The sequence below is a fragment of the Diplotaxodon limnothrissa genome, linkage group LG19 (genome assembly GCF_057381915.1).
Source record: "Diplotaxodon limnothrissa isolate DT_005_m linkage group LG19, D_limnothrissa_male_GT1.1, whole genome shotgun sequence".
NCBI classification, from domain to species: domain Eukaryota; kingdom Metazoa; phylum Chordata; class Actinopteri; order Cichliformes; family Cichlidae; genus Diplotaxodon; species Diplotaxodon limnothrissa.
The window spans coordinates 20,629,572-20,768,232 of record NC_140614.1 but is presented as its reverse complement, the minus strand read 5'-3'; the positions used below and the strand labels follow the sequence as shown (position 1 = coordinate 20,768,232).

The 138,661-nt window shown below is 40.7% G+C and overlaps 5 protein-coding genes across 9 annotated transcripts; 4 read left to right on the top strand and 1 right to left on the bottom strand.

The window, feature by feature from the left end:
* Positions 1 to 27,714: 27,714 nt before the first annotated feature.
* Positions 27,715 to 74,550, top strand: trim9 (tripartite motif containing 9). Of its 2 annotated transcripts, XM_085342881.1 has the most exons (11): positions 27,740 to 28,685; positions 49,873 to 49,968; positions 50,861 to 50,983; positions 63,983 to 64,093; positions 65,231 to 65,384; positions 65,621 to 65,766; positions 68,724 to 68,862; positions 71,238 to 71,276; positions 72,294 to 72,597; positions 73,630 to 73,792; positions 74,473 to 74,550. In XM_085342881.1, the coding sequence occupies exons 1-11, from the start codon at positions 27,852 to 27,854 to the stop codon at positions 74,548 to 74,550; spliced, it is 2,187 nt and encodes a 728-aa protein (XP_085199007.1). In that variant the 5' UTR covers positions 27,740 to 27,851. The 2 variants fall into 2 exon arrangements, with proteins under 2 accessions (XP_085199008.1, XP_085199007.1); XM_085342882.1 differs by lacking the exon at positions 71,238 to 71,276 and having other exon boundaries at positions 27,715 to 28,685.
* Positions 74,551 to 80,104: 5,554 nt separating this feature from the next.
* Positions 80,105 to 91,430, top strand: pygl (phosphorylase, glycogen, liver). 2 transcript variants are annotated; one of them, XM_085343569.1, is made up of 20 exons: positions 80,105 to 80,387; positions 80,825 to 80,926; positions 81,041 to 81,119; positions 81,480 to 81,583; positions 83,294 to 83,425; positions 83,728 to 83,839; positions 84,175 to 84,257; positions 84,361 to 84,498; positions 84,866 to 84,958; positions 85,201 to 85,347; positions 85,457 to 85,620; positions 86,323 to 86,437; positions 86,618 to 86,719; positions 87,903 to 88,050; positions 89,056 to 89,114; positions 89,198 to 89,339; positions 89,423 to 89,630; positions 89,708 to 89,842; positions 89,944 to 90,010; positions 90,861 to 91,430. In XM_085343569.1, exons 1-20 carry the CDS (start codon positions 80,145 to 80,147, stop codon positions 91,047 to 91,049), a joined length of 2,562 nt encoding a protein of 853 aa, XP_085199695.1. In that variant the 5' UTR covers positions 80,105 to 80,144; the 3' UTR covers positions 91,050 to 91,430. The 2 variants fall into 2 exon arrangements, with proteins under 2 accessions (XP_085199695.1, XP_085199696.1); XM_085343570.1 differs by lacking the exon at positions 90,861 to 91,430 and adding an exon at positions 90,196 to 90,851.
* A 20-nt stretch (positions 91,431 to 91,450) lies between these two features.
* Positions 91,451 to 97,046, bottom strand: LOC146612106 (lysophosphatidylserine lipase ABHD12-like). 3 transcript variants are annotated; one of them, XM_085343572.1, is made up of 13 exons: positions 97,020 to 97,046; positions 96,569 to 96,787; positions 95,141 to 95,243; positions 94,798 to 94,917; positions 94,580 to 94,610; positions 94,433 to 94,478; positions 93,597 to 93,726; positions 93,452 to 93,489; positions 92,952 to 93,031; positions 92,139 to 92,221; positions 91,963 to 92,041; positions 91,737 to 91,870; positions 91,451 to 91,623 (listed from the first exon to the last, which is right to left on the bottom strand). In XM_085343572.1, exons 2-13 carry the CDS (start codon positions 96,669 to 96,671, stop codon positions 91,596 to 91,598), a joined length of 975 nt encoding a protein of 324 aa, XP_085199698.1. In that variant the 5' UTR covers positions 96,672 to 96,787; positions 97,020 to 97,046; the 3' UTR covers positions 91,451 to 91,595. The 3 variants fall into 3 exon arrangements, with proteins under 3 accessions (XP_085199698.1, XP_085199697.1, XP_085199699.1); XM_085343571.1 differs by lacking the exon at positions 97,020 to 97,046 and having other exon boundaries at positions 96,569 to 96,852; XM_085343573.1 differs by lacking the exon at positions 97,020 to 97,046 and having other exon boundaries at positions 91,747 to 91,870; positions 96,569 to 96,852.
* Positions 97,047 to 103,501: 6,455 nt separating this feature from the next.
* Positions 103,502 to 125,202, top strand: nin (ninein (GSK3B interacting protein)). The gene is made up of 29 exons (XM_085342715.1): positions 103,502 to 103,555; positions 103,711 to 103,923; positions 105,306 to 105,399; positions 105,921 to 106,093; positions 107,816 to 107,861; positions 107,984 to 108,159; positions 109,598 to 109,744; positions 110,347 to 110,514; positions 110,665 to 110,801; positions 111,011 to 111,151; positions 111,983 to 112,157; positions 112,308 to 112,418; positions 112,608 to 112,697; positions 112,791 to 112,926; positions 113,788 to 113,909; positions 114,148 to 115,262; positions 115,510 to 117,840; positions 118,144 to 118,242; positions 118,364 to 118,433; positions 118,558 to 118,725; positions 118,813 to 118,929; positions 119,225 to 119,338; positions 119,536 to 119,682; positions 119,765 to 119,944; positions 120,056 to 120,190; positions 120,278 to 120,379; positions 120,478 to 120,570; positions 123,314 to 123,427; positions 124,996 to 125,202. The coding sequence occupies exons 1-29, from the start codon at positions 103,502 to 103,504 to the stop codon at positions 125,200 to 125,202; spliced, it is 6,975 nt and encodes a 2,324-aa protein (XP_085198841.1).
* Positions 125,203 to 130,229: 5,027 nt separating this feature from the next.
* On the top strand, positions 130,230 to 136,937 carry sav1 (salvador family WW domain containing protein 1). The gene is made up of 5 exons (XM_085342803.1): positions 130,230 to 130,515; positions 131,167 to 131,655; positions 134,340 to 134,610; positions 134,729 to 134,884; positions 135,490 to 136,937. The coding sequence occupies exons 1-5, from the start codon at positions 130,401 to 130,403 to the stop codon at positions 135,701 to 135,703; spliced, it is 1,245 nt and encodes a 414-aa protein (XP_085198929.1). The 5' UTR covers positions 130,230 to 130,400; the 3' UTR covers positions 135,704 to 136,937.
* The last annotated feature ends 1,724 nt before the right edge of the window (positions 136,938 to 138,661 follow it).

The window sequence follows — 138,661 nt, the reverse complement described above, 5'->3', positions numbered from 1 at the left end:
AACTAGAACAGTTAGTAATACCTGTTTTTATGTTTTTATTTATGTATTTTTGTTTTATTTCATGAATCCTCCTGGCTTTACTTGGCAAATACACTGGATTTTTCTTCATTATTCCTTTTGTGTTTTAAAAAATTAGAAGCATTAAAGGGGAGCAGAAATGTGCTTATTTACCTTATATTTTTTCTCATCACCCATGATCTTGTTCTACTTCCTCCAGCTGCTCGCTTTTGGGGTTGGCACAACTCCTCACTGGGGTCCATCTCACCAGCATCCTCTTCTGTCACACCATTCCTCTGGATGTCCTCCTACGTCCATGGACTTCTCTGCGGCCATCCTCTTTTATTCCTGCCTGCACCTCTCTTGTCCACTGACTGTTACTTCTCCACCTTCACTACTTTCACTCCTTTCCATCTTTACTGTTACACCTGTCTCCTTCTCTTTCACATTCATGTATTCTGTGTTGTCTCTGCTGACTTTTATTCCTCTCCAGGCTCTCTTACCCTTGCTCCCTACTCTCACTATAGATCACGTCTGTGAACATCATAGTCCAAGGAGACTTCTGCCTAACTTCATCTGTCAGCCTGTCCATTACCACTCCATACAAGAAGGGCCTCAGAGCCGATCCCACCCCCTTCTTGAACCAGTCTGTCACTCCTATTGCACATCTCAATGCTGTCTTGCTGTTCTCATAAATGCACCAGCCCTCACATGCTTTTCCGCCACTCCTGACTTCCTCATGCAGTATCACAGTTCCTCTTTTGGCATAATGAAGCTTCTGACCTTATAATTCTGCATCAACACTCTCAAAGCAAACATTGCATAATCTCTCCTTTAAAATATTCGTGTTTTGTTGTTAAGTAAACGCCAACTACCAGCAGGTGGTGCTACTGTTTTTACAAAATGGGAAAAAAGAAAGAAACTGTAGCTCTTGTAGTAATGTGGGTTTGGACTTACTGGCTACCTCTTTCTCTGCATTTTTAAAAACATTTTTATTAGCTGTAAACAATAATTTATCAATTATTACTGAAAAATGTATAGATCTCAGTATTACCTAATGATTAAATCCATCCTACTGCCAGACTGGTCGAAAGCACTGCACTAATAAGTACTAATATCTCAGTACTGACTATTGCTAAAGCAATTTGGTACAAATTACATCACAAGAGGCTTTAAAAAAATGAAAACAAGATATATGACTGTTTCCCCAGACAAAGCTGATTTGACCTGAAGATAAAAGACACCTTCCTGCCTTCAAATTCATAAATGTCTTATTGAAGCCTTTTAGAGAGTTCACATCAAGAGATTAGGCTCTGCATTCAAAACATTCTTGTGTTTGGCTATTTCGTTTAGTGGGTTGTGAGCCAAATACTATTATATGCTTCAAAATGCTCCAGAAAAGACTGCTTGTTCTTTGCAACCACATAAGGCAAATGTTTCCCACCTATAAACAAGTGTATGTGTGTCTGAGCCAGTCCTCTTTCTCTTCATGAGAGGATGTCACTCAGAGTAAACCCCAGAATGAGAGCACTTATTATTGTTGGGAACCTGCAGGCAAATTGCAACAGCTTCTAGTTATCACTGCACCTCACGCTCTAAAAATACCCGCCAGATGACATCCTTTTGTGCCCCTACTATTGTCCCCTTTCTCCAGCCATCGGCGCTGCTCCACTTACAAGGTTTAGGGTTTCTTAGTCTGCAACGGTATTTAGTTTGGTTCACACTCACGTTTAGGTGAATAGTATTTTGAGTCATTTTTTTATTAGACAAACAATCCAGAAAATTGTTGGTTACATTGCAAAGTCAAGCTCTGAGATTTCTTGTGTGTCTCAAGCAACAACAGCACCAGTAATTTTCCTGGATCGTGGCTTTATTAAGAACACCGAATGCCAGGCAACCTTGCTGCCAGCCTGTCCCATCGGTCATTTACCAGATTACAAGAAATATACATATTTTCGCCAAACACTGCAATTATATTGCATCAAATAAAATGTTTTTGGAGTTAATGCCTCCACTTAAGGTTAAGCCTGATGGAGCCTTGTTTTTAGCGCTGTTTGTTTTAGTTAAGCAAAATGACTCCAGGTCAGCCATAGCTGCTTTTCCATAGTGCAAAGATGTGCTGTGTTTCCTTATCTGGAGAGTAAAATTCAATTTTATGCATCCATCTGTTGCTCCTGAGCAATTATTTCTGCAAATGGTCTCATCACAATTTTCATAACATGAACAGGACACTTGCAAATATAAACAAAGTAGATTTTTACTCTTTGTATTAAGAATTTATATTGAAACTCAATCCCATCGAGTCTCTCATTAATCCTCTTCTTTAATGTTGTTTTGTTTCCTGTTACCTTCTCTGTCCTTCAGCGTGATTGACAGGGAGGGTACGCGCAAACACTACCTGGTTTGAAAGCTAACAGCTGCAGTAATATATACAGACTACACGCTGATAATCATGTTGGTTGAATTTGAATGTTTGTAAAACTTGAAAACTTTCACACTTTCAAAACTTTGTACATGAGGTAAAATGTGAAATGTAAAAAGGCCAGTAAAATGCACTTTGGCACCCGTTCTGCAGCATCGACAAGTGTAGATATTTGTCTTTTTGGCAGCCATAATTTTCTCCTTCTTTCCTTTTACCTACATGCTCCTGCAGCTCTACTTCTGTGTGGATGTAAAGGGCATCGGTGCTTCGTTTTATGTGCAACTGTGCTGTCACGAAGCTCTCAGACTGTCCACGTGATAGCTAATGGATTTCAGTAATTTCAAGAGTGCGAAGTGGCACAGTGTGGGAGTAAGGAGGAAGAATATCCTCTCAAACCAGCTACGCAACACACATGTGGGACAAGTTTCTTTGGGTTTTCTATGTCGTTCTCAAACTCCATATTCAACTTTGCTTGTTCCACTTAAATATTGTAATTCAATGTTTCAGTTATCTCTAAAGACAAGCTGACTGGTGATGTGTCCTCGTATTGTTTAGTTTTTTCAGCACTCTTCTTTACAGTTAAGCATCAAGTTTTTCACCCTCAATTGTGGAGGCATTTTCATTGCATTCAGCGAAAATACCTTTGCTTTTTCTAAGTATTTGTAGCTGCTAACACAACACTCATTAATGTTAGGATTGCTTTGTGTGTATTACAGCATAGGAAGGTCTGGTTAATACAACTTTTTTTTGTTTGGTTCAGTCATTCAGCCTGAAAATATATTATTTTTTGCCAGTTTTCTTTGATAAACCCAAAGACATCGAGTTAATCTGATAGATATTTTTTTCTCTCATTCCCACAGTCCTGGGTTGTATAAGCGGAGGAATGAAGGAAGGAATCATGGATGAATGGATGTTTATTTAAAGCTATCTGAGAACTACCTGGTCCTCGTTATTGCCCTCCTACTCCATCCTCTGTATTAGTATATTTGTTCCCGTGACCCCTCTCTAAGGTGTTCTGTCAGCAAAATCGGAGACAAGGTATTTCCCAGCTGATAGATGAATGGCACTAGACATACTTGGAAGTAGTAAAGCCCACTTTGGCAATTACATCTCAATACCAGCTGGTCCAACATCCCCTTCAACATCTGGAGCCACTGGAGCGCTCCTAATCACCTGTGAGAATTTATATTTTGCCCAATGTCCTCTCATAAATCTTACTCACTGTCACAGCGAGCACCTCCTGTGATTCACTCTCCAGGGATTCACTACCAACTCCTCTTGTAGCATGACAGCCGTTTACTGAACTGATAATATTAATAATTTAAGTCGGTAAGGTGAATCAGAAAGATGCTTATTGCATTTTAAATTTTTGCCATCATTAAAGCCAAAACCCCTCCGTTTTTATAAAGTGACACAGTAAAGCCTTCAAATTGTCTTCAAATCGCAGTAAAGTCAAAGCTTACATTTAAAATTTTGTTTTATGGCTTTTAGAAACTTCTGTCAGTGAGTGATCAGCTTAATTCGTGTGCCATCAGTAAGTCATGTGTAAAAAGGGAGCTGAGGTGAGATAAAGTAGATTTTTTTTTTATTATTTTCTACCAATTGTTCTTCCTTTTACATTACACTTTTATGAGTTTTCTTCCTCAGTGTAAAATCCAAACTACAGTAATTGCCTTTGTAACTGAAATAGCATCTCCTGCTCCTCTCACAAGAGCTATAAATCACTTTTCATATCACTCTTCATACCCAAACCACACTAAAAACAGCATAATATCTTTTCTCATTTGCAAAACCCTGTAGGCTACACACAGCCTCTGCAGCCTTCAGGTCAGCAGCCTACAAAAGTGCCAAAGTGTCAAGCTACTGAACTCTCCAGCCAGTGATTAATGAGTTCCATTCCTCCTCAGGTGCCATTCGGTTGTCATTTGTTTTCTTCTCTGTGTTCCCTGCAGCTCAATGCTGAATTTAACCTGCGTGCCGCATTTGGATGTGTTGCACATTGCATGATAAATGATTTGTTTTTCTGATGGTTTGCATTAATCACACTCCTCAGATAAGCTCTTCGAAGTGCAATACTAATTAGCACACAGTTCTCTGAAACCAGCTAAAGGTCATTAACTTTGGAAGAACTTGGTGGATTTTACGCTGTTAAAAATTTCTATTGGAACCCAATTCTGAAAAGTAAAAAGCTGTTCCTAAATGTCACGTATGACCACGAATTCAGGAGTTAAAGGACCACGCAAAATAGTGAACGCACCAGCGTGCGACGTGATATGTTGTAAACGAAATTTATGAAGCACTGCCAGCCACCCAGGCAGAGACAAGGATGACTTGATTTTTACCACAGCCTGTCTAATTTTTAAATTTTACTCTCTTTATAGACTTAGTTTCATCTCAGTTTATCTCCTCTCTTTCTAGTGTGTTTTAGATGCCTGTTTCAGTCCAATATGTCTATTTTTCATGATTTTATTAGTAAATCAGTGAAGGTGTCTGTATGTGCATGTGTGTGCGTGTGTGTGTGTGGAGTGTGGGCCTTTATGTATTGGCTATGCGTGTCCTAGCCCAGTGAGCCTCTGCAGTGTGATTCCCTCTATCCCTGCAGTTCTCTGGGGTTTATAGTCTGCAAAGTGGCCATGTCGCAGTGTGGCGTGCAGGGAAGTGAAAGGGAGGGGTGATGCATTGAGTGACAAAGGAGGAGGTGCTCTTAAAACTGGATCAGTCGGACACTGGGTCACTGGGCTGGGGAGTACCACTGATTCTGCTGAGCTCAGCTTACGTCCCAACATCCTGACTCACCGCTGACCAGCGCTTTAATCTCGACTGACACTTTATTATTTTACTGAGGCTGTGAAAAGCATAGATTATTGCTTCAAAAGTAATTGAATGTGTCATGGGCTCAAGATTAAGTAACTTATGTGCTGCGTTTCAGTTTATATGTAACTGTTAATGCCAGATAAACTTGTATATTTCCCAGAAGCCTACGTTATATATTTAGCGTAGTCCTGAAAGTATTTTACAGGAAAACGAGGTCAGAGATGTTAAAATGAGAGAGACTTTATCTGCTGTTCTGTTTGTGTTTGTGATTGAAAATAATTCTGCAAGTTTTGCGGTTTATGTTCATTTAATGATAAACAAAGTGCATTCTCCATGTTCTCTGTGGTTATTACAAAGCAGTGGGGACAGGTTCACTGGGATTTCGCGAGCAGTAGATTAGTTTAGGAGCATTCGTGGGTAATGGCGTGCAAATTGGGATGCCTCTTTATGAGGCTATGTAAATGTGTCAGGCAGCAGCAAGGGAAAGCCAGCTCCTCTGGTTCCTCTAATTGGATTTGCACGTGTGGTAGAAGGCCTGGATTCATTTGGAACAAAAGCCTTTATTCTGCTCGTCCTACACAGTCCATCCCATTGTTCTACATTTTCAACTACCTGAGTACAACGCTGGAAAAGATGCAAGGTTGCTTTTAGGAATCAGCTCACAAAACAGAACATCTTAATTTTATTATTAAAGAGGATTCCACCACTGATCTTCAATTTAAAATTAATGATTAACAGGCTGTTTTTGAAAGCACTACAGACTGACGTGAGCTATTAAGAGAGGAAACTACTAGCAGCAGCTCTTCAAGTCTGTTTTTATGCCATTTCTGAGAGCTGTTTGTTGTTCTTTTTAGTCATAATGCCTTAAATATGGTCTGATATTAGCTTTATTGACCAGGAAATGGAAATGATGTGCTATTCTTTTTAGCTTTTGTAAGATACAGTCTCGATCAAAGGTTTAAAACCACTTGAAAAATGGCAAAAAAAATCATGTTTTTCATGGTTGGATCTTAACAAGGTTCCAAGTAGAGCTTCAACGTGCAACAAGAAGAAATGAGAGTGAGACTAAACATTTTTTTTTGAGCATGCAATTTATTGAAAACAATGCTTAAACTGAAACAGGCTGTTTTACAGCAAGTTTAGGACCACATGTCTTTAAAAGTCAAAATCTGTGCAAAAATGTGGATTCATTGTCATTTTCTGTCAGGTAGTCACACTGTCATGATGTTCTGTTGGCAAAGGCAAAAAAGCTTTCTCTTTTTGAACGTGGTCGGGTTGTTGAGCTGCATAAGCTGGATTTCTCGCAGCATGCCATCACTGCTGAGCTGGAACGTAGTAAGACAGTCATTTGGAATTTCTTAAATGATCCTGAAGGTTATGGGATAAAAAAGTGGAAGTGGAAGACCCAAAAAGCTGTCCATCAAGACACTGGACGATCCTTGACTCAATTTAAGGCATTTACTGGTGCCGACTGCAGCCCCATAACCATCAGACAGCATTTGAGACTGAAGGGCTTCAAAAACAAAAAAATCTTCACAGGTCGTCTCGTCTACTTAAACACCACAGAACTAACCATATGGACTTTGCAAGAAAACATCAAACATGGGACGTTAAGAGGTGGAAGAAAGTTTTATTCTCTGAAGAGAAAAAACATAACCTTCATGGTCCTGATGGTTTCAAACGTTGCTGACATGACAAGAAGATCCCACCTGAGATGTTTTCTATGCGCCACAGTAGGAGTGCCATAATGGTCTGGGGTGCTTTTTCCTTCAGTGGAACAATGGAGTTTCAGGTGGTATGTCCAGATGTTGCAGAGAGCATCCCTCATAACTGAGGGCTCTCATCTGTGTGGTAACGGCTGGGTTTTTCAACAGGACAACACTACAGTACACAATGCCTGCAGGACAAGGGACTTCTTCCAGGAGAATAACATCACTGTTTTGGACCATCTGCATCTTCCCCTGATCCAAATCCAACTGAGAACCTTTGGGGATGGATGGCAAGGGAAGTTTAGTAAATGGACAACAGTTCCAGGCAGCAGATGCCCTTCGTGTGGTCGTCTTACGAGTTACGAGTTTTTTGGAGGTGTGGTCATAAACTTATGATCAGCTGTAAAACAGCCTGTTTCAGTTTAAGTGTTATTTTCAATAAATTGCATGTTATAGTCAGATTTCATTGGTTAAAGCATTTTATTCATTTTACCCTGCTTTGTGTTTTCTTTTAAAGGTGCATAGCTTGTGTAGATCACCAGATAGATAGATAGATAACTTTGTATTATAAAGTGTCTGCATACAAGATAAAACCAGTCAGTGCATCCCTATGCACTCAAATATTTGACTACAGTTACAGATTTGCATTTATTTGGCTCTGTACTACATTAACTTTAGATTTATTGCACTTCAGGCAATAAATCGCATTTTGAACATATTGTATTCCTCCTACTTTCCCTACTTTCTCTCTTAATATCAACATAAAAGGTTGTTTTTATCTGAATACTCTAATCCCCTGAGGTGACAGAACACTGTGTAAACCTCACAATGTTCCCAAACAATCAGTCTGTATTTTAGGCAGTGATTACAATGAAAACTCTTTTCTCACTGTTTTATTTTTATGATTTTGCATCAACCAAATTGAACCCAACCTCCCTGCCTCCGGAGCTCTGAGGAAGCCATTAACACCCGCACATATTCTCATTAATGTTGGCACGCTGCAGATCTGAAGGTGAAGGCAAGATGCGTTGAACATGTGTGTGATAAAAGCAGTGAAACAAATGGCACACTGTGATTTCCTATTTGATGGTAATGGTGAGAGCAGGAAAACTCAGCCTCTTAAAAAGTAGGTCTGAAAAATGATGTTTTTGTGTTGCACTCTTTTATGTGTGGATTTGAATTTTCCGGCTTGAAAATGAATATGTGGAAGGTATCTTCCTGATAACGCAGTTACTCATTCTTTATTTGATAATAAGTCAAAAATAAGCAATTGCAGAAAGCTTTTCTGTCCTCTAAAACGTTATTTTCTTAACCCGGAAGTATTATTACACTGTAATAAATATAATTTTTTTCAATGTCAGACATTCAGCAACAAAAAACAATCCCCATTCCCAGATACTGGAGTTCTGGACAGAATATAGGACAGGTAAAAGCCTGAATGCAGAGCAGCTGGATACCACCTGGGTATTAGCTGACAGGGCAGATCAGACTGATGCTCTTCAGACTGAGAAAATGCAGGAAAAGGCGATTCTCAGCTGTGCAGAGTTTGTGCACGGCATCATGCACACATTGTTGGTGAGCTGTGAACCATATAACTGGTGATACAACCACCAGTCATTAGTCACCAACTGGTTGGTGAGTGGGTCCCGGAAGTTGCTTCCTATTACTAAGTGGAGTGTGTGGCAAAAAGAGTGCTGCACTAAAAACCTCCTTGTGATTGTAAACAGATTGCCACAGTTGCCTAAACAGTAGTTTGCATTGAAGATGTGATTTTAAAACACTTGCAACTACTAGCCAAGTGGTATTAAAAGACAACCAATGCACTCAAAGGCAAAGGATCTCGGTTTCCGGTTTGTGTCAAACTTTTCACAGTTTCATCACCACTTTGAGAGTAGTTGGCATCTTCCATGTAAACTTCCATGTAAACCATGTCAATTTGCTGGAGACCAAAGCAATCCGGAAGAATTTTTCACCACCTTTTTTCCCTCAGAACCAGTGGTTAACAGAAGGACATGAACCGGCCTGTAGCCCGGTGTGAATGGCCTTAAACTGTCACCGCTATTTTCACACGTCCAAAGTGTGATAGGACAACATCACATAGTTAGCAGACGAGTTGGGAACTGGGAGGTGGTCTGCTGTCAGTCAGTTACAGGAGTGCTCATTTCGGTGCCAAGATGAATCCAAGAAAAGTTCAAACAAGATGTAAACAGGCAATAAAAAAACAAGATGGAAATGGGAAGCTAAAGCCAGAAACAGGGGCGAACCGATGCAGACAAAATAACTATGAAATCACTGAGGTCAGAATAAGAAAAAGACAGCAACTCAAACCAACTCGTGTTTTTAAAACAAGAAGAAAATAAACCTTCACAATATTTGTGATAAAAAATAATAATAATAATTTCACCACCTGCAGCAATAACCTGAGATTCAAAACTTTCTCCGTTTTCTCTCACATCCACATCATGGTGATGACTGACTTCAAACCAGAAGAATAACAGAAAGCTGGACTCCTGATCAGATTTTGTAAAAATAAACTGTACTGGTTAACATCCTGCACATGAATCCTGATCACTGATAAAAAATGGTCTCTGACAAACAGTACTCCCTCTGAATCCAAAGACCCCAGTGGTCCCACAATAGTTTGATGATTGTGAAAATAACACAAAGCCTTTGTGATTACTGGTTCTCCACCCAGCTGAACCAACAGAAGATCTATCTACAGCATTATTAACTGTAACTCAATTTGGCCTAGTGGGACTTTCTGTATTTCAAACTGCCCCAAATCTCTCTTCTCCATACTGTTTTATTTCATCTAATTTATTTAATAAACTGTTTCAATATTTAATAAGCAGATCCACTTTACTGTGTTCTACTGAAATTAATTGTAATCTGGTGTGACTAACTCAAATTCTGTTAAAGAAGGCCAACATTATATTATTTATACTCATTCAGGCCTGTGCTGCTAATATACCACCAGGCTTTTTTCATGTTTATCCATAAACAGAAAGAGGCAGTTATATAAGTTGGCTTTCCTTGTTTCTGAAAAAGCTCGGTACCCTTGTAAGTACAGTCATTCATGACTCAGTGACAGATGATGCTCTTGCAGGCCTCTACTGGCGTCTGAGAGGGAGGCTGGGTTGTCGGAAGCAGTGGGTGGACAGGGCAGGCAAGCGCGAGGAAACGAAGCAAGCGGTGGGAGGCGCACAATGGCGTATCATTCACCGACGGACACCCACACAGACACACACTCATGGAAACACGTATAAAATGTATTTATGTAACAGGCTTCCTGCCTAGAGCAAAGTACACGAGTAGATCCTCTTCCTAAATAAAAATAGACACATCTTTTGAAACGGATGCCTCTTCAAGACGTGACGTAAAACATTTCCATTGCCATACTTCTTATTATATGTTACATCGCGTCACGATGCCAAATGCATTGTGCATAACGCTTGGCATGTATTTAAAGTAATTCACCTGTCACTGAAGACGTCTCCTGAAAGATGCAGTTTGAGGTGGGTGCAGGGATTGAGAGCACTTCCTCTGCATGCAAAATCCCCCCTGAATTCATTTCAGCCACTTTGTGTTGGCTTTGTTTAGGACAATTACACAGTTGTTTGTCTCCATGGAACTTTCAGTTTTCAATTTTAACCCTTTCAACAGAGCAAGCCAGCTTCCAAATTAATTGCGGGATTATATTAAAAGATTCTGCAATACTAACAGGCTTGCAGTGCTTCCCATTTCTGAAAGCAGTCAAAGACCAAATATAGAGCATGCAATATATACCATAACAGTATAGCGCAATCCACAGAGAAGGGTTTGTGTAATGGAAATAATCTAAAGTGAGCTATAACAGCTGTGGCCTTAACGTGGTTGTGCTATAAGGCCGTTAATTCAATGTTCATTAACAAGTTCTTAGTAGAAAATGGGTTAAGAAGATTCCCACGCTTTGGGCAGCTGTCTCATGAGCTTCTGATGATCTTTTTGGACATTTGCAAATGTAAATAAAGGGGAGGTCCTTGAGCCAAACTTGGGAATTTCCATCAAAGCAATGACCTTTAACATAATGATCCTTCATAATACCAAAAATGAACAGCAAAAGCAGTCTTAAAGATGCATTCAAACAAGTACAGTTATTAATTTATGTGTTGTCTTTTTAAATGAATCAAAATGCGTTAACTTTTTTATATGAACACATTTCACATGGCAGTAACCCAGCGAACAAAGGAAAGTAGACAAGGTCATACTACCTAAGTTTAAACCAAGCATCAGAGTGGAGAGGAAAGACAACTGACTGCCTTTGAGTGTGTTGGTGCCACACATGCTGGTCTGGATATTTCAGAAACTGATGATCTACTGGGATTTTCCCACACAATCACTTCTAGGGTTTATGGAGAAAAAGAATAGTCTAAAAGAACAACCCCAGTCTTGGCACCATTACGACATCTGTGGAATTAAAAGAAAATATATCATTGCTAACATGGCTTGCATTAGTGCCACCTAATTAAACTTTTATCAAGTGCGTAGTTGTAGCTATTTTTATACACACTTTGCAAATGCGCTCATAAAGAGTTGGCGCTCAGTCCTTTTGAAGGTCATAAGCTTCGTCTGGCGTGAATGTCCAGGTGATCTATTGTGTAAGGTGACCAGAGTGCAAGAAGGCTAGGGCAAGCACGCTTACAGACACAACTAACTGTAGATGAAGTTCTAGGTCAGAGGTGAGAGATACATTTTCTGGTAACTGCATTTGTGCCTGCATAGCAAAAGATGATGCAAGAGGTGATGCAAGCATGAAATGAGCAAGTCAACAGGAATCATCTGGAGGGGGAGACGGTTGAAACAAACAGCCATGTATGGTAAAAATGTTGCTGATAATGGGAACTTGTCTAACTGTCATTAACTGTTAATCAATCATTAACCGTAACTGATGCATATTATATTTGTCATGGTCCTGAGTCTGAGGACTCAGTGTTTTGTGTTTCTTTATGCTTTTGTTCATTCAGAGTGTGTATTCTGTTGTGATTTTTGCCATTTGTTAGGTTTCTGTTCTTTGCCTGCCTGCTCCCACTTCTCTGTGTTCCCTCTGTCTGTCCACGGTGTTATTGTGTCTGCTCATGAGTCTGCCTGTCAAGTTCAGTGTCCTGTCTGGTTCTCTGTCTGTTAATTTCCTGTTTTATTCTGAAGGGTCATGTCTGATGTGAGTGTGTTCAGTTTACATTTCCCCTGTCCCGTCAGCTCTGATTTCTCCCAGCTGTGTTGCCCTCCTGTCTCTTATCCCCTGATTACTGGTGTGTGTATTTAAGCCCTGTGTGTTCTCCTGCCTGTTGCCGGTTCGTCTGTATTACTCCATGTAAGTCCGCGCTTTTCTGCATTCATCTGTGTCTCTCTGCGTTTTTGTATCCTCCGTCAGTCTGCGTCTCTCTGCCTTTCACCCCGTGTCCTGTGGATTTCTAGTTGCTCTTTAGTTTTCCCAGTTTAGGTTTCCGTTAGTTTGTCTCATTATTCGTTTTCTGTTCCTGCCACTGACACCTTGTAAATAAACTCCACTAATCTTTTCATACACTGCTTGCTCTTGGGTCCTTTTTCCAACTCCACACGGCTCGCCTCGGCAGCCGTGACAGTACGAACCGGCCACTATGGACCCAGCAGCAGTCAACCCGCCCGAGGAGCTCCGGGAGGACATTATGTACTCAGTGGACAAATTAATTAACCTATGGCTGGAGCATGAGGGGAGAGAATTCCGCCAAAGCATAGCTGTTCGGCTACAGCGCTTACTTTCTGGTCTCCCCTGGTTGCTCAGCTCACTTCACCCGCTCACACAGAATTTTGTTCTGAACGAGCTTCATCTTCTCCCCCTTGCTACCACCCACCCTGCAACTCATGCTTCACTCCCCGACCCGACGGAGAGTGTCCTGCCCGGCCCGTCGGTCCAGCCTTCAAATGGGGAACAGCACTCACGCCGTCGACGCCCCTCGCCACAGTCGGACCCCAGGATATCAGAGCGGCCGACTGAGGTGAGTAGGAAGGATAACAGTTCCAATTCGAACCTTAAGACTTTTTCTTCCGGGATTGTTCGGGGTGTGTCAGTGGGAGCTAATTCGCTAAGCCTACCTACCTTCGTGGTAACCGATCTCTCCCAGGTTGGCATTTTTAAGACTTCAGTGAAAGCAAAGGGCTGTTGTTCTTCTGAAACTGTTAAACCCGTGTCAGCCAACCCAGGGTCTGCTAAAACTGTGACATATAACCCAGAGACCATTAACACCAGCTCTGATAATACTAGGACTGTTTATTCATTTGAACCACGGCCTCAAGCTCAGTTAGCCGCACGGCCTCAAGCTCAGTTAGCCGCACGGCCTCAAGCTCAGTTAGCCGCACGGCCTCAAGCTCAGTTAGCCGCACGGCCTCAAGCTCAGTTAGCCGCACGGCCTCAAGCTCAGTCTCTAATTCCACCACCGTTGTCATCACAACCACTATGTCAGTCACCCTCAGTTCAGCCTCCTGTTCAGCAGCCACCAGCCCTGCATCCTGTGTCAGTTGTTCCACCTGTAAAACCATACAAGTCAATTCTACCCGAAAGACACTGCTCCTCGCCCATCCACTCCAAGCAGAGAGACAAATCTAACAATACTGTCAACAGTCCTCAAAAGCTGGCCAGTTCTGAGACTGCGACACACTCCAGGGCCTCCCCAGAGGCCGGGGTTCAGCCCCCAGCTGACTCTGGATCCCTGGAGGTCAAGAAGCCAGCTGAGGACTGCACCCAGCTGTCACTGCCTGAGCAGAGTCAACGCTCTGGGCAGCTGAAGTCTGCTATGTGTTTGCCAGGGGCCACTGTGCCTGCTGGTTCTGTTCTGTTTCTGCCAGAGGTCCCCGCGCCTGCTGGTTCTGTTCTGTCTCTGCCAGAGGTCTCCGCACCTGCTGGTCCTGTCCTGTGCCTGCCAGAGGTCTCCGCACCTGCTGGTCCTGTCCTGTGCCTGCCAGAGGCCCGTGTGCCTGCTGGTCCTGTCCTGTGCCTGCCAGAGGCCCGTGTGCCTGCTGGTCCTGTCCTGTGCCTGCCAGAGGCCCCTGTGCCCACTGGTCCTGAGACTGTTCTCGCTGGGGGGTCCGAGGAGCCCGTCCAGCCACCAGCTGTTCCATCAGCAGCTTCATCCACACTTGCAGCAGCAGTTTCATCCACGCTGTCGCCTGGTCCAGCTTCAGCTTCCTCATCAGCTTCGCCTGGTCCAGCTTCTGCTTCAGCATTGCCTGGTCCAGCTTCTGCTTCAGCGTCCTCATCAGCTTCGCCTGGTCCAGCCTCTGCTTCAGCGTCCTCATCAGCATCGCCTGGTCCAGCTTCTGCTTCAGCGTCCTCATCAGCTTCGCCTGGTCCAGCTTCTGCTTCAGCGTCCTCATCAGCTTCGCCTGGTCCAGCCTCTGCTTCAGCATCCTCATCAGCATCGCCTGGTCCAGCCTCTGCTTCAGCGTCCTCATCAGCTTCGCCTGGTCCAGCTTCTGCTTCAGCGTCCTCATCAGCTTCGCCTGGTCCAGCTTCTGCTTCAGCGTCCTCATCAGCATCGCCTGGTCCAGCTTCTGCTTCAGCGTCCTCATCAGCTTCGCCTGGTCCAGCTTCTGCTTCAGCGTCCTCATCAGCTTCGCCTGGTCCAGCCTCTGCTTCAGCGTCCTCATCAGCATCGCCTGGTCCAGCTTCTGCTTCAGCGTCCTCATCAGCTTCGCCTGGTCCAGCTTCTGCTTCAGCGTCCTCATCAGCTTCGCCTGGTCCAGCTTCTGCTTCAGCGTCCTCATCAGCATCGCCTGGTCCAGCTTCTGCTTCAGCGTCCTCATCAGCTTCGCCTGGTCCAGCCTCTGCTTCAGCGTCCTCATCAGCTTCGCCTGGTCCATCTTCTGCTTCAGCGTCCTCATCAGCTTCGCCTGGTCCAGCTTCTGCTTCAGCATCGCCTGGTCCAGCTTCTGCTTCAGCATCGCCTGGTCCAGCTTCTGCTTCAGCATCGCCTGGTCCAGCTTCTGCTTCAGCCTCCGCTTCAGCGTCCTCATCAGCTTCGCCTGGTCCAGCCTCCGCTTCAGCGTCCTCATCAGCTTCGCCTGTTCCAGCCTCCGCTTCAGCGTCCTCATCAGCTTCGCCTGGTCCAGCCTCCGCTTCAGCGTCCTCATCAGCTTCGCCTGTTCCAGCCTCCGCTTCAGCGTCCTCATCAGCTTCGCCTGTTCCAGCCTCCGCTTCAGCGTCCTCATCAGCTTCGCCTGGTCCAGCCTCCGCTTCAGCGACCTCATCCTCGCCTGGTCCAGCTACTGCTTCACCTACACCGTCGCCTGGTCCAGCTACTGTTTCACCCACGCATGGTCCAGCCTCCGCATCCGCTTCAGCCTCGTCTGGTCCAGCCTCCGTGTCTTCCTTCTCGTCTGGTCCAGCCTCCGTGTCTTCATTCTCGTCTGCAGTGGCCTCCTCAGCTTCACCACCTTCGTTTGGCCCAGCCTCTGCATCAGCTTCGCCTGGTTCAGCCTCCGCATTCGCTTCAGCGTCGCCTGGCCCAGCTTCGGCTTCAGCCTCTGCCTCGTCTGGTCCAACCTCCGCTTCGCCTGGTGCTGCAGGGGCCACGCAGCCTTCGGGTCCCCTACTACCACCTCCACATCGTCGGTCATCTGCCAGGCCGCTTGTTGGACATCATCACCACCGTGGCCGCCCTCCGGACTTCTGTTGCCACCCCCGCCTTCTGCGTGGACGACCTCCTACACGCCGCCACTGCCTTCCGCGTGGCCGGCCTCCAGACCTGCATTCGCGCCGCCGTTGCCGTCCGCACGGTCGGCCCCCGGACCTGCATTCGCGCCGCCGTTGCCGTCCGCACGGTCGGCCCCCGGACCTGCATTCGCGCCGCCGTTGCCGTCCGCACGGTCCGTCCCCGGACCTGCATTCGCGCCGCCGTTGCCGTCCGCACGGTCGGCCCCCGGACCTGTTTCCACGCCACTGCCTACTGCGTGGCTGGCCTCCGGACCTGCCCCACTGCCGTTGCCATTCGCATGGTCGGCCTCCGGAACTGTACTGTTTTGGCCTCCTGCGCTGTTGGTCCCCTGAACTTGGCCATCTGGGCCTTTTTGGTCTCTGTCCCTCCGTCCTGGGCCCCCTCCGCCCGCCCTGGTCGGGTCGTTTTCCGTTTTGGTCTGTTTTTGTGTTTCTGCTGGGCTGTCTGGAGCCAGCCCTTGAGGGGGGGGGGGGGTACTGTCATGGTCCTGAGTCTGAGGACTCAGTGTTTTGTGTTTCTTTATGCTTTTGTTCATTCAGAGTGTGTATTCTGTTGTGATTTTTGCCATTTGTTAGGTTTCTGTTCTTTGCCTGCCTGCTCCCACTTCTCTGTGTTCCCTCTGTCTGTCCACGGTGTTATTGTGTCTGCTCATGAGTCTGCCTGTCAAGTTCAGTGTCCTGTCTGGTTCTCTGTCTGTTAATTTCCTGTTTTATTCTGAAGGTTCATGTCTGATGTGAGTGTGTTCAGTTTACATTTCCCCTGTCCCGTCAGCTCTGATTTCTCCCAGCTGTGTTGCCCTCCTGTCTCTTATCCCCTGATTACTGGTGTGTGTATTTAAGCCCTGTGTGTTCTCCTGCCTGTTGCCGGTTCGTCTGTATTACTCCATGTAAGTCCGCGCTTTTCTGCATTCATCTGTGTCTCTCTGCGTTTTTGTATCCTCCGTCAGTCTGCGTCTCTCTGCCTTTCACCCCGTGTCCTGTGGATTTCTAGTTGCTCTTTAGTTTTCCCAGTTTAGGTTTCCGTTAGTTTGTCTCATTATTCGTTTTCTGTTCCTGCCACTGACACCTTGTAAATAAACTCCACTAATCTTTTCATACACTGCTTGCTCTTGGGTCCTTTTTCCAACTCCACACGGCTCGCCTCGGCAGCCGTGACAATATTCTTTGCTGACACAAGAAGGGGCTGAACCCTGACATATTAAAACCATTTTGTGCTTTTTAGCGAAGATCTATGCTGATGTTGTTACAGTATACATCTTCCCACGCGTGTGTTTAATAAAATCATCGTTTGACTGAACTCATCTGGGCCAATGTTGGTTTGATCTTATCCTCAATAGCAAAGAATTGGGACACATCTTACAAGTTAAAGTAGGGTCATTCAATTTTCCATGCAGCTTCACCAGTGTGGTTTACCCAGGACAAATTCACAATCCTCAAATGATACAACAACAATCTCCAGCTCTGGTTTGGCCAAAGTTAACATGAGGCTGTTGCAGTCTGTCAAAATGTTTTTTTCTTTTTCTGTTGCAATCTGTTGTAATCGTTCTCCGCTGAGACAAAGCCAACTGTATTTACAGTTTTATCAAATTCAAAACATTGCTCAAAACCAATGCTCAGAAAAAATGCAAAAAACCCAAGAGCTACATCTAAGACTCTACAGGCTTGATTCTTTTTAACATAACTCTACACGAAGGTTAATAAATTTACAGAAGTACATTCTAAAAATCATCTTTTCTTATTTAATGAATCACCATTTACAAAAATAACGATAATTTCATCAACATGTCAGAGGTTTTCTATGTTTAATGAGTCTACTGTCGTCACATGCATGTACCACGTAAAAGCACAATGAAAAGACAGACGTCCAGTTCACATGTTTTCGTAACTACATAATAAAAGCTTGTCTTTTTCAACCAGCATGATTTCAAATAGTTTGTTGAGATTTCAAAATGGAGTAATTAATGACTTCAGTGGGCTAAACTGGACCCTCGCGGGACACTGTCTCTGTGCCCCGGTCAGTACGTTTTTGTTTTTAGTGTTTTCTTTCAGTACAGTATGAGAGAAGAGCGACTGTGTGAGAACTATTTTGATACTGATGAGTTGTCATTTGTAGTCTATTAAGAAGGAGTTTTCTTGCAGCTGCCTCTGGCCCATTTACAGCTGCTATTTTTGAACACACTGCCCCCCAAAGGCTGGGAATAGCACTCTGTACTCGATCTGTTTAGCACAATAGCAACTGTGTGGAGGCAATGGTATTATTTTTCATATTGAAGAATAATACTGCTTTAATGGATTTTGAAAAAACTGAACTGTGTGGTGCAGAGAAGAATACATTAAAACAGGTTTAAAAGCATTAATAAAATGGCATGCCACTTAATAAACAAGCACTGAATATACAGCTGATGTTTGTGTCAATAAACAAAATGATTTATGTTTCTCACAGAAAGAGTCAATCATGACCCCCCCCCCCCCCCCCCCCCCCCCCCCCCATTTTCCAGGAGTGTTGCTGTTACTGAGATGATGGAGGCATCGGCGAGAGTCCCAATGGATCAATGGTCACCACACCAATCTCTCCAGTCCGCATCTATTGTGCCTGTGGGAGGTCAGCTGTCAGTGGGGGGGAGGGGGGGGACACTTACAGGGATGTGGATAGCTGTAAATCAAAGAACAATAGAAGGAAACAAAGAAACGAGGAAAAAGTGGCTAGACTGAGAGAAAAAAAAGTTACACAGTGTATTATCTGTATTAGTTTGTGTTTTTATATTTTTTTTTTTTTATTTGAACACTTTTTCAACACACGAATAAGAAAAAGTACAAGACAATAGTTGGGAAAATGTTAATCAAAGGTAACCAGGTCTATCTTTTTGCTGTGGTGAAGTTTAGCAGTAAGAAATATCACATTAAGGCACATTTAAAAATAAAGGGGGGGGGGGGGGGGGGGTGATCAGAACAGTCAAACCTGGCCAAGTTACAGTGCAGGTGAATGGGGCTTCACAGGATTTTTATCATTCATCTTATCAATACATAAACCTGCTCTTTCTGATCACTATTGTTGGTGCCACTGTGGTTTTATTTTGTAAAATATTTGCACATTAAATCTTTAACTTGTGCATATCAGTGGGACACAGGCTACATCTAACAAAAATGTATTTTATAATAGGATGTGTCTGTCAGGATGAACCATGGGAGTTTCTGGAGCTTCTATTAAGTGGCTGGCCTCTTGCATTGGCTATTTTTTTTCCATAGGACTCTTAGATTTTGCTGCTTGCTACAAGCTTCTCCCCCATGTTCTTGTTACTATGAGAACAAGTTCAAGTATATAGGTATATGTAGCATGACATCACCCATAAACCCTACAAAACCAGTGTTTTCTGTGAGGGTTGGCCTAATATTTTGTTTGCTTTTGGGTCTAATGGGCAGTAGACAATGGAGAGATACAATGCAAATTCTTCACACAATAGCTGCAGGTCAACATCAAGTGAACCACTTTCACAGCTTCTGTCCGTTTCTCTCTTTTACCAGAACGTCTTTCATCCATGAATTAGTTCTGCTGTATTCAAACAAAATCTCCATTGATTATACAAGTAACTGCAATAAAACCTTTGACCAATATTCATGAATCACTCTCAGCGGAGTTCCCATGTTTTTTCATTCTCCATCAAACTTTAACTGGGTCGCAATATATTTTGGCCATCTCTGATTTTTGCAAGCATATAATGTGAAAGTAGAACCCTCATCTGTTTTTACTGAATCAGAGGTAAACAAAGGAGTCCTCGAGAAAGCTATATAGCCTGCAGTAATGAGAGCTGGTGCCATTAGAGGGGTCCCTGCTGGATCCTTGGTGGGGGTTGGGAGATGGAGTAAATGTATGGATTGTGGCCAGTGAGGCACATTTCGTCTATGTTGTTGTTGGGGGTGCTGAAACAAAGGAAAGGACAACCGAAGACACCACAAGTATTATTTTGTTGACCCTTCTGTCTTAATGAGAGCTTTTAGTCGAGGAGGAAAGAGGTCCAGCAGGTCCAGCATCTCTCTGAACTACTCAGCTTTATTATTTACTTTTGTATTCCTTACCCCATGACATTTTTCATTTTTCTCTTGATTTGACTGTCAGGGAAGAGATCAATATTGTCCTTTCTGTGCTCAGTTCCTCTGGTTTCTTTGGGTTAGGAGAACATCATGTGAGTCCCCGTGCAACAGGAGAGCTGGGTTTAGAAGCAAACCTCCAACCCACTTAGATTTCTTAAAAAATCATTACGCTATTAATTGCAGCACAAATTCCCTGTGGAGCCCGGACAGTTTGCACGGGAGAGGTGCAAAGTGATGGTGCACGTGGAGGCCCCACATGTCTCTTCAGACAGCCCACGCATGTAGTGAAATTGCTCTTCATTAGTGATGCAGTGCACTCTCAATTGGTTGTTTTTGTGGAAATTCACAGTAGCATCAACCTCGGCCTCTCTCACAGGATGACTGTGTGCAGAAATACAGAGGGGGAAAAAACCCAGCATTTCAGCTTCAGTTACAGCTGCTCCAACCTGTGTATTTATACCGAGAGCATGGCACAGACCGGCCAAGAGCCAAACCAAACCAGCAGCTAAGAAACACATCATTATAACATTCCTGTTGTCTCATTTATGGCAAACAAAAGCAAACACAGCATTCAAAACTTTAAAAGAGTACCTCAAAATTCCTCTTTTCACAGAGTCACTTAAAAAATCCACTTTTACTGATCAAATATTACTTGTTTGTTTTGTGTTTTTCTTGAAGTGAGTGAGGTCAAACATAAAATGCATGACTCTGCTGTCAAAGCAAAATGTAAAAATCTCCACAAACATTTTTAGTTCAACCTTTCTTCCAAACTAAGACATATAATATGTTTTTCTTTACTTTACTTTCTTTTTCTACTTTTTCCCTTCCTCTTTTCACTTTCTTTTCTTTCTCAGATGGGAGTTGAACCAGGCTCTGGTTTTACCCCCGCCTTCCTTTGGCAGGGTTTCTCCTGCCTTCTGTTCCATCCGGCACACCTGTCTGCATCTACTTGTTATCCTGAGATTCAACGGCCAGCTCAAACCTCCTCTTTGCCAGATTGTTGTTAGCTTTGTAGTGGGAGTCATGGTCTGTTCCTGCAAGTGGTCCAGTTTATTGTTTTCAGAAACTTGACTTTACCCTCTCATCTGCTCACTTAGTTCTCCTATATGTGTGTTTTGGATGGATCAAGAACCTCCAAGTTAAGTAAAAATGAAAAACGAAGCTGTCTACCAATTATCTCTGTCACTGTCACCTACCTCCCCCACCTGCAAGTTTACAAGGAAAATGCAATCCTCCAGTGTCCTCCAGCTCGATCTCTTGCAATACTTAACAGATTGAAACGTACCTGAGTTGCTCGTGTAAATAAAGAGCTAAAATTTGCATTAGTCTTCTGAGTCTTGTATTTGAGTCCATTCTTTCTTGTGAATATGACATAATAAGGTGTAATATGCCTAAATGAAAGTAAGTCGGTTGGACAGAACTACGATCTGATCTCTCAGGTGATTACTTTGCCCTATGCCCACAGGTCATGTTTTGAAACCTGTTTTGTACTCAGTTGTATTCACAAAGCATCTGATTTGTTAAGGTGGATTATCTTTGTTGCAATCTATATCCTTCTTTCTCTGCCATTGCTTCTTCTGTCTTGCTCAGTATCACAATAGTCTTCAGTTACTCTCCAACACTTCCCTCTTCTTTAAGGAAAGGTCGGACTAAAAGTACACTTTAATAATTGCACAAAAACATCTCAAATATCTGTTTACTTCATGAATCTTTCCCTGAAGGCTTAATTTACAAATACTGCATCAGGAAAATGCATTTATCAGGTCACTGTGAAGGGCACAGATGGTTCTGAATCCATAAACATGAGCTCATTTGAGCTTTGGGAAGGTGCTGCATTGTGCGGAGATGTCAAGCACGGTGATGGTGGGCTTTGGTCACCCAGTGTGTCCTTTCTCCTGCAGAGAATCCTAATAGCAGATGGTAAAATATACAAACTATTGCATAAGGAAAAGGTTGGTGAAGGTCGCCATGGTCACTGAAGGTTACATAAAAGAGTGACTTGCATACCTTTCAAATTCACTCAAGCAGCTCAATAAGTTTAGGGATAAGTAGAGTGATCTCGGGATATTAATGGTGCTGATGGTGTGTTAGTAAAACAATTAAGTGTCAGTGATTATTAATTTCCTGATATCTGCTGACAAATAAAAGAAAGCGAAGGATAAAGTGTCTTATTGTTGGGGCACCACGTGCTGCCTGAACAGCTTCATGCACCGTGGCATCGATTCTGCTGCATATTCTGATGTTGGTAGTATATAGAGTGGTCTAACTCATAAGTACAGGATTTCCCATATGTGTTCAAGTGATTCGATGTTTGACGAGTGTGAAGAGCTTAGCATATGAGTCACAGCTTTTTCATACTCATCAAACCATTCAGTGACACTTAGCGGATTGTCATCGTGAAAGAAACGGCTCTGACACAGCTGCTGGCATCTCACAAATACACACAAAGTGTGCTTTAGTGGCTCTTGATGCAACATTAACGCTCACGCGGATGCTCGTAAAGAACCCTTTGGATTTTCATTTAATTGCACTGCGTATGCATGTTTTCAGTTGGTTAATTTGGTGCCTAAACATAACCAGATAGTTTTTCACTGCTTTCACTGTGTGCAAGGTGTGCCAGGCACCTAAGAAAAACTATTCCTTGTGCATAGCTTTTGAAATATGAGCAGAATTGGACTAAATTGCACACTTTTGACACCCAACCCCACTGAGACTATTTTGGACTTTATCCTCTACACCTCTTACCAGTTGTTCCTTCTGCCACTGATACTTTACTCAGTTGAATCACTTTCCTTCTTCCTGATGTTACTTTTAACCATCTACAGTATAACATGCTCTCTTCTGTTTCATGTGAACCGCCACGATGTCTGGTTGGTAAGCCACCAGCTGCTTGTCTGTCTGGGACTTGTAGGCATTCAGATTTGCTGCTCTCAAAATATCTTCAGTGGTGTGTACCATCTGGACCTGGGAACAAATTTGGTTTTGCTTCTCCGTGCACCCTCTCCCAGATTGCATCTCACACTGTGCTACTACGCTCACTGACTGCTTTATGAGGTACAGCAAATATCTTACCAGCCAATCATCTAACAGCAACTCCTGTAGCTATGATCCAGACAGCCTACTGAAGTTCAAAGTGAGCAACAGAATGGGGAAGACAGGTAACTTAAATGAGTCTGAATATGGTGTGGTTGTTGGTTCCAGACAGGCTGATCTGAGTATTTCAGAAACAGCTAATCTACTGGGATTTTCCTGCATACAACCATTTCTGGGATTTACAGATAATAATCAGAAAAATAGAAAAAAATATGCAGGTAAAGAGGTGAACATCCAGACTGCTTAAAGCTGATAGGAAGGCAACTGTAACTCACATTGAAGCAGATGACCACATCTGGTCTGATCTTCTGCTGCAACTCTTTTGCAATTACATGAGTTCAACAAAGCTTTACAATAGAAGGCTTGGAAAACCATTATCTGGCCTAATGAGTCTTGATTTCTGACCCAACATTCAGATAGTTGGGTCAGAATTTGGTCTAAACAACATGAAAACATGTACATTTCCTGTCTTGAATCAGTGCTTCAGATGGTGTAATAGTGTGGGAAGATATTTTCTTGGAACATTTTAGGCTTCTTGGCACCAGCGGAGAACCATTTAAATGCCACAGCCTATCCTCATATTGCGATACGGTCTGGGGGCTTTTTGCAGTGTTAGTTGTGCTCCGTTTTGCCTGAGTTTCCTGTTCGATGCAGGGGGTTGCTGGACACCTGGCCATTGTTTTGCAGAGCTTTTGAGCCAGTCATAGCATATTGTTCCTAACCACGTCCGCCCCTTTATAACCTTTATGTTTAAGGAGCATATGTGTGCCAGAAATTTTTTTATAACTAAATATTTGACACCTATTCCGATGAATAGGAATTCTAATCTATCGTACATGGACAGCTGGAAGTTTGAATCTGACTCTTTAAATTTAGCTCAAAACAAAAGGAACTTTAAAGGTGGTTTATAAAGATGCTTTGCTGTGTTGCACAATTTTGGATTCAGTGTAACCATTCATTTTTTTTTTAATTACAGTACCTTCGTTCTTCCAGAAGTTATCAAACCACAATTTCTCTTATGCCAGTGGTCAAGAACAAAAGCACACGTATCCCTTCTAGTCTTATCTTCACAATATCACCACTTTGTACCATAGAGATTGCTATCTAGGCTGAGCTGTGTACCATAAAGATCCTTCAGTCTGTGCGCTTCTTTACACAGATGGCAGGATGCCTCTGGGGCTGCAAAGGGAGTCTGTGGAGAAACGAGGTAATAGACTCAGAGTAACGCACAAAGGAGACTTCATCCCTTATCGATGGCAGTGCAGACTCCGAGCAGGATGACTGAACTCTGAGCTGAATAGTTTCAACTGACAAAAGCGGCTTTTTATCTCTGTTAGTGATTCAGGTATTGAAGGTGAAACGATGAACTGTTGCATTAATGTACTTTTTCAAGAGCATTCAAAGGAGAGCAATGTTTGGACCCACCTCTTCAATGGCATATTGGAGCTAAAGGAAACCAAATTATACACTAACACCTGAATATATGCAGTAAACAAAACAATATGTATGCTTTTTCTGACACATAAACATGTATTTATACATAAACAGTGTGCAGTGACAATGTGTGGCCCTCACATACCTCAGACCATGCATACGCATATATTTAGAGCCAGTCAAGCCTTTGACGTCATTTAACATTATACAACATACATGCAGCAAATCACTTCATCAGAACCTCTGCGTGACTCAACAAAAGTGATGAATATGCATTTGTCTTTTGTACGTCTCGCTGGAATGTGTTTGATCAGCTCCCTGAAGACGGAGCATCTGTTCAGTGCAGCAGTTGCCATTATTGTGTTATTAATGTAGCAATATCTTGTTAACAACACATGCCTCCTCCCACTATAAGCACTGAATGATAGCTTCCACTGTAAAGCTGCCGTTGCTGGGAAGGTAGGAAACCTGCTTATAAATTAGCTGTCCAGTTAAAAAAAACACATTACTGTCACATCGGTATAAAATAAATGCTGCTGCAGAATGTTCCCAGGCTGGTGAAGTAGTTTCTGAAGTAATGTGCTCCATCTTTCATATGGCAATCAAAGAAATCCAAGTGCACGGGTTCTCCCTGTTTCCCTTCCATAAGAATGGCATCTTGGCTGTCATCCTTCCACTGAGAGCATTCCAGATGAGCCTTCAGTAAACATTTATGAAGATGCATCTCTCAGATCCTGTGTCAGGATTTTTTGTTTTCTTATATTTATTCAGATATTGTTCATCGCTGGAAGAAATGCACAATACTGTATGTTTAATAAAGCAATTCAAGTTATGAATAAACTTGGGCTGCCTTTTGTTTTGAAGACAGTTTTAAATACTCACTAATATGAACTGTGAGAAGAAAGATGATTTCAAAGCATTCATTGAAGGTTTATTAGAAATTAGATTTAATTTCTGTTCACTGAAAATGATGGGCCTGCTGTTTGGGATATTGCTGGGTATTTAAAGAATTAGCAATAAGAGTAATGGGAATTAAAATCTGCAGCTGTTATCTTTAAGTAAAACTCTTCAATGCTCATCAGTTATTTCTGGAAAAAATAACCAATTCATATTAGGTCATCATTGATAATTATGAATTATGAATCCGGTACCTGGTGGACTAAGACCACCAGGAACCGGAACAGCTTCTTCCCCACAGCTGTCAGACTCCTGAACTCTGCCTCCTGACATCTGACCCACGTTAAACACATGGACTGGACATACACACCCACAACCACCTACACACACACACACACAACGGACAACTGTACCCTCATACACACAATAATAACATGGACTGAACCACCACTCTCAACCACTTGCACTTCATATAGCCTCTGTAGAAATTATCCACATATCTCACTTATCTCAACTGCACTACTGTATAATTCTGGATAAATAATCATTCTGTTCAATACGATAATTTTTAATTCTACAACTGTTTATTACTTGCATAGTTCACATTTCTGTATAGCTGTATATCTCATATTTCTGTATAGTTTTTCATATTTATATCCTGTTCATAGCCTGTACATACTTATAGTTATAGCATATTCATAACATACCTTCATACTGTGTACATTATAACATACCATAATAGACCCATTTCTGTAATATACTCACATATCTATATTATAGCTAATATATGTTTGTAATATATCTATATCATGGCTAAAGCACTTCTGGATGGATGTAAACTGCATTTTGTTGCCTTGTACCTGTGACATGTGCAATGACAATAAAGTTGAATTCTATTTTATTCTATTCTATAATTAATAATTGTTTTATAATTAGAATTATATTCTCCCATAACTTGACCTTGTGGGGGGGGTTATGGTTTCTTGGTACTGTTGTCTTTTCTCTCCCATGTTGGTGCACATGAGGTCACTAAAAACATCAGAACGATCACAGACACAGGAGCATTCTGGGATGGGATCCATGAAAAGTAAAAAGAAATCTGTGAAGATTTCCCGGTGAGAGCTGCCTGGCCTGTGTGTCCTGGCAGAAGGAGAGTGTTGGCAATGAAGAACAAAAAAAAGAAAGAAAGAATACAAAGTAAAGATTTACTCAAACAGGAAGCTGCACTGTAGCCCCCAAATGAGGAGATTACACAGAGAACAACGCCATAATGCCAGAGGAGGCAGCGAGCATGCATCCAAAAATAGCTAATGGACTTGTAACAAACATTTGGTTGAAGTCAACACTGTATTTGGTTTAATCCAGGGATGCATTTGCAGGGATAAACTCACCATTTGTTGTATATTTTCACGAATCTGAGATGATAATGGGCAGAAACATTGACAGCACAGGAAGCTCTGGCAGAAATTAAACAACTCTTTGACAGTGTTGCAAAAGAGATGTTCAAAAACTCCGTTTTCCATTTTCCAGGTGATGCACTGAAAATGCAACTGTGTATGTGATTGTGTGGTTGTTCACACTCAAGTTTGACATATTTATCTGGAACTATGACAAACTGATTATGTTTAACAAAAATTTCCTAATTAATGCCATTTCTATTCCCAAACTTTCTTAGGAAATATGCTAATATAATCACACTAAGTGGCCTCATGTCGCCCTCTGGGCCTCTGAGAAAAAAGTATTCTTTTAAATGGGATTATTCCAATTCATTTCCCGGTCAACAGCTTCACTGAAGACTAGCTGCTCACGTTGCCATGGATGTCTCAAAAATGACTGAGGTATTTGGCCAGAGAAATAAAGAGGCTCTGGATACTCAAGGAAAAAAACACTTTGGAGTGCATTTGAGAGCCGCTGCTTTATCTTATCTCACAAGGTGTCAGTTTCCATGTTTTCGCTCAGCTTCAGCAGTGATCTTTGCTCCCTGTGCGGATGAAAGGAGCTTTTCAAACAGCAAGTTTGCAAGTTTATGTTGTGCAGCAGTTACAGAGAACTAAATACAGAAAATTAGTAATGATATAAATGTCAAATATTCTCTGGTTCTAATGTTATATCATACTCCCAAACTGTGTTATATCACTGCAATTTAGCTTTTGTTTCTTTCCTTAACCACTGGTTGGACAAATGTTTTTTTTTTACAGATGTCACATGTTAAATGAAAGCATATGAAGGACGGATGTTGAGTTCAGATTGTGTTTAGTAATCATTTTATTCTATTGATTTCCTTTTAAGGCTCTAAACAATTATCCTGTGCATTCACTGATGTCCACACGCATTAGTGTCTGCTGTGTATATCGCTCTAGAGCTCATTAACGGACCTTCACGCCGACAGTTCATTTGTCCAATGGTTGTTTGGAATCCACTGGTTGTCCAATAGCAATCCAGCCTGAGCTGACGCTGCGTGCTTATTGGTGAGTAGTGTTAGTATGCCTCCTTTTCGTTGATGCCTTTCATTTGGTCAAGGTTGCACTTGCAGTTTTAACAGCAGAACGCGACTGGAGCTTCGTTTACGCGCAAACAGAGAGAAGCCCGATCAGCCGAGGCTCTGCCGAAACTTCTCCCGTTTCTATTTGCACACCCCGGAGGAATCTCTCACCTCTCAGGAGCAACCATGGATGAAATGGAGGAAGAGTTAAAATGCCCTGTTTGCGGCTCATTTTACCGGGAGCCCATCATACTGCCGTGCTCCCATAACATTTGCTTAGCCTGTGCTCGGAATATTCTTGTGCAGACCCCCGACGCCGAGTCTCCACAGAGCAGCCGAGCCTCCGGGTCCGGGGTCTCCGATTATGATTACCTGGATTTGGATAAAATGAGTTTGTATAGTGAGGCGGACAGTGGCTACGGTTCCTACGGGGGCTTCGTGAGCGCTCCGACCACCCCTTGCCAAAAATCACCGAACGGGGTTCGGGTTTTCCCCCCGACTGTCCCTCAGCCGCAGCAGCAGCACCTTCTACCGCACCCCGGCTCCTTAACTCCGATCCCTCGTAACTCTTGCATCACCTGTCCGCAGTGTCACCGCAGCCTCATCCTGGATGACAGGGGACTCCGCGGGTTCCCCAAGAACAGGGTGCTGGAGGGGGTGGTGGACAGGTATCAGCAGAGCAAAGCGGCCGCTCTCAAATGTCAGCTCTGTGAGAAGAGTCCAAAGGAGGCCACCGTGATGTGCGAGCAGTGCGACGTCTTCTACTGCGACCCGTGCCGCCTGCGCTGCCATCCTCCCCGCGGTCCACTCGCCAAGCATCGCCTGGTGCCGCCGGCGCAGGGGCGGATAAGTCGCCGCGCCAGTCCCCGCAAAATTTCCACTTGCACAGAGCACGAACTGGAGAATCTCAGCATGTACTGTGTACAGTGCAAGATGCCTGTATGTTATCAGTGTTTGGAGGAAGGGAAACACGGCACGCATGAGGTCAAAGCTTTAGGCGCAATGTGGAAACTGCACAAGGTACGTGCGTAAAAATGATCGGGGTGCTAAGATTTGTCTTCGTCCCTTACAAGTGCGTCTGTTTCTGTCTTTATTTATGTTTTTGGCCGCTCTGTGCAATGATTCAACATCCTCTGAGCTGAGCAACAAGTCTGTGTTCGAAATAATTTGCGCTGTCGTGTCAGCTCTGCTTAGCATCCGGTAGAGAGGTACAGAGCTGTGGGGTGTTCGTTCTGCCGCTTTGGATTTAAATGAGTGTTTAACAATAGTAAGAGGATGCATTTTATTGCCTGATACACGGTCCAGCTTCATGTGACGCTGCCTTTAGCCAAACACTGCCAAACAAACCCGAAAGGCAGTGGCTCATTTTTAATTTTACCTCATAAGTGGACAAACTGGTGTCAAGCCAGCCTCCAATTCGAGACTTGCAGTCAAGCCAGCCTCCAGTTTGTTTTACGTTCCCTGTGTATTCAAAGTATTACGGGAATGGATGTGGAAACCGGATTTCAAAATAAAAGCCAACTTCGAGTGAATTAACAGATATGTTAAGAACATAATAACATATAATTTAGGCTTCTTTTTTTTTTTACAAACTCTAATGTTAGATCTATATGACACAGCCTTGTACCCTAATTGTGCCCTGTCACTATCAAGGCCATCTTATTTTGGATTTCAAAGTAAAAGCCCTGTGAATCTTCATTTTTGAACTACTCTTTCAATGACTTAATAATGCTCTTAAAAGCAAAAGTCGTATTTCCAAATACTATTTGAACTTTATATCAACACTTTCCAACCACAGTCTTTTTACAGTGATACCATATCAATATCAAGTCAGTCTGATTTTGCCTTTCATAGTAATGGCCCTTTGAAATTGTCCATAATTGACTTAATCTTCTAACGATTCAAAATGCTCTAAAATGAAAAGTTCTTGTTTCCACAGGGTAATTCCACCTTAGATCAACAGTATACAGCCCCACAGTGATACCATATCAATATCAAGTCATTCTGATTATGCCTTCCAAAATAAAAGCCTTTTTAAATTGTCCATAATTGACCTAACTTTCAGTGATTTCAAAATGTTTTAAAATGGAAATTTCCTGTTTCCACAGGGTAATTCCACCTTAGATCAACAGTATACAACCTCACGATGTTACCATATCAATATCAAAACATTCTGATATTGCTTTAAAAAATAAAAGCATTTTCAAACTGCCCATATCTGAGTTGCTCCTGGAACAATTTCAAAATGCTCTAAAATGGCACATTCCTGTTTCCACAGGGTAATTCCACTTTAGATCAACAGTATACAGCCCCACAGTGATACCATATCAATATCAAGTCATTCTGATTTTGCTCTCAAAAATAAAAGCCTTTTCAAATTGTCCATAATTGACCTAACTTTCAGTGATTTCAAAATGCTCTAAAAAGGAAAATTCCTGTTTCCACAGGGTAATTCCACCTTAGATCAACAGTATCCAGCCCCACAGTGATACCATATCAATATCAAGTCATTCTGATTATGCCTTCCAAAATAAAAGCCTTTTTAAATTGTCCATAATTGACCTAACTTTCAGTGATTTCAAAATGCTCTAAAATGGAAATTTCCTGTTTCCACAGGGTAATTCCACCTTAGATCAACAGTATACAGCCCCACAGTGATACCATATCAATATCAAGTCATTCTGATTATGCCTTCCAAAATAAATGCCCTTTCAAATTGAGCATATACGGCCTACTTTTTTGACGATTTCAAAATGTTCTTAAACAGAATTTTGCTGTTTCCACAGGATAATTTCACTTTAGTTCAACAGTATACAACCTGATGATGTTACCATATCAATATCAAGTCATTCTGATTTTGCTTTCAAAAATAAAAGCATTTTCAAACTGCCCATATCTGACTTGATCCTGGAACAATTTCAAAATGCTCTAAAATGGAAAATTCCTGTTTCCACAGGGTAATTCCACCTTAGATCAACAGTATACAGCCCCACAGTGATACCATATCAATATCAAGTCATTCTGATTATGCCTTCCAAAATAAATGCCCTTTCAAATTGAGCATATATACGACCTACTTTTTTAACGATTTCAAAATGTTCTTAAAAATAATTTTGCTGTTTCCACAGGATAATTTCACTTTAGGTCAACAGTATACAACCTCACGATGTTACCATATCAATATCAAGTCATTCTGATTATGCCTTCCAAAATAAAAGACTTTTCAAATTGTCCACAATTGACCTAACTTTCAGTGATTTCAAAATGCTCTAAAATGGAAATTTCGTGTTTCCACAGGATAATTCCACTCCAGATCAACAGTATACAGCCCCACAGTGATACCATATTAATATCAAGTCATTCTGATTATGCCTTCCAAAATAAAAGACTTTTCAAATTGCCAAGATACGACCTACTCTTTTAAAGATTTCAAAATGCTCTAAAAGTGAAAATTGCTGTTTCCACAGGATAATTTCACTTTAGGTCAACAGTATACAACCTGACGATGTTACCACATCAATATCAAGTCATTCTGATTTTGCTTTCAAAAATAAAAGCATTTTCAAAATGCCCATATCTGACTTGATCCTGGAACAATTTCAAAATGCTCTAAAATGGAAAATTCCTGTTTCCACAGGGTAATTCCACCTTAGATCAACAGTATACAGCCCCACAGTGATACCATATCAATATCAAGTCATTCTGATTATGCCTTCCAAAATAAAAGACTTTTTAAATTGTCCATAATTGACCTAACTTTCAGTGATTTCAAAATGCTCTAAAATGGAAATTTCCTGTTTCCACAGGGTAATTCCACTTTAGATCAACAGTATACAGCCCCACAGTGATACCATATTAATATCAAGTCATTCTGATTTTGCCTTCCAAAGTAAAAGCCTTTTCAAATTGTCCACAATTGACCTAACTTTCAGTGATTTCAAAATGCTCTAAAATGGAAATTTCCTGTTTCCACAGGGTAATTCCACCTTAGATCAACAGTATACAGCCCCACAGTGATACCATATCAATATCAAGTCATTCTGATTATGCCTTCCAAAATAAATGCCCTTTCAAATTGAGCATATACGGCCTACTTTTTTGACGATTTCAAAATGTTCTTAAACAGAATTTTGCTGTTTCCACAGGATAATTTCACTTTAGGTCAACAGTATACAACCTCACGATGTTACCATATCAATTTCAAGTAATTCTGATTATGCCTTCCAAAATAATGGCCTGTTGAAAATGCCCATAATTTACCTAACTTTCAGTGATTTCAGAATGCTCTAAAAAGGAAGATTTCAGTTTCCACAGGGTAATTCCACTTTAGATCAACAGTATACAACCTCACGATGTTACCATGTCAATTTCAAGTCAGTCTGATTTTGCTTTTCAAAATAAAAGCTTTTTCAATTTGCCCATATATGACTTACTCTTGGAGCGAATTCAAAATGCTCTAAGATGGAAAATTGCTGTTTCCACAGCATAATTCCACTTTAGATCAATAGTATCCAACCCCACAGTGATACCATATCAATATCAAATCAGTCTGATGTTGCCTTCCAAAATAAAAGACTTTTCAAATTGCCGATATACGACCTACTCTTTTAAAGAATGCAGAACGCTCTAAAAATGAAACTTGCTCTTTCCACAGGATGAATCCATGTTAGATCAAAAGTGTACATCCACACCATGGTACTACTTCAATTTCAAGTCATTCTGATTTTGCCTTCCAAAATAATGGCCTGTTGAAAATGCCAATAACTTACCTAACTTTCAGTGATTTCGGAATGCTCTAAAAAGGAAATTTTCTGTTTCCACAGAATAATTTCACTTTAAATCAACAGTATACAACCCCACAGAGATACGATGTTAAGATCAAGTCACTCTGATTTTGCCTTCCAAAATAAAAGTATTTTCAAATTGCCCGTAGACGACCTACTCGTTTAACAATTTCAAAATGCTCTTAAATTGAAAGATGCTGTTTCCACAGGATAATTCCACTTTAGATCAACAGTATCCAACCCGACAGTAAAACCATGTAAATTTCATGTTGGTCTGATTTCGCCTTTCAAATTAATGGCCCGTCGAATTTGTCCATATGTGATATACTCTTTCAATTATTTCAGAATGTTTTAAAAATGAAAATTGCTGTTTCAACACATATTGGGTTTTCATTTTGAAAAGCAAAATCAGACTCAATTGATTATGACAGAATTGAATCATAAAGATGATGTAAAAGGAAGCTGAAATTGCCACTAGGTTGTAATTGATAGTACATTTATATTTTAAGTCTGTGGAAAGATGTCATTCTAAATAAAGAAATTACAAAACAGCTTGCAAACCAACCATGACATCTTTCCACAGACTTAAAATATAAACGTACTATCAATTACAACCTAGTGGCAATTTCAGCTTCCTTTTACATCATCTTTATGATTCAATTCTGTCATAATCAATTGAGTCTGATTTTGCTTTTCAAAATGAAAACCCAATATGTGTTGAAACAGCAATTTTCATTTTTAAAACATTCTGAAATAATTGAAAGAGTATATCACATATGGACAAATTCGACGGGCCATTAATTTGAAAGGCGAAATCAGACCAACATGAAATTTACATGGTTTTACTGTCGGGTTGGATACTGTTGATCTAAAGTGGAATTATCCTGTGGAAACAGCATCTTTCAATTTAAGAGCATTTTGAAATTGTTAAACGAGTAGGTCGTCTACGGGCAATTTGAAAATACTTTTATTTTGGAAGGCAAAATCAGAGTGACTTGATCTTAACATCGTATCTCTGTGGGGTTGTATACTGTTGATTTAAAGTGAAATTATTCTGTGGAAACAGAAAATTTCCTTTTTAGAGCATTCCGAAATCACTGAAAGTTAGGTCAATTATGGACAATTTAAAAAGGCTTTTATTTTGGAAGGCATAATCAGAATGACTTGATATTGATATGGTATCACTGTGGGGCTGGATACTGTTGATCTAAGGTGGAATTACCCTGTGGAAACAGGAATTTTCCTTTTTAGAGCATTTTGAAATCACTGAAAGTTAGGTCAATTATGGACAATTTGAAAAGGCTTTTATTTTTGAGAGCAAAATCAGAATGACTTGATATTGATATGGTATCACTGTGGGGCTGTATACTGTTGATCTAAAGTGGAATTACCCTGTGGAAACAGGAATGTGCCATTTTAGAGCATTTTGAAATTGTTCCAGGAGCAACTCAGATATGGGCAGTTTGAAAATGCTTTTATTTTTTAAAGCAATATCAGAATGTTTTGATATTGATATGGTAACATCGTGAGGTTGTATACTGTTGATCTAAGGTGGAATTACCCTGTGGAAACAGGAAATTTCCATTTTAAAACATTTTGAAATCACTGAAAGTTAGGTCAATTATGGACAATTTAAAAAGGCTTTTATTTTGGAAGGCATAATCAGAATGACTTGATATTGATATGGTATCACTGTGGGGCTGTATACTGTTGATCTAAGGTGGAATTACCCTGTGGAAACAAGAATTTTTCATTTTAGAGCATTTTGAATCGTTAGAAGATTAAGTCAATTATGGACAATTTCAAAGGGCCATTACTATGAAAGGCAAAATCAGACTGACTTGATATTGATATGGTATCACTGTAAAAAGACTGTGGTTGGAAAGTGTTGATATAAAGTTCAAATAGTATTTGGAAATACGACTTTTGCTTTTAAGAGCATTATTAAGTCATTGAAAGAGTAGTTCAAAAATGAAGATTCACAGGGCTTTTACTTTGAAATCCAAAATAAGATGGCCTTGATAGTGACAGGGCACAATTAGGGTACAAGGCTGTGTCATATAGATCTAACATTAGAGTTTGTAAAAAAAAAAAAAAAAAGCCTAAATTATATGTTATTATGTTCTTAACATATCTGTTAATTCACTCGAAGTTGGCTTTTATTTTGAAATCCGGTTTCCACATCCATTCCCGTAATACTTTGAATACACAGGGAACGTAAAACAAACTGGAGGCTGGCTTGACTGCAAGTCTCGAATTGGAGGCTGGCTTGACACAAGTGTGGAAAACTAGAAGCTGCTGTTTTCTGTTTGCATGACCATGTAAATGATGACCATCTGTCTCACGAGATGCCAACATCAAATTCCTTCAGTGCTTTGACAGCTCACAGGCGCCCTGAAGATCATTAGGCATGGCAAACACTGAAGCTATGCTTTATTGAGAATGGGGAGTGAAGCACAGATGCAGGCCTGTGGTGTGAATTGAGAAGCTATTTTGGAAGCTGAGTTGTTGTGGGCAGGAGAGGCAGAGCTGAGATTATCTACGCCTCTGCACCAGCAACCCTCACCTCCACACTCCAGCCTTCAATGAAGAAGGGAAGAATGTAGAGCTAGATATAACTCACACATGCACCCACACACACACACACACACACACACACACTCACACACACACACACAGGGAGCATGCTGTGTAGTGGAGGTGTCTCCTGGTTTCCATGATAAAACCAAAAAACAAACAAACAATGAATGTATTGAGTGCTGGTGCACAAGCAACACAAGCACATCATTATCTCCCCGTCCTCATCATTTATACTCAGCAATCTGGTTTTATATGTCTCCAGAACAACAATTTAAAAGCACCCCACTCCGATCATTCCTTGTAGGGAGATAGAGTGTCACTTCAGATGCGATAGACAACTGTAAAATTGCTGGGAATATCAGATGGGGTCGAACATTTCGCTCATATCAAATTTCCATCACATGAAAAGTTGCCAATCTGTTCTGCGTAATCATGCTTGGATGTAAAATGGGAAAAATAGTATTTTTAGAAACCAATCAGTGGTACCAGGAATTTTAGTGCCAATATTCAGCAGGTGGCACTTTTTTTTTTTTTTTTTTTTTTTTGACTGTATCTCACGGCACCTGGTTATTTCTGATCTATCATCTGATCATCTGAAGCTGCCCACGGAGCTGTGACAGATGGCTCAAAGCTCAGAGTTGGCAGAGCTGAGCATGGTCATCTTTGGGAGCTTCAGAGTATTCCTCACAATGTTCACTGGAGAAAAAGCTTTTTCACATCTTGATAAATAGTTACTGCAAAATGACAAGAATACAAACAAATATTCTATGTAACGATTAGAAATCTCAACTTATTTTAGCTTATTTACTGATTCCCCCCCCTCCAGTATGAAGTAGAGACTGACCAAACCTAGATTTCTGGCGCTAATGCCAAAATACAGACACAGGTTTATCAAACAATGTTGATTAAGTTACATTGCAAAGGGAAAATGATGGATTTGTGCCTTTTTAGGGGTCATTTCTCTTCTTCACTTGCACAAATATTAGAGATGGATCATCTCATAAAGCTTCACATTTTGCACACAGTCCTAGCTCTGTGTATTTCCTCCACCTGAGCATCTTTAAACCAGCATGATAGAATCTGGCCCCCTATGGAATCAAATTTTCACTCTCCTTACTGGGCAAGTAGCAGGCTTTACATTTTTCAGCATTTTCCCAAAAAGCCTACCTCTGGAAAGACGGGTTAATAAAAATGAACCAAAACAGCACAGTTGCAAACTTCAAGAAAACTATTTGAGCTTCAAGGTTTTTGCCGTAGCCATAGAAAAACCAACCAGTATTCAAAAAGCATGTCCTGCTTACCCATATACTTACACAGCCTTAGAAATGCCCATAAACATCTTGCATTCCCCTTCATGTTTAAACTGATCAAAGCTTTTGGTTGTTTGATCTGTGCGCTTTTGTGACTGAGCCGGCGAATTTTTCATCTTTGCTGTCTAATGCTGATGCACAAAGTACCACACTAAGGATCTTGATCTCGAATCCACACCTGCAGCATTTACACTTCAGAGCTGGAAATGTGGTGATATCATTTAAGAGGATCTGTTCTGTTTTTCAGTTGCATTTTTTCTTGTCTTTTTGAGCAGAAAAACAGTGATTTCTCCATCTTTCTGCAGCATTTCTCTCCTTGCTGTAAACGACTTTAACCACCTGCTGCCATAACAGCCAAATCCCTCTTCCTGAAGTACAAAGCAGCAAAGGTCTCTAAGATACTGGACCCCATGAGGAATCCACCCCACATGCTTTACACTTCTCCCCTCTGCTGCGTTCTAAAAATGAATGCTGTTTCAGATCATTACTTGCGCTCTACATGCTTTCCTCCTGCATTAGTTCAAACGCATTCTTGGCTTCTCTTCTAGTCTCATAGGCAATAAAACACCCTGATTTATCTCCAAGCTCTCCTTTTGGTCACTCTAAACCAAAATGGTCATCAAGAAAGAGCAGAAATGAAAGAGTGACTTTGTACTGGAAGGTTTTATGTGGTGGCAGGACTTTAGTGTTGATCTCCATGAATCACATTAAAAAGAGTAAAGGGGTATCATCAGTGTGTTAAATTGCTACACAGTGAGTGGTCCTCAACTCTTCACGGATGTCATAACAGGTCACTGAATGCAATCCAAGTCACGGTCTGCCACTCATTATGTTTAGTGGCAATTAAAGGTGATTAATCAAACTGAATGTACTGCATGTGTGTGTGTGTGTGTAGAAAATAGGTAACAGATTGCAGCAGATTCTTTTTCCTGCTACAGGAAGGGAGATAAATCAAGAGGTTTGACTTTGAGGGTTTGCACATGTGCTATCTTTTATCTTTACTCCTATTAAGAAAAAAAGGTCTAACAGAAAGTGACACTAAGTTAACCCAAACTGATGCTCTACAAGCTCTCATTCAAGGTGGCCCCAAAAGCAAGCTAATGAGGACAGACAGAACAGGTCACGTGGCCGGGAAACATTTTAAAGTCTTGTTTCAGCCTTGAAGCTGATGTAATTACTTGTAATTTCTTGGTAGAAGAAGAAGCTACCTGGAGCTTCTGTTAAACTCAGTGAGAGAGAAGGAAAAGCCTTAAAAATTCACATACAAGAAGCAGGTTATTTGTCCTTTCCTGCTTTAACCCTTCTGTCGGACTGTCGGGACAGCCACATAAAGAGAAGCAGAAAAAAACTGTCCAATACTGTATTTAATTAGTAATGAGAAGGATGTGTCATGCTTACAGTTAATTATTGCACAAATGTTTCAACTCAAAGGTGTTTTGCATGATGGCTTCGTTCAAAATACGCTTACTGGACACTTTATTAGTTACAGCCTCCCATTTCTGGTATGGACTTTCTTTCACCTTCAGAACTGCCTTAGCAAAGTGCTGGAAAAATTCCCCAGAGATTCTGGTTTATATTGACATGATAGCATCACATTGTTGCTGCAGATCTGCTGGTTGTTCATCTCCTGTCCCACCAAATCCCAAAGCTGCTCTGCTGGACTGAGATTTGGTGACTATCGAGTCCAGTTGAGTACAGTGAACTTAGACCTCTCTGCATTGAATCATTGCTTGTTTTTAATCTCTGGCTCTCTTCCACAACATGTCTTTTGTCCTGGCTTCCTTCTCTCACCCCAACCACTCACGGCAGATGGCCCCGCCCCTCCCTGAGCCCAGTTCTGCCGGAGGTTTCTTCCTGTTAAAAGGGAGTTTTTCCTTCCCACTGTTGCCAAAGTGCTTGCTCATAGGGGGTCATAAGATTGTTGGGTTTTTCTCTGTGTATTATTGTAGGGTCTACCTTACAATATAAAGTGCCTTGAGGCAACTGTTGTTGTGATTTGGCGCTAAATAAATAAAATTGAATTGAATTGAACTCATTGTCATGTTGAAGAAGCCAGTTTGAGATTATTTGAGCTTTATGGCGTGTTATCCAGTTTGAACCACCACCGGCAGCCTAAAATGTTGATTAAAAGCAGGATGGCTCAATTTTTATGTTGTTTAAACCACTCTACCATCCACATGTTGCAGCAGAAATCAAGACTCATAACACCAGGCGAGGTTTTTCCAATATTATGTTATCCAGCTTTGGTGAGACGTGCAAATTGTTGCCTAATTCTCCTGTTCTTGGATGACAGAAGTGGTCTTCTGCTGCTGTAGCCATCTGTTTCAAATAACAAGCGGTTATTTGAATTGTTGTTTCCTTCCTACCAGCTCAAGGCAGCCAGCATTCTCCTCTGACCTCTGGCATCAACAAGGCATTTTTGCCTCTCACTGTTCCATTCGGCCCATTCTCTGTAAACCCTGGAGATGATTATGTGGGAAAATCCCAGTAGATCAGCAGTTTCTGAAATAGACCAGCCCAACCACGCCACGTTCAAGATCCTTTAAAACACCTTTCTTTCCCATTCTGATGCTCGGTTTGAACTTCAACAGGTCATCTTGACCATGTCTGCATACCTAATTGCATTGAGTTGCATTTTGCTGCTTTGAGCTGCCGTGTGATTGGTTGATTAGAAATTTATGTTAATAAGCAGTTGAACAGGTGTACCTAATAAAGTGTCTAGTTAGTGTAAGTGCATAAGAACATTGTTCAGTAATAGTCCAACGCCGTGCAGTGATACAGCTCACACTACCCTTAAATATGTCTTTTTTATAAGTGACTCTGTGTAGATAAAAGACACGGTTGCTCAATTGTTTAAGAAAGCACTAATAAATGCAGAGGGCAAAGTCAGGCCTGAGGTTTTTCAAGAATGAATTTTCACAGTGGGCGTAAGCTTCAGTGTCTTAAAGCCGTTTAGGTTGATGCTGCTCCATTAAAGGCGCTGATATTTACCCCTCAAGCTGCCATGTAAAGAGATTATCTGTGTAAATGTTAATGAAAGAGGGAGATAAGAAAGCAGCAAAATGAGAGCGATGAATGACCCCAAACACCCCAAAGAGAAGAAGTGAACCAGAGAATGAGCAGGAAGGAGAGGCAGAGCCGCACTGAAGGTCTCATCAGTGAGGTAAATGAGTCGGGTTTGCACAGAAAACACTGACATATTTTTATATAACTTCTCCGGGTGAGAACACAGACTGTCTGAATATTATAGCTTGCTCCAGGCATGGAACTGGAGAGAGATAAATGCCTAGAAAATCCACAGTGCCATTTCTCCTTTGTGACCCAACTGGGAAAGGAACAAACAAAGAGTTATTCTTTTCAGCTCAAGCAGTCAAATGTTTTAAACGGCATAATTTATTTTGCTCTGCTACATCTGGCTGCTCTGAAACAGTCAGCCCACATTATTAAATAGGGACACCAAAAAAGTGAGCTCAAACTGAGACGTGGGCAGCACAAGTTAAATCGTGCACTGACCTTGTTTTTGTTGGCATAACTCACAGATTTATCATCAGCATCATCAACATCATTGTCCTGACCATAAAGTGGCAAACCCTGAAGTGGCACTGATGTAATTATCATCAATCTGTTCTCAGAGTCTTGTCTAATTAGCTTCAAGTATGGATATAGCTGAACAATTAATTTAATAGGAAGAGTTACACGGTCCAGTTACGAAACAGTGTTCAGGCTTTTCAGTGACATCTGTAGGTTGTTTTTGCTTAAAGGAATGAAATAGACATGATGAACTGTCCAGGGCCTTCTACCTGGCACAAAATGTTGCTGTGACTGTGGCTCAGGTGGTAGAGCAGTTCGTCTACAAATACTCGGGCGAAATACTCAACCAAATACCCAAATCAGACCCGATGCATCCATCAGAGTCTGAGTGAGTGTTTCTCAAAGTGAATGTGTGCACGACTGGGTGAAAAGTACTCAACTTGAGTATAAAGGTGCAAGTACTAGTTTATCTACCTAATAGAGACTGTCATAGGCATCTTTGGCCTATGCCAAGACGACGATTCAAAATGCATTAAAAACAAACAATGCCAATATTTAGGCATACCCAAGTGGTTGAAGGATTCTGCATTCGCAACCTCAGAATCTCATCTCTGCTTTTTGTGGTTGATGTGTTCCGGTTGGCTTGATCAGGTGGTGGCCTCCAGCTCGGACTGGAGCAGTTCACAACTGAATGTGAAGTGGCATGTATGAGAATTAGCAGCACCGAGGGCATGGTCCTCAGCTGGATCAGGGTGGAGTGTCCACTCCGCGTCAGAGACGAGTTGCTGTCCCAAGTATCTCGGGATCATGTTCACAAGAAATGGAAGACAGTAACAGGACATCGACAGATGAGTTGGAACCATGGCTGCAGTGATGTGGACGCTGTACCGGTCTGTCATGTTGAAGAGAGAGCTGATTGTGAAAGCGAAGCTCTCGATTTATTGGTCGATCCACATCCCTACCCTTACCTGGTACGAGCTGTGTGTAGTGACCGAGAGAGCGAGATCTCGGATGCAAGCTGTGGAAATGAGCAGGGTGGCTGGGCTGTCCCTTAGATAGGGTTAGGAGTTCGGCCATCTGGCAGGGGCTCAGAGTAGAGCCAACACTCCTCCACATGAAAAAGAGTCTTCTGAGGTGGTTTATGCATCTGATTAAGATACCTCGTGGGCGCCTCCTGGCTGAGGTGTTCCAGGCATGTCGTACAGCAGGGGTGGAGGAACTCCAGGCCTCAAGGGACAGTGACCTGCAGGTTTTAGACATGTCCTTGATCCAAAACAGCTGATTTAAATGGCTAAATTACCTCCTCAACATGTTGCAGTTCTCCAGAGGCCTGGTAATGAACTAATCATTTGATTCAGATGTGTTGACCCAGGGTGGTATCTAAAACTTGCAGGACACCAGCCCCTGAGGCCTGGAGTTCCCCACCCCTGTCTAACAAGGAGGCGGCCCAGGGGTAGACCCAGGACAAGCTGGAGAGATTACTTCTCTCGGCTGCCCAGGAAAGCCTTGGTGTTCCCCCAGATAAGCTGGAGAAGGTGGCTAGAGAGAGGAATGTCTGGGCTTCTCTGCTTAGGCCACTGCCCATAATTCTGCTGCTGGTTAGTTACTGAGCATATATTCCTACTTGTTTAAAACTACTTAGTGGTCCCTCCACTTCCCCTGTGTAGCCAAGCTCACCAGCAATTTGATCATAAAGATTATACCATCCAAGTACCTAGAATGGACACTTGCCACACGTGCACTTGTCAGTAAAGAAATAAATGATTTCCAATCATCAGGTACTTTCTGCCTGATTTTATCCATTTGACATTTTCAGTTAGACCAGCAGGTAAGCCTCTTGATCATCTGCAGCAGACGCTGGCCTCACTGATAAGAATAGATCACTTCTGCCCCATTTCCTGCGGTGCTGTCCCAAGGGTCCTTCACACAATGACTCAGTTTGTCACATGGAGAAACTGTGGCAACTTTCAAATCCCCTACTATAATTATTTTAGTTTTATCTGTCTTTTTGTGTGTGTGTGTGTGTGTGGATAGTTAACAGCTCCTTGTGCATTATTGATGACTTAAGCGATGAATAATGCACCAGCCACTTAGGTTTTCCCTGCAGAAGACAGTGTCGTACGGGATCTTGTTAAACACAGAGGAGAAACACAATCTGTGCCGACTCTTAACTCTTCCAACATGTCAGGGCTTAAATTTTTAACAACAAAAGGTTCCCATGATACAAAATATCATCAAGTCGCCCGCTGAATATTGCAGACTGAGTTCTCCAAGGATTGCCTCAGCTCATGTAAACAACCACAATCTTTCATGTTAAAGTTTCCGGTTGGTCTCTCTGTAGAGAAAAGCACAATCAGTAATCAAGCTGTGTAAAATTGCTTTCATCTTCACGTTCTTTCATCTGGAAGCTGTGGAGAAAAATGTATTATTTAATTTTGTTTGCTTGTTTTGTGTCTTTGTCATCCAGAAGTTGACCTTCTGTCAGCTTATGTCTGTTTACAGTATGTAGCCAAAATGACTGTGTATTACACGCGGGATTAAGTGTGCATAAAGAGAGTACTTAAAGAAAGTACTTAAGACTGAGAGCGGAGCATTTCACAGAGAGGTATCGCCACAATTTTTGAAAGTAGGTTATGGGAACTCAAAATGCTATCTTTGCAGTGACAGGGATGGAAAGTTTTGTGCCTATGTGTGTTTTTAATTAGCACGGAGTGTTTTTACTTTTCTACCTCTCTAATTTTAAGAGCTATGCAGTGACATTATACCTTCCTCCTACTGTCCTTGCACTTCCCACTTCCTAGTGGGTGCTTTAATCCAAAATGGCTCTGATGCCTTTCTGACATTCGCGCTTTCCTGTGACAGATTGGCTAGTTCACTCGGCCGCGGAGAGAAAATGAAACATGCAGAATGGCCCCGGAGCTGGTGGTGAATTATTCATCCTATGCACGTGTTCCCACTTGGCTTAATTAATAAGATGATTAGTACTTCCAAATAGCAGCTATATCCTAAGCCCCCCCACCCCACTAACTCAACAACCCCTCGAAGCTCATCCCAAAACATTGCACCATCCTCTTCTCCAGTCTAACGTTGCATGATGCTTTTATTTCCACTATCCCTGAACAAGATGTATTTTATCCCCAGGGCAAGCTTGAAGTTGCATTGCATTAATGTAAGTAGAGGATTCAGCTGAAACTTTTAGAAAGCCCTAGTCTCTCTGAGAGTATCATCCAGAACTAATATCACAGTAGCATGAATCATGCCATGACAGTGAAATATATTCTCTTTTAAAAGCAATGAAAATGCAAATGCAGGAAGATGAGATGTAAATGTCGTGCATTTTAAGTTATCGCTAAATGTTCTCATCAATCATCTTAGAAATGATGAAAATCTCATCAAGCTGCATGCAAACCAAAAACACAAGAATAAAAACTGTAACAAATGGATGAAGTAAAATATCTCCTTGGGATATCATCAGCAAGTCTTCCACACATTACAAGTATCGGGCCACCTACACATTAATCCATAGACATTAAAATTGAGTTGGCCCTTCATTTGCAAATATAAGTTTCCAAAATTCTGGGAAATATTTCTACACAAATCTATAGAAATGTTTTGTCTGTTCATCAAGAAGAGCATTTGTGAGGTCAGATATTGGTGCTGAATGAGAGTGCCTGGCTCGCAGTCTCTGCTCTAATTCATCCCAAAGGTGTTGGATGGGGTTGAGGTTGGGGCTCTGTGCCAGTCAGTCAATTTCCTCCACGCCAAACTTATCCGACCATACCTTTATGGACTTTGATTTGTGCACTAGGGCACAGTCATCCTGGAAAAGGAAAAGGAAAAGGCCTTGCCAAAAATGTTCCCACAAAGTTGGAAGCCTAGATTTGCCCAAAATATCTTGGTACAGTAAGCCGAAACATTAAAATTTCCCTTTACTGGAATTAAGAAGCCCAGGCCAACTTTAGAAAAACAACCTGTACAATGCAGTCAGGCAGCATTCTGGTTTTTACCAAACCTGTGTGCTTTACACCACTCTATCTAATAGTAAGGCTTGCATGCAGCTGCTCAGCCATCATAACCCATGCTATCATGATATCCCGGCACACAGGTTTTGTGCTGATGTTAATGCCAGATGAGGTTTGGAGCGCTGTAGTTATTGTCTCAGCAGAGTGTTGGCAACTTTAGGTGGTCTCCTGCTTATGAATGAATTGGTGCAGTCCCTAAATGCTTCCACTTTGCAATTTTACCTGTTACAGCTGATTGTGGAACATTTAGGAGGGATGAAATTTCACGACATCATTTTACAGTATCACACTTGAATTTAGTGAGAATAGTTATTCTTCCACAAATTCTTGTAAAGGTAGCCTGCCTGGCTGATTTCTTGATTTTATGAGACTGAAAACACCTGAATTCAAAGATTAAGAGGTGTGGCTCAACAGAGACCTGAGTGTTTTTCAGTTAACCTCGGTATTTGTAGCTGATTGACTTAGTACCTACAAACCAAACGAAAACACACAAGATATCAATTGAAAGCCCAGGATATCCTCTATTTATTACATCAGGACTTAGTAGGGTAGCTCAAATATGTCAAAAGATATAGACCAGAAACAAATGTCCATTACAGAGGTCATAAATGAATAAGCTAGTTCTCAGGAGGATATAAAGAAATATATTTCAAATATACTGGAAACAAATATCAGCATGTCGTTTAAAGCTCTGATCCATAAATTTATAAACTGTTTTGTAGCTTCCATGTTGTTTCCATCTTCTCATTCTCATTTATATGCAAAATTGGGAAAATGGCTTCCCAGCTTGTGTAGTTGAATTGTATGAAGAGCACTTGGATGAAAAAATAATCAAAGCAAATTATATATTTGCCTTAGAGATGTGGCCTCAGTCTTTTTTTCCCTGTCATGAATAGTTTAGCTTTTACTTAAAAATAAGTCATTAAATGTAAAAAATCTGCGACAGAACTTGAGGTGCGAACAACAAGTTTTCTTCCTACTTGACCTCAGCTTTCTTGATTTGTTGCTAAAGTCTGTCTTCCCATATGCCGACCTGCCGGTCTTGGCACCGTGGACACCGCAGAGCAGGAAGTCGCCGTGAGCTGTGCAAAAATAAACCAGCCTCCACTTTCGTGGCACTTTTTGACCTGGTTTTGAGGACTGAGCTCTGCAGGCTCTCAAACAGACACTGCGGAAAAACGCCCCCGGACAATTGAGTGCTTTTCATTTCATCTGCTCTGTCACCAAACGCAAGCTGACTGTTAACTAGGCGAGGCTCGAGCTCTCACAGTATCCATCACTGTATCAGAGAGCAAAATGAGAGAACCGAGAGTGAAAACCAGCTCCCAGTTTAGGACAGATGAAAGGGCAGGTGTGAAGGACCGGCTGATCGGTGATGAAGTCACCAGAGTGTGATTGGCAGGATCTTAAAATGATGGTGGCGGCTTAGCGATCCAGGCAGAGTGCAGCCGATTGATTTCAGAAACCCAAAAGGGTTGTCCTAAAAAGTGAGTGAGTTGGAAAAAAAGAAAGTTTTTCTTTTCTGTTGTGGATTTGAATTCAAATCAGAAGATGTCTTCCTTATCTAAGGGAATGTTTTGACATTTGGTAAATTCTTCTATTTCTGTCATTGCCAAGAGTTTGATTGGTAACGCTGTCATGTCTGAGCAGTAGCTATAAAGCTGGAGCCAGGAAAGCTTTGCATAAAGATGACTGAAAACATGGAAATCTGCCCACCAGCACATCTAAAGCTCATTAAATCCTGTTTGTTTATTCTGTACACAAAACAAAGTTTTAAAAAAAAAATTCTGCAAGAAAGACACTTAGCTCAACCTAGAAACAACCTGGAACATAAAACTGAAAAAAATTGGTAAATTTACTACAGTTGTGAAGAAACACGCTGTTGTGTGAAGAGCTATTCGTTATACTGGTTAACGGTTGCTAGGGAAAAAAGTGTGTTCCCTGACTTGCTGGCGAGTGATTCATGGTTGCTGGCTGTTGCTATGTGAAGTCACATGCACAAAGTAACAGAAAGGGCGCTTCACCAAAAAGCTTCTTGTGATCTCGTTAGTCACTGGCTAGCCCAGTGGTAATAAAACTTGAAATAATGAAACATAAATCAGAAATAGAGATTGTTTGCTTCCAAAGTAAAAGTTGTGCCTCAGTGATGCACTCAACATTTCGCTACTGCTCAGAATTTAGCCAGCCAGTGTTTGTAGAAAACTCCATTCAAAACATCATCACAGGAAATGCTAGCAATCGAAACAATCACAAGGAGGTTTTTTTGCACATTTTTTGCCTAGCAACAGGTGGTTTCCAGGTAGCCCCTGACCAGGCTGTAGTTTATCAATCATTTCCCCTGCAACTGCAATCACGCACAGCTCATAACTGTTCAGGGAATACTCATTTTTCTATCACTGACTGGTCTCTCTGAGGCTAAACTGTAATCTTGATTGTAACATGACGAACAAGTTGTTGACAAGTCGGTATGTTTCATTCAAATTAAGAGCAATATTCTAGTGACTAAAGCAATCACAAGGTTGAGGAATACGCATTTTTCACTAGTGACCAGTGGTTGCCAGGGGACCACTGACCAGTTTCTAGGCCTATGCGAATGGGGCCCTCACCAATCGATTTCCCAACAGTTGCCAACCAACGACTCGTCCACAGGTTAGAAAATACACATTCCTCCCTCTTGACCACTGCCTGCCAGATGGTTTCAGGCCTTTTTCGTTTGACCTTACATTGTCACATGTCCAAAATAGCAGTTAAGTCGTGGCTAGTGATCACATGACCAGAAGTGTGTGAGTGGATTCAATGGAAGCCAAAGAGCTCGGGTTATTTCATAACAGTAAGTAGAATAGAATAGAATAGAATAGAATAGAATAGCCCTGTCATTGTAAATGTACAAGAAAATTATGAAATTCATTAAATTTTACAATAGCAACAATTCAAATATCTTAAATTCTAGCTATAGTCCATATTTTATCATATATTTATTATCTTTTACTTAAATTTGTAGCTTGCATGAGTTTTTCTTGGTTTATGTAGTTTATGCTTTTTTAGTAATTTGTGTGAATTTGCAGCTACTACAATACATTTTCCTTTGGGGGTTAATAAAGTAAATTATCGCTCTTCTTTTATGCTTAAATGTTGGTAATCAGTCAAGAGAGCCAAATTGCTGGATTCATTGTTTCATAATATTCAAAATGTGCTGCAGTTGTGCTATTGCACTGTAAAAGGATTACCTTTTAGTTGATAAGACAGGATTAGCAATTTAAAGACTTCAGTTTTTCCTCTTGAGACTTTCCGATTTTACAAGTGTTTGCCATTTTTTTAGACTAATGTTTGATAAGTACATACTTATAAGAGGTCAAACAGGTCTTCAGAATTCATAGAAATCTGTTGTTACTTTATTCTTATATGAAAGAAAACTTACACTTCAAGTCTTCTCTTTCATTTCTTTTCTTTGCAGTGTTGAAGTATGCAGCCCTAAATAACACAGAGGACATTTTTTGAAATCCCACACAATTAAAGAAAGTTTACATTTGGATCTTTGCTCAGCTGTTACCAGGTCTTACTGTCCCCCAGTGCAGTAGACTCATGTTAACGGCAGCTGTCATGGTTTCCCAAACATCAAGGTCGAAGGTCAGCTGTCGGCCCCTGCAGATTGATTCCCACTCGTCCGGCCAACGTCAGATTCCACGAGCTGGGCTGACAAAGAGGAGCAGACTGCGTGTGATGAGTTGTTTTCACAGCGTTTTCTACTGTATCAGCTAGTCGCTGGTTTTATTGCTGTCTTCCTGCGTTGAAGTGGAGTTTTTCTTTTCTGCTTAGATAAGGCCCAGTGCCCTCGTTTACTCCCAGAAGACAATACACCCACCAGCTTGACGGTTGTTCACTCAAGCGAATGAGTTTCCCACAGGGTCAGGCCAAGTCCTCTCTCCCTGTCACCTCCATGTTCACACAGCCTTTGCTTCACATACATGAAAAACTAATCTCAAAAGCGTTTCTGTGTCAGCGCACACGGACAACAATGTCATTTCCCGTCATATGTGCTCCACACACCAGAGTCCCAGCTATAACATTAACAGTGCAAAAGTTAAATGCTTATAGATGTACATATCATCTCAGTTTTAAGCTGAAAATGACATTTTGTGTGAGAAAATTAGGCTGTCAGTGCATTTTGTCTCAGGGGTGAAAGCTCAGACACTTTAAAATGTCAGATTCTCAGCCGCTATCAAAAGCAGCTTTGTTTGTAAGTCGGCCCATGTTGAGTGCCTTTGAGTTAATCATTTAAAAAAGAAAGAAAGAAACCCACTCGTTTCAGTGTGAACCCGAGATATTTCACATTTTTCTTTTTTCATCTTCATTTAATTTGTTAGCATACAACCGTTCCACAGGACTTCCGTCAACATGATGTCAACAGGTGATCGTGATCCTGATTTGCTGCAGTCTTTGAGGAGCAAAGATGGGCAGAATTGCTCCAGTTTCTCAAGAAATGCAAGAGAAAATTGTAGAAATATTAAAAAATGGTGTTCCTCAAAGAAGAAAGAAATCTGTTGGAATTTCAGTGCATAAAGGGGAAAGGTGGAAGCCTACGCTGAACACTCGTGACCCCAGTCGCTCAGACATCACTGTCATCCGTCAACAGCTGATATAACAATAAAAGCAAAGGATTTCTGTGGGAAACCTTTATGAAGCACTACAATCCCAATTACATTCACAAATGCAAATTTAAATTTTACTGCATGTTGATCTGTGACGATGAAAACATGTTCTGGTCACAACAATCGGTATCCCAGATCTTTGTTTAGAAGACATGGAAACCGTGTGCTCTGAACCAAAGACAAAAACGCCATCCAGACTGTTGTCACCAACAAGTAAAACAACATCTATGCACTTTTCAACAAAACAAAATAAAACCACATTATAAAGGCCCGCCTGCAGTCCTGACCCATCCCCAGTAGAAAATATGTGGAGAATTTTAAAACGCAACAAAAATGCAACAAAGATGTGTTTGCAGGAGGAAAGGTAAAAAATAACACCTGAAACATTTTGTTGCTTGGTATCCTCAGTGCTTAAATGTCTCATATGTGTTTATTGCTTTACTATTCAAATGTTTTTTGGGAATTTGTTGCAAGCCTGAACTGCAGGAATGAAATAAAGTCGATCATATTGTCTGCATTCAAAAGCCAAAGTAAATATGTAAGTGTTTTTTTTAGTCTGCATCGTGCATGTCATCCCAACTTTTTCTGATCTGGGGTTGTAGCACATGATGAACTGTCAGGGCTGGAATCTGCATCCAAAATAACTCTTGCTGGGCTGCCTCCATGTGTCTTTCCTGTCAGTGTTAAAGGTCTCACGGAATAGTTTTGGGGCCTTAGTTGTTGTGTAAAACAGGATGTCGGGGTTGGAAATATTTAGGTGGGGTTTGAGTTAAAAAGTTAAGACAACAAAATCCACTGTTAGCCCCTATTCAACAAGGATGAAGGACTACAAAAAGGATGGTTGCGTGACAGAGCAGCTGATAGTCCACGAGGCATATCAATTACATGGTTATCTTCAGTTTCCATTAATCTAATTTAATGCAAAAATTGTGTGGGGAAAGGCCCAGCTGAATCTTCAAAAGGCTGACCAAGGTGACAAAATTACACGTTTTTTCCAAAAACACAAAGATATGCAATTTGTTTTCAAATGAAATGAAGAAAGCTGCAAATAAACAAAATTGTTACTGAATCTTCTGACCCAGTAAGTGATTAATGGAATAAAAGCTAGAGGTTCATGTTCTGTATCACTATGAACTGGCCCAAAATTAAGTTTATATTTCATTAGATCTTTGCAGTCTTTGTGTATGACCCTGGAGTTTTTAAATACTAATATGGCTCTGATTATAATTTAGATTCATTTTCTTCTTTAGATTCTGAGGATTCAGCACTTCATCTGTTATTTGAATGTACTGCAGGTCCATGTAATTATACTTTATTGTCTCTTTCCACAGGGTCAACTGTCCCAGGCCCTCAACGGCCTGTCAGATCGAGCCACTGAGGCCAAAGAGTTCCTGGTTCAACTAAAAAATATGGTCCAGCATATCCAGGTATACGCAGACACACGCACACACGTGGGTTTTTTTGTTTTGTTTGGTTTTTTGCACACACCCATAATCTGCATGAATATTTTCTTCTACCAAGCTGTAATCCCCCTCTGTGATCCCAGACTGTCCACTGGCTGCCGTGAGCAGCAGACACAAAAAGGCTTATTGTATTCATTTGAATTTCTCAATTTCTAATCTTTGGCTTGAACTCTGCACAGGGCCAGATGGGAAGATACTATCTTAATAAAACTATAAAAGATGCTTGCATCAAATTTGAGCTCAGGATGCAAAACAAAGGTGGTTATAAAGATTAACATTTACAGAAACACATGGTTATATTAGCATTAATGGGAATTCCCCTTTATTCACATTCATCTATATTATTTTCTTCCATCTAACACATTAACCAGGTCTAAATTTAGATGCTCATGTGGAGACAAAGCTTTGGTCAGCTTATGAGGGCGATTAGAGGAGGAAGGTGGGATTAAAACCTCTCGTAGATAGTTGTCACGCAGTGTGAAATGGTGAGGGTGAGGTAAAAGAGTAGAGAGGAGGTGACGAGCAACAAAAAAAAACTTAAGATGTGTGAAAAAGTGACAGCGTGAGGCGTAATCGTCAAGTTTATTACTCTGCTGATGCATGAATCATGATGATTTTACTCACGCTTCTCGTCTGAGGAGGAGGTATCTCAGCAAACTATCCATCCCATCATTAAACTCTTGTGTCATTCCTGTATTTCACTGTTACTCCTGCTATTAAAGTGATGCACACGGCCTTTAAAGTATCCTCCATCTTTTTCTTTGTTGTTGTTGTTTTGTTTCCAGCTGCAAATTCCTGCATATTTTCTGTCTTCAGATGCTTTGCTTTTCCAGCTTCTTGTAAATTTTTCCTGCAGGAGAACGGTGTGGAGTTTGAGGCTTGCTTGGTGGCGCAGTGCGACGCCCTCATCGACGCCTTGAACCGGCGCAAGGCCCAGCTGCTGTCTCAAGTAAACAAAGAGCACGAACACAAGCTGAAGGTGAGTGAGCATGACAAGATCTGTTCCTGGAATCCACTTGTATGCATCAGAAGGCTGGATGCGTTAAATGGATAATGAGGCGTTAACCCTAATGAGGCATTGATTCATGAGCCACACAAGTGCAAACCGAAACAATTATCTTAAAAATATCCTTGTTTTTCTTTAGAAGTTGCCAGGTTGGGACTTTAAATTTGATCTGCTTCATAGTGGTTGTTTGCTGCTGTATAATCTTGCAGTGTTGGTTTGACAAATTGAGGGCGGTGATTGTGACTGATGGATGAGCTGGCGCTGCAAGTGAAGTTTCATATTGTAGTGGATAAAATACAAAGTCGTGAGGAAAATCTCTTCGCTCTTAAAGAATCTGAAGTTATGTATTATGTATTTCCAGTTGCATTTTTTAGGTTTTGCAGTATCTTAACGATTTTGATAAAGATTAATGAGAAATCGTACACCGTGCCACCGATTTCAGATGCATAAAGAGCTGCATTTTTCTTTAAGCCATCTGCAACACGTTGAACGGGGGACATAAGTGAGATGAGAGGATGGAGAGATACATTTGTGCTGTACAGCATCCAATTTCACACTTGGTTGCTCTGTAGAATTGAGGTTTCACACGTGTAGGTGGTTTGAGGAACATGGCTTGTGCATGGCAACATGTGGGCATACAGGACCAGCATATATATATATATATATACAGTGGGGCAAAAAAGTATTTAGTCAGCCACCGATTGTGCAAGTTCCCCCACTTAAAATGATGACAGAGGTCAGTAATTTGCACCAGAGGTACACTTCAACTGTGAGAGACAGAAAGTGAAAAAAAAATCCATGAATCCACATGGTAGGATTTGTAAAGAATTTATTCGTAAATTAGGGTGGAAAATAAGTATTTGGTCACCTCAAACAAGGAAAATCTCTGGCTCTCACAGACCTGTAACGTCTTCTGTAAGAAGCTTTTCTGTCCCCCACTCGTTACCTGTATGAATGGCACTTGTTTGAACTCATCATCTGTATAAAAGACACCTGTCCACAGCCTCAAACAGTCAGACTCCAAACTCCGCCATGGCCAAGACCAAAGAGCTTTCGAAGGACACCAGGAAAAATATTGTAGACCTGCACCAGACTGGGAAGAGTGAATCTACAATAGGCAAGCAGCTTGGTGTGAAAAAATCAACTGTGGGAGCAATCATCAGAAAATGGAAGACATACAAGACCACTGATAATCTCCCTCGATCTGGGGCTCCACGCAAGATCTCATCCCGTGGGGTCAAAATGATCATGAGAACGGTGAGCAAAGATCCCAGAACCACACGGGGGGACCTGGTGAATGACCTGCAGAGAGCTGGGACCAAAGTAACAAAGGTCACCATCAGTAACACACTACAACGGCAGGGAATCAAATCCCGCAGTGCCAGACGTGTTGCGCTGCTGAAGCCAGTGCATGTCCAGGCCAGTCTGAAGTTTGCCAGAGAGCACATGGATGATACAGCAGAGGATTGGGAGAATGTCATGTGGTCAGATGAAACCAAAGTAGAACTTTTTGGTATAAACTCAACTCGTCGTGTTTGGAGGAAGAAGAATACTGAGTTGCATCCCAAGAACACCATACCTACTGTGAAGCATGGGGGTGGAAACATCATGCTATGGGGCTGTTTTTCTGCCAAGGGGACAGGACGACTGATCCGTGTTAAGGACAGAATGAACGGGGCCATGTATCGTGAGATTTGGAGCCAAAACCTCCTTCCATCAGTGAGAACTTTGAAGATGAAACGAGGCTGGGTCTTCCAACATGACAATGATCCGAAACACACTGCCCAGGCAACAAAGGAGTGGCTCCGTAAGAAGCATTTGAAAGTCCTGGAGTGGCCTAGCCAGTCTCCAGACCTCAACCCCATAGAAAATCTGTGGCGGGAGTTGAAAGTCCGTGTTGCTCGGCGACAGCCCCAAAACATCACTGCTCTCGAGAAGATCTGCATGGAGGAATGGGCCAAAATACCAGCTACTGTGTGTGCAAACCTGGTAAAGACCTATAGTAAACGTTTGACCTCTGTTATTGCCAACAAAGGTTATGTTACAAAGTATTGAGTTGTATTTTTGTTATTGACCAAATACTTATTTTCCACCCTGATTTACGAATAAATTCTTTACAAATCCTACCATGTGGATTCATGGATTTTTTTTTCACATTCTGTCTCTCACAGTTGAAGTGTACCTCTGGTGCAAATTACTGACCTCTGTCATCATTTTAGGTGGGGGAACTTGCACAATCGGTGGCTGACTAAATACTTTTTTGCCCCACTGTATATGTTTTAGATGTGATGTTCATGGAAATTACTTTTCCACAGGAGGCACTGTGGCTATCAGTTACATTCAACTCGCATCCTTGATGTGACATTCTTGCCTCCTGTAATCTCCTGAAACTGTAAATAAAAAATGACACAATAAACACCACATAGTCATACTCTCCTAAGGATCTGCAATAGAAGAGAATAGGGACACTAAACCCTCACCACTGGCTAAACTACAGTGATTCTCAGAAACTCGGCTATTACAAGTGCCGTCACTGCTGCAGTGTTTTCTTGCCTATAGGAGGCATGATTTTAGTTTGCAGTGGTGTGCGGCACGATGCACATGAAAAATGAACTGTGTCCTCTCAGTGGATGAATTTTCAAAGACGGATGGATCTTAAGGGACACTGGACAGATTCACACCTCCAACACAGATGAATTTTAATGCATGTCAGTGCTGATTTGATCCCGCCTGTCAGCTCGGTGTCTGCATGTGTCGTACGCTGAATCTTAATGTTGGAGAAACACATTTCTCCAACGCAGATGTCAGATTTTTCTCATGCTTTCCGCGCTGATCTCACATGTGAATGTGCTTCTCGGTTACTCAGGGGTACCTCTTCAATCATAGGAGTTTCCCACAGAGTCAGTGATGCAAGAAAACGAAGTTTCGTGCGTTCTCTTATTTCCTATTGTCCCCTGGAGGGCAGCGTAGCTCACTCGTGTAGATACGAGGCACAGCTAAAAGAGGAGAGAAAGGATCATTTGAGATGAAGCTTGTTTTCTTGAGGTCATCTCCAGGAACTGTGTTAACTCTGGCATGGACATTCATCCTGCAGCTGTGGCTGAATGAGACACAATTCTGTCCCGCTACGCTCTTGGTGATGCTGAAGTTTTTGATGTCTGTGCTTATAAATGCTGATAGCTGCATAAAACATGGTGTCCAGTTGAGCAACTAGTGATATAGCCTGAATAATACAGCTTATTTAAGCACACGAGGTTCACAATAAAAGCTGTAAAAAGAGCAGAAAACATTAAATCAATTGAGTCTGATTTTAAAACGAGGCTGCTGCAGATCACTTGGCATCTCCAGCAGAGCTTCCTGCTGCTCTCCTCTGGTCCTGGCTCCTGACAAGGAAGCCTGGTCGCCATGGTGACTGAAGCACGTTGAGCTTGTTGTTTGAAGCTGTGGAGGCGAGAAGTAGTCCTTCATAGCATGAGTCAGGTTCATTTATTCCAGCACATCAGGAGGACTGACCCATGTGTTTGTGTAGAGAAGCAGCAGAGGCAGAAGGTTTGGAGTGGATACAAAAGGAACCCCAGATAGGTCTCCTTTAAGCAGACAGTCTGTAAAGATTATCTTCTAAATGCTGATTCAAACCATCTGTGCACAGCTAAAACACGACATACTAAATGCCATGTTGATGTCTTGTAAAAGAATTATTCAATTGGATGAATTATAATCAAAAAAATTACCTGAGTCACCTTTGAAAACCTGCAATCTGTTATAGGTCTCCAACAGCCTAATATAATTTCCTGTTCGACTCATTCACCCTCGGGTTCCTAGACGCAAAGCCGGACATGAGCAGGGCAGGCTGCAGCCCTCTCTGTAGCCTGAAGGATTGTGCTGCAGGCTTTGGCTATAAACCGCATGCTTAATCTTTTAACCTCAAAAGTTTTCTGACAGATTTTTTTCCCTCCAGGAAGCAATTTTTCACAGTTTCTGTCAGATGGAAAATCACATGGCCTTTAAACTGGCTTAATTGGTAATCTATCACCATAAGCATTTTATAGTCTTCTTTCTTTTTGTTATTTCTTTTGCTGTAAATACTAAGGACTGAGTGTCCAGCAGTTCTGATGTGTGGTTTCCTTGAGTCGACTGCAGAACAAAGTTTTTGTGGATTCTCAAGCTACCCGAAAAACATGAATGTCAGTGTGTAAAAAAGCTCTGTTCTCCATCAGACTCTGATAGATCAGAGGCTCAAATTTCCAACAAGCACTTTAATGCACCAACAAGAAAAGATCTAAAAAAGTGACTTCACATTTTCAGTAACACTCGGTTCCTTACAGATCTGTTCATAGCTCACATCTTTTCATTAGATATGAAAACATTGTGGTTTAGAGAAAGGCTCTCAGACTGTATATAAAAGATGGATGATGTCACCTATTGGTTTGTTCAATCCTGTTTTGACGCCTCCATTCTAGCATTTGATTGCTTCTATCTTAAAGTTTTAGAGAAACAGTGTCAATATTTAAACCAAATTATTGATTCTTAAGTTAGCACACTTGGCAAAGCCTCGGGCCTAGAGTCCTGCCCACAGAGTAATGTGTACTCCCTGGCTAGTTGCAAGTAGTTGAAGGTTGCTTGCAATCACTAGCACAAAACTGGTCCCAGAGATGTATGTGACACAGAAAAAGAGTCTGCTGTGATGGTTGCAGTGGTACGGCACAGCTTTTACTTAGAAGGCAAACTTTCTCCGCTTTCTGTTTCCATTGCACTTTTTCAAGTTTCACTACTGCTCTGAGAGTAGATTGCAAGTGTTTGCACCAAAGTTAGCGTCTTCCATGCAACCTACATGTGACCACAGCAGTCTGCTGGTGACCAAAGTAATCAAAAAGATTTTTTGGGTGCAGCACCCTCTTTGTGAACAATTTTACCCGGCAACGAGAGGTTGCCTCTAGGTCTGTGTGGCTAAAGCCTTAGCAAGGTGCATGAATTGCAGACGCAGATACATGCTAATTAGTAATTTACTAATAAAATGATGGAATTCATGAACCAGTGGGAACTCTATACTTCTGGGATGATGAAGAACTGCAGATCTGGCATTTCCAAGGTGGCTTTGGTTTTCAGCCTTGGAGGTTTTCTTGCAAGTCTTTTCATGGAAAACAAGCTTACCCCCTTGCAACATCAGAGTAACAACACGAGTCACCTCAGTCTTTTGTGTATATTATTGTGTATATTGATCACTTTTCAACTGCGCCACTTGCTATTCTGAGCTAAATGTCTCTTGGCTTTATCATCAGATATAGTGCTCGGGCATGCATCTTTTAACTCCTGGTATGAAAGCCTGGTTTTTCTCAAGATGTCAAACTATTCCTTTGATATAGCTGATGCTTTTAACTGCATACATCTCAGCAAAAATGTTGAATGTAATTAAATTCACTGCGATGGATTTTTTTCTGTAAAGCACATTTCATTTGACGGAAACATGAAAAAAGAAAACATCAGCACGGTCCTCTAATATAATGTGAAGATTGTATTGAATATGATCAAAACGGGGCCCACTTCTTATGCTCTCAATCTCTTTCACTGGATTCTTCAAGGAACAGATTCAGCAGATGAAGGCTGATTAGAGCAACACAAAGTGAATCAGAAACGAAGTCAGTCTGCATCTTCTCCTGCTTCATGCAAAGTTTGTCACTGGTTGCTAGGTCCCCTGTTCACCCAGCTCGGGTTGGTTAATGAGTACAGCGGCTCTGAGGCTATTTTTATTTCCACTTGCTTTCCCCCTTGTTGAACCGACTGTGTTACTCCAGGGGAACCCTCCTTCTCAGGGTCCTTCTCACTTTTAACTAGGCATGGGAGGTATTTTGGACCGAATGGATGCTTAGAGATGTGGTTGGAAGTATAAAGAAAAGCGGAGGCAGATTTCAAATGATTCATTTTCTTATTGTGAATGACAGTTTTCATTGCAGCGAGATAGGCAGCAGAGCCTGTTATTGAAGGTTATTCAGTGTGGGAGGATTACTTGTTAATGTTGAGACTGCTAATGTTGTATAAGGGTCTTACTCGCCACTACAGTTGTATCTTTTCTGTCAGATCCTGACAATCAATAGAGAACTAATCAAGACAAGAAACTCTAGATCTAAAGGCTATTTATGTTCAAGATATATGATCGCTTTTTCTATTAAGAGTTTAATTCAGAGATTCCCAACAAGGGCTGTATCTCAAGGGGTACTTCTGCAGTAGTCTGGAGGTAATCTACAACAAAAGCCAGAATTACCATTTAAGAATTGATTGGAACTGAATAAGTTTGAGTAAAAAGTAATGGCTAGGCAGTAGAAAAAGACACTCAGAAGATTATAATTATAATTATATCAGTGTAAGTAATGAAAAAAATGGTTGTCATAGCTCGTTAAAAGTATGGCTGAACAACTGACATTGTAAGCTATGAACAACCTGTTGAAACCATTTGCTAGTATGGGGGGAAAATGGAATCAGGGTTAGTGTAATAGATGAACAAGCCCTTCAACAGACTGGGGAGATGTCCAGGGTGCATCTCCCCCCTGGCTTTATGGCAGTTGGAAGAGGCTCCAGCCACCCCGCGACCGTAAACCGGATAAGCAAAAGAAAATAGATGGATAATAGATAAACATTTTAAATAGCTAGTTAATATGTATAAAAGTTTGTAGTGGTCGCAGGGACAGAGAAACTAGAAAAGGCAAGTACAACAGGCAAGCCAACTCAGACTGCAAGGAAGAAAGTGCTATTCATACACAGAGAGGGCTAATTAGGAAGGAGACACAGGAGAACATAATCAAGACAAAGAGACAGACAGAGACAGAGTAGAGACACAAAAAGAAATCGATCTTGGACTAAAATGTAATTTAAAGAAAAAAAACTCAAACATGAGCCAAAACTAAAAGCAAAAGAACTATGAACCCTAACAGAACCAACAAAACACAAAGAACTCCAGAAACCTCAAAAACCCTGAGGTATGACTAAAGCTTCGATACAACAATATGCTACAGACCCTCAGCCAGTAATACCTGAGAGCATCAAACCATAATGAAGACACAGAAAAAGAAATTCCTGACTCACAACCCTTGTTCTGAGATCCAAGACCATGACAGTTATAGCGCTATAAAAGTGATGAAAATAGTCTTATACTCAAGCTATAACTATGAAACTTAGGCAGTAGTTTTGCTTGAAAATTGTTGAAGGTAGTTGCTTATTATTATTATTCTGAATGCGTGACTGGTTTTCCCGGGTAAACATGTTTGGGTTTTTGTCTGTCGTGTGGACTTCTGCAAAAACAAGAGAAAATAATTGAGATCAGTCAGTAAAGAAAATGCATTTCAAATCTGTTATTTTGACCTATGCATGTATGCATGGGTCGCTTACTGCTGTATTTGCTTCAGTTCTAATAGTAAACGCTAACAGATTCTCACTGACAGCTGATTTTCAGTGGATGTGGCACTTGTCACTTCCTCTTATCGTCACTCCACTGTGCAGCATATCCTCACACACACACCTTAATGTTTAATGTTTCTAATAACAAACTATTTTTCTGTGTGTTCTTTTATATTTGACCCTCATTTAATGATTGTCATACACACCCCTTTTGTCGGTCTACAAATGTTATCCTGTGTCCTGGAAGGGGACAGTTTCAAAGACTGCAGCCACAGTAGCTCACAGACACAAGTGCTGCAGTGGCCTAATAACTACAGCAGATACAAATAGAAAATGGTAGAAGAAGCTTTACCTCCTCAGCAGCTAACAACACAGAGAAACAGTAACTGCTGAAGTAACTACAGAACAGTTATTGCATCTTAAGGCATCTGTGGTTTAGCAGGTAGAGCAGTCATACACCACCCGGAAGGTTAGAGGTTTGATCCCCAGCTCCTTGGGCAAGATAGAGAGTTTCCCGCGATGCATCCATCAGAGTGTGAGTGTGTGGATGTTAGGTTAAAAAAGCAGTTGTATGAATAGGTGAATGAGGTTTGTAGTTTCCAGTGCATTTCCCATGTAAAATGTGTCTTTAGTGTGTTTTTATGAGGTAGTATTTGTGACTCCAGTATGTGCTCATTTATTTAATAAGCACCTGTTCCACTGCAAACACGTTTCTCAGTGTTTCCTACTATGAAGAAATCAAACGTGCTATCAAAACTGCTGTTTGTTTTAGCACTATCACTGTCTTACATTTTCATCATCCCTCGGTTTCCTGTTGTTTTACCATCACTGTGGAGCTTCTGTGACAAAGTGCTTGATCACCCTACCAGCCACATGAGAGGACACAGTTTGTATCCGCTGTGCAGAGACTGTGGCCCACTTAACGCAGCAGACTCTGCCTTCCTCTACCGCTGTCCTGCACTGTGTTTTCTGGCTCTCAATCCACCATCTCTCACTCTCTTTTCCTGTCTCTCAATTAATTTCTCTCATCAAGATGCTAAATTTGCTCCACTGCCGTCCCACCACAAGCTGCTGCAGCCCCTTCATTCTCGGTTAAATTCAGACGAATGAATCTTCCCTGCGCTGATTATCCGGAGATCATCTGGCAGAGCACTATTGCCGGCGGCAGTTTTTATATCTTATTGGGAAGCTGATTTAAAGCAGATTTCAGGGAGGATGGCTAGAATGCTGAGAGAAGCTGTTAGGGAGCATCGAATCTGAGAGAGAAAAGAGGAGGATGACAATAAGGGAAGGATGTAATGAAAGCTGGCAGCACTTCTTTTGCACCTTGAAGAGAGATATTCTTTATACACTGAATTTAAAACATTTCACATGCAGACAAGGGACGGTGAAGTGATTGTTAAGCAGGCAGCGACAGCAGTAAGAAGCCTTTTCCTGGAGCTCTGCCAGGCCACTGCGGGGCTATGGATGTTCCAGCTTGCCACAGCAGGGATGGTTTGGCCTTCAGCCACAGAAATGTAAACCGAACTGTCAGAGGTGAAATGAAATCTTCTCTCACCAGAGAGAGAAACGTTGATTCATTCCAGAGAGTTGTTTGAAAATGATTCAGTGTGTCCTAGTAAATATTAATTCACCAGGCAAGCGGTCAAGCCTGCTTTTTGTTGTCATTTGTATGAATGTCAGAGGTGGAGCCGAATTTTTAAATCTGGTTCATTTAAGTTCACGCCGCCTCAGTAGGAATGGACTAAGGCTTTGTAAGTGCTCGCTCATTTCTAAAGCCCAGCAAAAGGATGAAACGCTGCAGATATTTTTACTAGAATCTGTAATGTCACCTGAGCAGGGCTGACCGATCTCGAGATTTTGCTTAAAAACACAAATCCAAAGATTTTTAGGAGTATCCAGTGAATCGTTGAATAGTTTTTAGAGTAAGCCAAACTAAGGGCATTTTATTTTACTATAATGATGTATGTTCCCTAAAGATGCTTTAATCAATCTGGATAAAACTTGCTATATAAACTGCCTAGGGTACCAGGATTATCAGTATAAAGCTTTTAGGAATTATTATCTTCAGTGATGCTGTTTGTAAAATTGCTAAATGAATTTCCGTGCAGTGCAGTCCATATCTGTAAATAAGTGTTTATCAAACAGTGATGCTGCCAAAAGTGCCTGTAATCGATTACTTTGTATTAATGAATATATAGCTTGCAGAGAAGAACAATAAATACACCTTTTTATTATTATGAACAGCATTTTTTTGACATTTCACTGGCAAAAAGAGTTACATACCGTGATGTAATGGAGATCAAAAGAATAACAGGACAAATTAACATACATGTCTGTGTTTTCATGGATGAGCCAAATATATTATCCACATGGAAGACAAACTCTATTTAAGACATTATAGGCCATTTTAATAAAAATATAAATATACAAAATGAATAACCAATAATTTCAGCGTTTACAAAAGCAGGAGAAAAAACTTGTATCTTGATCCTGTATGCATCATTATAGCCCAACTGAAACGTTTTCATGTCATTTTAACATAATTTATGGACTGGCATATTTGCTTGTCACATATTAAAGATTCCTGATGAAATGGCCCAAATATTTCACTTTAGTCAGTGCATTTAAAAATTAGATTTTCCAAACAAAATGGGAAAATTTTGCTTCCGATTCTTTTTAGTTGATACGGAGCCCTACGGAGCCCCGCAGGGGACATGGGAGAAAAAAAATTAGGACGGACTTTTGCGAGATCTCGCAAAAACAAACTCGGGATCTTGCAAAACAAACTCGGGATCTTGCAAAAGTTTTAGCCGCATTCTTCGGAGGCCGCCAGCTCGAAGCCGACCGGGAGGTCAAGGCACGATGTGCCGGGAAAGCGGTGTTCCTCCCGGCTGTAGTAGGTCTCGACCTCCCGTTAGCTTCGAGATGGTGGGTGTCAGATCTCCGAAAACGTCGGAGCACTTTTGCAAATATGTGATGTCTTGTAAACCGAGCAGATATCTGACGTTTACACAACTACATTCACGCCTCAAAATATCTTAAAAGTTTATTTTGTGACCCAGAAAGAGTAATATTACAACTAAGTAGCTGCCGCCATTGTTGGAATTCAACTTTTGCGAGATCCCGAGTTAGTTTTGCGAGATCTCGCAAAAGTCCGTCTTAATATTTTTTTCTCCCATGTCCCCTGCAGGGCTCCGTAAGTTGATGTGATCGTTGCTACACTCTTTTCAGAGTTGAATTTCATATCATACTGCAAAGCATAGTTTGAGCAGACTCTAAGCAGCTGCTGCAAGCCAGCTCTATAAGGAACAAAGCAACTAAATCATCAGCATACAAATTATTAATAAGGCTCTCCCCCATCATGTATCCTGTATTCTGCTTGTTTAGTGTTTTAGAAAGATCATCCATATAAATTTGACGAGGAAAGGTTGTACTTCTTCCCCACTGGACATGCATAGTTTGATATGAATACTAATAATGCAAGATCCTTATCAGATATGAGGGGGCTTAGTAAATAGTTAACTATGATTAACACGGTCAAAACCTTTGGTCCATCGAAGAAGCACATAAATGCACCACATATACACAGCATATATGCACAAATTAGTGCTTTATTTTTTAAAGCAAATTAATTGTCAATAGTTGTTTTATATTCTCAAAGCCTATCCCCAAAAGATTCTTTCTAATATTTTTGACAGTATGCTACCCAGATAAATTGGGCTGTAGTTTTCTAAGGTGGATATTTGACCAGTTTTGTCCTTGACTAAAGGCACCAATAGAACAGTTAACATGGAGTCAGGTAGGCTGCCATGCAATAACTATCCAGAAAAGTGAGTATGTGAGTAAAAGTGAGATTTGAGTCTGCTGGCAAACTCCTATTCCATCAGGACCACATACTTTGTTTTTGTTCACTGTTGCTGCAAATTTATGCACAAGACTCATGTGTGTGTGTTTCAGTGAAGGAGGGTTAGAAAGTTTGAACCTCTAAATCCGCCCCTTTTGGCTACATCTTCTCACGGTGGCTTTGATTGCACAATCTCTAAATGCTTCATGACATTACTGGGCTTCTGAGACTGTTGCATCAGATGTGTTTCATGTGCGTTCACAATAAGACCCAAATCCGGCACACCAGGGACACAGGTGGGAGGTTGCAAAATATAACCAACTTAAATGAGCTCTCGAAATTAAGGAATAAAGAATTGAAGTCGCTGCAGGGGAGAAAATATGCAACAAAAATCCAGACTGGAAGATAAATGAACGCAGTGAAGTGCCAAGCCTACAGGAGGTGTGCAAGGTCAGGCAGGCATATTTATAAAGAGAGGGAAAGGCACAAGAAAAACAAACGTAACTGAAAACATGTGCAAACAATCAGGCAATCACATGGTGGTGGGAAAAAGCCCAAGACAGGAGGAAATGTGTAGCACATAGACAAATAGTGATATTCATTAATATACACTAAAGACCTAAAACAATACCAGACCATAAAAATTATTTCCATGTGTCTCAACTCTCAGTTAAAATTAGAAAATTACAAAAGAAAGAATTATCATGCCCTGTTTGGGATTTACTCTTCACTGTCTGTCTCCATGATCCCATTCAGAGGGCATCCGTTAAGTCATCTCTCATGTTCTGAATGGATTATCATCCTAAAATGGTGCAGTGTTTAAAACAACCACATACAGTTGGCTTCTTCTGAAATGGTTCCTTAAATAATCACAGTAAAATAAAAACTGATTATATCAGCAAGAGGCAATTTAATTCGCATATAATGAGGTGTAATTCCATTGCAGTCACTGTGCACCTATGGTACAGTATTGCGTATCGGCGTGCACTGACTGCAGTCATCAGTAAATCATCTTCTGTTGGTCGGCAAACGGCTTCAGGAAGGATTTTCCTCTCCATTCAGCCTTGGAGCTGTGGCGGTGAAGTTTCTGTTTCCTAGCAACCCCCTGTCCAGCACTTGTGTTTATTTCACACTGTTGCAAAGAAGCTGCGGACATCAGTCTCGGTAAGAAAGAGGGAATTTCTAGACGACATGTTACTCTGGAAGGGTTTCTGTTCCTGTCCCCTCGATTAGGATTAATGGAGCTAATCCAAATTATATTTTTGTTAAATCAAACGACTAATACAGGGCAGAAAATCTGAAAACTCTGAATGCATCTCAGAGCCGTGTCATCACTCATAAAGATATTTTAGGGCAACTTTTTCCTCATCCCTGTCTGTGATGTAACTACTGATGACTGTTCAGGCTGCCCGGGTGTGAAAACACAGTGTCACTTTCCTTCCGTTAACGTCAGTTACAGGATCATTTGCTAGTGTCCCGTCAGCCTCTTCTTCCTCCCTCAATCTGTGTCTCAAGAGAAAAAGAGTTACTCAATCAATAACTCTGACGATCCTGCTCCTAATCTTTTGTCTGAACTTCTGGCTTTTTCTCCCCTCTTTCCTTGTTTTCTTTAGGTCTGTCTACATCCATCCTTCTTCTCATTACTTGTCTTTCTTCTAGGGATGACGATTAGCTTGTGATTATGAACTGTAAGTGTATTATACATGTTTTCTCTTCTGTTCTCCCTGTTTTTCCAGGTGGTGCGGGATCAAATCTCCCACTGTACAGTAAAGTTGCGTCAGACCACAGGCCTGATGGAGTACTGTTTGGAAGTCATCAAGGAAAATGACCCCAGTGGTTTCCTGCAGGTAAGATGGCCACAAGACGTCCTTTTTACTTTTACAAGCTACAGCTGAAACAATGAAGTAGAACTGGACGAAAGATTTCTTAAAACAAGGTGGTACAACACCTCCAGCTGACATCAAAAAGTAACTTCTCCGGCTATTACTGGAATTAAACTGTTGGAAAACTGATCCATAATTTCATTAGAAAGACGTAAAATGATGGTTTGCCAAAGAAACCAAATATTTCCAAGCTCTGCTTTTTAGGGGAACAATTTTGCCTTATTAAAATCAAACCTGGCTTGACATCTGTTTAAAGGCAAAAAAAACTTTATGTTTCTTTCTAAAGCTGCCTCTAACTGACGTTTTTGTTCTGATGAGGTGATGAGCAAATGCTGTGTCACACTTGTGACACCAGTCAAGCATTACGTGTTTGGTGACCTTTTTAAATTGATATCTTAATTATTCAGCAAGTGATTTTAACACCATTCAAAATTCTTCATTAGATCATGAATGACAAACTCATTTTACGTCGTGGGCCACGTCTTTGATCTTAAGCGGGTCGAACCAGAGAAACTCCCCTTTCTGTCAGTGTAAAGACATTTAACTATGCATTTAATCCGAAATTCAAAATGCTGATGATAAAGAGAATGAAATAAAAGAAAGAATAAACGTTTCTGTCACTTAGATGTTTATCTATTATTTAATTACTTTAATGTAGTATGAATAGCAAAGGCGAAGATCTTTATCAGGAGGAAAACCTGTAAACCTTTTCATAAGGTTTTCATCTATGGCTCCCTTCGTATGTTCCAAAGCCAGATTGGGGCCAAATTAGAGCCTTTGCCAGGTTGATTCTGGCCCCTGGGCCCTATGTTTGACACCCCTGAATTAGGAGACATATGGGAGAAAACATAGTTTACCTATTATAACTTTTTTTTTTCTTTAAATTTTAATGAGAAACTATCCAAGTTTGAAAACATTTTTTGGAATACAACTAGAAACCTTTTAGACACTTGGTGGAAAAGAAAAATCCCATTATTGCATTTATGGATCATTGCATCTTTATCTGCATTTCTTCATCTGAACGGAGGCTGAAATGTTCTGGCAGGCTTATTATTAATGAGAGATTTAGCGGTAGATTAATCTGTACTGTGTGTCTCACAGATCTCTGATGCTTTGATTCGGAGAGTCCACATGACAGAGAGTCAGTGGGGAAAGGGGACCCTAACCCCCAGGATGACCAGTGACTTTGACCTCACTCTGGACAGTGGACCTCTCCTGCAAACAATCCACCAGCTGGACTTTGTACAGATGAAAGGTACACAGACAGAGAGCCTGATATTTTTTTAAGAACCACTGTTTGCTCTACTTAAATGTGCAAAATTCTATCTAAAACATTTACACTCTTACATTATAAGGCTCTCACTATGTGTCCTTTTATACATATAAAAGTTGTCTTTGCTGTAATGCAGCGTTATATCCACTTGGGGAGTGAGTGTGTGTCTCTTCATACCTCTGTGGGCTGTAATCTGGCCTCGTTTGTCCCCTTCTTAGTCCCAGCTGCTCCCATGCTCCAGCTGGAGGAATGCTGCACTCAGAACAACAGCGCCACATTGTCATGGAAACAGCCACCACTCTCCACCATCACCGTGGAAGGATACATCCTAGAGCTGGACGATGGAAATGGGGGGCCATTCAGGGTAGGTTTCCTAGTGCAGGTACTGTTTTGTCCCTGCAGGCTGGAATTTATCTGTCTGCTTCAGCAGTATTTTTCTTTAAATGAGAACTTTTGTGATATTTACATTTAGATCCCAAAACAAAAAGTGAAAAACAAGACCAGCTAGAGTATAAATCACCTTTATGTGACATGCTTTCCTTCTGTCTGGGCAAAGACTCCATCATTTGATACCAGGGAGGACACCGGCTCAGCCAGGGGAATGTGGCAGCAGTATTTTGTAGCTGAAATCACTCAAGTTAATGTGTGACAGTCGTACAGAGCACGTCACGTGACGCAGCGTAACAAGGTCCTGAATGACACGGCGTCAGGAGGAAGCATTTGTACCACCGCTAGGATGATCCTGTAGGAAGCGTGATCCGGCATCAAAGCAGTCGCCATACTCTCACAGAGGTTTAGCATGTAATCCATCCTATAAGATACTCCCCACGCTTCTATTCACTGAAGCCCCTGCTTTGTTACGACAGCAACTTATACCTCCTGAGCCATTCCCTGGGTACAATGGCAAAGCATATCTGTGTCTGAATTCTAAACCTCCGTATAGTAGGCCTGTTGATTTTCGCAACAATCAATCTGGGAGGCTTCCTAAAAGTGATATTAACATTCCGGATGCAGCGCCAAGGCAAGAACCTTATTAGTAGCCTACTCGCGGAGTTGGAAACAAATGAGTCATGTTACTTGGTTTGCGGAATAAATGTGGTTTTATTTCAACATAGCCCTGAGGCTCACACTTTGTAAGCAGGCAAGAAAGCAATGTTTAATTAAAAACAGAAGAAGAAGAAGAGAGGGGAAAACAAAATCTTCTTCTTTAGTAGTATGAGTCTCCATTTAAAGAGAGCAAATTAAGAGAGATAAAAGTGCTCCTCATATCTTCCTCTATATATGATCTCCAATATGTAACCTAGGAAAAAAATGTGCGCTGCTTAATTAAAAACAAAAAAAAATCCTCAATAAAAGTCAGTAAAAATTTCCAACTTCAGTATTTCGTTCACCGAATTCCTTCTGTGATTTAGGTGTTGCATTTGTTTAAGCACTATATCACGATATTCCAAGCAAATGATATTTCCGATGATAGGTGATGAAGTTATTTGGGGCTGCCCCTTTATAAATATTTGTCATGAACCAGCTCGAGGTTCAGACAGTTAATGGCATTTAACAGAATATATATTTACTTAAATTAAACGGAAATATGGAGTGACTAAATCTTAAAAAGAAGAATAATTTAACCCAGAACCCAAGCGAAAAAAACAACAAATGTTGAATATGAACACAAACACATAAAGAGGTGATAAAGCAGTCAGAGTGGGGAGGGGTAATGATGGCCTGCTCTTGCTTGCAGACATGTCTGGGCTTGTGTTGTTGATATATCATTGATGTTGTCGCAGGACGCTGATACCATTTAAAAGTTTATACCAATGTTAACATGGACAGTGTGATATGGCGCAGCCATTCTCTTTACTATTACAGCTTTTGGATAACGAGATCAGACCCAAAAAATGTTTCTCACAGTTCTTTTTTTCTGTTCTTGGCCCTGTATGATGTCATTGGGAGCATGTTTCCTAATATGGCTATCCTGGGCACAACACTCTAGCTGTGAGCAGAGAAGCCCCACCCACTTTCAAACCCTCTGTTTCAGACAGAGGCTGATGCCCAGATATAACATCAATAATGACTTTTTAAACTGTGAATCATGCAGAGCTGGGACATATGGAGTCGGAAATTAGTGTAATAGGTCTCCTTTAATAAAAAGAACACAAGCCAATAAAAAGCAGCCTGCAAATCCCCGAAGGCCAACCGCACACACACACACATACATAAACATCTCATCTTCGATATTCTAGTCTGCACTTTCTGTCAGCATCCTCTCATTACTCCAAAAAAAGAAGCACTATGTCCATTATATTCATTATAGCAGCTGGTGCAGCATAATTAAAGTATTTCGCACACCCCCGGCAGCAGTAACTAGAGCTTTCAACTCAAAAAATATTGGACTTTTTCATCCCTGCTGTGCAGAGATCCCTTGCAGATTCTGACTGTGAAGCTGTTGCTTTGCTCAGTGGTTTGTAAGGAGACTAGAAATGGATAGCAGCTATTTCTTAACGTATCCGGTTTTGTTTTGTTTTTCAAACTTATGAAAAGCAGACACTTACGTCCTAAATGCAGACTGTAAGCTAAAAGCAGCTGGTCGTAGTCGTTCACCCTTCAAGTTCTTTTCGTGTTCTGTAATTGTCTGTTTCTTAATTACAAGTGTGGAGTAACATGGTGAGCATTCGCATCCAATCTGCCAACTGATTCACAAACTGTATCTGCTAACTGCTAATTGGTAGAGAGCCATTGCCAAATTGTATTACAGCCTGGAGACTTTTTGTGTTAGCGTGTGATCGTCAACACAAACGCACCAAGACGAGAGTCGTGGCGAATGTTTTGCAGCATCTGTGATGATTTGGTTTGGGGTTTGTGTGTGTGTGTGTGTGTGTGTGTGTGAGAGTGTGTGTGTGTGTGTGTGTGTGTGTGTGTGTGTGTGTGTGTGTGTGTGTGTGTTTAAATATTAATTTGCCATCTGGTCTGTGCGTCTCTATAATATAAACTAAAATCCTTGTATTGCTGTACCTGCATCTGATGCAGCACTATGCCAAAAAATTCTGAGGGAAGTTTTCTCTTCCTCCTTTATTCTCTGATTCACTGAGTCACACCTACGCAGCTCCATGCTGAGCCTGGCGAGTTGTGTCCCCATGTCTATTTATACTCAAGTGTGGGCTGCCGTGCCCACGTTCAGTTGTACAAGCTCGCATTCTCTCTTATTACCCTCTCCACCAAATTCAAATGGGACACTCCTCCAGAAGAAATGGACTCTCTTTGGTGTCATAGTTACGCACTTGATGCATCTGCCAGCATAACAGGAAGCACTGTGTGTCTTTACAGGAAGTGTACGTGGGGACGGAGACCATCTGCACAGTGGACGGGCTCCACTTCAACAGCACGTACAAGTCCAGGGTGAAGGCCTTCAATGCCAGCGGAGTCGGCCAGTACAGCAAGACACTGATCATGCAGACCTCTGAGAGTACGTTGAGCCTCATCTCCTTCTTCCTCTTGTTTTCACTGTAAATTTAAATCACTGTGAATCTAGAAAGAGCAAAGACTCAAGTATGAATTGGTGTTTTGTTTTTTTAAGAGCGCTACCTCACTGACAGTTTTGAGCAAAAAGAGAATCAAAATTCAGCCATCGTTTATTTTATATTTGCTACTGAGCAAGCAAGCTTTCAGAACACTGTGCTTTTTAAAATAGAGCTACATGTTGGGTTGCTCAGGCCAGCGCTGATATTAGTTAATTATCAGTGGCAGTGTATTGTATAGGTCAGACGAGAAATAACGAGAAATTGCAACGTCTCCATTTAAACAGTGAGAACAGAGAACATTGGCAATTAGGTTTTTATCATACACAATAAATAAAGATGGTCAAACCATCAGCACGTCCTTGCACAGTGGGACACTGCAGCGCTGCCATATTTTATTGGTGATTTTAATTTCCAACCAGGTTGGGTGCACCACTGGTCGAGCAGCCTCTGGCTACAAATGCTCAGATACTCAGATACTTTTGCTTCACTTCCATTAAGATTTCGCCGTTTCCCTTTTATTTTTAGTCTGCCATTACCACACTGTAAAATGTCCTGCTCAGTTTGTAGATTGATCTTTAAAATAAACACCAAGATTGCTTGCTAGGCAAAATATCATTATCAAATCAATGTCATAAATATCCATGTTGCAGGTAACGGGCTCGTATGCTGCCAGCTCAAAACAAGCTATACCAGCAGGTGGCAAGAGCAAAGAAACAAAGCGAGGAAAGCAAATGGAGCTGGGCAGGCGTGCAAAGGTGTATGTAAGGCAGTAACAGGCAGGAGCCAAAAGCCAGTCGGTATATCTACAAGGGGAGCTAATTAGGGGCATAATGAGCAGATGTGTGTTGGCAGTTAAAGAGGTGAGAAGCACGGCTGACAGAAAGAATACTGCTGATGTTCTTAATGATATAAGAACTGGTAGCTCCCATGACAAGTGGGGGAAATGAATGAGAGGAGGTTTATATTACAGCATTATAACATTTTTTTAAAAGGCACACAGTTAGCTTTTTTATCCCAAGATGGAAAGCTGGAAATTATGATGCTCTACAAACCACCAAGATTTATTCTTAGAGGCAAATATTTTCAGCATTTTTAACACCCACGTGTTTGTCTTCATGTTTTTGTTCCTCAGGTGCAGCTGACATCTTCCCAAATATGCCGACACTTTTCTTGCATGATCTTATCCTGTTGGCTGTATTTCCATTGATATTATTATAAGCTGAAATGTTACAGTGAATTATTTTCAAAGTGTTTTATATGAACATAAAAAAGGGTAGTTACCACTGTGGTTGTAGTTAATGTAACGTCATGCAATGAAGAAGATCTGCGTGCTGGCAAACAGCTGGCAGGTGTTTCTAACAACATTTGTAATATAATCTAATGGCTTACTTACTTTTTTTTTACTGATTATCACAGTTCAGTTACATTTCTTTCTACATTTGGGAGTTTACACCAGAGAAATCTTGATTTAACTCCAGAGAATCTAAAGAAATCATAACCTGCTGCTGCTTGGTTAAACCCTTATATTTTCATTATTATGCTGTATTTACATTATATTATATATTAAGTCTGCAGAGAAAATCTTCTTTCTTTGATGTTCTTCAGACTGACACAAGGCTTTTTGAGTTAGTTAGTTTCATAGGGATTTGAAAGATCCGGAAAAAAGCCTCTGTTGTTTTATATTTCACGCAGTACAATAAATGATCACATTAATTAAAGGCTTCCAAAACACAAGATTTTCATCCAGTGGGCAGCAGCAGGATGTGAATTCTGTTCGAAGGTGTGTTTTGCGCCTTTTAGCCCAAGGGCCTCGAGGAGCAGCTGGATTGTGTATAATCCACCCATGTACCGGCTTTCCCATTAGTTAAATGGTAATCTGCATAGATGGGGAAGCTTGTCATCCATCAGTGGACCTGAAAGGCCCAGACAGCCTCCCTACCTGACACAGAAAGCACTCAGCAGCTGTTGGAGGCGTACAAAGTGATCTAACCACGCAGACGTTTTCAGTGTTGTTGCACCCTTCTTCCAGATCAGATTGTCCTTTTCTTATTCAGAACAATTGCTTTGTTTTCATTGTTCCTTCGTTGTTCCTTCTAAGTCTGCAGTGGTTTGTTTCTAGGAGCTCTTTTGTTTTCATTTTGGGGCTCTCCTCTGGTCTTATGTCCAATGAGCTGAACCAGGATCCCTGATCAAATCTGCTTTTTACCCTCTCCACCGCCCTTCCCACCCCTCTGCTTCACTGCTTCGCTTTGCTCTCCTCCTCTTCCTCTTTTCTTTTCCTTTTTTTCTTCTTCACTCCCCCCACCATTTCACATTTTAGCTGGACTCCCTCCATGTGATATTCAGTCTATAGGCACAGGTATGGATGACTCTCCTTGCACACTGTTTCTGCTCTGATCCCCTTCAGGCCATTGCTTGTTTCATCAATGAGGTCTTCACACTCAACCCAGCAGGTGGGCAGTTTGCTCCTCTGTGGGCTGCACTTATTAAACGTGCAATACAAGCCTCTAATAAATGTCTTTGCTTTATTTCCTTCGGGAAATAAAGCAGTGTAATGGAACGTCGCTGCACATGGTGACACCAGTAAAAGCAGGTCCACTGGAGCCCAGCAAAAGCCCGCCTGTTTACCTTCCTGCATAGAGATCTGTTACTGTGTCTTTCAGCTGTGAGTCAAGCAGTATTGCAAAATTATCATTAGCATGTGGTTTAAGAAGTTTAAAAGCAATGTGTTGTAATAGAGAAAAGGAGCAGTTCACCTAAAGACAATACAAATTTAACTTATGTAGACCAACACAGCAGAGTCTGCTCTGATAGTGGAGGTTATCAGATGGCTCAAGCAAGCTTGAGTTCACAGTCTAAATGAACATCCACACAGAGTCTTTTACCTTTCACCTTTCACGTTTCTTTTCTTGTTTGGGTGAACTGACCTCTTACTATAATAACTATTAGAAGTTTCTAGTTATGTATTTTAAAGTTAAGTTTTATTTTATTAACAATTTCCTTACCCATAATTATCAAACTAATCTGCTTTTCCGTGCAGGAACCGGTTAAGATTTGCAGACTGTTTGACACAAGTTTGATTATCTAAAAGTGGTTAAGCTTATTAAGTTATAGATTAAGTTATGTAGTATAAGTATATAGTTTAGGTATTATTATTCGTGTTTGATCATAACAATGATAGTAAGTCTTCTTCTTGTCTTTCATGTTATTACTGTTCCCTCCATTCAGATATTTTTACAGTGTAACTTCACCTCATCTAACCTTTACCTTCTGGTTTTATGTGGTGTTTGTAAAATCATGATCATTGCCTCTCATCTCGCAGTCACTGATATTATTAACACTAAAAACCTAATGGTACGCATTTCCCTTTGTGCAGTAGCTTGGTTCACCTTTGACCCGGCGTCCGCTCACCCTGACATCATCTTCTCCAACGACAACCTGACGGTGACGTGCAACAGCTATGATGACCGAGTGGTCTTGGGGAACACTGCTTTCTCTCGAGGTGTTCATTACTGGGAAATGACCGTTGACCGCTATGACAACCACCCTGACCCAGCCTTCGGCATCGCTCGGAGTGACGTCCTGAAGGATGTGATGCTAGGGAAGGATGACAAAGCCTGGGCCATGTATGTGGACAATAACCGCTCCTGGTTCATGCACAACAACTCGCACACCAATAGGTAATAAAGAAAGTGACAAGTGATTGTCCATGTACTAATGCAGATGTAATTTCTTCGATCACAAATGGAAGTCTTCTGCTTTTACATGTACAGTATAATAGTGTTTAGAAAAGGGACACCAGTTTTACTTATTAAGCTTGTTGCAGAGGCCTGGGTTTAAATCTGCCCCAAGCTTCCCTGTCAATTCTCAACTGTCCTGTCATAACACAGGATAAAAGGCCACTAAGTAAAATAAAGTTTACTTCTAGCATAAGATTACTGTAGGTGCAGGAAAATGCTTCACTTAAAAAAAGATTCCCTTTTGCAAGATGCTGGAAACATTGTCCAGAGATTCTGGACAATATTGGCATGATAGCGTCACACTGTGTCTGCAGATTTGTCTTAAAGATGATCTATTGGATTGAGATCTGGTGACTCTGAAGACTGTTTAAGTATGGTGAACTCTTCGCCATGTTCAGATTGAGATGATTTGACGTTCTATGTTAACTTGCCAGAAGCAGCCATCATTAGATGGGTATACTTTGGCCATAAAAGGATGTACATGGGCTCTAACGATACTTGCGTAGGCTGTGCCATTTAATTGATGCTCAGTTTGTACTTTGGGGCCTAAAGTGTGCCAACTAAACACACCAAACACCAACATAATACAACCAGACTGACCAAACCACGATTTCATGTTGTTTAAGCCAAATTTTGATCCTAGCAACCGAAATGTCTGTCTGTCATCTGTAAATGAATGTTTAAGTAGCTTTTAAATGTGGTCAATGTGATCATGGTGTAGTTACTTTTATTATTATTAGTAGTAGTAGTAGTAGTGTTACAGGCTACATGATAAATATGAGCACTGATAATATGATTAACAGGCTGGAAAGAATCCAGACTCTAAAGTGACAAAGACTTAAAATAAGTCACTGCTAGATTTTAATTTTTTTTTACCATGTTTTGATGGAAAATCTAAGCTCAGGACTGGAGGGTTACCGTGGTAAATTAATAACACGGTTATCCTTTGTTTTTTTTCCTGTGCCCACACAGGACAGACGGTGGCATCACTAAAGGAGCTACAATAGGAGTGCTGCTGGACTTTACACGTGGGATTCTCATCTTCCTCGTGAACGATGAGCAGCAGGGCCCAGTGGCATTCGAAGGCTTGGAGGGTGCATACTACCCCGCTATCAGCCTCAACCGAAACGTCCAGGTAGAAAATTTCAGTCCATGCATGCACCAAAGTAACTGCAATCATCTGTTTCCAACTGAATTTACTCTCTAACCTTAAACTTCAGTTCATACCGAGGCATAAAGGCGAAAAGTAAAGTAAAAATGGATATATTTTTTACATCCAAATACTGCAGAGACTAAATAATGAACCGACTCTGCACGGTATTGCAGAAAACAAGTTTATAGTTTTCATTTCGATTTTAATTTCTTCTTTCAGTCTTAAATTTGTTCTCATGCTGGGGAAGTGCTGAGCCGCTCTGGGGGATGATGTTTAATTTGCTAATTCTGTCTTTTGCCGGAGCGCCGCAACAAACAGGAAGTGAGGATTCTGCTTGTGAATTAATAAAGCATCACATGAGTTCAGTTATTATTCATTACAACTATCTAACTTTTACAAATATGTCCTCGGGAGATTAAATCTTAACAGAGAAAAAGCTTCAAAGAGTCAACATCAGTGAGAAGCTTTGAATTTCTTTTTTGCTCCCAGTCAGTTTTCTCATTTGTAGTGCTGTATCCAGGAAGCAAAATGCCTCCCAAAGGGAAGAAAAATAGTCTTCATGCTTTGAGGGAATAGTTCCACAGCTCCCCCTGGAGGAGGAAAAATATATTGAATAGATTTAGTTTAGTAACCCATTTGTGTGTAAATGTGTTTTTCTTTAGGTCACACTGCACACTGGTCTACCCATCCCTGACTTCTACACTCCTGGGGAGGCTGATCCAACTGGCTCAGTGTGCTGAAAACTCAACACCATCCGATTTAAGGAAACCTCCCCAGCTTTCCCGAGGTTCCTCCTGCCAGTCAGAAACTCTTTAATACCCTCGCCAACTCCTTCTTCCCTTCTTCTTCTCTTTTGTTCCTGACCAACTGACCCCAAGCAATCTGGAAGAGGTCCCATCCAGCGCTGAGCCATGCCTTTATCATGCCTAAACCCCGGACTCGTGGTCCATCCTTGGGACACTGTCCGTATGGAGGGTGCTTTGCTGTCTGTACCCTGTATTTTGATATTATGATGTGTTCCAGTTGGTTGAAGAAGAAAATTTCCCAGCTGATGGACTTGGAATGTTTTTAGAAAAGTGTTTATAATGTGGGCTTCAATTAATAGTTTGACATTTTGGGGAAATACACTCATTTGTTTTGCTTTTGTTTTTCCAAGACTTAGATTTGGATTATGGAGCCCATCTTAACATAGCTCATCATAAAGACTGAAAACAACAGGGAGGAAGCTAGCGTGGGCGCCAACTTTCAACCTTTTTTAAAATATTTTGATTTAAATATACATATTTAAATAGAGTGTGGCTGCCCATTTCCCCTTTTTCCTGTCTTTATGCAAAGCTAAACTAAGGCACATCTGGCTGTAGCTTCATATTTAGTGGATAGCCAAGAAAGTGGTGTTGTTTTGTAAATGAGTTTATAAGAAAAAAAAGAGCCCCCATCATACCATCCACATACACTTCAATATATCCTATTTTTCATGCTCATCCCTCTCTTTTCTTTTTCAAAAACATGTCTTTTCCTCCTCATGAACACACTTACAGGGAGGGAGAATGAGAGGTCATGTGTATGAAAGCGTGTGAGGATTGGTTGAGATGGGTCAGCAGCCGTAACGATCCAAGGACGAGAGCAATAGCCTGACTCTCAGCCGTGTCACTGTCATATCCTCGTTCGTATAAATGAAACGCTTTTCTTAGTGGCTTAGCTTGTGTGAACCTTCTGTATCGTTTGTATAAAGAAAAAGGAAAAATTACAGTATCAGCCTGAGATACTCCTGGAAGCGAGGCCTTCATGCACCCTTTCTCTGCAGTGCAGCTCTCAAAACAGGAAAGAGGGGGTTTTGGATTAATATATCATATAGAAGTGAGTTTGAATAAGGTGCTACAGCAGCTCGCTTAGTTCTGGCTTTTTTAAATGTAGGTGATTGAGTACTGGTAGTTTTTTATTATTGTTATTGAAATGATCTATTACAAAGAGGTGTATAGCTAAATAAGTTATTGATGTTCAGAGTTTTTCAACGAAAGTTCTTCATGTTTCCTTCAGTTGATACATAGCTGTTACAGAAAGAAATGAAACATTTTGTCGTCTTGAAAATGTACTTCAGAGTTTGTTTTCGTGCTGAGGAAGCTTCTCAGTTGAATTTCATTAGAGAGCAACAGGAGAGGAAAGCAGACGCTGGGCTGTTTTTGTGGCATCACATCTGGCTTCCTCAGTGGGCCACAATGTCAGACCAGCAGTTTGATTTATTTAAGATTAAGCCATGCTAAGTGCTAATGTTACCATGACATTATGACAAAGAAAATGCCAACATGCTGTGTTTAGCAGGGATAATGTTTACTTTGTTTAGCTCAAAAGTGTGAACACTTGCTAACAAGCTCTAAAAAAGCACACAAGGTTGAGGTGAGTGACATTAGTTTGCATTTTTTTAGTCAAAAAGTTATATTAGCACCAAATTGTATTAGAAGCTAGCTACAATTACTAATACATTAAATCATGATTAGTTTCAACTGGTTTAGGGGCCCCTGGGGAAAAAAACAGATGTGATTCTCTGATTCCCTCAAAATATGAACCCTGCTGCCTCCAAGTTCTCTTAAATTATGGTTAAATTAAATATTAGTTTGTTTTGGAAAGTGCATACCATGATGTACAGTACTATTCAAAACTCTTGAGCCACCCCTGTATTTCTTTACATTTTCCTTCCAATTAACCAGATATTTAAAGCAATAGTTCTCCAGACTTTCTCAAGGCTTTGCTGCTTTTTCACTCATTTTCAGTTGAGCCCTTGTACTTGACCATTTTGAGAAAAATGTTTTTTGTTTGTTAAGCTTCTCAACACTGACCTATCACTAAAACATTTAAAAGACATCTAACTTAAGTGATGAAACAATACTGTGTCTACACAAAGAACCACTTTTAGGCAATTTGTTACTAGTTGCCTGTCACAAAGCGCATCATTTGTTCCAATTTTTTAGTTAAATCTATGAAATATCTTAAACATAACACAGTTTGGCAGATGAAAAATAGTATTTTTGCACCAGGAAGTTGTTTCCCAAAGAGCTATTAGCTGAAAATGTGACATATCTTGGTATGATGTGCAGTGTGTCCTTAAAGCATTTAAGGAAATTGGAAAAAGGGAGATCAAAAGACGAAATGGGAGGCCTAAAAAACTCTCTACAGCAGATACCAACAGATTTTGATCTAACATGCAATACCATCTGGAAAGCATCTGACTAGCAACAGATCAGTCGCACATCATCAGGAAAATTATCGGTCATGGACTGAACTCCCCAGAGTCCAAACCAAGCAAGATATAAAGAAAAGAGGGGTAGCTCAAGACTAGATTTTTACACTGAGCCCCTCAACAACATAGGACTGGATTGATGGCAGATAACCCACCTTAGTCGGTACTGTATTTCTAACGATGAGGGGCAAGACACTTGAAAGTTCAAACAGTTCAGTAACGCTACAAATTTTTTCTTCCGCAAAGTTCATTGGACACCATAACCTTCAGGATGATGAGATTCTGCTCAGAGCTCCTATGTTAGTCTGATTTAATTTTCGGTCAGTGTGCCTGATAACTCACACCAGAAGGTAAATCAACCTGAGAGGAACATGAATGTATCTGAGCTACCGAATTCAACCAACTGCAAGACGCTGCCAGTCAATGCTCAAGTCAAAATGTAGAATGATCCATTTGAAGGAACTGCTGCCCCTTCAGGTTGCTTGTAAAGTTTCCTGGAGCATCGTAGCCCTGAGACATACATCATACACAGAAGGTGCTATCCTGTGTTTGAGCTTCATGGGGGTGCCTTTTCCCCCTCTTCAGTACCCAAAAGATTTATGAAACTTTGCTAAGAACTAGATTCGTTGCTTCAGCAGAGTCATCTGTAACATCCGCGATGCCTGAATTCACCTGCTGCTACATATTTTTATATCGTGAAAGGGCAAAATGAAACAGTGATTATGTTTGCACCTAATACAACAGCAGCATTGGGGAGAAAAATCACAGTCAGGTTTGATTTTTTTGCTCCTTTCCTGTCCCGTGTAATTACAGTGATTGTAATTCATGTGGCACTGCTAAAATGGCTGCACAAAGAAAATATAACGTACAGTATGACAGAGTACGTGCATTTATACTGACTGCAGCAAGCTGCACAGCCTTCGTTCCAAGGCTGAATTCAAGCTTTGATTTATGCAACATTTAACTGGCTGCTTTTCAAGGTAAGCCCTTTGTTCAGCCATAATTATGATAGCGGAAAATAACGCATTCAGCAGTGGGTCACTGAGCGACGAGAGCTTCTTTTCAATCATACGCAGACAAGTGCAGCCATTATCAAAGCATTACACAACCTCAGAATCCAGGACATGTGAACAATGTGGCTTTAACTCAGCAAAATAGTTCATCGGAGACATTTTCCATATGTCTAATGTGAGATTGCGCACACTTGTGTAATATTCTGTGAGAATATTTAAACTTCTTTGATTTAAAAAGATGACCTGAATCTGTGTTTCTGAACTGAACACTTGGGGTGCTGACATTCAAAAGTGTGTGATTGTAACACTTATTGTTTCTAAACCAGCCATATATACTTATACAACATTAAATAGATTAACACGGGGATGATTTAAGTCTACTGTAAAGCCTCGCCAAATATGGAAACTATTTCTTAAAAGGACTGCACTCAGTCGCTGGGCGACACTGGGTGTTATATCTCCAAATGTACATACATACAGTCTATGTGTGTGCGTGTGCGCCTGTGAATATGTGTGTGTATTACCTTCATTATGACCTCATTTCAACTCCAAAGTGATTCCTTTTTTTGCCCCATTTGATCCGAAGTGGAATGTCATCGCTTATTATTATTTCCGGTGAACCTGAAATATCTCTGTGGAGAATTTTATCAATGTATTACTATGATTTTATCAAAGTATAATTACTATGATTGTTCCGGTGTCTATCATTACCATATTACTGCTATTATTCTGATGATTTGAAGTATAATATGAGCCTCTGTGTTTTCTGTATGTGTGAATATTCAATAAATAGGTGTGAACAATGTGTTATTGTTATTTGTAGTCGATATGAGAACCTAAATGAAGGATTCGGGAGGCATGCAAGACAGATTCAGTGCAGGCTGAAAAGGCTGGATGGAAGATGTGCACATCAGGAAAGCAAAAAGACAACAAAAGGAACAGCAGCGAGTGGATTAAGATATGTTGGGTAAATGGGTAGTTAAAGAGGCTGAGATGTGGAGTTGCAGAGAAATGAGTAACAGGAGCCAATAAGGATGGGGCAGACAATTACAGATGAGAGGAGAAAAGACAAAGACAGGAAGTAAAACCAACCAAGAGATGAGTCTACCCAAATAAAATCACTAACCTTGTCAGTTAATCAGACATAGGGTTTTAATTTGAAGCATCATTGTTATGTATAATTTTTAGGCTCTTGCACTTTACACAAGTGTCCCATTTTATTCTACTTTATATATCTTTATTTTATTTACTTTATTTTTAATTTAAACACCATAATACAAAAATTACATTGAAAACAATTCAAGAGATGCACACTATAGTTCCTGCGCCTGAGCTATGAACAAATCATAATAGTTAATGGTTGTTGTTAAATCCTGTTCAGATAACAATATATGGATACATACATAAATAATGGAAAGCGGTTTGCAAATTCTCTTACAAGTATCAGAAGAGCCCCAAGTTTTAGCTGTTGCATTACCCCCTTTAGCCACTTGGTGGCTCAGAATTCAGTTTTATATTTGACTCCAATAATGAGATGCGCAGAACAGCAAATTAGCGATTTTCTAACTCCTCAGTAATTATCTGAAGAATAAAAAAGTTAAGTTTTCGATTCGGATAAAATCATTAGTTTGTCCCCTGGTGTGTCTCTAGGGACCTACTGGAGGGGCCAGACAGAGTTTGGAAGCTACCCAAAATGACAGCGTGCAAAAAATTCTATATTATATTTAAAAAATATTTTATATATTTATTATATGCATGTATACATATTTCCATGTGTTGTTACGTTACATATAAAAGCACTCAGGGCAGTCAGCACTTGCTCACCTTTATATAACATCAAATCATACCAAAAACAAAAAAAACAAAAAAAACCCTGCAGATAAAGAGCCATTCATTCTTTATCTGTGGTGTTTCTGCTTCCTGCCGTTTTCAGGTCAGCAGAGGCACCACCCTCCCCCTGCACTCACCAATAACAACCAGCATGAGGAGGAGACTAGTGCATGAAAACGGCAACTCTCTTCCCATTTAACTTCACTTTCAGTCCAGGACAGGCACGGTTTCCCAGCCCCGAAACTGCGCACCCACCATGGCGACACCTCTCACCGACCAGGAGAAGCGCAAGCAGATCAGTATCAGGGGGATCGTGGGAGTGGAGAACGTGGCAGAGCTGAAAAAGGGCTTTAATCGACACCTGCACTTCACTTTGGTGAAAGACAGAAACATTGCAACACCAAGGGATTATTACTTTGCCCTGGCCCACACCGTGAGAGATCACCTGGTGGGGAGATGGATCAGAACACAGCAGTTTTATTATGAGGTGGACCCAAAGGTAACAGCAAGAAGTTTTAGTGTCAAAGTTAAACTCCACCACAAACGCGCACACAGCTGTAGTGCAGCCAACCTATTCTGCAGAGTGTCAAACTGGCAGATTAAAAATATCTTTACATGTAGACTGTTTTCTCAGAGAATGCATTTCCTGAAATTTAAAACGAGAGAACAAAAAAAAAAAAAAAAACCACAACTTTATGCGCTTTAGTGTTTCCCTTTTTATGGGAGGTACCTAAACGCTGCATAAAACTTTCCTTATTAGAATGAGCCACTGTTCTTTTTTTTATGCAGAAAAAATTGCTGTCTGTTGCACTTACTGCTTCATTTCTGAAACTGCAACAAAAGCCACAAAGACTTTATCAGTGTTTTGGGGTAGTTGAAGACTGATGATGTAGCAGGTGCAAATATTTAGTGTTTCTGTTTCTTTCACATGACCAGCGAGTGTACTATCTGTCTCTGGAGTTCTACATGGGCAGAACACTCCAAAACACAATGATCAACCTCGGGCTGCAGAACGCCTGCGATGAAGCCATCTATCAGGTCTGGTTTATTGCAGCAATTTCTGCAGCATCCACAGCCGCACAAACTGACCGCACATAATGACACTGCTGATTTTTTTCTGTTTTTGTTTTGTTTTTTAATGCTTTGCTGTAGCTTGGCCTGGACATGGAAGAGCTGGAGGAGATGGAGGAGGATGCAGGGCTGGGGAATGGAGGTCTGGGCCGACTGGCAGGTAAAATAATGCAAGTGTTTAAAAGGAGGCTGGGAGAAAGGGAGGAAAAGGTTTTCACTGCCCAGCCTCTCCTCTGGGAGTCCTAACTAACAGGAAAAGCTGGAAAACAGAGAATAAAATTCAGTATGCTGCAACTCTGCAAAAGGGTTAAAGATGAGTCTTTTTGCAGGCGAACTCCTTATCTCCTTATCTCCACTACAGCAATATGTCATTGCTATTTCCAGGTTATTTTGGCATTCCTCTATCAAATATCTCTGCGTGCCTATTCTATCAACTTCCAGCCATTAAAATGAATTCAATTCTAATTTCACTACAGGGGTTTTATGTTTCTGATTTCATGTCTAATTCTTCTGCACACAGCATGTTTCCTGGATTCAATGGCCACCTTGGGACTTGCAGCGTACGGTTATGGCATTCGATATGAATATGGGATCTTTAACCAGAAGATAAGAGATGGCTGGCAGGTACCTGCATCTTATTTTCAAAGCTTTACATTACTTACCCTTTTTTGTGGACTCTTGCAGTTAAACTACAATGAAACTGATTAAACTCACTTTTCTAGAACTCAAGGCTGATTTGGGCCAAAGTAGAAATTATTAGGTCAGAATACTCATAAAGCTAATCATTAATAAAAACCTGTGTTTAGCACTGCTCGAGTGATGCAAGAAGCTGGTTGGTTGATTGTATAGGAACAAAACATTGTGTATCTTGTGATAAAGAAAAAGGCTTCTGCCCTTTGGATTTTTTTTTTTTTTTTTTTTTGCTGCTTATTTGAAGTTCAAACTCTCAGTGTAAACATGGACTTCTGAACAGCAACCTATAAACCTGCACAGTGTGACTGAACCTGCATGTATCAATCCCTGTTGCTGGTGAACAGCGTAAATTCAAAATCTACTCGAGGAAGCTGCTGTAGCCAGCAACTCCAAGTTTGTGAACCCTGAGATGGGTTCACATCAACTGTGAGTCAATCACGGGGGTAACGGACTCTGTAAACTTCACCTGATCACTGGACGGTTTTCTTCACCAAACTCTGACTCCTCCCCTCCTGCAGCGCACGAGCCAGCTGAATGACGCTCAGTTTAATTTCCTCATTCATAAAGTTGCTATCAAAGATCCCAGTTGGATAGTAGGTCACTATTTTATTATGTTTAAGATGAACACTTTCATAATCGTTCACTCATCAATGTATGAGAACATAGGCGGTGATTATGTTCCATGCTCTGTAGCCTACCTCTTTGTAACCCTGTGACTCTGTGGACACTAATGCAGCTGTCAGACTGCATGTGTGGTCCCCACTGGAAACATTTACTCTACAACACTGTAGCAATCACTGTTTAAATAACTTCTCTGTACAAAGTCTGCCACACTGTTTGGAGTAAAGATGAGGCTGAACTGAGTGAATTTTCAAAAAGTAGCCTGCAGACAGTCTGCTTGTAATCTGATTACTTTTGTAAAAGTTTGTATATTTCACTCAAAATCACCCGATTCAGTCTCAGTGGGTCAGATTGCAGTGACTCCACATAACAGATCAGCCACCCATGTCCAGGTCAGAGCCCACTTTCACAGCAGGATAGATCCAAAAAAGATCTACTTAGATCTATTCTAACTCTTTCTCAGCTCATCCTGTCCTAAACCATTTATGTTTCCTTTATGTTATTATTTATTTATTCTGTCCCAGCATTTATTGCAGCATGTTTGTCCCAAGATGACCTATATTCCTGACATATTTAACTTCTGCAAAACAGCTTTTGTTTAATGAAAAACTGACTTGAGGGCAGGTCCATCCCACTGTCACCAAGCAAACTAACATACCCCCTTTGTTCTCTCCTGTCTTTTATAGTAAAATATCATAATCAGCACCGAGACATGTTCTTTTTTTATTATTATTATTAAAATAAAGCTTCTGCTCTTTATTTATCTGTTGCCACGATGAATCGTGATGATTTTCTTTTGTCTACTCATGCACATGCTTTACTCAAGGTCAATATACTCGGAGCTGATTGAACTAATTCTCAACTCCAGTCTGAGTTGATCGATTCAGAGTTAATTATTTAACTTGGTTTGTTGAACATGTCACTTGGAATAGGGCCCTGATTGGACCTCGTGCTCTAAGTGGAGTTTGTGTCTCGTTCAGTGACTCTTATCCTGGAGCTCTAACTTGTGACCTACTGTAGGTGGAAGAGGCAGATGACTGGCTGAGACATGGAAACCCCTGGGAGAAGGCTCGCCCCGAGTACATGCTGCCCGTGCACTTCTATGGACGAGTGGAGGAAACGAGAGCTGGCCCAAAATGGGTTGACACTCAGGTACTGATACTGAAATATTGATGAAGTAAGAAATAGGTTTTATAGGTTATTTCAGCAATGCGTGAATATGGAAGTCTTTAGTAGTTACAGCTGATGAGAATCAGCAAAACAGACAAACATCCATAAATGTATGCACACCAGCTCTTCAACATAGTATCCTACTATAAGAATATTGTTAAGAAGGCATAAAAAATGTTAATTTATGGTGTGTTTTTGGTTATTGGGGCAGTTGGGAAAACGGGAGAGTACATCACAGTATTCTATAAATGTGTTTTGGGGTTTTTGTGTGTTTTAACTTGCAGGTGGTTCTCGCAATGCCTTATGACACACCCATCCCTGGCTATATGAACAACACTGTGAACACCATGAGGCTGTGGTCTGCCCGCGCTCCCAATGATTTTAACTTGAAAGACTGTAGGTCATGAATTTTCACTGTCCATTTAAATTTCTCTGTGTGAGGCTGCTTGAATATTTCGCCAACAGTGGTGTGAGGCTCCAACTACTTTTTGTCATTGCAAGAACAAACTCGGAAATTACACTTAACAAATGCATAGTTGCTTAAAGTCATGTTTCCTTTTTTTAGTATTCAACTGGCAAATTTTGCACAACTGCTGCAGAACGGAAACATGCAACAAGATTTATGCATTGCCAAATCCCTCAAACGCTGCATTCCCCCCCCCCCCCCTCCTGTACATTTTTGTTCTTTTACTTTAAATTTAAAGCATTGAATTTGTAATATTTGTCTGTAGTTAATGTGGGAGATTACATCCAAGCCGTTCTGGACAGAAACCTGGCGGAGAACATCTCCCGTGTACTTTACCCAAATGACAATGTAAGTTTATAGGCAGTCAATTTCAATATCGTCACTCTTTTGCATTAAGTGCAAGTCACATATTTCTTTTCTTTTCCACCACTTATAACACTTGTTGTTACAGTTTTTTGAAGGAAAAGAACTTCGTCTGAAGCAGGAATACTTTGTCGTGGCAGCCACACTCCAAGACATTATCCGTCGCTTCAAGACCACTAAGAAAGGCGTACCCGGTCGCACATCATTCAAGAGCTTCCCAGACAAAGTAACACTCTGAGTTTTCTAATAATTATAATAATAAAGGCAAAATGGTAGCATTTGTTTCAGTGCATTTGCAGTTCATTACTTCATTGTATTTTGTAACTTTGACCATCCTGTTGTAACAAGGAGCAGTTTTTTGCTGTTTCCAAACAAACCTGTGTGGCAGCACAAGTCAGTTTTTCTCCAAGATACTTCTTCACTTGCACAATAAAGTTCCTTATTCATAGAAGATTAAAGCAGAACAGTGATCTACTAGAAAGATGAGAGAAAGATATTCACCATGCATATTAAATGTATGCACGACCTGTAGTGTTTTAGGAGGTCAACGGGAAGGAAACCAACATCTAATTGCAGGATGCCGTGTTTTCTAGGTAGCCATCCAGCTAAATGACACCCATCCAGCCATGGCCATCCCCGAACTGATGAGAATCTTTCTGGACATTGAGAAAATCGACTGGGACACGGTTAGTAGAAATTGACCGACTTAAAACAAGCTTTAATTAGGAAATCATGAACAACTATGGGCAAGTAAGGTAGCACAAGAAACAGATGCTTCAGTATTGCATAGGCAAAGCAGAAGAAGTTGACTGCCATGTTAAGAAGTAAAATGCAGGAGGTTGGAGGCTTTTAATGAACTGGGAGAAGAGATGAAATCAAGAATGTGTGTAAATGACTGCAAAAGAATAAACTTTCTCTTTATTTTCAGGCCTGGGACCTCACAACGCGAACATTTGCCTACACTAACCACACAGTTCTCCCCGAGGCTCTGGAGCGCTGGCCTGTGCAGCTGATGGAAAAACTCCTACCCAGACACCTGCAAATCATCTACCAGATCAATCAGGCCCACCTTGATGTACGTATACTGGACTTTTTCTTTAGTTTTGCATTAAGAGTGTCCATAATGACAAACTGCATTGATGATTCATGGGATGGACATGTCACCATCTATTCTCTTTCTGCAGAATATTGTAGCTCTCTATCCAAACGACATGGACAAGCTGAGGAAAATGTCTCTGATTGAAGAGGACGGAGGCAAGAGGGTGAACATGGCGCACCTGTGCATCGTGGGATCGCACGCAGTCAACGGAGTCGCTGAGATACACTCCAACATCATCAAGACCCAAGTGTAAGCCCTCTGCTGCTGGATGCAGTAAAAAAGTCAATCAAATATCAGACTAAAGACCAAACGAGCGCTGCAGCTGCCATTAAATTCAGTAAAAAAAAAAAAAGGAAATCTTTAAATGTCATTATAACAGATGCTTTTAAAAGAGAAAGTTTGCACCACTTGTTGCTAAATGAGCATGGCTTCATATGTTACAACAGGACTGAATCTTTACCTCTTTTATTCACCATTACATCAACTGCATGTTGAAACTCTCCTAAAGGCCAAAACCCTCAATACCTGTGTGGTACTGTAATGCTGAAGGACATTTTCAGGTGGCTGCTTGTTGATGTGTACTGTCCAATTTTTTTTTTTTTTTTTCCTAAAACCAAAGCTAAATGGGTAACGCTTATGTTTGCTCGCTTCCAAACACGCAAACACAACACAAATTTTTAGGGTAGTTTCGTTTTAATGGAGAGAGACAAAATATCACCTAAAGATCCAGAACAAAACATGAAAGTTATCAACTGATTTGCATGTCCCTGAGTGAAATAAGTAGTGAGCAAACTTACAAATTCAGCAGGAGATGATAATTATTCATTTTTTTTCTGTATATGAATACTATGTGTTAAGGAGACCATTACAAATGCTGTAGTATTGCTGCTGGTTTTAAAAGCTTTAGTATAACAGCTATCCTTCTGAACATTTCTCTCTTTCCTCCTTTAGGTTTCGTAATTTCAGTGAACTAGAACCAAACAAGTTTCAGAACAAAACCAATGGCATCACTCCCAGACGCTGGCTGCTCCTCTGTAACCCTGGACTGGCGGAGCTTATAGCCGAGGTCTGTTTCAGCTGCAGTAATGATGCCAAGAGACCGCTTAAGACCCCTAAATCTTTAGAGATGTATCAAGCGGCTGTGTTCTTGGCAGTGCATTTACTTGCTATTTTACAAACAGTCTGCTGAAGTGTAAACTGTCGATGTGTGTTTGCATATTTTAGCCTGACCTTAAGTGTCTTTCAGGCCATCGGGGAGGATTATGTGAGGGACCTCGATGAGCTGCAGAAGCTGAATGACCTTGTTAATGATGGTACCTTCATCCGCGATGTCTCTAAAGTGAAACAGGTAACGTGGAAGGTGTCACTGCAAAGTACCTGAGTAGATTTATTCAATTACTGTGCTTTTAAGAGTAAAATTTTAAAAAGTGGGCATTTATACTTCAGCTTCATTGGGAGTGGCTTCCAGATGTAGTGTCTTACATGATCCCCGATTTGAAACTGGGAGGACACGAGTTTGTGAAGTCCCAGCGATGGTATGAAGCCTGGATAAATGGCAAGGGCATCAGGAAATAAGGGAGCAGTCAAAAACACTCTAATGCTCAAACACTTGAAAGATGATATTGAGCTTCATTCATCTGGCAGACATAATTGATTCATTTTACTTTACAGAAATAAAAGAATAGTTGTGGAATATTTAAAAATTTCTGTCTGTCCCTTGCAGTAAAGCAGGAGTTGTGCTGTAAAATCTTTTTTGCTCAGTGATTTCACAACCATCTGCCACTGGACTGGTTCTGGTTTACACACTGTTGCATCACTATTGTTTGTACTGAAATCATATCTGTTAATACCAGTCGTAGCATTGTTCTGCAGTCTTTTAGTAAATACTCCTTGCACCACTATTCAGACAGAAAATGAGGTAATGGCATTGGATTCAAGAACGCCTCAGAACTGCATATAGCATTTATTGGTTTCCTCTGATACTTTTTTTTTTTTTCTTTAAAATAAGTTTCACTAGCTGAGATCACATCCTCCTTTTAGATTGGACAATGGCAGATGGGCCATCGTAAATTGATGATGCAGTTTGGGGAAGGCCTCAGAGCAGACTGGCAGAAGCTCCCAGGGTAGGCAGATACCCATGTGAGCCATAGATAGACATAGGACCGGAAAGGGAGGGTATCAGGTGTGGTCCCGCTCCTGAAATGCAGATAAATGATCTCCACTTACATGAAATGATTCTAAATATTAGCCCTTACACTTATGTAGCTTATGATTGCATGGTAGTGTTTGTTCTGCTGCACCATGAAACTAAAAATTTGATCTTCGCTGGAAAATTACATATCATTTTTCAATGCCTGTGCACATCATTGCAGGCTCAAACGATCTGATTGTGTTGTGCATGATTGCAGTTTGTGGTTTTCAAACCTGGTACGTGTCCAGGCGGCACTCGTCAGTTATTTAGCAATTTCACCTCAGCATCTTCCTGCCAAGTCACATACTTGGTATGTATTTTTCTTTTCCTTTTGTCACAGGACAACAAGGTGAAATTTGCCCAGTACCTGGAGAAGGAGTACCCAGTGAAAATCAACCCAGCCTCCATGTTTGACGTCCACGTGAAGAGGATCCACGAATACAAGCGCCAGCTCCTTAACTGCCTGCACATCATCACTATGTACAACCGTACGTGCAGCACGTGCAGTTTGATTGCTCAGTGCCAAAAGCTTTAATAATGGCTGATTTTCTGAGTGATAATTTACATGACACAATCTGACATGTCCCGATGTGGCAGACTACCCACCCAGCTGTGCATGTTAAAGCAAACATGAAGAATGTGGCTGTCTGACTCAGCTGTGGGAATTTTCCATGCAGCCCTGAGGTTGTAATAAACAGGACAGCAGCAGTTTCATCAACACTTTTATTCTGTGCAACATGATGCTGACTATACCTGCACTTAAAGTCCTTTCCTTTTTTGGAAATGTTCTGCACACACATGCCATATATGTCATGCAATGTGGCAATCCAGGAGCTTCACGCCAATGAGTTGCATAAGATTACATTTTGGCTTTATGTAGATGTGCTCAGCTCAGGAATTCTCAAGTTTTCTGCTGACCGTGTGTCGGTTTTTTGGCAATGAAAAGCATCAGAGCTGAATTTTAATGAGGCACTTGTTGTTCCCTGCAGTGGCTCACTGCTCCCCTCAGTTTGAGAACTGTATGTACAGCTGGAGCATGCAGCAGCCTAGCAGATCTGCACTGTTAGGCCGTTGTTTTGTTTTGTGTGTGGGTTTTTTAAGCTGTTTCTGATCTGTATGCTAAAAGAAATTGACTGGTAGCATTTTTTTTTCTCATCAAATTCTCAAAAGAAAGCAAAAAATATTTCCCAAATGCTTTTCTTTTCAAATTTCAGAAACAAATCAGCAGGAAAATGATGGATCTGTAAAACAAGAAGTAAAAATGCAAATCCCCAAAATTTGAAACACTGAAAATTACTTAAAATGACTGTATGAGTGCGTAAAATGCTGATTTTTGTGTGCTTTGCTCTATGCCTTAAATGTGTGAGCAGGTTTTTAATTCATTAATTTTGACTAAATCAGTAACTTTCTGAAAATGAATAGAGTCCAGATGGTTATTGTTTAAATCACTAATATAGAGTTTCTTTATTTTATTTTTTTATTTTGCTTCATAGGCATCAAAATGAACCCTACCGCACCTTTTGTACCACGAACTGTGATCATCGGTGGAAAGGTAGCAATTCAGCCAAATCAAACACTCTGGTGCGATGAACAGACAAAGAAGGGTAATGATTGTGATTGTGTGATGCTCTGCAGGCTGCACCAGGGTATCACATGGCAAAGATGATCATCAAGCTGATCACCTCCGTCGCTGATGTGGTGAACAATGACCCTGTGGTGGGCAACAAGCTGAAGGTCATCTTTCTTGAGAACTACAGAGTGTCTCTTGCAGAGAAAGGTACCATTCGCTTTAAAATGCAACTCAGATAAAGTGAGAAAGATGTTTTGCAAGTAATTAAATTTTCATGTGCTCTTCTTCAGTGATTCCTGCTACGGATTTGTCAGAGCAGATCTCCACTGCAGGCACAGAGGCTTCAGGAACAGGCAACATGAAGTTCATGCTGAATGGAGCCCTGACCATCGGCACCATGGATGGAGCCAACGTGGAGATGGCCGAGGAGGCCGGAGAGGAGAACCTTTTCATTTTTGGCATGAGGGTAGAGGATGTAGCTGAAATGGACAAAAAGGGGTAAGGAAGTCTCTCACAGACTTTGATGTGTAACTTAATGCTGCGAAAACCCAACTTTCTTACTTGTTCTTTGTTAGGTATGACGCCATGGCATACTACAAAAAGATTCCTGAGCTGAAGCAAGTGATGGATCAGATCACAAGTGGATTCTTTAGCCCCAAAAATCCAGAGCTGTTCAAAGACCTCACCGAGATGCTTTTCAAATATGACCGGTGAGTAATTTCAAGTTACATGATCAGCTGATCCTGTCTTTAGCAATTAAATGTTATAAAAATCTGACGGTTGTTGGGTTCGTTTGTCTGTTTGTTTTCAGTTTCAAAGTTTTCGCAGACTTTGAAGCCTACGTGAAATGCCAAGAAAAAGTCAGCAAGCTCTACAAGGTGACATTCGCTTTGCAACACCTTTGCAAAGTTTTCATTTGTCTGCTCCTTTTGTTTCTCATAAAAAAGCTGCTTTACATTTCCCCATTTAGCATCTGTACAGTATCAAATTCTTTAATGTAGCACATGCGGCTCTAATTACAGTTGTACTTCTCTACACTGTTATTTTGCACCATTTCCCACAGGAAGAAGTTCTCGCTGTTTACAAATACAAAAACTTTAGAACATCTTGCATGGACTTGGAGCACACCAGCTGACTTTTGCTGATTAAACCAAAGCATGAGTAGCTTTTAAACCCTTAATCACAGGGTTGCACAGGTATTAACAAATCTGTTCAGACAGATATGCAGTGTTTGGCATATAAAAGATGGGCACTTAGCGACAGACATTGTTTTGAAGAAACTGAGGGTTCTCACACTCATACAGTACCAGCTTATCAACCACAGGGTCGCCACGCCCAAAACCATATCCTGCTTTCTCAATTATCTTTAATTCTAAAGTGGGCCATCATTTACCAAATTAATATCATGCTGTATTAAATAACACCTGACACTAGCAACTGAGTCCAAAAACTCACTAAAATATGTTGACTGAGGTCAAAAAACAGTTGGACTTCTTTTGGAAAGTGAGAAAGTCCCCTGCTGGTTAATGAAAAATAATGGAGTTTTAAAGGACTTTACAGACGCATACACAAACCTGCAAAATTAACTGGCTAGTGTGACTCTCACCATGATGCATGCACTTGCACACCCATTCAAAAAAAATTAAGTATTTGCTACCAACATACTTTTTTAGAAGACTAAATATAAAACCTAAAATGATAAATTATATTTTTATTTTTCTCTAAAAGAATCCAGTGGAGTGGACGAAGATGGTGATCAAGAACATCGCTGCAACGGGAAAGTTCTCCAGTGACAGAACCATCAAAGAGTACGCCACAGAGGTGTGGGGCGTGGAGCCGACCAACCTCAAAATCCCGCCACCAAGCGAGCCCAGGGAAGCCATCGAAGAAACTGTCAAAGCTCTTAAGAAACTGTGAGGCTGCCTTTTTGTTTACAGCATGTTAACCGTTCCTGTTTGGTTTAAGCCTTCAATTTGCATATCACTGAACTGTTTTGAGGACTACTTTGCTGTCAACGCACTGTTATACTTCTTTAGCACAATGCATGTAGTAGGCTTAAACTGCGAGTCACTGTGCTGAGCAAGCTTCAGTATTTCCAAATAACTTGCTCATATTTAACATTATGGGGGTGGGTGGAGGTTTCAGGAATCCAGTAGGATCACAGTCAGCTGACTGTTCTCACATTTGTTACATTTCTGTAGAAACTCAGAACAATTTCAAGGATTTAAAGGCATTTGTAACTTAGTTAAGTATGCAAACTTACATTTCTGATCAACATGTGTTCCTCTGTGTTGAAATAAAAACAGAGTGTAACGACATACAGTACTGTGCTTTTATTGACATCTTTGTAAGATATGGAAGCTTTTGTGCAAGAAGTTGGCCAGTGTGTTGGACTTTTTTCACAAAACCTACAAAGCAATGAGGACCACGAGGAACTGTGAGCCCGGAGGAGGGACCGCCACTCTAGTGTCTCAGGTTTTCTAGAAATTTCCTGCAACCAAAACAGAAAAAGCTTTCATTTTAGGGGTTAAGGGGACCTAAAAATGAACATAATAGACCGCCTTCAATGGAAAAGCAATTAATCAATTTTAGATATTGCCTTACCTAACCACACCTGATAAATTGGGATCCAAGTAGATGCTGCTGTGGGAGAATCCAAGACTTGCACTGTAGGAGATCATTTCGACGTGTGCATCGGTGTTTAATTTCCTCCGAGTCTGGAGTGATATCTCGTACAGCTGGAGACAACAAATACAGAGTATTCAGCAAAAAAGCAGCAAAGTCCACTAGAGGAAATTGTCCAAATGGAGAGGAAGAGTACCAGCTGTACCTCCAGGCCCATGTGATAAGGAACAACATTATCATCCTCTGAATGCAGAATAAGAAGTGGACTGATCAGGGACTTCAAGCTGCAAAGATGTTGGAGTAAAAACGTGAGAGAGATCTAATGTGGAAATGCAGAACACTTCTTTGCATTTCTTTCGGAGTAAAATATGCCACACTTACTTTTTATCATTAGCAAATACTATGTTGGTCATTTTCATTATGTTCCACAGGAAGCTCTCAAATCCTGGAAGGAACCTGTACATCTGGAAAAAAAGATGGAAAATATGCTGCAATATCCTTTCAAAAACACTGGCAGAACAGAAGGTTCTGTGAGAGACTCCAGTCTACTTTATAAATGTGTGGAGGTGGAGTAAATATTAGCAATTCATACACAAAATTACACTGTATTAGTTGAATTGTATTTATATAATCCCTCTTTGCAGCATCAGTCACGTCAAAGCACTTCATACTTTATGATAAAGATCCAACGTTAGAGAATCCCAGTGATCCACTGTAAGGAAATATTTGGCGATGCTGGTGAGGAAAACCTCTTTCATAAACAGGAAGAGAATGCCAACAAAGCTAGACTCAGTTTAGAGCAGCTAACTTTCACAATTGTTGTTGCGATTGAGGGGCTTTAACAATACAATTTTTCTTATATAACTGTTGCTTTATTGGTATAGATTAAACAGGGAATCAACTGGGCTTGAGAAAAACCAAAAGTTGTGGTGAATCTATAGTCTTGTCTTTTGTAACTCACTATTCTGGAGTGGTTCATTAAAAATAACCAGTGATTTATTTTTTTGTTTTTTGTTTTTTTAAATCACACAAACAGATGACGAAGTGATTAATCTCTTAGCAATCACATCATTAAGGAATGAAATTTTTTTTCTGAACAAGACAAAAGTGAACAGAGCTGTGTTTTGCTGAAAACATGAGCAAAACACAGGGCTGCAAGCTGCAGTTAAACAAATGTGCAATGACTGTCCACACCTTCGTGAACCGATGGTTGACTACGACTTCTCCGATGCTTGTGTATGGAGCTTCAAGGATCAAAGCATCAACAGCAGACTCTGATTAAATAGATTGAAGTGCAGTTGATTAAAACAGAAAATAAAATGAATGATTGGAGTTTAAAAACTACATTTATAGACTTGAATAATCTGTTTTCTTGCTAATGAAACATCATGCTGCATTGTTCAGTGATTAACTGCAAAATGCACATTAAGCCAAAGGGGTTTGTAACAGTGAGGCACTTGGAACCGAGGTAGTTCTACCCTATTTATAGATAATTGTTATTACTTCTACTGTAATCTATAAAACTTTCTCCTGTGGAAAAGATGTGTAACGGTGACTTCGTGAACAAATAAATGATTCGGGATAGGTTGAAAAATGGCAGTGACAGGCCGTGCATGCACACACAGCCGTAAGTAACCCTAAAAGTCATATTTCCCATGGTAGAGTGGACATTTAAAGTAAGCTTAAATATCTACCTTGCTCCTGTATTTTCACTGCTGCATTGGTTGCCACCCTACAAAAAAAAAAACAATTATGTTTTAAACTCCTTTCTTACTAAAGCTTTCATCTAGCTTTGCATCATGAGTGGTGGACATGGCTGACGTGACATGAGAAACTGACCCGGAGCCAAGCGAGTGTCCCCACAGACAGACGAGACTCCCCTTGCTGTGTTTCTTTACCCAGTGGTACAGGTAGAGGGCGTCATTGGTCAATCCAGCTTCACTGGGGTCCCCAGTAGAATCTCCAAAACCTTGTTAAAAGATATTGATTATGCAGTATACTCACTGACAGTGACAGACTTATGATGACTTTTTTAAACAGATTCTCCTTTGTTATATATTTTCTAAAGGTCAGACCATGCACTTCTTGTAAAAACTGCAAAAAACCCGCAACACATATCAGACTCTAAAGGCCTCAAGTTGGAAAGTTAAAGTTCATGACAGTACGATTAGAAAAAAAGTGAACAATTATGGCTTGTTTGAAAGGATTGTCAGGAGAAAGTCTCTTCTCTCCATAAATAAAACTTTGCAAAGTTGCATCAGAACAAATGACAAGGCTCATGGAATAATGTCCTTTGGACAGATGAGCCCAAAGAGATGTTTCGCCATAATGCACAGCATAGTGGTGGAGGGCTGAGGATTCGGGCCCATTTTGCAGCAAGTCAAGCATGAACTACTCTGCAAACCAAAGTATTCTACAGTCAGTCACAAGGCCATCTGTCTGTTTAATATGTCATGTGTTGTATTTAAATGATTTAAAGACCTGCTAAGGACCGGGTGAATTCTTTATTATGTCCAGATATATATGCAGTTATTACTGACAGAGAAAAGAAATATATTTTATAAGTGTTTATTCTGAGCTTTTATATATAGCTCCAAACCTCCAGGACAACAAACAGAAGATCTGGTTTGTGTGTAGCAGAAAAATGATCCCTTAATGAGCAACAATCATCTTACCTCTGTAGTCTAAAGATAAGACATGGTACCCCGCAGCACTTAAGATCTACAAAAGAAAAACATCTGAATATCATCGTAACGCTTAGAGTCAAAAGCATTTTACCAGAATTTTAAAAAAATAAACATACTTCAGATTATGAATTTTACCTTCACCAGTTGTACTCTGTGATTTATTGCCCTGCAGAAGCAAAATAAGAGCAATGAATACAAGTAATCAAGTGGCTTTCAGTCTCATTTACTCTGACCCACAAACCCCTGTGCGCTTTGTTCCTGTGGATAAAACCAGGGGCCTGAGTAGTCCTGTAATACCCACTAGACTCCATTAGGATCAGTTCAAGGACTCTATCCTACTGCTCTTATCCCACCTGGTCCCTATGTTGCCGTGGAGATAGATAATAACAGGAGTGCCGTCTCCCAGAGTCTCCCGGTACCACTCAGGGCTTCTCCTGGCGGATTTCTCCCATTGGCTGGCAGGGAGCGTATGCCTATGAGACACAAAGCCGGAGAGGGACAAAAGGGAAAGAGTGAACAATACAAACAAATCCACTTACATTTCAAGATACGCAGGCAGCTTTTGAGTGGTTCTTGTCCAGCTAAATGATTACACCGTTGCTATATTCAGTCTGGAGCCAACTGTACTCAATATGCACGTGGTATTTTCGGGTGATTCACATAAATGGACACAACAGGATCCCAAAAATGACCTACCACACTCCGACTGAGATGCCCTCCTCTGTGTTGAGGTAGAAATTGCATGTGTGGTTTAGGACATCTTCAGGTCTGCTGAGATCCACAAAGAATGGAAACCTCACTACAGGAAACAAAAGCACACAAGGTCAGCATGTTTTGTATGTCGTGTTATGAATTATTAGATTATATCAGATTATGCTGCAGTGTACTGTATGCCATGAGATATCAAACTACATTAAACTGTAAAATATCAAATTGTACAGTACAGTGAACATCTGGGAACCAAGGAGACAGTTGCTGGATTTTTGGGAGAGGAAAGTTGCCCTGTCCTTGTCTGATATGGGATTTTAGCTGCACAGCAGTCTTATTTGTCTAGCACCTGTACTCTTCTACTATGAACCAGGCTGTTATGATAAGTAAAAACTCAGTGCTGTTGCTTTGTCAGTTCCACAGAATTTATAGATTGATAGATTTCTCCTATTATGCTTTCTCGCCATCATCCCTCTCTCTTCTTCCTATTTCTATCTTCTTCTACCTCAACGATGTCAAACAAAGTTTAACTACACACTTAATCGCTGGTATTAGGGGGGGAAAGCGTGCAATTTAAAAAGCACACCTCAGTTTTTCGGCATAACAGAAAAATTGTGCTCTGATAAATGAAAGAAATCAGACTCTTTGGGCTTAAATTGTAAGAAATAAATGTGTAAAATTACAGAAAGATGGCATGTCATTGGCCAGGCTGTCCTGTAATACTAATTATTATTGTAAAGACAAACAAACTTTTGTTATCAAGCTACGTAAATCCCTTCAAATAGAAGTTGTTTGAATCCAATTTTAATAGCATCTTAAAGACAATTAAAAACTTTTGTTATTGTGGTGGTTGCAGTCAATTGCCACTAGCATTTGGTACGTTTTTTCCAGTGTGAGACAAATGATCATTATATCAAAATACTATTATTGTGATTTTGTTGTATAACAATTAACTCCTTTTGTGTTGTTCTAGGAACCCAGACTCCTAATAAATCTCAAGTGTTTACTCTGATATTTAAAACACCTTAAGTATCACACCAATCTCAGAGGACTCCTTGATTGAATTCTTTTTGACAGCAGAGTAACATATCAAATGAAATGGGTAAATCTTCTACTGATGATGCCTTACAAATCTAAATATTAATATAATGAACTTAACAGGATAATGACAATGATGTTCGGTAACATAATCTTGATCAACAGGTTGTTAACTTGTTAACAGTGTTTGTTTCAGCATTAGTATTTCCCATGAGAACATTTGTCATAAACAGTACACAACACTGCGTATGGCGATTTGGTCTCCTTAGTATTACGTGACTTAAATATATTACGTCATTTAAATGATAGATCTGCTCTATCCGACATGTAATAACTTGACTCTGAATAAACACCCAGGCCTCGAGACACATTACTTACACAAGTGAGCAAATATGACTTGGCCCAGTATCCAAGGGAACAGGTATAAAATGACAGGCACCGAGACATAGACAGTTATCAGAAATGAAATAGCTCTCTTCATTTCTGCCACGGGTGAAATTATTTCCACTCCAGAGCAACACAATCTGGCCCGCTGTCCAGATCAGGGTATGCGAATTTCCCTCTTTCCAGTGAACTGAATCCGGTAGGGATCTTGTCCTGACAGCAAGAGTGTTGTGAAATAAAGTGAAAAGAGGTCAACGTTCTTCTCAGACTAATCATCTCCTCTGCCGCTCTGCTATTGGTTAATATTTCATGCAGTAAGTCAGTCATGTAGAAATAAAGTCGATCAAAGTGCAGTGCTCTCCAAAGAAGGCAAAAACTCCCTGCCTGTGGACATCAGAAGAAGAAAACATGCATAAAGAATATTTAGGGACACAAACTCCCTTACCGCCGATGTAATCAACAAAACAGGAACAAACCCGGCTGATAAGTGGCCGCAAGGAATTGTGGGTATTATAAGTTCTTTGAAATCTACACGTTAGACGCATAAGTTATTACGTTTCCTTTCAGTGTAAACATATTAACACAACTATATATCATTAAAATTCTTAAAACAGAAGAAAAATTAAAGGCAAATTTAAAAATGCAAATGGCAGATGTTTAAATTATGTTTCTTTTCAATGTCAACACTAAGATTATTTTATTTCATTAAAATTTTTTATTGCTCAAAAATAATTTCATGAATTAAAAATGTAAAAGAATTCATGCAACAGGTGTTTAAGGGATGATGTTTTCTTTTAGTGTAAACATTAAGCATATTAAAACTACTATAAATTTAAAACAATTTCACATTTGTTTCGTTAACTACACCATTTAAGTATATGCATCTTTATTCCACAGTTAGCTGAATATTTAAAATTATTTTAAACCAAGATAAAGGCAATATTGTATTAGATAATGCAATAAATCCACTCCTCCACCTGGACTGAAAGAAAGCTGAGGGTAAAAGTAGATATAACTATGAAAATAATTTTGTTTTCAGGAGTTTAGCAACTGATGCTGATGCTTTCAGGGTTTATATGAGTTGAAATACTGGACATTGATTGGCTTTATATGTTAAGAACTAGAAAAACCCTCAAAACTGAATGTAAGAGCATTGTGATAGGTAATCATTCATCCCTTCATACTAACAACTAACAATCTGTATCTAAGAAAGCAGGAAGATAAGACAGTTAATGCAATTATTAGATCCCCTGGGGTTTAACTGATTTTTCTAGGAGGGGAAGCGTTTGTCTGGTCAGTGCTGGTTGAGCTGATATTCAGTGTCCCACACATTTTTAAATTGCTAGCAAATAAATTAAAAGCCAAGAAAGTATCAGAAAACTACTGTTTTCTTGTTTTTCCAATAAACTTAGTTTCACTCCTGGTCATCCATGAACCGATGCTATAAACAGTAGAAATCAGTACAGAGCAGTTGTAGTGAAACTGTTCACATTTATCCTGTGGATGTGGACTACAGCATTTCACTGACACACTTATATTCAGGAATGATTCGTGTTCTGGTTTTTGAAACTGCTCTTTGGCTTGTAGCTTATGGCTTATGCAGTACTGTGCAAATGTATTGAGAGACCCCTCATTTCTTTTTATTTTGCTAAGCAGTAGTGACTTATTTGCAAACATCCATGAAACCAGAGTATATAAAGCAAAAACACAGTTTGTACAATTCTAACAAGCTTAAGAGTCAATATTTGGTATGAGCACCTTTATTCTGCAACAGCCTTTCTAAGTTCTTTAAAGAGTCTTCAGGAATAGTTCTCCAGGCCTCTTGAAGGACATTCATTTGTTTTTCTTTGGAAGTTGTTTGGGTTTTGTTCCAATCTCTGTCAAGATGATCCCACACTGCTTCAGTAATATTGAGATGCAGGCTCCAGGGAGGCCATTCCATGACTGATAGTCTTCCATTGTATATTTTTATTTATAGGTAAGTTTTTACTCCACTGAAAGTGTGTTTGGGATCATTGTACAGTACAGTAGATGGATCAACTGAAGTCTGGCTGCATCTCTCAGGTCCTGTTTTAGGTCTTTGCCGGATTGATTCCTGTTTCTTACACACAGGAATAAAATACGTTGATTTGTTGCAGATAGGTTTTTTTTTTAAGGTCTGCCCGTTTTTTGTCCTCCACTTGTCCAGTTTCCACAAAACCTTTAAAGTCACACAGTACAGCACGCAACATGCAGCACGATGAGATATGGCAAGTTTTCAAGTTTGTAATTGACCTTACTGGTGCATAAATATTTTATTCCTATCAAACAGTGTAATCATTAGCATTTTTCATAGATTAAACCAAAGGAATTGTGAAAAACAAATGATGAGTTTTGCTGCTAGAAGTAGGGGAGACCGGGGATAGTTGTAACATTTTTGACATTTCTGTCTGTAAACTGGAGCTCTTTTAAGGTAGTGGATTCAAAATGTAATGCAAAGTATTTACATGTCTCGGCTATTAAATAGTGCAGCTATTTTCTCTGCAGCACAATTACCCATTGCATGGTATGGTCTCAAACACAAAGAGTGAAATGTTACAATTAACCCCATAGTCCGGGTTAGTTGTAACATATCCTGGGGTAAAATGTAACACAATGAAATAAGGGTACTAACAAAATATTAACATGTAATCTTTGTTTATTCAACACATGAATGCACTTAGAGCCATTTATGTAGCTGTGTGTGTGTGTGTGTGTGTGTGTGTGTGTGTGTGTGTGTGTGTGTGTGTGTGTGTGTGCGTGTGTGTGCGTGTGTGTGTGACAGAATGCAGAAATCTAGCTTTTGAACATATTCCAACCCCCCCAAAAAAGACAAATTATGGAATTTTCTGCAACTGAATATTTCATTAATTTTGGTTGGTCTTCCTTGAGTTTGGCCTCATTGGCTCAGTGGGCATTATAACCTACAACTCTTGCACCAATTTTGAAAATAACAATGAAGCTGAAAAAATGTAGTTGTTCACCAGCATCGCAATTCCATTACTTTTTATCATGGCTTACCTTGGTGTGGTTTGCAAAGTGCTTCAGAAAGATGAGGAAATCTGTTTCTTGCATCCATCCTGATTTATTTCCACTACCAGTACTTCCTACTGGTCCATCTCTGACACAGAGGTCTGCATAATGTATGTGTGGGAACACAAACAGTGGAGGAATTGTGTTGCCAATGGCATTAACCGCATATACAAATGCGACCAGTGAACCTCTCTCTGCTGATGTCGTTTCCCCAACTTGTTTAATATAAGTTAAAGTAATAGTGTGGTAAGTTGTAACATCTGCATTATTGTTACAACTAACCCAGACTGTTGCTGTTACAACTGACCCAGACTCCTATAGCCATGAACTAGACTTACACAGAATATATCCCCATAGACATACAAATAACATAATTCAAGTTTGATGAGTTTAACTGCAAAGCAGATAATGCTATTAGAAATTGAAATAAAGTAGAAAAACTTACTTTTTGGCATACAAATGACTTTTTTTGGTGTTAAATTGTCTGTGTTTGACAAAATGTGCTGATTTTTCACATGTGATAGCAGAACTGAATTGGGCATGCACAGGATGAGTCACATCATTTGAAACTTAGCCCTGATTGGAGAAATTGGAAGTGTTACAACTGAAGCATGTTACAACTATCCCCGGTCTCCCCTACAACTGGTTCATTTCTTGAGCTAGATGCCCTTTGTGTGTTTGAATAATTCATAGGTAAGTGTTAAGAGGCATAATAAAAAACAAAATACACTCATCTGAAAATGTTCAGGTACAAGGACTGGACAAAAATAAGTGAAAAAGTAGCCAATGAAGGAAGAAACACAAATCCCTTCAGAGAGCAAAGTCTCACTCCTTGGAAGTTAAATATAAACAGGCCAAACACTCTGAGGTATTTTAAGTAAAGGGCAGATAATATTTGGGGTGGCTGTAGCTCAGGTGGCAGCGCAGGTCAGCCACTAAACAGAAGGTCGGTGGTTCGATCCCAGGCTGCCTCCTGGCTGCCTGGCAAGATACTAACCCCATGTTTGCCTAATGGTGGTAATCAGAGGGCCTGTGTCCGAATGACTGAATGTAGTGTAAAGCGCTTTGGGGTCCTTAAGGAAAGAAAAGCGATATACAAATGCAGGCCATTTAGATTTGTATTGCTGAGTGTGCAGATTCAACAAAGCCAGTATAATGTCTTGTGCAACTTTAATCTAATAGAGGTTGTTTGATCCAAAGATGGTTGCATCCAGTTTTGAAAAGCCTCTGTGCTTGAATATTGCCTAAAAGATAGCATTGCAACACACATTATTCAAAACAAGACACAGCTATCAGTTTAAAAGACTGTAGTGATTTCGGACGTTTTAGTTTGGTCCACTGGGGGCTGGCAGGACTGCGTTGCAGCTTCTTGGTCGGTCACCGCCCCTTCCTCTTACAACCGCTTTTCAAAACCCGCTACAAGCCGGAGGAGGATGATACAGCCGCGGACACAAAGCAGCCAGCAGCAAATCCCTGACAGCTACTTTCTCGGTAATGTTAGGGAACAAAATGCTGCTATCGACAAATTAGCTGCTCGTCAAACTTGCTGGAGCAGAAGGTTTACCTGCGCTGTAGCGGGAGAAATGTTGTAGTTTAAAGTTTTTTAGAGGTGTGTTTAATCAGCAAATTTGACTCGAGGAAGGAGCCAGCTGTCCGCAAAGTTTCGACACTTTGGTGAGTTTATTTTTTCTCAGACATTTCTTTGTTTCTTTCTTTCTCTTCTCCAGCTCTGGGTACTTAGCTTCTTTCATCCTAAAAAAGTGTTCCCTCACGTTCCCAAACGAACTAGCGCGGTTAGCATAGCCCATCACTTTCCTTATGACTAGTGAAGCTAGCTAAACTGCATTACAGTTATTTTATTCTCACAAGTGACTTTAAATCTTTACTTGGATGAAGACAGGGAAAAGTCAGTGAAGCAAAACATACACGAGCAGCAGCTGACTGCTAACTTTTTTCCATTTTGATTTAAATGGCGTTAAGTAAGCGCGCTAATGGAAATAAAATGCAGTTTTGCAGTTTGTATCACCAACAATTGCCCTCACATTTCACCCAGAGTTGTTTAAATGTGACTGAGATGGGTTGTTTGCAGGCTTTCAAAGTTGTTCTTTTTCTAAACTTTCTCACATAGATCTACAGAAAATGGAAACATGGGAATTATCTTTATGTAGTTTCTTTGGACAGGTTTGTATAGAGAGAGAATATCAAGTCCTCAGAGAAAACAGATTAAAATGTAGTTGCTTCATCTCTAGTTCAATCATCAGGTTTTTAAGTTTTGTCTTTACTGGCTAAAATCTTTTACTGACACTATGACCAGTGAATGCTGGGATGGTTCTAGGATTAACCTATTTTTTCCCCCCTCCTAATATGAACTGGTTTTACTCCTAAGCTACAGCAGCTGTCAACCCACAGCCACCTTGAGCCTCTGTGGCCAAGCTTGAGGTAAAGGGCTGCTTGGATAATTGGCTCAGAAGTTTGTTTGCAGAAACCTGAATAAGTTCAACAATGCCAGCAAGATGTGCAAAGAGATTTTTGTTTAGTAATCTGTTCAGGAGTCACGCATGTAAAATACAGCGGTCCTAAGCAGTTGCCCAATGCTTGCTTTTGCTTTCTCTTTGTCGCCCTGTTGCTCTGCAAGTTTACCAAACATTAGTTTTCTGTAAGCTGCCATACTGCTGAACCATTATTTTCCTGCGTGCCATAAGCTGCACAAATGTGCAGATGTAGAATAGTGACTTGGCCTTTGTGGACAGCCTATTGTGTGCAGTGAATGGGCACCCCGGGTCTGGAGTGTGGGGGGACACCTGGCCGAGCACTTGATGATTTCACTGAGAGCAGCTGGAAGAGCAAAGGGTCAGGCAGCATATCTATTGTATAGATGAGCCCTGAGTGGGGAGTTTCAACTCATTAGACATACTGGTATGTTCTTTATGTTGAATTTGTCTTATGCACAAATATATATATTATGTTAGGACAAACTGAAGTTAGGTGATCAAAATATATAAAATATATAAAGACACCTAAGGAGGGTGGAAAAATATCATATTTTTGAAATTCAAGAAAAAAGTGGACAGTACAAATTTAAAAAATGTAACAAACAGACAAATCTTATTAGAGTTTATGTAAATAAAAATAGAAACATGTATTCTAACTCTGCTCAGCCCAATTTAAGCATCACCTTTGGTAAGCTTCATGTGGCTGATCTCAGCTGTTGTGTCTGGAAGTTATGTCATTGCTTAAGTTAGTAAGACTCTGTCTTTTTGCTTTGGACCAATGTCAGCTTCTTCTCTTACTTCAATCCCACATTAAAATATTAGCCTTGTAGTTAATTCGCCAAGGTTGATTGTCTGCATTGCTATCATTACTTCAGGGAAACGTGGCTTACAGCTGACTTGAACTCCAGACTTGTGTTTTGAGGCGCTGCTCTCTGTCCATTTGCTTCTGTTGTTTTTCAATTAGAGAAATGATGCAACCCAATTGACACAAAAACGTGGTCCATGTGTAACTGAATCTGCCAGTCTGGAAATGCTGGCACACTGCTCTGGTCTAACTTTCTCAATTAGTCCCTGGCTGCTCTGTCCACTTGGCTTGGTACCACTGTGTATTCATTGTTTTCTTGATTAGCTGTTTCAATAGCATATAATCTAAATACTTACAGATATTTAAAAAACAAATTATTTGGTGATCAAAGTGAAATAAATTAAGATTCATTTTTATTTATTTAATGAATTAAAAGAAAGTCATGGTTGTTGTTGGATATCTTCGTGTCTATCAGTTTATCCGTTTGTCTAATCATTGTAATTGGATTACCTAAAGCCTCCACTGCAAATGAGGCTGGAGCAGTGCGTTGAAAGCTCAGTTGCAGGGCAGTGCTCTCAGATGAAGTTGTTGGTAAGAACAGATGCTGCTGAGATTGATGAAGCCATCCTGTTTGTGAGTATCTGTTAGCACTGTGACTGAATATGTAAACCCTGTCAAGGTACTTTAATGTCTTGCCTTCATCTTGTCTGCTATTGTCTGGCATATCATCCTCGAGAGGCCCAATAGTTGTAATGGAAAGTATGACATCTCTTTCACTCTTTCTTTAGGGCAGGGTGCTGTCCTGTGGGATGGATGACGGGCATGAGCAGGACCAGTACGAGGAGCGGCTGAAAGAAGTTTTTAACAGCTTTGACACTAGCGGCTGTGGCTCTCTGTGCCCAGAGGAGCTCTCCGACCTCTGTCAGTCGCTGCACCTTAATGATACCGCTCCAGCTCTTCTCCAGACTCTGCTCCAGAGCCAGGACCGCCTCACTGCCAGGGTGAGTTTATTCCACTGCTGCTAAGCAGCTGTTTCATCATAAACAATCGTCATACTGCTAATGTGAAGTCTGAAATTATACATTACCTGGTTGGAAATGAGACACGCACCCCCTTTTTAAAAAGCTGTTATTTATGCAGCAATATTCATTTCTATTACTAGTGTTGAATATATGCTACAATCCCAATTTCATGCTGTGTAATGATTTTTGGCCTGTTCCATGTGCACACAGTTATTTTTCATATTCTCTGAGTCTTTTGAGTTTTTTGATGATACTACATGCTGTAGATTATGAGATATTCAAAGTTTTTCCAATTTTGGATTTGGGAACAATATTATAACAATTTTGTAGATGCAGGTTTTTTTTGTGTATTGGTAAACCTCTGCCCAGCTTTACTTCTGAGAAACTCTGCTTCTCCCTCTAAGATGGGCTTGTTTTTATATGTTATGTTATGTGACCTGTTACCAAATAACCTAATTAGTTTCTCCAGCTATTTATTTTTCATAACGCTTCCTTTGTCAGCCTTTGGCAACTTTTTTTTTCAGAGACATGTAGCTGATTTTGAAATTTAAAAGCCAGTATTTGTCATTAAATAGTAATAATATTTCAGTATGTTCTGTTGTGACTAAAATATGGATTTACGAGATTAGTAAAACGTAAGTGCTTTCTATCTACCATTTACACACATTGTGATATTTGGTTCCACCTCCTGAGCTACAGCCATGAGGTAGAACAGGTATTAGTTGTGCCCCTTTTTCTTGTGCACGCCAGGATTTTTCATATTTATTTGCCATTTCATTGTTTGCTTAAGATACCAACCCCTGGTCAGCTCCAACCCAGGTGTCAAGTCAAACTATGTGCTGATCACACACACTTTTATTTGAGAGAGGGGCCGTTTGGAAATGTATTAAAAAAAAAAATTAAGGACAGTGGTTCTGATAGTTCAACCCATAAATAAAGATGAGACGTATCCAAACAGCTTAACTCCACATGCTGGCATGGATGTATGTTTGTATGTAAGCGTGTAGACAGACGGGTGGCTATTGTCTGGCAGGTGTGGGTGTTAGTGGACGGGGTAAATGTTAGCAGAGGGGCCGCCTAAATGATTGCTCACGGCATCCAACAATAAAGTCAAAAAGCCCCAAGTATCCCCCTCCCCTCCAACACCATCTAAACCCGGGAGCCGTCAGCCTCCGCAGCACAAAGAAAATCACCATATTCAGGGTTGGCAGCTGTTGATTCTTAAAATGTGACCTTGCTGCCCCTGCTCAAACCCTCCTCCACACAGACACCCAGACTCCACCTCACCCACAGAGAATAGCACCCATTGTAAGGAATTTCATGAACTTTCTGTAAGACGTATTTCTTTAATTCATTTGCAGGTTGACTTTGAACAGTTCAAGGATGCTCTTATTCTGGTTTTGTCTTCATCCATCGAGCCACCTCAGGAAGAACAGGAAGTCCTGCCAAAACCAGGTAAAGTCTTAATGGTTGTGCACAAGTGGAAAAGCCCCTATGCACAGCCACGGGACCCAAAGCAAGTCTTTGAAATGACTTGTTATGTTATTACCATGCTACTTATTGTGTAGATGATGACAGATGAGGTTGGATGTAAGTTCAGTTTCTTTACAGATCTGTCATCATTACATTGTGTAAGATCCTTGTTATATGTCAACACAAAGATTGGACCTCATCAAAGCAAATACTACATTGTCAATATTTATGCCTGTCAGTGAAGCATGATGTATATTGAACCTATGTGGTTCCTGTTAATTTCTCTAAAGGTTGACATTTAGTTCATGGCTGTTTTACTGAAACAGATGTGGCTTTGAAAAGATCCTAAAGTTACAAGATTTAGAGAAGTTATTTGGAGAAGTACATACCGGAGGCTTTGCTAAATGCTAGTCATCACATTTTTTTTCCTGTTTTTGTTGTGCTAAACTGCGAATAAATACTCTATGCATATTATTTGACACTTTCTTGTTATTTTTCCTCAGAGTCTCCTGAGATCAAACCAAAGTTTGTGAAGAGCGGTAAACGTTATGGCCGCCGTTCCACACCAGAGTTAATAGAGCCTATTTCAGACTTGACTGAAACCACACACGTAAAACCAGCCGACGAGGAGGATTTGGAGGACAACTATGACTCAGCTGTTCCCAGGAAACGTGAGGTAAAAGGCTGAGACCGATCGGTTTTTTCATCTCGAGTGCCATCCTTATCGCTTCCTGTCCTTGCGTGATTCCCTGCAGCCACGGGCCGGCATTCAGGCGTTATTCTTAGCTAATCAGCTTAGCGGCATGCAGGGCAGATCCTGTAGTGTAATATAAGCGTTCCAACGCAAGATTCACAAGGTCCTATTAGTTGCATAACAAATTAGTACTGTCTGTAAATAACATTGTGAGGATAATTAGTGTTTGATAAGCCTTGAGTAATTAACACCTAACCACAGCGTTTGTGTAACGTCAGACTTCATCAGACGATTTATGTGCTGGCGGCTATGCAGAGGTTTAAGAATAGGAGGTTTTAAAAATGTACATCCTGTGTTTTTGGCACATGCTGAAAAGGAAAGGGACATGAGACTTGTCACAGTTTTTATTATCAGGTCATTTATGTCCGTGAACAATTGAACGGTGTGGGTGTGTGGTTACTCTGATCTTCTAGATCTGTTTCTTGGTTAATCAGACTCACTTCTGACATGTTTCCACACGCAGTCCTTTCTCACAAATAGCATACAGCAGAGATTTTCAGTTATTAGTAGCTTACTTTAAATCCGCTCCGAACGACGATACATAGTCAATTAGCAGGTTGTTTAACCCTGTAAAGCCTGAACTATGAAATAATTGCCAGAAAATTCACATGACTGAGTGTTTATTGAACCTTCTGACAAATCTTTATGAAAATAATGCCTTTAGTATTCAGTTACTTGTGCAGAACTTTGCAAAGCTGGGCTGCAGTAAAAGAAACTCCTCCAAGTGTTCACCAGTGCAATGGTGGTAAGTTTAAGCTTGGATGGAGATGTTAGTATTCTGTGTATTGTCTCTGACTCCACCCAGAGATGCCAAGCAGCGCAAAAGCAAACACTATTGGAGATGCTGAAACTGAAGCGCATCTTGGCATTGAATAATCTTGCTGCAACAATGCTGAAAGTATCCAGCCTGGGGACCAGCAGATGGGGCTGGGTCAGGGGGCTCTGCCTCAGAGACTGCAGGCCCGCTGCTTGGGGAGGAGATTGTAGGCCTGTGTCAGGGAAACAATGAGCTCCGCTACCCCTTCCCTCCTGGATGCCCACACTTCATGTATCAAAACGCCACTTGCAGAATCCCATCTGCTCTTCATTCCCTCACTGCTGGTTTCCCAAACAATAGGTGGGAATTCTGGGTTCGGAGTTGGAGATCAGCGATTAAGGTCTTCAATATTTCTTCACAAGGAAATTTTTTTTTTTTTTTCGAATTGAAAATCATTTAAAACCTTTTTTGTGAGGCTAGTTGTCAGGAATAACCCCCAATAATTTTAATAATTTTGAGTAAATACCTTCACGAAATTGCAGATGGTTGAGGTTATTTGATTTATTTGCTTGATTTCTATGCTATTCTATTCTTCTATTGCCGAAATCAGTCCTTCAGACCTCCCCCGTCAGGGCCCGTGCTATTACAAAAGGTCCTGTGTATGTGTGTTTTTTGCAGCCCCCCCCTGCATTCAGACTCAAACTTGTCTGATTTAAAACCACGCTTAAACACACACACACACACACACACACACTCTCAGCTGATTGTCTCATGAGAAAATCAGAGGGGGGTTGGGACAATTGTTCTCAGTAGATATTTTAATGGTTAACTGATTCCAAACGGAACTGATTATAGCTCATTTTATCTTTTATATGTTTTTGTTTCAGCGCTGGAATGCTCACGAATCAAGCACAGAGGAATATGAGGCAGAAGGTACGTTATATTCAAATTAATTTTAGACATTTTACTTCATACAGGACATAGCTTTGTTTGGTTTTGTTGTTTTTGTTTTTTGTTTTTTTTGATGCATGATCTAACTTTTGTCTTGTGTGCAGGTCAGATGCATCTCTGGAACCCGGATGAGCCGAACACGCCTCGGGGATCCATTGTTCCCCTATCAGCTCATTTAGAGGAGAGGCTGCGTGAAGCCTGCGAGGAGATGGAAATACAATGGGACGGATGTGCTGGTCACAGTGAACTGCTTGCTCTCTGTGAGCATTTGGGTCTGGAGGTATGTTAAAGGGAAAAATGCAAAGATTTGAAATTACCCATGATTTAAAATAACCATATCTGCCTTGGTCTTTTTTCTTTATTCTTTGTTGTTGTTTTTTTCCCCTCTTCTGAGGGCACTTATAATGGTTAACAAAACAAAAACCTTTTTTTTTTTTTTTTTTTTTTTTTTTTTTTTTTTTTTTTTTAAATCTTCCACAGACTTTTACTTTTTTTATTTTTACTGATATGAAAAGGTCCTTCAAAACTTCTAAATAACTTAAGAGCCTTTGATAATGTTTTGGGTTTTTTTCCTAGTAAAAGGCATGATATTGTCTGCTGATTTGATGGCCTTGCAACACGGAAAAGATCCCCAGAATTTAGATAGTCCCTCATCTAAGCAACCTCTGGCACAATACTTAATCATGTTCCCAGCAGTAAATCTTAAAGGAAGAGGATCAACAGACACAAATTTCATGATTTATTAGAGATTATTACTTTATCATCTAAAGTTGTTAGCAAATTTTCTGTCTTTTCATTAACTAATTACTGCACTTCTACATATAAACTAACTGCTTACACCGATTTGAATTCGCTTTGGTCTTTATATATGTCGTGGCAAAGATTCAACAAAGTGCTGCATTCTTCAGAGATTTTGGTTCAGGTTGGCATGATGGCATCACACAGTTGCTTAAAATTTGTCAGCTGCACAAAGATGCTCTATATGATTGAGACTGAATGAGTTTGGAGACCACTTGAGTACAGTGAACTCATTTTCAATAAACCAGTGTGAGAGGATTTGAGCTTTGTAACATTGCTCGTTATCCCGCTGGAAGCAGCCATCAGAAGATGGTAAACTCTGGTTATGGACATGGTCAGCAACAATACTCTGTGGTGTTTAAATAATGATTAGTTGGTACTAAGAGGCTTGGTGTGTGCAAAGATAATCTCCCCCATTACACAACCACCAGCCTGAAAGGTTCATACGAGGCAGGACGGATCCATGCTTTACAGCTGCTTGTGCCAAATTTTGATTCTACCATCCAACCATGTTTTTCCAGTCTTCTACTGTCTAATTTTTGTGAGCCCATCTGAAAGTAGCTTCAGTTTCCTGACCTTAGCTAACAGTAGGGGCACCAGGTGTGGTCATGTGCTTCAAGGTTTGACGTGTTTTATTCAGAGATGCTCTTCTGCATACCCTGGTTGTAATGACTGAGGTAATGTTGCCTTCTTATGAGTTTAAAGCGGTCTGGCCATTCTCCTCTGAGCTCTGCCATCAACAAGTTCTTTTCTACCCAGCGTATTTCTACACTGGATACGTCTTCTTTTTTCCGACCATTCTCTGATAACATAAAGATGGTTGCATTTTATTTGGTTTTACTCAAGTAAAATGCAGTATAAAGGTATTAATAAAAAAATCTTGCGTTTTCATTTTTTTTCTTTTTAAATATATATATCAGGTGAATGGAGATGCGCTCCTAAGCCTGTCTGCCGATGGAATGATGACTGTTCAGGAGTTTGTATCCAGGGTTGCAAACCACAACAAACCCCCCACGCCATCAGCCTCAACACCCTACAGGCAGCTTAAACGGCATCACTCCACTCAGGTATGCTATTTGTGGTTTGAGCTTCACCAGGTTAGGAGACTTGGGGCTAATTTCAGGGTTGTGTTTGATGCTTTTTGAAATTCAGAAAAGGCTCAATCTCAAATTCAAATTCAAATTTTATTTGTCACACACACACAACCATACACAGTATGACATGGGGGTGAAATGCTTGTAGCTGTACAATGCCCGACCATTAACTGACAGAAGAAAAGTTCTACAATATTTACAATTTACTACAAAAATTTACAAATTAACTTAGGAATTTACAGTAAAGAATGTGCAAATAGCAGAAGAGATTATAAAGATAAGGATTATAAATTATAGGAATTATAGGATTATAGGAAATGTGTGGTGGTGCGTGTGGTGACGTGTGAGAGAGTCCAGTCTTATAGTGACGTGTTTGGGAGAGTCCAGTCCTACACCTGGTTCAGGCCCCGAATAGCCTGGGGGAAGAAGCTCCTCTTCATTCTCTCTGTTTTGGCCTTAAGGGAGCGGAAGCGCTTCCCAGACCTCAACAGTGAGAAGAGTCCAATCTCTGTAGTATTTTGTATTTTCTCTGCTATGATGTATAAAAAAAAAAACAGTTTTTCTTCTACCTACAGCCTTTTGATGAGGGGGGACGGAGGATAGCTACGCCCTCTTCTTTAACCAGCACCATTGGCATGCGTCTGTTCTCCTCTCTTGATGATGGCACCGGTTACACTCCTGTGGAGTACATCCTGGATGCCTGGATAGAAGACGGAATAGAAAACAGCACTGATATCCTGCAGGTACATTACTGAAGTTACACTTCTTACTCTTCTTAGTTTATTTATGGTGAAACAAACAGTGTTTCACAAAATTGTTGACTTTGAATTCATCTTCAAAATATAATTGGAATGTATTTAAAATGGGATTTTAATTGGAAAACTTTTTTGCAGGCTTTGAACTTTGAGCTAGATGGAAAACTGAGTCTTGGTGATCTCACCATGGCACTTGAAAATGAGCTACTCGTTACTAAGAATGGAATTCACCAAGCGGCACTGGCGAGCTTCAAAGCTGAGATCAGATATCTCCTGTGAGTATGAGTCATCATCATAATACAGCTCATACAGATCTTAATACAATCTGTTGATCCATGATTAACTGGATTGTGAACTACTTAAAGCTGATAGTGTTGAAATTGAAATCAAATCTTTTTTTAAAAACAGCAGGATTGTTGTTTTTGTTTATCGTGCCGTGTAACTCGTGCACAATTATTGTTCCTGTTGGTTTTTCTGATCTCAGAGAGCGTGTAGACAGAGAGCTCAGAGAGAAAGAGAAAATCCGATCTGATCTGGAAAAAGCAGAGAAGCAGAAAACGCAGCTTGCCAATGAGGTGGATGAGCATCACTCTGCAATTGAGCACATGAATAACCTCAATCTCAGGTAATTTATCATTCCAGTCGCACCACACGTCTTTTGAGATGCTTTTTATTAAATTTTATAAAGTCCAGTGACTGACTAAACGGAAGGTTTGGAAACACATTTGTCATGTTTAACTTTTATTAAATTAAAACCTCATTCCTCAGGTTTTAATTTATTACATCTGTTATCTGAATGAATTTCATTCATTGATAAACTGCAGTTGAGCCTGTTTAGCTTGCTTTACTTTAACTAAGAAATTTTGTTTACTCTAAGTGTTTGTGAAGAAAAGTTGAGAGCAAATATTAAATCTACTTGCAGTGTACTAGACCAAAACACAATGTGCCACAGCTGCCCTAAATTACCGTAACAGTATAGATAATTAAAAAATATTTTTTTGTATTTATAATGGTTAATTTCCCAAACAAGCTCTTTAATTGAAATGACATTTTTACAAGTAAAGTATTGTTATTGTTTTTATCCATGACTTTTAAAATTGTGTTTTACAAAAATGGTAACGCACTTTAATATTTTTGTGTTTAAGATGCCAAATTTACTTACTTTCCTAAACAGAAAAATCCTCTTTAATGGTTCTGCTTGATTAATATCTGATCTCTCAAAGTTTGGTGTGCCGGCTCAAATTTGAGTTTAAAAATGTGAATTCAGTTAGAGTTCAGTGACTTACAATATTTATTTTTTTATTTTTTTAGGTTTGTTTTAGGTTTGTTTTGTTTTTTTGACAGATTTCTAAAATATTTGTACTTTATTGCTTTTTTTATGACAGGTGATTCAATAAATTTGTTAAGTAATGTATATTAAGTGTTGAGTTTTTCTGCTGTGGATGATCATCTGCAGGAAGCTTGAGCAGGACCACAAAGAGAAGCTAGCGGCAGTAAAATCTGAGCTGATGAGGGAGATGGAGCAGATTCAGCAACAGGCTTTCCTGCAGCGTGACGAGCTGGAAGCAGAGATCGAGAAGATCAGGGAGGATGAATCTTTCATCCGAGACCACCTCTCCATCTCGGTGAAGGTAACCGAATAATTCATGGTGTGCAAGTGTATTTGTTTTTTTTTTATTTTGTTAAGCATGGAATATGTCAGTGTTTCTAATGTACACTGTGTTCTTTATCCCCAAAAAATAATTTGAAAATATAAGAATCATGATGTTGTTCATTTTCAGGAGAACAGACATCTGGAGATGGAGTTACTGGACTGCAATGAAAAACTAGTTGATGCTCAAAACCAAATTACTAAACTCCAGACAAGTTTGGACAACATTATGAAAGATAAGGTGCAGACACATTTTAAGATGCTATATAATGGATTTTCATAATATTGACTTTCACCTTTTTCGCTTGCAATTTGAGTTTCATGTTTGTTTGTTGTTTTGTTGTTGTTTTTGTTATTGTTATTTGTTTTGGTTTTTAAATATCTGTCTGTGCTAGCATGATAATTAGTATATGATCTTTTCTTATTTTAGTTTGGTGATCTGGACCCTAACAGTGCAGACTTCCTCCTCCAAGAGGAGCGCATTAAACAGCTACGCAGCGGCTATGAAGCTCAGTGCAGGGTAACTACGAGAGACTGTTTTTTTCCACACAGGAGCGTGTAAAATGTGCTGACGTGACACAGATGTTTAACGTTAAGTACTCTTATTCCGTAGGAATTACAGGATCGTATCGATGAGCTGCAGTCAGAGCTGCGGGAGTTCCACAGCCTCGGCAGAACTCATCAGTCTTGTCAGAAACCTCTCTCTGAGGAGCTGGAGAGTAAAAGCCCTGGAATGGAGTCTGACCCAGGTAAACCTATAGTGTAACATTGCAGTAAAATAGTGCTCAAAATCATTAAAGAGGACCAACTGCATACATGACCTATCGTGCAACAGTATTATTAAATTCACTGGTGACACAATTGCTGTTGGCCTGATATCAGGTGACGATGAGTCAGCATGCAGAGGTGAGTTACAGCAACTGTCAGTAAACAACCTGGTTTTGAACATTACTTAAACCAAAGAGCTAATAATGGACTACAGGAAAAGGCTTGACTCAGTCTCATTCTGCATTAGTAGGAAGTGTGTAGCGTGTGTAAGGTCATTTGAATTGGGTTTCCCCCTATCATTGAACCTTTCCTGGTCAGACAACAGTACTGGAACAGGGGAAAAGGCACATCAGAGACTACTTAGGAAAAACAACATTGAGCAGCAACTAAACACACATAGGTGTGGGATGCTGGCTGCTCTGTAGCAGTCAAAAGGGTGCTGCAAGGAGTGGTACAAACAGCAAAGAATAAAAAAAAACACTGGTTGCCAGCTGCCATCCTTGGAGGACATTGCACGCTACTTTAAAAGAGCACAAAACATCAGGGACTGCTTTCACCACGCTCACAGTTTGTTTGGACTGTTGCCCTCAGGCAGGCGATACAGATCACCCAAAGTACACAGCTATAGCTTCAGAGACTATCTACTTCTAAAGACTAACTGGGTCCTGAACACTTAAATGCACTGATAAATTAATGCAGTGATAACTGACTGACTCACTCTGTTTGCACTGGTTATTTAGAGGTTATTTATTGGTGTTTTATTATTTGTGTTGTCCTGCTTTGTTTTTTTAACCTTTGTCAAATATCAACCAACCCCTCACTTCTAACTTGACTTCTCACAGGTCTCGGTTCAGAGGAGGTTCAGCCTTTCAGTATGAGCCTAGAAGCAGAGATGATGCTGGAGCAGCTGAAGGAGCAGCACCTGCGTGAAATCGAGGAATTGCGAAACCAGCTGGAAATCAAGGTTAGTCTGCTAGCACCACCAGTTTTTAATGTGTAAATCTGCTGAAGAAAATGAGAAGTTTTAGAATTGGAAAGAAACGAGGAGGTGAGACCTCTGCAGGGTCCTCTGCATCTCCACTCCCAAGTGCTTTAATAAATAAATAAAAATGATTATTAAATCTAAAATATGGGGAAAGGGAATATGTGACTATTATTCAGAAATTAACTACAAGGTTTATATAAATCTTTTATCCATACAGATGAATGAATTTAACAACATGGTGGAAAAACAAAGGCTGAACCATGAAGACCAGAAAGCTTCCTTGGCGAACCTCCACCAGCAGGAGGTTCAGGCTTTAAGAGATGAGATGGTCAACATTCAGAGCCATGCACAGGAGCTGCAGAGCCAGCTGGAGGAGGTAGAGTTGGAGAGGAGTTTACTGGAGGAGAAACAGACAGAGGAAAGGGAAGAGCTTAAGAACCTCCAAGAAGAGGAGTTGGTAAAACTAAGAAACCAGCTCCTGGAGGCCCAGACTCGCACTGCAGACCTGGAAGAGCAGCTGAAGACCCTAAGAGTTCAACAGACAGAGACCGATGAAAGTCTTGAGATTGAGAAGCTGAGGACTCAACATGCCACAGAGCTCAAGAAACTAAAGGATGAGCATGCAGAGCTGTTTGAAACCAGACTAGCAGAGGAGAGAAAGGAATTACAGGAGGAAAAGGCTGATTTGGAGAAGAGATTATTAGATGATTGGGAAAGCAAGAAGAAATTGTTACTAGAAAGCCATGAGGAGAAACTAAGTGATAAACTAGAGGAGGTAAAATTGAAATTTGAGGAAGAGCGTGAGGAATTGGTGGAGACGCTGACAGAGGAGTGGCAGAAAGAGAGGGCTCAGCTGGATCAGCAGAACGGCGAGTCTTTACAGATGCTGCTGGAGGAAGAGATGCTGAGACTCGTCAAGGAGCAAGAAGAGAAGGAGAACAGTCTGAGGGAGCAGTGGGAGAGGGAACGAGCTCAGCTTCAGGAGCATCACGAGGCGGCGCTGCTCGAAAAAATACTCGAGAGGTCGCAGCTACAGGAGAAGTTTGAGCAGAGGGAGAAAAAGCTGAAGGAGAAGTGGGAGAGGGAGAGACTCCAACTGGAGGAGGATTATGAAGGGATGATCCAGGATAGGATAAATGAGGAGAGGGAGAAGTTTGAGACGGAGAGGGAGAAGGTGGAGAAAAGACTGGAAAGTTTGATGGCAGAGGAGAAGGCGCGTCTAGAGGAGAGCCATCGAGAAGCCGTGAAGGAGCTGAGTGTCAAGCATATAGAGGAAAGGGACACACTCAGCGCCATGTTAGACAAACTACGAGATGACATCGCCCAGGAGAGGTAAGAAACAATATTTTACCTAATTAAATTTATCAAAATTTATTCTTCAGCCTTAATCTCAAGCTAACATCACATGAAAGTAGTGTTAATCCTCTAATGTAACACCAAACAATCGAACATGATTCTGCTAAGAGATAAGGTGTCTAAGCTATTTTTTTTAAAGCCTCCTGTGTTGAGGATTGTCAGCAATTATAATGTAATACTTTCCAAACTGCTTCTGTAACCGCCCTTGAATAACCATGTGCAGGAAGGACATCGAGATCAGTTTCAACCTGAGAATCAAAGAAGTGGAAGATCGTTTCTCGTGTGATCAGGAATTTGTTGCACAGCGTTTTCAGGCTGATGTTTTGAAACTTGAACAGCACTACCAAAGAGAGCTGGAGGCTCTTTCTGAAAGCCACGCCAAGCAGAAGCTCGAATGGGAAGCAGAGATGCAGAAGGCTCTCGAGAGAGCAGAGGAACAAAGAAAAATGATGGAGGAGGCAGCGGAGGGGGAAAGACAGAGATTAAATCAGGAGTGGACAAAAGAAAGAAGGGAGCTAGAAAGTGTTCACGAAGAGCAAATGGAAGCACTAATGAATGAGAAAAAGCAGCTGCAACATGAGCTCGATGACTTGATTAGCAAGGCCCAGACCAAAGAAATAGAGCTCAGCAAGCAGCTGAATGATCTCCATAACAGGCTTCAGGAAAGCCTGAAAACCAAACATGATCTTCTTGTTCAGACAGAGCTCCTGTTGAATGAAACAGTCGATGATTTTAAACAGGAGAGGGAAGAACTTCTGAGTAGTAATTCAGAACTTGAGTCAAAGTACAATGAGATGCTTTGTATTTCAGAAAGGCAGACAGCAGAGAGGATTGAACTTCTAAATGAGCGCGATGATTTAAAGATGAAGATCGAAGAGCTGGAGATGCTTCTTAAGCGGGCCGCAGTGGACTTTGAGCTTAACAGGCGTGAGCTACAGGAAAGTGTGTCGATTCTTGAGCAAAAGTTAAAAGATGCAGTTGAGATTAAGGCAGAAGATTTTAAAGTAAGAGTTAAAGAGCTGGGGATGGAAATCCAACAGCTTTCATCTTCTGTGGAAAAAGTGGAAGACAAAGAGATGAAGGAATTGAAGGGGATGAACACATTAATGGAGGAGATGCTACACAACAGAGAATGCGTTACTTTATTTGGTGAAGAAACACCTGAAATTCTGGATGAACAAGATAGCGATGAAGAGACTCTAACGGGGACTCTGTATGCAGGAGAGGAAGCCACTGAAAACGTGGATGTTTTTGACGCAAACAATGAAGATGGCTCTGCTACCAGTGACATTCGGGGAGACGGAGAGTTAATGGGTGCTAGTGAAAACCAAGAACTCCGACAAAATATCGTGCAAGAAGATATGAAAGAGACTCATGAATTGTGTCCTGCAAATGCTGATGGGTTTCAGGGATGTGGTGATGATATTTATGTTACTGATTTCCCCGAGCAAGCTGAACTTTATCACGCAGGCTGTGAGTTGGCACCTTCTGATCACCCCGAGTCCGAATCCACAGAAAACCCAAATGAAGCAGTTTTCCCAGAGATGAAATGTGGGCCCGTCTCATCACTTGAGGCCTTTGAAGATGGTGAGAACAAAGCAACTCTTGAATTATGTAAAGAGAACAATCCTCAAGATGTAGCAGCAGTGGGGTTTGAAAGCTATTCCCAGGAAGATGAGCAGCATCATGAGACTGTGGTTGTGTCCTCAGCGCTGGAGGAGACGGGTTACCCTGGTGAACCGTGTCTGGATGCTGAGGTTAACTGTTTACTGAATAACTCCCTGGATTCAGACTGTGAACATTTACTCGCAGAGCTAAAGGGGGGAAACGTTAAATGTGGACATGAATGTGTGGATCAAGACTCTGATTGTGAGCGGCAGCCTTTGCTGAAACTACAGGCTTTCTATAATACGACCACAGAGGAGAACATTCTCCTGCATGAGAAGATTTCTTTGCTTCAGCAGAAGACTGAAATACTAGAGAACCTGCTGGCTCATAACAATGAAAAGATCAAGGCTGGGCACCAGGTGTTAGAGGAAAACTACAGCCTCAAAGTTAGAATGTTGCTGTTAATGGAGCATGTCAAAGAGCTGGAGATAAAGGCCTTGAAAATGACAGATCTTCAGATTAGGTATGAAGATTGCATGTGTGAAAATGCCAAACTGAAGGAGCAAAATGGTGAACTTGAGAGAAGGGTGTGGAGCCTTGAGAGCAGGATCAATATTTTCCACAGTTTCAAAGAGCAGCAAATTTCACTTGTGGATGAGATCAACAGGATGAGAGAAGAAAACACTAAACTGTCTGAGCTGTTCAGCGAATTAGAAAGGCAGGATGGGATTCTTTCAGCCTTTGGCCTAGATGCTGAACGACTGGAGAGCCCCTCAGTGGAGGCTTTTCTGGATTTAGATAGGGAACTGGAGGCGAATGTTGATGCAGTGACTGATCTTGAAGACTGCTGTAAGGCGTTGGAGAAGCAGAACACGCAACTTCACCGAACCATCACAGAGCTACAAGACAAGTCACAGACATTAAACGAAGTGACGCAGGCTCATAGGTAACATGGAGAAAACTAGGATCCCTTTGTCTTCTGTGGCCGGTGTTACCACCATCCTTTAGTGCTGTGAAGTTCTAGCTGCGACTGAGCTTCTAAACCCTCTGTAGCAGAGCCTGACAGTTTTTGTCCCCGTAGGTCATCAGCGGAGAAGCAAGAAGTTGTTTAGTGTGTGTAAACTGTAGAGTTGTTTATAATCGGTGTGCTGCAGTCCGTTTGGTGATTCTCATATGTACTCAACATGCATCGTGTGTGATGGATTCCTGCAGTTTCACTGAATTTATTTTTCTGACTTTTTGTCTCCAGATCTGAAGCCAGTCGTCTTGCTGAAGAAAACGTCATCCTCAGGCAAAAGATCTCTGCATTGAAAGAAGAGGACTTAAAGGAAGTCCAGCAAGAGTTGACGTAAGAAGCACCAAATATAGTTTGCGGCTAACCACCACAGTAGGGTTGGGGTTTTTTTTGTTGTTTTTTTTGTTAGTTTGTTTTATGCATAATCATATTTTCTTCTCACACTTAATTACAGACAAACATGGGAGCACCTGAAGAAAGAGAAGCTAGCAGCTCAAAAAGCATCACAGAATTTCCAAAAACAGGTAATGTCGTGCAAAAATAAATATAAAAAAGTTTTAAATATACAAAAGAAACCAATTTGTCCTTACACACTGGATTCGATTTATTTGGACCAAGATATTTACTTAAAAACATGAATCTCCACAGATTGCAGAGCTGCGTTTGCAGAGTCAGCAGCTGGAGGATGCGAATGGGATGCTGTCAGAGAAAAATGCCCAAAATACTGCCGGTACGGAGAGTCTACGACAGCAGCTGGCAGAATTGATAAAGGAAAATGAGAGGAGGGAAGCTGCTTCTGCTGAAGAGAAAAACAAGGTAAACGGCGTTTAATGACCAGCTGATAGTCGCCACGGTGTGGTGGCGGTGGTAGCGGGTAGTTAATTGGTGGCTGTTTTGTGTTAGCTGGCAGCTTGTGTGTCTGCTCTGGAGGCAGAGTTGACCAAAGCTCTGGAGGACACTGCACAGCTGGAGGAGAGGAATATCCAGCTGTCACAGAAGCTCTCTAACCTCAGAGAGAAGGTGAGCATTAGATTATGGGCACCAAAACACTTCACATCCAACGCCACCATAATATAACACAGACACAATATTAAGAACTTCCTAACACCACCCCTTCTTAGAATTAAATGACCCAAGCTCATCCCCATCTCTGAATACCTGCAATGATTAAGATGCAGGAAAAAATACAAACTAAGTCATTTCTAGCCTTAAGCCAGCTGTGATCTGCTGAGATCTTTGGGTGTTATCTGCCCTTACCATTAAAGTTATGCAAAAGATTGCTTCCTTACACCTGTAGGTGTCTTTTGGTTGTCAGGCAATCGCGGCGGGCACAATGGAGAGTCAGCTCAGCCACCTCGTAGAGGAGCGGAAGAGTGTGGATAAGGAGACTGTAGGGCTGCGCAACCAGCTAGCCAAAGCTCAAGAGAAGGTAAGGCTGCTGTAGCCTAAAGGATCTCGCTCGGTCACCAGATAGATGACAAATCGTTTGGTAATTTTTCAATAGTTGGGGTATAGTGGGCTTATTTCACAGCATTTTAATAGAATTTATAGAGATTTCTAGCAAAGCACACAAAGGACTCTAACTTGGTGCATTAATTAGCACTAATATGCTTCTTTCCACTCAAGGTCAAGACTATGGAAGAAACTCTTCAGACTGTCAACCATCAAAGTACTCGTCTGAAGTCGGACCTTCGTGTCTCGCAACAAGAGAGGGATTCTCTAAAACATGAAGTTGCATTGCTACACAAACAGCTGCAGAATGCTGTAGATAAAGTGAGGTTTTTGTTTCTCTATAGTGAGGTAAAAGACAAGCTGAGGGCAGAACAGACTGACCTTTTGCCCTTGTTAATCTCAGAACCGTATTTTGGAGATGGCCCTGCGCTCAAGCGGTCTGCAGAATCACAGCAAGAAGCTGTACAGAGATGAGATGTCTCGGCTGATGGAGCAGGAGCAGCAGCTACTGAGGCAAGAAAACGAGAGACTTCAAGCAGAAGTGTGCAGCATCAAAGGAGACCTCACCCAGTCCAGAGAAAAAGTGAGCTGAGCACCACAGAAAAATGGCAGGCTTTTAAAAGCTGCTTCTTCCTTTTTTTTTTTCCTTTTTTTTTTTCCTCTGTTATGTGAGTTTTCTTTTCTGTGTTTGCAGGTCCGTCAGCTTGATGCTACCATACTCTCCCTGAAGCAGCACAAACATCAGAGTCCGTCCTCTCTGATGAAGGCCTTGGAACAGGAAAACTTCTCTCTTAAAAAGGAGCTTGAAGCACAAAGGGAGCTTACCATGGTGTGCATGCATGCTGCTGACTATAACCAAAGAATTTTCCGATTATATAAAATCCTCAAATTCTCACTACATGTGCTTTTCATTCAGGGCTGTGAAGGTGGACAAAGACGCACTGAGCTGGAGAGCCTTCAGCAAGAAAACGAGGCGCTCAAGGCTCAGCTGGCTCGACTAACAACACAGCTGCTCGAGGTACTCCAGCTTTTTTTTTTTTTTTAAAGCTTTCTTTGGATTTAACAGTTTAACAAGAAAGCAAAATAATTTAAACAATATTTTTTTCCTATTTCCAGACTTTGCAGGCACAATTCATGGGACTCCTGCCTCCATCACCTCACAGGATGCCCAGAGGACAGCACCGTGGTGAAGATCCAGACAACATGCAGGTACAGTGCAATTCAGAACTTCCACAATGGCAAACCCGACCAAATATAGTTTACTGCTTAAGTAAGCTTGGATATATTAAATAAGTACTGCATTGGTACATTTATAGATTGACGTTCTTTTCTCACACTTAGTTTGTTCGATCACATTGCACTTTTTTCCCTTTCTTTTGTTGTAATGGGAGTTGATACATAGACCTTTGTCACAGCAGCTTCAGTTTGCCATGAAATCGTAGTTAAACGCAGGTTTTTCTAATTAATGTAGGTTCTGTTCTGTGTATTCACAGGGCCTCCATTAATGTGATTAGAAGCACCTGTGTTTACCTCCTCCTTATTTCCCTAACTGCTGTTACTTGCTCAGATATTAAATAATGTACCGCATTTTCATATTGTACTTGTGGCTGTAAATGTCAATGGAAAAACTAGACATCATTAACATTTTCAACATCATAGCAAAAAAAAAAAAAAGTGTACCTGAGCTGAGTGTCCTCCATTCCTCGTCTGAGTTTTCCGCTCCTTTCTTTTTCTTTTATTTATTAAAGCTGTGTTTGCTGTGTTTTTGAGATTTTATTTTTTTATTATTTTTTTTTTAATACCTGTCGTAGATTCATTTTGGCACCCATCTGTCTTCATCTCCTTTTCTCATATCTGTAGAGTTTACCTTTAGGGGTCTGGTGTTTTAGCTTGTGGCACCTATGTGTTTTGTTTTTTGTTTTGTTTGTTTCTGAATTCATTGTCTTTTATTTTCAACCTTGAATGCTGGTTGAAATAGGCTGAAGTAGTTGCCATGGTGTGATCATCTGGGTGAGGTGGCTGATTTATTTATTTTTTTATTATTTTTTCCTTTTTTCATGTTTTCTCCCACACTCTGCGTAAGTCTTCATTTCCCAACAAATACAAGTTGTCCTTTTATAGTTATCATATGTGTAAGTGGCATCTTCCACCTTCATCTGTCATCATCAGGTTGCCATTAACACGTGGACTTTGTTTGAAACAAAAACATTATGCACAATATCTGCAGAAAACTCCATTTCTAGTTTACTTGCAGATTAAGTTTTTCTTTTTTTTAGTAATTGCTGACTTAGTCCTAGTTTGCCCACATCTTTGTTCAGCACGTCATCAGTGCGGATCAGTTACTGATTGAAGTTTGAGATCCCTGTATGTATGATTAGTCCTGCTGTTCATGCTGGCTTATACCACTTTCCAAATTCGCAGTGCTTAAACGGTGAACTATAAATTTGAAAACGCAAAACTAAAGAGATGTTTTCTTGGCCAGTATGAACAGGAGGAATGCTGACATCCTGCAGATTAATAAATCTGCATTCATATTAGGATTCCTAGTTCGTCTATCTTAATTTATTCGATAGTCTACACACATCTCAGGCATAAAAAGCCCATCTTTAGGATTAGAGGGTAGAGCCCTGGTGAAGTGTACCTGCCTTTTCTCTCCAGGGGGCGATGCCGGAGCAGCGGGCGGCACACGCAGACAGCTGCCGGCGGATCGGTGGATTGTAACGCCAGCGTCATTTCCTGCTCTTCGCTTTAGAGACTGCTTACATTCTGCTCTCCCTCTGTTTCCGGAGTAAAAATCTGAATGTGGCACATGAAGCCCCACATTCGTGGTGCCTGAGATAAATGGCATGAAGTTGTAGTTGTATTTCATTGCTGCTAGGTGGCAGGAAAACACAGAAAAGGCTCCTGGCTTGTTTTCCCAATGGGATTTTGATCACACTAATACTTGCATTGACAGTTGATAGACTGTTTTCTAAAAAGAATAAATGAATAAAAATCTATTGAGCTTATATAGACTGGAAAGATGTAGGACCAGACCTTTGGTGGATTCATTATACATCCTGATCAGTCTTTTCAATGCAGGGTTTACTTTCTGGGAATGACTGTTATGCACTTGTCTTTTTAAAACTTGAAAGGGTTTATGACAGGGTATGTATGTATCCTCGGAGGAAAAATCTTGTCATCAAGGGCCAAGGTTAGTGCCTGACAGCCTTTTGAGTCTTTTTCTAACAATCAAACCATTCACACGTGTTATTGCCAGGTGATGCTACCTGATGTGCAGTCAGGGTTCATGGAGATTTTTCAGTGAAGGTACCAAGTTTTTAGTCCTCTACTGTACACTTGTGTTCTGGGCGTCTTTTGTTGCTGCTGAGCACCCAAAGTGAATCACATCTTTTTGTTTTGGTGTTGTTGTTGTTGTTGTTGATGTTTTGGTTTTGGTTTTTTGGTTTTTAAGCAAGGACTGATCAAACATGTTTGGTAATTAATTTCAGTGTTTGGCTGGTATTTATTAAATCTTTGTGAGGTTGGTAGTGTGTCTTTAGTACAGTGTGTCATTATGTCTGCGTTTTTGTTTTGTTTTTTAATCATTTAGTGCATTTTTGTTCTTCTTCCTACACATGCACATTTGTTTTATTTTATTTATTTTTTTCATGTTTATTAGAGTTTGTTTTATTTATGCATTAATTAATATTTTTTCTAGCTATATCTGGAATATAAGTCATAATTTTATACTTGTATTTATTTTTCTAGTGAATCATCCTCTCTTAAGAAATGTAACAGAAATCCAATAATAAAGAATAAAGCAACTAGCTCACAAGAAATGCTGTCTGTATGGTGTCTGACTCATCTCACGCTCACATTTCCATTTTTTTCAGAAGCTAAAAATCTCATTTTACATGGTAGTCTTGCATCAGCAGCAGTTTGACGATGTCCTTGACTGTCTTCTCCCCAGGATGAAAGGGAGTCGAAGATGAAGCGCATGGAGGAACGAATGAAGGAAATTGAGTTGTCTCTGCATAATGTCAAGCTGCTGCTCAAAGAGAAGGTTGCTCAACTCAAAGACCAGGTCAGTTCAGTTTCAGTTCATTGGCTTCCACTAATTTGTTTTTAAGCTGCTGTTCAAAGCTGGACTGCTGTTTTGAAGAAAATCTATTATACATTGGCTAATTTGGATTGTTAAACACAACCTTTCAGGAGTCTTATTAATTTAGTTTGGTTTTATTTTTACTTTGTGTATATAGCACCGGCCCACAACTGTAGCTCTCTTGCACTGTGCTTAATATTGTAAGGTAATATCCTGCAATATCAGAAATGCTAGCAATCATGACAATGGAGAAATATGATTCACTTTTAACAGAAAAAACCTCCAGTAGAGTCAAACTACAGGGGCAAACGTCTGCCACGATTACTTCTAGTGTGAAATGAAAAAGAGGGGGGGCACATGGTAATAATGACAATGCAACACAACCTGTGGGAGAAGACGGACAAAAGTTAATAATATTCATTACTGAAACATGGTCAGTGCATAATGGGAGGTTCTCCAGCAGTCTAAGCCTGTATCAACATGGGATGGTTCAATGTCATCTGATACAGCCCAAACTATAAGCTTTATCAAAACTTAAAGGTTTAAATCCAATTTTAAATGTAGAGAAGGGAATCTGCCTCCATCAATTTGGAGCTCTTTCCACAGAAGAGGAGGCCTGATGGGGTCTCATTGTTACTTTATATGTGAAGAGGAACATTTACTGCAGCTTGATAATGAGTGATTGCAGGAGTCCAGCCAAGAATGTATGAATTCGTTTTTCCACATCACTCTGAGATGCTTTGCAATTCCACAGAGATTAAATTTTTAAAAAGAGAGAGAAAGAAACTTAACCTTTCTAATTCTAAATTCTATGTCATTAATTTAAACTACACCCATATTGTGTTTTCTGTCTTCTTAGATAATTCCAACTCCATTTAGTCTTCATAGCAATTGAAATGTATCCTAAGGGAAATAGTATGGGTCCTGGTAGTCAAAGGAGCTTGCAAAGAAAAGCGTCTGGACTTCTTTAAGTTACTTGAAGATGTTTCACCTCTCATCCAAGAAGCTTCTTCAGTTCTAAGGTCAATTGGTGGGGAGTCCCAGATTTAAACCTAGTGGGAGTGACCCCCCACAGAGGGACAAAAGGACCACCCGATGATCTTCTAATCATTGTGAAACCTGGCCCCACCTTATCAAGGTTTCACAATGAGCTCACCCGAAACTCTGGCTGATTGGGACCCACACCCAGTTTCACACCTTGGCTCAGGCGATTAGAGGATCATCAGGGGGTCCTTTTGTCCCTCTGTGGGGGGTTACTCCCACTAGGTTTAAATCTGGGACTCCCCACCAATTGACCTTAGAACTGAAGAAGCTTCTCGGATGAGAGGTGAAACATCTTCAAGTAACTTAAAGAAGTCCAGACGCTTTTCTTTGCAAGCTCTTTTGACTACGATGACCTGGATGACTGAGAACCTTCACAGACATATGGTACAAAACCTTGTGAAACTCCATAACTAAACTCCTTGTTTTAATGAACAATTTGAAATTATTCAAAACCTTGCCATTCAGTGTAACCCATTACAATCAATTATCTACTTTGACTTTTCTAGCTGCACAAGAACGGAAAAGCAGACGTACTAATCAAAGATCTGTATGTGGAGAATGCCCAGCTGCTGAAGGCTCTGGAGATAACTGAGCAACGTCAGAAAATCGCGGAGAAGAAGAACTACCTGCTGGAGGAGAAGATCTCTAGCCTCAATAAGATAGTGTGTGACCTAAACCCGTCACATCTTCCGCTGCCGTACCATTATAAATGATCACAAAGGACTAACTTAAAATGTGTGTCCAAGTCGATATTTGCACTCTATCTTTAGTAAATACTTTTATTTTATTATATTTATCACTGCTGCAAACTTTATGCAGCAGATTCTGCCAATTCATGAGAACTGGTGGTTTTATGTTAAATATGCAGTATTTTTGTCCATTTAATTCTAACCAGTAATTAATGGGACCCATAAATAACTAGAGGTCAAACTGCAAAGAAGACATGTCTTTATGCAGTAATTTATATTTTTAAAACGCTATTACCTATTATTAATAAATATCTTACCTTTAAACTTTTTCTCTGTCCAAAGAGAGGAAAAACAATGAAGTGTACTTTTTATACAATTGTGTCCAAAAGTTGTGTGTATCTCTTCTTTCTCCAGCCCTATTGTAAAAGAATAAATAGAAACCTGTTGTTCGCTAGTAAAATCACGCAAACTGAGATGTTGAATCATGCTTTACCTAACACTACCTGAAGTTGAAAAGACTTTAAATGTCTGTCAAGTGGCAATACTTAACATGTCATTTTACTTTTAAAGGAAATTGTATGATCTGTTGCAATATATAAAGGTGTATATGCTATGTCATTATGGTTGAGATGGGGTAATGGCTGTGCTACAGGTAGAAATAAAATAAAAGGATTGTTTTTAGTGGTTTGTAAGTTACTGCTTTTTCCACAGTTATCTGATTGCACATACACATGATAACAATGTGATTCAAGCAGAATCAACATATTTAAAATTCATGCCACCCCTCCATGCCAGGAATGTCAAACTTATTTTACATTGTAGTCCTACATCCAGCTAAAGCTGTGGCCTAATAACATGCTAGAAGATGCCTCTTAATTATTCCACTTTCCCTCAGTGCGTCTCAGTCTTTGCTGTCAAATTTCTTTATGATGTACGTTCTTTAGGTTTGTCTGAGTAAATGATTAAAGCTACAGAAAAAAACACTGGCATCCCACACGTTATACTGTAAATACAATTGTTGGTTGTTTTTTTTGGGGGGGGTTTTAACTGTAGCTCCAATACAAAACAAATGTAAACAATGAAAGAAAATCATTTCGTGTCATTTATTCAATACCTACTTTGGTGTATGAAAGGATAATATGTTTTTTTAAGACACGCTGTAAAACTGGACAATACAGAAAAAGAATCTCTGCAATTTCCACAGTGTTTAAGCCATCTAGTGGGTCAGTATAGACCCTTGAGAAGCCTGTTCCAACCCCTGGGCCATTTAACATCCCTGACATACAGGCAGGGCTGGACTGGGACAAAAAATGGGCCCGGGCATTTTGACTAGAGACCGGCCCACCAGGTATTATAGGAAAATCCATAAAGCCTTTGAATGAAAACAAAAAACGCTGTTGTGACAATGATGTACACTGTCTTGTTGGTATATGTATGATTTCTATATGTTGTACATCAGATAAAAACTTTGGTTGTAAGATTCAGATAATTATTTAATAAAAGCTAGACATTTTAAATGAGAATAAGAAAGAAAAGTAATTTCTTTGTGCCCCCCTTTCCCTGTTAATGCTCTACCTGACCCCCTGGCAAAACTTTGCTAGACCCGCCCCTGCACAGTTCACAGTTACCAGCTGTCAGCTACTTAAAAAAGGATCCTGGTGTTATTTGTCTCTCAGAAACAGTTCATAACTTCCCTTCAACTCGTTCATGTCACCTAAAAGTTAAACCTGTTTCTCCATCACCTGTTCAGCTCTGATGATCCCGTAAGGACATCTCCTGGTTTCATCTTCATGTTTCCTTCTCGCCAGATAACCAAACCGATATCATGACCAGCAGCTTTTACAGCTCCAGCAAACATCAACTGATGCTAGAAATTGATATTAAATAAATTCTAACAACAGCTGATCAAGCTTAAACGTGCTGCTGTTGTTTAGCGCGACATCCGCTGGTTTCCTCTTTCTGGCGCGAAGTGGGCGACAAACAAGAGAGAAAAGCCGATCAGCTGATCATTGATCAGTTTCACGATTGAATGAGAGAAGAAGAGGCAGCTGCAGCATAAAGAGAATAAATCCAGCTTTGTGTCTTTTTTCATTGTAGCTGAAGTCTGGGACAAACTGTGTTCCTTTTCACCTAAATACAAAACGTGTATTATTTTCTCTGAATACAGGACGATTCGGTTTTTACGGCGTGGTTGGCAACTCTACTAACTAACCTTATGAATAAAATAAAGTTCACTATCAGTATAGCACCCACCCAGCTGTATAGAAACTCCGTCAAGCTAGTACGCAGTACAAGTTATTGTAACTGACGGTAAAAACTCAGCACAACGAAAATAAACTACACCTAAACTTGGTTTATATCTGACCCAGATAGACTGCAGGTCATAACTTCTTACCTGAAGTTCAGTTCACCTGACACTTTTTTTTAAACAGACTAAAACACATGGTGGGCCTCTCTGGTGCTGTACACAACTGGTTCACTTCCTATCTCTCTGACAGATCTTTTATGGTGAGTATGGATACATGCTCCTCTAAGATCCATAAAATGACATGTGGTGTGCCTCAAGGGTCGGTTCTAGGCCCTGTACTTTTTAATTTGTATATGTTGCCTCTCGGCAGTGTCATCAGGAGGCATGGAGTGAACTTCCACAGTTACGCTGATGACACGCAGCTGTACATCTCCGTGTCTCCTGATGACACCAGACCATTGGATGCCCTTTTTAACTGTATCTTGGATATAAGATCTTGGATGGCAGAAAACTTTTTACAGCTTAACCAGGACAAAACTGAAGTTTTAATTGTCGGTCCTGAGGCTCAGAAAGAGAAACTCTTGTCTAAATTAGAGGCATTTTCACTATGTCCTTCGCTACAAGTGAAAAACCTGGGTGTTATTTTTGACTCTGAGCTTGGTTTTATCCCACATGTTAAACATGTAACCAAAATTGGATTTTATCATCTAAAAAATATAGCCAGAGTCCGCCCTATTCTCTCTCGGGCCAACACGGAGATGCTGATGCATGCTTTTATTACCAGTCGCATTGATTACTGTAATGCCCTGCTCTCTGGTCTTCCTAAGAAGAATATTTCAACTTTACAACTCTTGCAAAACTCGGCAGCTCGTGTGCTGACGAAGACCAGAGGGCGGGCCCACATTACACCGGTTTTAGAATCGCTGCACTGGCTCCCCGTGTGTTTCAGGATCGATTTTAAAGTTCTTTTATTGGTTTTTAAATGTCTTAATGGTCTTGGGCCTTCTTATCTCTCAGATCTGCTTTTACCATACGAACCCTCGCGGACCCTGAGGTCCTCTGGTACTGGCCTTTTGATTGTCCCTAAAGTCAGGACACATACTCACGGAGAGGCAGCTTTTCAGTGGTATGGTCCTCGTCTGTGGAACAGCCTGCTGGAGGAGCTCAGGGCCGCAGAGAACGTACATGTTTTTAAGAACAGGCTCAAGACCCACCTTTTTAATTTAGCTTTTACTTAGCGTTTATTTATTTTTTATGCTTATTTATTCTATCCTGTTATTCTATTATTAATTTAGGATTTACCTAATATTTCTTGATTTTATTCTTATTCATTTTTTAATCTTCTTACTCTATTTATATTTATATTTATATTGTATCCTGTTCTTATTTATTTTATCATTTTACCCTGTATACATCGTATTGCGTCATATCTCCAGTGTTTCCTCGGAGGGCGCTCTCTGCACCGGGGCTGTTTTTGACCGTGGCTGCTGGGTCTCTGGGGTCCTCTCAGCCTGGTTGGGGGGCTCCTTTGCCTCCCTCCGGCTGTGTGCCCAGCCCGGAGGCTGCGGTCTGTGACCGGCTCCCGGTGCAGACGGCTCTCTGTTATAATGTTTCCTCACTTGGCTCATGCGAGCCCAGCCCAATTTTTACTCTTTAAGTGTGCGCGCGCGTGTGTGTGGGTGGGTGGGGGTGGGGGGATATATGTGTATTGAGAGTGTGGGGAGTGAGTTGGAGGGTGGGGTGGGCTGCTTTTAACTATGTAAAGCACTTTGTGCTACATTTTTTCTGTATGAAAAGTGCTTTATAAATAAAGATTGATTGATTGATTGACACTCCGACCGGCGGCCACCTCGGGTCTCTCCTCCTCCTGCTTCCCCTTTCCCTCATCCACCTGTTGGCCTCTTGTGGCAGCTCTGCCACAGCCACCGCCAAACAACTGAGTTATGTTTACACATCTGCCAGCATCTGGCCAATCCACCATCTGTCATTGTTTATACTGTTATAAAAAAAAAAAAACTTAAAAAAAATCATCGGCCCATAAAAACAAAAAATCACCATCGGCCCACAGGGCAAATGCCCGGTATGCCCGATGGCCAGTCCAGCTATGCATACAGGTGTGGCCAGAAATTTAGTCACTTTAGTCTAAAAGATCACAGTTTGCACAAAAAAGACATGCATTAAACAATATATATGAAAACGTGTATAAGTAACAGAAAGAGATTTATACTGTACTGTAAATAAGCATGTTGTAAATTAATACAATGGATACTAAACTGGACATACAGTTGTGATTAGAAGTTTACATACACTCATCATGAGCATGAAAGTCGTGGTGATTTTGGGCTGTTATTGATATCTTGAAGCGGATGTTTTTCTAGGATGAACTTATTGAAGAGCAGACATCTTTAATGATTAAAAAAACAAGAGTTGGGTGCAAGAGTTTGAATTTATTTTGGATTTTCTCCAATCCACACAGGCTCAAATATACACATATACCCCACTAGTATTTGGTTAAATGTCCCTAGTATACATTTTAATATGACTTTTTTTTATTTTGTTTTGAATATTTGTTTTACATTGTTTAGTTTCTAGAGGGGGGTTTGCTTCCTTCTGTGCCGTTTTAGCCTAGTTTTTATTAGTTTCAGCTTTGCCATGTGAGTGATTAAATTATGGGAAAAATTTAACGGATATTTTCTAACTATAGTACAGTTTATACTGTGCTTATGTCACCGAAGGGCCCCACAGTGGTTTGTGCTCCTCTCTCCTCCTCCTTCAGATGGAAGGACTTCCCAGTAGTGGGACTGTACCCGCTGCAGCAGCACAGATGCTCCCTGTGGCTTCAGTTAGCTGGCTAACTGCGGCTAGCTAATCCAAAGCTGCGGGGAAAAATGTTGACTTTCCGCGCTTTGCTAACTGGCCGGTATGGTTGCAAAGTCGAAGGATTGTGTCATGACTTTACCCCACCGTGCTGTTGATGTTTTCCGAGCCTGGAGTTATGCTCTCACGAAAGAAAAGTAAGAACGAAGCGTCCAAACCAGCCGAGGTACACGGGAAGTATGTGAAGAAGGAAACGTCGCCGCTCCTGAGAAGTAAGCGCAACAAGTGGTTAGCTTATCAGCTAGCCCCGAATAGCATCACTTAACTTGCTCGCTAGTTAAAGTTAAACACTGTTAAACCTTAGTGAGCTAGCATTAACAAATACTGTAAAACGACTCTGGGGACATTTATACTTGCTCCACGATTGTAAAAAACAGTTTAATGCTGTACAGTCTAACCAAACACAGCTAGGATGATAGTCATTGTAGCTAAATGCTACATGAGCGCCAGTTGTAGTGCAGTAGTTACAAGATAATGCTTACAGCTTTAAATTACTCAGCTAAAGGCATATTATACTAGTAGATTAGTTTAGTTAAACGTATTTTTAGTGTCTGTACTGACTTATGATTATTGTGATAGCTGCTGTTAAGCTGTTTCTATTAGAGTATCTATAGAAACTAGCAGTATTTTGTAGAAATGTGGGTATTACTAAATTACCTTCTCGTGTAAATGTTTTATTCGAGAGTCAGTTAATATTATAATTCAGGTATGAAAAGTAAAAGTACGCGATTTGGCTCCTATTAGTAAAATACTCTGTTTTTATTATGGTGTTTTATTTATTTATTTTCAAGTCATCAGGCATGAGCAGCTCCCAGATATTGCGTTGCCTTTTATTGACATTTGCTCTGCTGACCTGATTGCAGATCTTATGCCCTCCTTCATCCGTCATGGACCCACTATACCGAGACGCACAGAGGTCCCTCTGCCAGAAATGGTGCCTTCTTCCTACCCTTTGGCACCCAGCCGGGAACCTGTGGTGTCCCGTAACAAGAGTGTCCTCCGTACCCATGTGCAGAAGACTCCTCACGAGGTGGCCCGCACAGAGAGCCACCGCTTATCTGCACCTCCGTACCTGCCTCGCAGTCTGGGAGACATTTCGCATGAGTATGGAGGCTCATCACAGTCCTTCCTTACAGACGTGAGCCCCATGTCTGAGAATGGAGATGCCCGGTATTATTACCCCTCTGAACCTTATTATGAAAACCAGCAACATCAACAGCAGCAGCAGCGCCAGCCAAGGAGAGTCCCAGACCGCTTTCCTGAAGACTATAGATACTACGAGCACAATGAGCACAACTTCCAAAGACATCCCCGACAACATACTCCCCCAGCTCCAAACAGACCCCCTTCAGGTAGATTTTACATTATTTTGTGAAGCTCCCTTTTAACACTGTTCATGTCTTTATTTATATATTTTAAGGGAAGTTTAGTGATAAAAGCAAGAAACACCTAGTTTTAGAAAGTTTATGACTGACATCCCATCAGCAACTCTACAACTTTTAAAATTTCCTCTTGGAGAACTCTTGTCCAACCACACAGAGGCTACTCTGAAAGGAATGCAGGCCACTAGTTGTCAAATTGAAAAGAGCAATTTCATTTCAGTCTTTATTTTACTGCTCTGTGTTGTAAACATTACGATGATGTAAGTGTAATTACATTGAGATTGGGGGGGGCACGGGAATGCTTCTTGTCCTCCTCTTACCATAAAGACACTCTTTATTTTGTGGCTGGCTTGTCAGCGTCATGTATACAGTTCAGTATTATGTCAGGCCTGCCTATCACGTAGCCTTGTTTGGAGTAAAGTTAAACAAGCATTAGAGGCTCTGCATTTTTCACCTCTGTGTTTGCTGAAACTTTCTGCCAGCAAACTAGTAATTTGCACACTGCCCCCAGTCAAATGTCTCAGCCTCAAACTGCTCGCTGGCATGAATCATCCTTGTTACATATGTGCTGATCTCATTATACTTACATTTGACACACAGTGAGGTTTGAGATGCTGCAGCATGTTTGTGTACGAAGCCCAGTCAGTACAATGCCACACTATATGTTATTACAGCGTGGCTCTGTGATGTAGTTGGTCACACATTTGGTTTAAGCTGAAATTATTGTTCAGTGGGGGTGGCATGCTGGCCCATCTACCTGCAGAGACCGTCTGTTGTTGGACAGTGTCCAAAGTATGTTGTACAACCGGTCTGTGGGCTACTCTTGCCTGTCCTTTTGTTGGTCTATCAGGCAGTCGGGTAGAAGCACAAGGTAGCGCCCAAGCCCACACAAGCATCTGTTGGAAAATCTCTGCCAAATCTCTGCCAAATCGGGTATGAAGGTTTTGTGTGGCAACCCCTTGGGAAATAAAAGAGTATATACTGTTTAAGTGGTGTCTTATACTATACTGAAGCCCCACACACCTGTTGTTTAAATCTCCTGTTCGCAAATGGCAGCCAGGTAAAAGAAAGAGGGGTTAGCTGTGGATGAAGTGACAGGCTTTGTCAAGGCTTAACTCTTAATAGGGCACTCATTGAAATACTTGGAAATTCAAGTCAGGTTGTCCTGTTCTGTGACATGATTCTTTGACACAACAGCAGTTTCCCTCTTTCCATAAACAACCTGATCAGACAGCTGCAAAAAAAGGGACGGAATGTTTTTGAGTCAATAAGTGTAGATTTACTGAAAACAAAAAATAACAAATAAATATCTACTAAGAATGGTAAATGGCCTGTACTTTTCATGCCACAAATTTTACTAATTTATGGAAATCCTACATAAAACAACACCTGTCTCAACATGTAGAACAATGTTGCAAACACATAATCTGAGCATTTCATTAATTTACCACTGTTTTAATGTTAGGACCACAGGTGTAGGAGTAGGTAGGGGTGAAGGTTTGGAAGTTTGAAAAGTTCTGGGCCACTGCAGATTTATCAGATGTCACTGTCTGTCACATAGCTTGATCTCATATGCGGTTCCTCACCTGATAAAAGGGGTTGATATGAGACAATTTAGGCTTATTTTGAACTTGTGCAAAAAGCTGCTGAGCTACTAGAGTCCAGGTGTCAAACAGAAATGGCATAAGTTGTCCCTCTGCAAACCCTGAAAGGATGAGCCTGGTATAGTTAATCATATGTTATTTTCTTGTGTGTGATTGATGTTTTCATAAATTATCCCAGACTCTCTCTCTCTCCTTTCCATGTTTTCAGTGGTGTTTTCCCTAACTTGATGTTATCAGTCTACCCACTTTGTTTCATTCAGCCCACCTCACTGTAATCTAAGAAATTCCTGTGATGTTTTGAGCTTTAGGTCTGCTGTGAGCATTTTTTTTTCTGAAGGAAAGGGCAAACATGATGATCATGATGATGAGATGGGGGGTGGTGTAGGAGGAGTGCATTTCTGTGGAGCTCTCACACATTCCTTCCCTTCATTCAGCAGCTGGCAAAGAGCTCCACCTCTGTTGCTGTCACTCTAGCGTAGAATTTATCAGATTGTAGCCGCCATTTCGCTGAGATCCTTTAGCGTTCCCCTGTATTTGGAATTCTTGGTTTCTGCAAGCTCATTTGCTTTGAGTCACGCTCATCCACATCCACACAGCTGTCGACTTGACATTCCTCGCTGACGTTATTCTCCAATAAAAGTACAGGACCCGCTGCATGAACCCTCTCTGCTGTCGGCTCTTACAGCCGTTTGTTCTCGCCCAGTGAAAGGCCCTGTGTGTATGGCTGGCCATGCAGAGCTCTCTGCCTTCCTGTCTAAAAGTATCAACAATCCCATTTCCTACCATTCATCACACAGTGTCACTTAGAATAAGATGGCCCTCTGTCACAACAATCACAGAGTCGAGCAATCTTAGTTTTAAAGTTTAAACTCTGTACTGTCCTCTGCTTTACATGACACTTTCCCACACAGGCAGTTTTTAAGAAATTTCTCCAAATATTTCTTCTTTCCCAGGGGCGCTGTTAGCCAGCAGCTGCTCCTCTGTATGATTGGTCAGACATCTCTGCCTCTCCCTTAGGGTTTCTAAAAAAGAAATGTTTGTTCTTCTCAGCCATAGGTCGAATACAGGCCAAGTCTCTGGGGAACCTGTCCAGTCTGACAGGGGAGGACCTCCCCCTTCCGGCCGGTTGGACCGTTGACTGGACCATCCGTGGCAGGAAGTACTACATCGACCACAACACTAACACTACACACTGGAGCCACCCTCTCGAGAGGGAGGGGCTCCCTCCAGGCTGGGAGAAGGTGGAGTCCGCTGAGTTTGGGGTCTACTATGTGGATCACATAAACAAGAGGGCACAATACCGTCATCCATGTGCTCCAAGGTATGAAGCATTAAAAAACGCTGCTTTTAGTTCTTTAAGCAACTAAAGTTCTACTATTTCTTTACTTAGTAGAAAATTTACCTCATCACAATAGAGATGATGTTTCTTTGTATTCTAGCGTACCTCGTTACGATCAGCCCCCACCACTACCACCTCCCGTGGCCTATCAGCCACGTCCTGCAGAGAGGAACCAGCCAGTCCTCGTGCCAGCTAACCCATACCACACAGCCGAGATCCCAGACTGGCTGCAGGTGTATGCTCGTGCACCACTCAAGTGAGTCTAACTCAGTCTTACCTGACATTTGTCTAGTTAATAGTATTCTGGTCAGTCAGTAATCGGTATATGTACAAACAAAGGGAGGTACTAAAAGGAGGAATTTATGGAAACCACTGGCGGGGGGGAATGCTACCCATAAGTCAAAATTCGGGGTTAGTATCTCAAAATTTCAACTTAATAATTCTAAGTTTCTTATTCTACTTTTTATTTAATCCTGGACATAATTTTTTTTGATAGTAACCAAATTGGCGAGTTATTTTCAAGCTCCTACCAAAAGTGTAGAATCAGTATTTTTTGGTCGTTTTGGTCAATTGACAATACTTATGGAAATGGAAAAGCATGATGTTTATCCTTAACCTAAATATGTAATGTATTTATTGTATAGTGTTTTTTAATACCTCAAAAACATGTATGTTTATTTGTGGAAAACTGCATTCCAAATCGGTGTTTATTTCAGGGTTTGTACATATTGAATAGAGAAGCCCTGAAAAAAATCTTACCAAATAAAAGTATTTTTGTCACAAAGAAGTGACTGATAGATCTTCAAACCAGCCCAAAGGGTAACTTTAAAGGTACAGTGACTCTCCTCTCCTTTACATCAGGTACGACCACATCTTGAAGTGGGAGCTGTTCCAGCTGGCAGACCTGGACACGTACCAGGGAATGCTGAAGCTGCTCTTCATGAAGGAGCTCGAACACATCGTCAAGTCCTATGAGGCGTACCGGCAGGCGCTGCTGTCGGAGGTGGAGGCACGCAAACAGCGGCAACAGTGGTACGCCCAGCAGTCCAACAAGAACTTCATAGGGAACATGTGATGTGTGTGTGCGTGTGTGTGCAGCAGGGACTTCTCAGTGCCACACCTCTCTGAGGTTTCCTCAGTTTGGGAGCGGTCAGAGCTGCCTTTGAAATCATGATTGACTCTTAATTGCCTCTTTACCAAACACATCTGTGCCTTTGCTTGATCCAAATATATCAGCCAGGAGGTTGAGACACATATATGGCCAGGGTGGGGGCCATGTGACACTCTGTTTATGGATGACTGATAGAAACAAAAAAACAAAACACTAGAATGAAGAAAAAATGTGTTGCATCATGGGAAACTGCTTGTGGTTCTATTGAAAGCCACCGACCTGGGAAAATTGCTGTTTGAATTCCTTTTTTAAAGACTGAGAAGCACAGAGTGTGAAAAATCAGCTCTGGGTATTTGTTACAAAAGCATCCTGACATTGTGCCTTTAATAAAACAAAGTGCAGCAGTTTTACGTCTGCTCATATCGTGTATACGCCAGCTACTCCGTCATTTTTTCCTGTGGGAGAAAGCGACAGGCAGCTTTTTCTAATTTGACTTCATGGCTTCTTTCCTTTGCTCTGTTACTGTCATAAACTGAAACCACACAAAGAAAGTGTACATTGTTCCTTTTTTTATGACATACTTTTAAGACAATCCACCAAAACCTTAACAGATATATAATTTTACATTTTTCTTTTTTGATTGATGAAGCATCAGATTTGATGTGGTGGTTTGAGCGTCTCTCGGCATTATTGTTCGTCAGGAAAATTCACGTTTTTGTGCATTTAATTAAACACAAATAAGCTACTGGAACTTTTTTTTAAAGAAGTCACATTCATTTTGCCAAAAACTTTACTTTCCCTTTGTTTCAGTTTTTCATGCTTTATGTTTATGGCCTGACATCTTGCTTCACTGATATAACAGAAGTCCAGGTTCTTGGACACATATTCTACTGATCACTAATCAGCTTTTATCTCCTCTTAAGATACTCAGAAATGTTTTCTTACTTTTTTTTTGTCTACTGGAGACCAGTGATAATGTGTTATTCTCAGTATATAAAATGTTTAAGGAGTCCTGTGTATCAGAGGAACCTAAACATTTCTGAATGTCCTAATTGGGAGCAGTGGAATAGGTTTGTACAGAACATTGGGCTTCTCTTTGGGCCTCTATCACATCGCCTCAGAACAATGTCTACAGTTTGTTCATACCTGATTTTGTGAATTGCAATTACAGGACATAAGCAATAAAGTCTGCAGTGAAGAAAAATACACGTATGGATGTACAGTTGTTGCCTCCTGCTGCTTGCCGGTCTTCCCACAGTGTTTTATAATTGCAGAGCCATTTAAAACACTGCCGGTACGCCTCGTAGGACTTGTATTTAAAACATTTCTGATTGTAAGAAAACTCAAGTCTAGATTTCATTAATTTGGTCCATCTTTATTAGGTCTTTTCTTTGCAACTGAATTTTTTTTGCAATGCGTGTGCTGAAAACTAAGCAGAGTCAATTTGAAGGAGCTCACAAAAAAAGGTTGATTCATTTGACCTTTCAGTCCTCCCACCACATTGAGAGGTGATGCTTTAGGAATGAAAGAAAAGCTCTGTCTCACAGACGAGATATTCCAACACAGTGTAAACAAATACTGTTCTTCTGACTTCTTAATGGACACAACACCCAAAAACATAGTCATGAAATAGAAAGGGATTTCAGAACATCACGAATCTTAAACTGGTCTTGGATGGTTCTTTGTGTGAAGGCCTCGCTGATGTTGATTATAGATTGTGGAAGACTCTAGAAGCCACTCTGCTGCAGTGCCTTTAAATTTTCAACCCTTGAGGTCGAACCTCACTATAAACTTGCTAAATATGCATGACAGTGTTCCTGTACGGTTGGTGAGCAGATCTAAATGGGAGGGGGGAAGAAAAAGAAAAAAGACATAGAAAAGTTTTGCTGCAGCTTTGTATGTGATGCAGACATTTTACAGCGCAGTGACTCAAGGAGTTAAAACAGTGACCGCAGTTGTACAAATATACAGTAACAGTCTACCAAGCCGAAGTATTCAAACACCAAAAAAGAGCCATCACCGATACAAGCCTTTTGTTTAAAAATGCAAGCTGTTGTGGAAACACGAAAAGCCTCTTTCACCATGCAGCAGTTTTGCACAGATGATTCGGTTTAAGTGTGAGAAGATGATGAAAGAGATGTGGAATGAGGCTCCGTTTCCAAAGCAGGCCTGTCGCCACGCCTAATAGCATCTAGCTTTGATTCCCCCGGTGGCCACAGAATAGCTACATTCCTCGGATTTGCTCGAACATTCAGTGAAACACACAACAATGGCTTCGGCAGCCCCCGCCCCCCCAACTACATCACAATGGAAACCTAACCTTGCTCTTTCCTCCCAAACCTCAAAAGCCAAACGCACATATAACGATCACTGGGATGATGCGTGATTACAAAACTGCAAGCAGACTATAAAGTGAGATAATGTCGGCTATGTTATGTAAACTTTTGTCTCTCCCACCAGTGCCGTAGCACACAGATACACCAAACCCTAAAACTAACTCGTGTGCCATGGAGTGTCTGCATGTAGCCAGGCTGCAGCAGGTGAGAAATCTTTTTTTTCTCTTTTTTTTTTTACATGTTATGGCACAATACCAGTTAGTCACAACCATTCAGCTATTTTTTTATAAAGTATACCTGCATTTAGAGCTTAAAGATGACAGACATTAACCACTTACCATGCTGATGATGTTTGTAACGCCTCATTATTTAATATACAGTACATATTTTGTCTTTCAAACATTGCAGGTCATAGATATTGTTCCTTATAAACAACACTAAAACTTCAAAGAACAGAACAATTGTCACAAATGGGGGTTTCACAGATTTGAATATACTTTAAAAATCATTGTCAGTGACGAATGATGGAGAAAAAAATAAAAATAAACGCTCGATGAGAAATAAGCAGCAGTCTCCTCCAGCAGAG

Excerpts from the sequence above, each read along its gene's own strand:
- LOC146612106 (XM_085343572.1), bottom strand. The coding sequence starts at position 96,671 with ATGAAGAGAGCTATTTCATTTCTGATAACTGTCTATGTCTCGGTGCCT. Across the intron at positions 92,222-92,951 it reads TCAACCATCGGTTCACGAAG|ATGTACAGGTTCCTTCCAGG; the intron begins GTGTGGACAGTC and ends CTTTTTTTCCAG. Across the intron at positions 91,871-91,962 it reads CTTATCACATGGGCCTGGAG|CTGTACGAGATATCACTCCA; the intron begins GTACAGCTGGTA and ends TGTTGTCTCCAG.
- nin (XM_085342715.1), top strand. The coding sequence starts at position 103,502 with ATGAAGTTGTTGGTAAGAACAGATGCTGCTGAGATTGATGAAGCCATC. Across the intron at positions 117,841-118,143 it reads GAAGTGACGCAGGCTCATAG|ATCTGAAGCCAGTCGTCTTG; the intron begins GTAACATGGAGA and ends TTTTGTCTCCAG. Across the intron at positions 123,428-124,995 it reads TTGCTCAACTCAAAGACCAG|CTGCACAAGAACGGAAAAGC; the intron begins GTCAGTTCAGTT and ends TGACTTTTCTAG.
- pygl (XM_085343569.1), top strand. The coding sequence starts at position 80,145 with ATGGCGACACCTCTCACCGACCAGGAGAAGCGCAAGCAGATCAGTATC. Across the intron at positions 81,120-81,479 it reads AGGTCTGGGCCGACTGGCAG|CATGTTTCCTGGATTCAATG; the intron begins GTAAAATAATGC and ends TTCTGCACACAG. Across the intron at positions 89,631-89,707 it reads GCTGAAATGGACAAAAAGGG|GTATGACGCCATGGCATACT; the intron begins GTAAGGAAGTCT and ends GTTCTTTGTTAG.
- trim9 (XM_085342881.1), top strand. The coding sequence starts at position 27,852 with ATGGATGAAATGGAGGAAGAGTTAAAATGCCCTGTTTGCGGCTCATTT. Across the intron at positions 64,094-65,230 it reads ACCCCAGTGGTTTCCTGCAG|ATCTCTGATGCTTTGATTCG; the intron begins GTAAGATGGCCA and ends TGTGTCTCACAG. Across the intron at positions 68,863-71,237 it reads GATCATGCAGACCTCTGAGA|CTGGACTCCCTCCATGTGAT; the intron begins GTACGTTGAGCC and ends TTCACATTTTAG.
- sav1 (XM_085342803.1), top strand. The coding sequence starts at position 130,401 with ATGTTTTCCGAGCCTGGAGTTATGCTCTCACGAAAGAAAAGTAAGAAC. Across the intron at positions 130,516-131,166 it reads AACGTCGCCGCTCCTGAGAA|ATCTTATGCCCTCCTTCATC; the intron begins GTAAGCGCAACA and ends ACCTGATTGCAG. Across the intron at positions 134,611-134,728 it reads CGTCATCCATGTGCTCCAAG|CGTACCTCGTTACGATCAGC; the intron begins GTATGAAGCATT and ends TTTGTATTCTAG.